The sequence below is a fragment of the Anser cygnoides genome, chromosome 1 (assembly GCF_040182565.1).
Source record: "Anser cygnoides isolate HZ-2024a breed goose chromosome 1, Taihu_goose_T2T_genome, whole genome shotgun sequence".
Lineage (NCBI taxonomy): Eukaryota > Metazoa > Chordata > Aves > Anseriformes > Anatidae > Anser > Anser cygnoides.
The window spans coordinates 64,055,264-64,177,159 of NC_089873.1; the positions used below are offsets into that span (position 1 = coordinate 64,055,264).

The 121,896-nt window shown below is 39.7% G+C and overlaps 1 protein-coding gene across 10 annotated transcripts; it reads right to left on the minus strand.

Annotated features, from left to right (window-relative positions):
* Positions 1–5,829: 5,829 nt before the first annotated feature.
* FGD4 (FYVE, RhoGEF and PH domain containing 4) lies at positions 5,830–119,894 on the minus strand. Of its 10 annotated transcripts, none has more exons than XM_048058671.2 (18): positions 119,699–119,894; positions 119,312–119,457; positions 50,485–50,649; positions 42,519–42,699; positions 39,396–39,882; positions 29,724–29,813; positions 27,832–27,977; positions 22,085–22,241; positions 20,800–20,938; positions 20,122–20,180; positions 19,372–19,518; positions 17,798–17,970; positions 14,967–14,997; positions 14,697–14,792; positions 14,163–14,288; positions 12,841–12,981; positions 11,930–12,070; positions 5,830–11,845 (listed from the first exon to the last, which is right to left on the minus strand). In XM_048058671.2, exons 2-18 carry the CDS (start codon positions 119,454–119,456, stop codon positions 11,588–11,590), a joined length of 2,682 nt encoding a protein of 893 aa, XP_047914628.1. In that variant the 5' UTR covers position 119,457; positions 119,699–119,894; the 3' UTR covers positions 5,830–11,587. The 10 variants fall into 10 exon arrangements, with proteins under 10 accessions (XP_047914628.1, XP_066854441.1, XP_013028519.1 ...); XM_066998340.1 differs by lacking the exon at positions 119,699–119,894 and adding an exon at positions 76,071–76,137 and having other exon boundaries at positions 119,312–119,388; XM_013173065.3 differs by lacking the exons at positions 119,312–119,457; positions 119,699–119,894 and adding exons at positions 76,071–76,137; positions 102,810–102,827.
* Positions 119,895–121,896: the final 2,002 nt, after the last annotated feature.

The following is a 121,896-nucleotide window of genomic DNA, read 5'->3' on the forward strand; positions in this document are numbered from 1 at the left end:
AAGCAGGCTCCCTCATGTGGAGTTTGGAAAACTGAGTTGGGCATACTATGCTAAAACATGCTCAAAAGTGACCAGAAACATACTGCTTTATTTTAGAACACAAGCTTATGAAATCAGAGATGTAAGTTCATTATTCAACAGGCACAAGAGAGAGTTCATTTCCATGTTCCCTATGCAAGACTGCCAAGACTGCCTGGCTCTGAGGCAGGAGTAGGAAGGGGCAGAAGAGAGCATGAGGCCAAAGAAAGGAGAGAGGGTAATCCTGGATTCTGCTCCCAAGACCATCTCTGTTTCTTGAACCATTGGCTAATTTAATATTGCAAATGCATGAACCAAATGTAGACAACTGTGGAATCTTCAAGTTTAATAGAGTGGTGGTGGTGAGAAAAATCCATGTGAGGAGTTTTGGGATCTAGGCCTCCATCCACAACCCACTAAGTCTTACCCTAGCTTCCTAGCTAAAGCTCTGTTCCAAAAGGAAATGCTTTTGCTAGTGAAGATGTTCTTCATGAAGTAAACAAAAACATATTGAGATTTGGTGGATGAAATTCTTGATGAATTCTCTTGATGAGATCCTGATGGTTGGAGGTTATGTGAGTTCTGACTAGTTGTAAAAATCATCAAAAAACAACAAAAAAAAACAAAAAAGCAACCAACAACAACAAAAAAACACCACCAACAAAACAACAACAAAAACTGAATATTGCTTATGCAAATTTGCATATGCAAAGCTTATCAGGGTATGTGATGGATTCTTCATAACTTAAGACTTTAAATAAAAAAAATCATTTGAAAAATATGCTTTAATAAAGCAATGTAAGAGTTTGAGATAGAGAGCAGGTAGCACATCCTGCTCTTGATGCTAGAGCACTATAATTTTGAGACAGACATGGAAATGCAGTCATGGAGTATATCTTAATCAAATAAACCCTTCTGGGTGTATCCTGGTTTACCACATGATCTGGGTCTGATGTGGCTTAACATTGTCATATCTGTCTGGTGCATAGGGCCAAGGAGGCAGAGTGTAAAAGCCTTCAAGACAAAATGTCATAATCACAAGGATCCCTACTCTTGGTTATTAGAGTCACCACAGGACCTTCCAGACCAATCTCTTTAAAGAAAACAAGCTCCGAGTACTCTGTTTACCAAAGGCAGGCATGGCATTTCTCCCATGTCAGGAAGCTCACACAATGCCAGGAACAATTCTGCAGTAACGAGACGGTATTAGTCAGGCTCTTACCAAGACCCAGAGGAGATGACGCCTATCGAGTACATACCCTGTACTTGATAACAACAATTTGATACCAAGTGGAAATATCACTGCTTATTAAGCCCGCTGACATACAGGAATTAAGTAGGAGTTGTGATTATAGATTTTGTGTTGTCTGAATTTCATAATTGCATCTTCTTATTAAAGAACATTTTAAGGAAATTTTTGTTATTTTTGTCTCCATTTAGAAGGCATTGCATTGTGCTTAACCTGAGAGAAACAACGGTTTTGGAACAGAGTTAACTGGAGGGAGAGGGGACACTAATTCATTACCTGAGATGACACTGAGCACTTGCTCAGTGCTTTGTTCCTCCCCGTTGTTCTGAGCAGAGCTCAGTTACCCATAAGAGCGATGTGGGGCTACAATGAACTTTTCTGGACTTTTCTATGGTGGTTGCTCATAAAGTACTCTCACAGCATCCTGGTCACGTGAGGGAATATTACCACCACCATTACAGAAATTTGGATCTAAACTCTGAAGGACTGCTGTTGTTGGATTTTTTGTCTTCCCAGTCCAAGATATAAACTTGGAGAGGGTGAGAGGAGCAGATTCCATCCCACTGTTACAGTGGAACAAGCCTTCCCCATGTCTGTCGTTACCAATTACTCAGCTATAGAAACTCACTCCTAATCTAAGAAATTAGCCACTGGCTGTTCAGGGTCAGCAGCGGTGCTCAGATCCCTGTGCCAATCCCTGCTCATTGCTTTGTCCTTTTTGCAGGAGTACTTCCAAATTCCTCTCAAGTTCCGACTCCCCTGTGGAGAGTTGTGCTCCAGAGTGAGCTGGGAGTGGGTATAACAAGATGACTGTTGTCCTGAGCAGCCTGAGCTAATGCTTTACTAGCCAGGCCCCTGGTTCCCATCACTTTTGTTGTTTAGTGCATGGATGCTCTGCATATCTCATTTCTTTTTAGATTCAGTCTCCAGAAACTTGCACCCATCTCCAGTGAGGGCCTTCACACCAACGCAGCAGTGCATCCCCGGGTGCGGGTACAGCTACGGGGTGTTGCTGTCAGGGCAGCTTCACCCTGGGAAGAGCCCAAGCAGGAAGAGCAGCTCTCACAGATCCGTGCTTCTGTCACTTTATCTTCATAGAATCATAGCAAAATTAAGGTTGGAAAAGACCTCCAAGATCATCTGGCCCAACCATCCCCCTACCACCAATGTCACCCTCTAAACCATGTCCTGAAGCACCAGGTCCAAGCTTTTCTTGAACACCCCTGGGACAGTGACGCGACCACTTCCCTGGGCAACCCATTCCAATGCCTGACCACTCTTTCTGAGATGAAATGTCTCCTGATTGTTTTAATTGTTGAACAGCAGTGCTCTTTGTTCAGTTCTCTGTTTTAATTTTTGAAGAGTAGGGGCATGACGTTCCCATTTTTCCACTCACCAGGGACATGGCCTGAATGCCAGGACTTTTCAGCTATGATAGAGAGAGGCTTAGCAACTCCATCAGCCAGTTCCCTCAGGGCCCTGGGATTCATGTCATCAGGTCCCATAGACCTGTACCTGTTCAGATTCATCAGGTGGTGTCGAAGCTGCTCTTCACTTACAGTGCGTGGGACTTTGCTCCCCCAGCCTCCATCTACGGGTTCAGGGAAATGAAAGACTTGGGAAGGCCGTCTACCAGTGCAGACAGAGGCAAAGAAGTTGCTGAGTACCTCAGCCTTCTCCATGTCTATCATTACCAATTACTCAGCTATAGAAACTCACTCCTAATCTACAAAATTAGCCACCTCTATTAGCCACTACTATTTTCACCCCTCAGTCTATTTTCACAAATGTTAAAGGTGCATGGTGGCCCTAGGGGACTCCTCCTGTCACCCCAGCGCAGCAGCCCGAAGGAAGCTGGGTCCTCTCTCATGCTCTTCCTCGAGTCTCTGTGCAGAAGGGATGCCACCTCTCACACAAGGGCTGGGGGATGGGAAAGAAGCACTCACACAACCCCTGAGAATAGGCAAGAGTTCTTTATTGCCGGGACAGCCTGCAGGTAAGCCTGCGGGATGTCCATGGTGTTTGGCGGCTCCAAGCTAATGCTTGGGATGGAGCCTGAGCGATGACGAGTAGGGAGCTGGCCGGGCACTCCTGCGCCACTTTTGGTGCTCTCGGATGGCAGAGAGCAAAGACATGCCACGGTAGTCCCAGCTCTGTTCTGGCAGAGGTGGATCCACTTCCATTGCTTCCTCCACATCTTCTGGTGGATTCAGCTGCATGGGCTCCACAGTGTTAGGCAGAAGAATAAGCCAGTCTTTGCCTGGGACTGCCCAAACGGGATGCCTTCTGTCCAGAATGTTTTCAGGCCAGGGTGCCGAACCAGGGGGTCGTCCAGTTGCACCCCTAGGTCCCATGCCACTGTCTGGTTGATTTTCCCGCATGGGTTCCAGGCTGCCATCTGTTTTACGGCCATGCCTGGGTCCCACACTGGGTTCTGGACCATGGGCACGCCTCTGCTCCCCACAGCTGTCTTCCTGATGCTCCCACCTGGGCTCCACACCACTGTTGCACCGACGGGAAGGCCCAGGCCCCCTGTCGCTGTATGGCTGAGGGGGCGGCCTGTTCCCCGCGTCATTGCGGTGCCAGCGGTACCGCCTATATGTGTCTGTGGGCTGGGTGCCAGAGGTCCCTCGAGCACTGCTGTCTCTTGTGCTGCAGGCACTACCCCTCCGCCCATGACACATCTCCTTCTCGTTAGCTGCCTTCCTTCCTGGTGCTACTTTGGACTGCATGGCTGTCCTGTCACACCGAGGAGGGCCGCCTCTCGCCTTGCTGCTTCTAATCCCCTTCCTGCCGCGTACGCTGGCTCTCAGAGGACCTAGTCGCTGAGCGAGTGGTGGGCTGGCTGCAGGGGTCCTGTTTTATAGGGCCTGCAGCAAAGGTGGGGCAGTGATGACCACTGTGACCTCAGCAAGCCTCTGTGATGGAATGGCCCATGAGTGGCCAAAGGCGGCTGTGTTGGGAGCGGCCTGGAAGATGCCCTCACGTGGACAAGGACAAGGATTGAGGGGGCTGAGGGCCCCTTTTCTGGGGCTGGCTCCCCCGGGCAATTTGGCTTGCCAGAGAGAAAGGCTGCCCCTCAGCCACAGGGACTGCCCTGCACCTCCCATCCCGTCCCGTAGCTTTATTTTTAACACTGGTTTTTAGGTAATTTCATTCTACTCTTTACAGAAAAGAACAGTAGCAAGGTGCATCTTCAGCCCTAATTCCCATGTGCGCTGTATGCTCTGAGTGAAGAATTTCTTCCTCACATCACATCACATCTAAATCTCCCCTCCCTTTGTTCAAAGCCCTTATTCCTTGTTCCATGGCTACACTCCCTGATAGAGTCCCTCTCCAGCTTTCTTTTAGGCCACCTTTATGGCTTAGGCTAGGTGGCAAAACTGCAGGACCTTGCAAATTGCAGCCTGATAAGACCTTGTTCCACGTGTTCCACATGACATTTTCCAGCTCAGGCTCTAGCCTCTCATCAGTGTAACAGAGAATCACAGAAACATTAAGGTTGGAAAACACCTCCAAGATCATCTGGTCCAACCATCCCCCTACCACCAATGCCACCCACTAAACCATGTCTCCAAGCACCACATCTAGCCTTTCCTTGAACACCCCCAGGGACGGTGACTCCACCACCTCCCTGGGCAACCCGTTCCAATGCCTGACTGCTCTTTCTGAGAAGAAATGTCTCCTCATTTCCAATCTGAACCTCCCCTGGCACAACTTGAGGCCATTCCCTCTAGTGCAAACACCTCATGACGGCACCCTGTCCTCTCCTTGGACGTCTATTCCTGGCAGGAGGTGTAGGTCCTGCATCCCGAGGCCCAACCGCACCCTGATGTTTCCATTTCCCCTCACTTTTCCCCTCAGACCCTGCACGACAGAGGGCAGGGGCCTCCACTCCCCGCTCCTCTCCCGCTTTGCCGCCCTCTTCTCCACATAACCCCCCTGCTTTAGAAATAGAGAGTCCTTCTGTTACAAATAAGGACCTGAAGCACGGCGTGAACCAAGTGACTTCCCAAAAAACTTCTGGAGAGTCCGGTTTGGGGCAAGAGGGAAGCGTGCTGTGCTGATCCTATGGCAGCAGCTGTTTCTTACATATGGGCAGCCTCTGGCACACATTTGCCCTGAGCCCCATAGGCTTTATTTCTTCCACAGTTGCACGCTTTGTTCTCAATTTCATCCTCTCTGCCATGACGCATTAATGGGGAAGCATCCAGATGGCCTCAGCCCCATCCCTGTTGCCATCCCTGTCCCCAGCCCCAGCCCCAGCCCCATAACCCCGGGGGTCCCAGGGGCTGCAGCTGGGCTGGAGCTGGGGCAGCACCTGGAGGTTACCGAGGCAGACCCCCAAAACCTGCCCTTTGATGTGTTTGGCTGAGTTTGGGCCCAATTGTTCTCAGCTCTATGGGGCTGCCCTCCGGTTCTGCTTTCTGCTGGAAGCTGCTGTCTGGCTGCAGGTGCCTAATTAGCCAGGTGCTAATTGTTGCATAAACAAACAACAAATCTCCCTCTCCCCACCCAAAGAAAACCAAACCAGACAACAACAAAAAATAACCAGCTAGCAATAATTATTTAATGTTTTTATTTTACAGGATACAAATTTCTTTTCTTGTTTTAAGTACTCAACAGGAATTAAAGTGCTTCATTTTTACAATTCTCCACCCACCTTAAAACCAAATATACATATATTACAGAAAATATGTACAATATCTGCAACTATTTTACATTCATGTATTTTTTTACTGTAAAAATGACCACTTACACTTGCACAACTTAGAATGGCATTTAAATTTCACCTTTAAATATTCTTCAGTTTATTGAAAAACCAGAACAAATTTACACCTCTTCCAAATATTAGTATTTTTACAAACAAAAAATCTGTTTTCTTAATTAAAACCTTTTTTTTTTTTTCATAATGAAAGGGAATTACAGTGCATAGCCTGTAATTCTGATGTCACATTACAGCTGATCCAGCTCCCACTAAAATTAATGTATTAATCTGCTCGGAGGGCTGCAGAATAGAGAACCTACTATAGAAATAATAGAGACAGGAAAAACAAAACAAAACAAAACAAAACAGCAACCAATACTTCTATTGCAAACAGTTCCTTATATGCAACAAATCTGCTTTCTCTTTTAAAAATATTAGGCCATATGCATGCAAAAATGCTTTCACACAGCTCCCCCCCCACCCCCCTTTCTGAATATTTTCACCACAGTTAATGAATCTACAAAGGATGAACTATAAAATGAAGTAGGTTGGTGTTATGCAGTGGCTGAAAATATGTTTTATGAATAGAAATCTGCTGAAATTTTATTAGATAAAAAACACATTCTACATTCACTTGTGTAAGGAAGAAGGGATGGAAGAAAAGTGTCATGGATGAATTTGGGAATAAATTTCATCACTAGGTTCTAGAGGAAGAAGACTGAACACCTTATTGAATTTAGTTTGTTTTGGTTTGCTTTTAATTAGTCTTAAACAGCAAACATGCCACAAAAATAGATCTAATTCTGTTGATTTTTTTTTCTCCTGAATAGCATACTCAACACAGTCAATATAGATAATACTTTGAATTCAGTACATATTTTTAATTGTAAAATACTGCTTGAAATAGGTCATTTGAATAATAGTCTCATATACACACACACACATATATACATATACACACAGATGAATGTGTGTGTATATATATATATATACACACATAAATATACAATCATTAAGTTACTATTATGTTCCATTAAGGGACAAAGATTTAGGAAACAATCTGACTAGCAGATTAAAACTCCTATCCAAGGAACATGCTTCGCTACAGTCCTACGGGTCAGAACCATCTAGGTAGGTACATTCTTCATACCAACAGGGCCACAGACTGAAGAAAAAACATAACTCCACATATTTTGTTTCAGATTTCAAATCAAATCACAGTCTAAGACTGATCCCCCTTTCACCAACAGATTTATCTTAAGGATAGTCAGTTCTTCCACAAAATTATGTCTCATCCCCAATCACTTACTTTCAGATTGTTTCCAGCTGTTTATGCCCACTCCCACCCACATCAACTATCTCCAGGTGAAACTGCTCTGAGGTTCAGCTGAGCACTGTGATTCCAGATGAGACACAGTAAATCAGCAGTACTCTAAGTGGAAAAATCTTCATATGCCACCCGTGTCTTTATATAATGTAAGGCAGATTCTACATGAATTTAAATCACTGCAGGTATAATAGCCCCAGCAAATGTATGATAGTTTACACCACCTAAAGATTTCTAAATATATTTATGGAGAAAGCTCCTTTTTTATTGCTTAGAATTATTTCTACATGGAATGTTTGTTTTTTTCTTGAAAGCCTTTTTCTTCAGTATAAGGAACCACTACCCACTGTTCATTTTATTTAACCATGAAATGAAAAGCTGGCCAGTTTTTATAACTAGCTCTATGGTTGGAAGTATATTTAAAAAAATACAACAAACCCCAAAGAACTTGTCAGGTGTTTCCACATCTTTAGCACTCATTTTTTTAATATATATTTATATATATATATTTCTTTTTTCTCCTGACTCCTCTTGGAACTGTTTAGAACATACATCTATTTTATAACCTCATCTAAAACTTATGCAGGTGGTAGTGTATTTATTCTACATTTAAATCAGTGCTCAGCTTCATCCACATTTTAAAAATATGAAGAATAAAAACGCTTTTATATAAAAGGAATTTAGAATCTTTGAGGAGATTTATAAAGCACTTGAAGATGGTTTTGCATAAAAAGGTGCCACTATATTACATGCATTTAAATGGTTTAATATTCTACTCCAAATAGAAGAGAATGTTTCCTGTCCTCAATATCTGTTTTGCACACAAAAATGGAATTCCTTTTAGAATAAACAAAATGTAAAGGGATTTGAACGTAATAGATGCTATAGATTTTACAGTAGCTCTTCAACCAAGCATGATGCCTGAAACCAACCTGATGCCTGAAAACAATTTTTAGAGGACCTGGAAGAATGGTGCAGACATACAGACATCACAATACACCATTTTTCCATAATGGGGGGGGGAAATAACAACTCTTTTTGAAAATATATTTTTATGTTTCAAACCAACATAATGATAAAATGAAGCCATTGTTTTGGACAAATACAGACAAAAGCACACAATATTGCTTGATTTACTTTAAATTGTGCTGTAGGCTTACCACTTTTAAACTGAGAAACAAGCATTTATTGAACACAAGAATCACAAAGTTTAGATAAAGCAGCAGAGCCACTCACATACATTCATATATTGTGGATGAATGGACAATTATAGTTTTTTTTTTTCCTTATAAGCATAGCTTTATGTTAATAAATACTATTTTTTTAAACAAAAAGCTTTGAATGCTTTTTTTTTTTTGGGGGGGGGGGTTGATCTGTGAAGAATGGAGTAACTGTCAGGGTGGTTAAATCTAGAAGGAACTTCTCCATCTTCTGATCTTTAATATTGGTGGTACATATTGTTCCTACGAGATACACACAGAACCATACGTTTGAGTGCCATTACATCCTGACTCAGAAGAGAACAATTCTGACCAACCAATTAAGAGAACATGAATGAATTTTTTCTGGAGTAAATAAAATATCCCACCACACATTAACTTTAATTGCCAAAAGCAAATATGAGGGCCAACCTCCAAATAAATATCTCTTAATGATAATTTAATTCCACATTGTTTATGTCCACATGGAGAGCTTCTTCTGGGACATGCTGAAACCATTCAAGCAGCTTCAGATAGTCAATACCACTATAACAATAAAGCAGCCCAGAAATTGCTGCTTCTAATCATTTAGTAATCATTTTCATAACCATTTAGCCTGAAAAAGGTCTTCCTACTTAGTTCAGAGTTAAGTTTTCAAGAGCTTAGAAAACAGAATGTACTAAATGACAGCAATCATACCACCATATTATTTTGAGTACAACTCAGTCCATCTTATCTAGGGTCTCCTCTAAGGCAACTTCTCCCCTCACAGTCAACAACTTGAACATAGGAAGTAATGTTTTTAATATGTTAGGTTGTAATGAGACAACCTTCTAGATCCCACAAGTGCACTGCAGACTCTTTTAGAAGATACCCACTTTTGCAGACCATGGAAAGAAAATTAGCCAGGGAGAGTTCTTCCTGCCTATCTGAATGTTACTCTATCCCTTGCCAAGACACATTGTACTAGCTAGGGACACCTGGGTGAAGATTTGATGGAACTTGCCAACACGAATCATAAACACCTTATGCTGCCCGTAACTAAAGGTAAATACAGCTGGCAGTAGAGGTAATTTCAGATCTCTTATAGAACAATAGAAGAGCCCGCACATCAGATAAAAGTGATGCTAGGGTTATACACAAAGTAATCTGGACACATAGAGCACCCAAGGAAGAATTCAGAACTGACATGTACAAAATCAGCTGTAGAGTTAGTACTCTGCAATGCCATGTCCTGATTATTAGCAACACTAGTGTAAAGCTTTGAAGTCTAAAGGCCATCATAAATTTTGGATTTGTGCAGGTGAGAGCAAAATACAGGCCACTAAAATGAAGTTGTGACATTCTTCTCATTGAAAAGTGGCAGACATTGTGTACTTACGCATGCATAATGCTAAAAAACAGAGCTTACTTCAACAATCCTTTCTTTGTTAAATGCTAACTAAAAAGAGCATTTATTCCTAGTGTTGCAAAAAAGAGTGAAGTGGGACTTCAGTGAATATTTTGTTTGGAAATCTCATTACAAAAAATCTGTCCTCATGTTACTAACAAAACTGGACTTGAGCCTGAGCTCCTCATGCTGACATGATTGAAAACAGAGATAGCAGTTATATTGAGAAGTAAGACTCCTGAATGTTCCCATGAGACGTTGATTGTAGAAGTTTCATATTTCCCTTCCTTTGAGGAGTCAGAAAGGGAAAGACGGCAATGATTTTATCTACTTGATAGTCAATCACTACACCTCTGTATTTACCATATTTCATCCAAGGATGTTACAGTAAAAAAATTAAGGAGGTCTTTTGCCTCTACGGATTAAAAAAAACCCTCATAAGAATGGAAGTTCATAACAGACTTAGCACTGTAAAGCCCACAAGTCCTAATTCCTTTAAGTGGAATGCAAATAATTTCAATTAATGCAACTTGAGATTTGCAGGTTCAGACTTCATACTAAATGCATATAAAGCAGGCTCCACATTACAATAGCAATCCTTAAAGATTGTTGTCTTATATAAGTATTACAGTATTTAATCTTCTGCAACAATTAGGATATTTAGGTTCAAAATGTTCATTTGTTCCAATAACTGTAATAGTGAAAATACAAATTCCCAGAAGATTAACAGAATCTGTTACTTATCTCAAACCACACACTGCACTCTTGAAAGGTTACAGCGGTAGGACACTGAAGAAAAGCTACTACTCCTTTAAACAAAACTGGAACTTATTTGTCCACTGCATGCCACTTATGTTACTGCTATTTTTTTAATGCATAAAAATATCGAGATCATTAAGTGTCAGCTATTAAAACAAATCACTGAACAGTATTTGTTAATTTAGGACTGTGTTTAATTTCAAATAGAAAACATGCTTTTTAAATAAATTATTCACTAACAGGAACCCAGTCTCATGAAATCAAAGCAAAAATCAAGTATTGTACATTTTTAATACTGTACATATATTATATGTTTTATCATATTTTAGGTATTCATTTCTAGATTGAAAATCATTAGGTTGTTTCCTTGATAAATTGAAACTTTAAAAGCCAATATACCTGTAAAAGCAATTTGCATTACTTTAATTAAAAAGAAACAAATGAATACAACATATGTACAGATCTGTGGAATGCGATCTATAAACTACATACATTAAACCAAACTATCCCTGTATATTTAACTACAGATCTATTTGGGAAATGTGGAGGTATATCTTTTATCCTGTTGCGAGTCCTAATATGTAAGTAGGAAGCTTCAATATTTGTATTCTTAAAGAAAGTAGCAAACATGAACCAAATAGCAATTTTCAAAAAAATGCATAACAACGAACAAGCAGTACAGTAAAGTTAGTAGGTATTTTTAATAGCATTCACATTTTTAAAAAGTCTCTGAAATGGACCTGTACATCACTTTCATTGACAAAACATAAATATAAGAAAAAGATCCCTAGAAAGACCAGAATTTTTCCCAAACATAAAGTGCTAAGATGTGTACGGTAGTAAGATTTTTTTTTTTGATTGAGCAAAGGAAGGTTAGCCAGAAGGTTAACCACAAATTCAATTGAAATCTTTAAAAAATAGCATGTGTTCTTGAGCTTCAGCATTCCGACACTTTAGAAGATTCAGGTTGTTCTTCTAAACTTACTTGCAGTTCATTTTGACATTCTGGTGTCTCACCTTTGACAGCTAAGTGGATAACTTTCAACCATTTCTGTTTTAGTTCCTCATTGTCTGCAGCAAAACTGTGCACAGACTTCGACTGGGTCAGTTTGAAGCTGTGTGGGAGGTCAGCACTTCTTGGGGTGTCGTCTACTGCATAGCCCAGAAGTGGAATTGTAGCCAGAGCTTTAACATCCTACGAAGGAGAAATTCCTGATTAAGAACAAGCAAATAATCTGCTTACTGTCTTTCATTCACTATACATTTCCTCTTGGCATACCTGTGGAGCACCATACATGTACAGCACAACAGCTTCCTGTTTAGGTATAACACACCATGCTTTCTGCCAGGGCTTTGATTTTTCCATGTACTGAAGAAAGCTACATATGACACTATTTCCAGAGACTTCAGCAGATTCAATCTAGGAGATGGTATAAAGCATAAAAAGGAAAATAAGCTTTCCTTAAATAAAGGGTAAAACATACAGACCAGAAAGCCTGAAATACACCACCATTCATGACAAATCTTGGATAATGTATGCAAAAGAACTTGAGCAAATAAGATCATGAATGACTGTATTTATGGAGAATATTTATATATTACATACATAACGTCACAATGTGTTCTCTTACACATGTGTACTCTGTTCTTTCCTTCACTGGTAGTTTGAGATTATATACTTCTAGATGTCTCTAAATCTCACTTTTCCCACCACAGCTAGCCTTTCTCTGTATGTTCACATCTACAGCAATGTTTTATTTCTAAGGTAACATCAAGTCAGGCATCGAAGTGCTACCAGCTATCCAACATGACTACCACTCTATTTTAGCGTCAAAATACTATGACAGGATCCAATGCAAAGACATTCTAAGGATGGTGTAAGAACGCAAGTATTAATTCTAGACAGAACATTAAGTGAATTGCTTAAAAATCTGGGAACAGAATGACATGCTTCTTGGGTTAAACAGTGATCCTGAGAAGAACAGGAAGAATACAAAATGATTATGTTTTATTACTTCCTTTACATCATTTCTGCCCCCCCCCCCCATCAGATGGGATGAATTTGATTTATGCACCTTGTATTTCCCCCAAACACAAAAAAGCCCCACAAGAATGCTACCATTTTTTCACCTAGTGATGAGCCCAGACTATTGGCAACTATGCTCATATGGTATTTTTTAAATGACATACCTCCAAGATGCCTTTCTTCTTCTTTTCTTCACTGTCTGTACAACCCATTATAACATGATAGCAGTCCTTACAAACTTTGTTCAATTTATTGCCATCATACTCAAGATGTGCCTTATAGTCAGAACATTTCCAGCAAACCACCTTAAAAACAAAAAAGATTTACAAACATATAAATTGTAAGTATTTACAAAACTTCACAAAAACAGAATTTAATTTTGAAATATTATATGTAATAGTAACGTATTGTTCAATTATACAAAAAAAAAAGATAATGTCTGACTATTATGTCAACAATAGCTTAACTGAAAATAACAATTTTCCAAATTTGTGCTACTCCAACAGAAGTAAAAAGGAGTCCAAATTGCCAAAAGGGAAAAAAGGGGAAAGGTGTGATCTTAAGATTAATAAAGGCGTTTTAAGGTAGAAAAATCTGGGAAACAAACAAAACAGATAACACCTGTATAACGAATATTTCAGAGCTTCTAAAAAAGCCTTTAGTGTCCTGCAAAGCGCTAAAGCAGAGTTGTGGATGCAGTAAACCTTCACACCACATACAAATGCTACATAGAAGTCATACAGGACAACCTGCAAGAAAAAATTAAACCTGGGTTTGCACTACCATCTACTGGAGAAAGGTATAGTTGCTGGATGTCAAGAAAAGGAAGCACAGTATATTTGTTCTTTTATTAACTTCTGAAAAGTCTTAAGTCATACCACTATTACACAGTCACTTTAAAGTGACATACATTAATGCATTAATGTAGTATCACACATGGAAAGCAGCAGTAATACTCTCTCCTCATCCTAACCTTCTCTCCTTCCCTAATACCTCAGGCATGTTCACACAACTGCACGCTGAACCCATCTGGGAACAGCTCCAAGATAGATAACCCAATGAAAATGTTTTAACTGCATGGCTTCATGGTCTGCTTGCAAAGAGCAGAGAGGAGGTAGCAGAATGGGATCAGGAGGCAGCCAATGCTGCCAGAGATAATGCTGGCTTATGCTAGTTAAACATGGTCTTGAACCTGTTGAAATCAGTTGAAGCCACTCAGAAGTAACAGCAAAGTCTGTCCAGGTACTTGGGATGTTTTACACAAATGTGCACTTTCTCTGCTGCAACTTACTTCGCCAAAATTACTACGCCAACTAAACCAGACAGAGGATCCTTTGTGGTGTGCTGTCCACAGCTTCTGCTTTCAGCCACAAGCACAGCAACAAACTGCAGCCTCACAAACAGCCACCTGAAATCAACTAGGTGCTTAGACACATTCATTCCCCAACCTGCTCACCAGCTACAGCAGCTTGGGTTTGGCACTTACATGTCCACATGCTCGACAGTGGTGCCGCCTTCTTGTCAGTGCATTGAAGGGCTCCTTGCATTTCATGCACATGGTGACTTCGTTGTCTCGGATCCACCTCGGTGCTCTCTTCCCAAGCTCAGCATTCTGACGGGGGGTAGAGGGAGGATAAAAACAGCTATTTGTGCAGTACTTCAAATTGAAATAAATAATTATTTATAAAATAATTATGCTCTTCCTCTGGAAAGGAAATGGCACAAGACAGCTCTAGATGCATTTTGAAATCTATATAAGAAATAACAAAGAACCCAGTCAAAAATGATTATGCATGAATGAAAGGGAACTCTGTTAAACATTTCAAGAAAAAAAGAAGCTCATTTATAAGGTTTGGCATTATGAAGAAAAACAATTACCAACAATTACCAATGACTACTTTGTAATTCCTCTGCTTTAAGAATGATTAGCTTGAAAACAAAGTTTCTGCCAAACTCTTTTTCAGTTACTAACGAACAAAATGGCCACTAAGAAGGTTACAAAGGAATAAAAGCAACTTACAGAAACCTCTACAGGCGTGTCTTCATATTCCTTAGCAATAGCACTTCTGAAAGTTTCATTCCGCTGCTGAAAAGCTTCTATAGTATTCTGAAGCGCCTAGGGAAACAATGGAAAACCTCCTCAAACATACTACATTTAGAATGGACTCTATGCATTCCGACCATTTATTGATTAGCAGAGGGAAGCTATAGCCAGAAAATATGGATATTGCTCTTTTGATTGCTTCAGTGAAAATACATTTAAAAAAATAAAGAATGTAGATGAATTTACCTTTATCCATTCTTCCTTATCTTGTTCAGAACTAAAAGAAATATTTGACATATTAGTCCAAAGCTAGTTCAGGAAATATAATCTCACTATCAACAACTTCCTGCAAAAGCCAATGTTGTGAAGTAATTCTCATAAACTCAGAAAAAGACAATACCAATCATTAACTGACCAACCAAAACAAAACAAAAACAGAACAACAACAAAAAGCATGACTTCAGGCTTCAGCAGGCTTCAACTACTAAGCACTAAATTCAAGTTCAAAGACAAATGTAAATACATTTCAAAGTAGTAATAGTATTTGCATTGTTACACTTTTTTTTTTTCCCCCCAAGAACAGGATAGAAAGGAAAAGATGAGAATGGAAAATTTAGCTGTACATGTTTTTTTTCTTCTCTCATTTCATGCACTAAGTTCACATACTAGCATATATTTTTCCTAAATATCTCTTAAATCTTACTCCCTCCCTTACCCCCAAATAATTTCCTTACTGTTTTGGTTTATTTAAAACTGTATACAGTGGCAAGAAAAATATCCAATTTAAACAAAAGGAAAACTCTGCTTTAATACTATAAACCAAACAGCCATCTTTTGCTTTTTATACATAAGGGTGGATTTCAGATGACTTTACAGTAAGTAGAGATGAGATATGTAAGACAGATACATTGAAGGAAATATTTTAAACTCTGATCTTGTACAATAGCTTTCTTTATAAAATACACCAGTAGGACTTCAACATTTAAGTCTTTAGAAAGGCATCTTATTTCACAAGTGTTAGCACTGTTAGAAACTACTGGCCAGTGCTGGTAATGAATTCTGTTTATCTGTAAATTTTAAGTCAGAAAGATGAAAATCAGTACCAGAATATATCTGGCTCTTTGAAAGCGGCAGTCTCCCTGGGTAAAAATGTGGAAAAAATACTTCTGTAGCCATACACTATCTGACATGCAGAATTTTATTTTGCTATGGATTGCTACAAAGGATATGAAAGACAACTTCTGCAATATCTCAATGAAAATGACTCCTCACATGTTTTTTTGCAAAATTACTGCAACTTGTTTAGGATTCTACTGGCTTTACAAGTGTTTCCCCTTCCCACCTACCATCTGTACATGAGGCAGAAAAACTGTCTAAACAGCCAAAGTAGTTCTCCTTACCTGCTTACATTAAAAAACAAAAGCCAAGCTATTAAACATCATATCAGATAAGCAACCTCTCAAAGAAATAATTTACCAGCTTTTTAAAACCACTGATTGAAAATGTACTCAAATAGTATTCTGAAAAATAAATACAAGTATACTAGTGAAGAAATCCTTAAGAGTAAACTCAACATTACAACAAAGTTAATAGAAGCTCATGAATTCAGGACATTAAAGTACAGAGTACATAAAATACTCATGCATTAATCAAGACTTGAATAATCTAATCTACTCTAATAAGACTTCAGTTGGTATTTATAGCTTCATCATTTTGTACAGACAATACATTCTAAAAATATTCATAAAACAAAACAAAAACAGGATCTTACCACACTTAAAATAAATGAATACAATAAATTAGATTACTGATAATTTGGAAACGTTACCAAAATAAACTTACTTTGTTGTAGCTTTTTTCTTCCAATTAAAAAGTACTTCACAAATGGTACAACAAGATGCAATCTTTCACCACTGAAATGGATGTGTGGCATAAGAGCTTGCCAAATATTTAGCAAAATAGCATGCAGCAATTTATAGCAGATGGGATTGATAGCAAAAAACATATCCCAGAAGTCTTGCAGATTTGAATGGAAAGCTTTTTCCTGTCATTTTCCAAATTGCATATTTCTATTGCATTGGGTTTCTAATTAAATTATAGTGTAAGTAAATTGCTATTTGCTGTTATATTTCTGCATTCACTGCTGAGTATTTTTTCATCAAGAAAAGTAGCTTGCAAGCTTTAGTTTAATAGCAAGCTAAGGTTTGTCCCCAAATACATGGTGTTGTCACAGAGCTGTAACCTCCACAGGCATCTTCCTGCTTCTTTAATCCTTGTCTCTCTGCAATGAGATCTTAACTGCTAAGAATAGGATCTTCAAGCAGCTCCAGCACGGAAGGTGGTTGTAAAAATGCACTCCACTTTATCTGAAGTCAGGTAACCTAGACAGGGAAGTTTAGTCTAGGCAATGCAAAAAGTAGTAGTAGGAAGGTAACCCCCATGAAGAGGAGGATAAGAGGACTAATAATGAAATCAGAAAATACCATTCAGAAGAGCGCAATTGGAAAAAAAGGACCCAAGAACTAAAAGAACTTGCTTTCCAGGGTGAGGGGATCAGAGGAAAACAAGCAGACTGGAAAAATGATTGAGGATAAGCAGGTGCCCATCTACCACTGTAGAGAACTACATTCTGGAGACATATCCCTACCAGAGTGAAGAGTTTTGTTGGGTGGACACATCCAGAGGTGAACAGATCCATTTGTACCAAGGTGTTTTAAGTACCAAGGTGTTTTAGGTAGTAGCGCTGCCCATATTATCAGACTCAGCATCTCACAATACTTGGTGAAGCCAGACAGATTGTCTTTGCATTAGTTAGATACACTGATCTCAATTTTCCAGGTAGCCCACTCACAACTATCTTAGATATTTCAACAAAGCAAGATAACGCACTATACTTTGTAGATACATCTTCTATTCCAAGAGATTCTTAGACTGATAATTTACGCTTTTTGCCTAGGTTATTTTCAAAACACTAATATTAAGATGAAGCCCAGTCCATCTTTCTCCAAATCCATCACTCCATTCTTTTGCATGTATATATTTAATCTTCCATAAAAAGATAAAAAGACTTCTCTTACCTGGCCTGCAACTCCAGTGTTCGCTCTTTTCCAGACACTTGAAAAGTATGTGGGTATTCTTCATTATGAGTTTCTATAATCTTCATACCATCTATGCCAACTCTGGTTCGAACTGAGAACTTTGATCCTACCAAGCTGAATTTGGGGACGCAGTAGAGCAACATATTGTTAAACTAGGGAAAAAAAAACAAAAAAACACACGTTGCTTTGCATTAATGAAAACACAGATGACAGCCAGTTTCTACTGATAGCTGGACAATATCACAAAGCTGAACTCAGTCGGTGAGAAAGCAGGTTCATTTGTGCTTAGCTGATATATGAAAAGACCAAACATCTAATGCAAGACAATGTCTGATTTTTTTGTTATAGGATTTAGAAATAAAATTAAAGGCCAGCCTCAATGGATATAAGAATAATTGCTCTGTATATGCAGCAATTTTCATAACCTTTATCATAACTATGCTCCAAAGGATATTTTATACCATTTTAAATCTTTTGTTAGAAAAGTCATTCTCATGCCTCAGTTCTGCAGAAACTATTCTAAACTGCACAGTAATAATTCTTTTTGTCAGTGTATAAATTTATATAGACCCTGTACCAAACCTATTTAGTTTTGTATAAATTGTAACTAATATTATTTGACAAAAATATTTGTCTTTTCTCCAAGAAGAATGAGCACTCTGGTCTTACAGCTTTTATTCACTGAAACTCTCAATATCACAGGAAAAAAAATACCTGAGCAGTATAATGAGATATTCCCTATTAAAGAATAGAACATTTAAATTTTATTTAAATTTTATTTAAATGTCTGAAGTGCCAGCCTAGAAGCACAGTTCTTAAATTAGCTCTATAGAATTTAATTTTCTCACATTTTAATAAATAATATTGAGAAAATGTGATGGAAAAAAGAGAAACTCACCTCATTTAAATCCCTTTTAAACTTGTCACCTCTCATGTTAAGCACAAACCATTTTAATCAGCTGTCTAGCCCCATTTGATATTTTACTATTTCATGACTTCTTCTTTTGTTTGAAGCACAGGTAAGTAGGAATTGTACCTCAACAATTCGTTACTGCTCTTCAAAAACCAGAAGACATGCAATGCCAGAGGACCACAAGCAATGAACTACTTCAAACCTTTTCCAAGGGAGCTGTAAGGGCATACTGCTGTAATTTGTTACACCTAAAACAAGATAAGGCACCTGACAAGAGGATGAATTGCCACAGTAAGTTCCCACAGGATCACGAGAACATACTTGGACTCCAATCTATCAGGATCAAAATCCTAAGCTTCTACATTTCATTTTTATGAGAATGGCAAAGTTCTCATGCTCTAGAACCTGCATTTATGATTAGCAGATGTATTTAGAAGTGAGTTGCTGGGCACTGGTTCTGTTCTGAAAAGTGTTCTCAAGCCTTTCTACAAGCAGTATAGGTTTTGCTCAAGTTCGAATACCACTAGAAGAAAGGCATCATTGGCATCAACTAGAAGATGATTTCCTTCTCTCTTTGGCAGTTCTTTCAAGTCTAGAAAGACATACAGCCACCCCTGCTAAAACACATCACTATACTTACTAGGAAAAGGTGCCGTTCTTGAGCAGATGTATTGCGAGCAGCGAGTTTAAGGATCTGTCCTTCTTTTATCAGTTCATTGGAAGGGTTCACAATGTCTTCCTCTTCTCCCAGCATCTCATATATCTCTAACAATTTCTTCAGATTTTCCTTTTCAGCGAAAATACAATTATAAAGTTTATTAAATAACAGCACAGATTTTCATGCATTTTAAATTAAATGCCAGGGGCTCGTGTAAGTCTGGAGAATGTCGGCTTTGATAAACATATATATATACCTGGTGTATACGGTCAACCATGTAGACTGACTGACCTAGTTGATACACCTTTTAGAAACGTCATGATAAACTTTAAAAATGCAGGTATATATAGAGCCTGCATCATTGCTTGTACAAAATTTCAAAATACCAATTAGGTATTTCAAAATACTTAATGAAGTACCAATCATGTCAGCCTGATATGGTAGAGAAACAGTAACTACTCTTTACAATCACCCTTCCACTGACAGAAACAGATGAGACAAGGTTAAGAGTTCAAGACTGTCAGCTAATTCAACCTGGAACATGTGAGAACTATGTACCATGACAAATTTTATCATTCCAAGGAGCTATATAAATACACTGAGCAGGAGCAATCACTTGGGCCCATGAAACCAATTTTTGCAATTTTAGGAAAAAATTGCAATTAACACTCCTAGCTTCACTTTTCAAATACAATATTTGAAAAAATGAACAGGGAAACAAGGACCATTTACCATTTTCCTTATTGCGCTGTTTGAGTGACTTGCTGCAGTGGATATAATTTCCAGAGATTCTAGATGGAAGAAAGAAAGAAAAAAATGCAAAGACAAAAAGCTGCATTTTTACATGTTTTTATATTACACAGAAAAATGGATCATTCTACAAAATGATGCTTGCAATTTTTATGTAAGTTTTGAATGATTGGCCAAAATAGCTTGAACTGTTCTTGTATAAACGTAGAGAGGAAAAAGAATTGAAAATAGACTTCTCTTTCTCCTTGCAGGAGCTTATAAATACAATAATGAGCACAAATCCACTTTTTTCCAAATAAGAGACATACATGTCAAAATAATACAGCAAACAACAACAACAAAAACACAGCTCCTAAACAACCCTGAAGAAAATAAAACAATAAAATCCCAGCCATAACTCCAAAACTAAAGGAAAACTTATGTAATACTCTAAATTTATATTTTTAGAATAACTAAAGGCTTTACAGTTTTTGTGCTAACTTCATCCACTATTCAAACATTTTTTTTCCAAATAATCCTTCAATTTCACTGAAGAAATTCTATCATTCTTTTCACAGTGGTTTTGCTTTTCAGTTTATTTTTCCTGAAAAGAGGTTTAATTTACAGTATCATCTTGTTAATATCTTATCAGAGCTATTTTATTGACTAGAAGATATTTACTTTCAGCATCTTTCCAGTCTAGGGAGTCCTGAGGCAATTTCCTTAGGTAGTCCTTTAGAAGCATCTCATAGCGTGGAATGCGTTGCACTGGTTCTAGCATGTGATGTTGCAATGTCAAATTTCCACACACTTTTTCCTTCTAAAAATTGTAAACATATTTCAATGTAGTAGGTAAAAATATTATTTTACAAGAATATAGTAAAATAAAAATGATTGATAGAACATAAATAATGTATTTTGAAACATTCATGACAGACCTTCCAAAAGAAAATACAAAAACTTCTTTACCAAAACAAATAATTGGAAATTTATTTACTAAAAATAATTGTAAAAAGAATTTCCTAAGTATTCTGTAAAACACATTAATAAAAGTCCTACCAAAAAAACTCCAACTCCAATGTATTTTAACGTTGTTTTTTAATAACTTTGAGAATAAGACAATGACTATTGTGTTATTATGAACAGTTCATGATCACTTATTAGAAAATGTCTGTTAAGTGGGCTATAAAGTGTATTTTATCTACGTGAAGAGAGAATGCTTCCTCTGAGTTTTATACATAATGTACCTCACCCCACCCCCCAAAAAAACATTTTAAGATATATGCTCGTTTCCACAATCTTATACATAATTAAACAATTACATTGAAGTACAAACAGTTGCCTTCCTTGGCTTAGAATCGGAATGCCCTACTCTGCAATAAATTTTAAGCAGAAATATCTTACCCTATTTCTAGATGAAAAGTCTGCAGGAGGAAGATACATACTTGCCATTCACACAGAAACCTACAGGGAGCACTATAGGGTATAAAACACACTTTTGCGAAGAACGATGTGCTGCTGTTAACTTCTTTTCCCTTTTGTGGCTCAGCATTTTAGTATTTCAGATTTACATCCAAAGTTTATTGTTCTGCATAACAGCATGGCATGAGCCAACAAAATGTTTATGGATTCAGTGCAAGGACCTACAGTTGTAGTAATACATCATTTTATTTATTTATTTGTTTTTGGTGTCTATGACAAAATTTAGTATTTTTTAGTCTTTTCATGTTTCAACCTTTATACATAGGTCCTCTATGCTGCAGTGGAAAGTTTGGATTTGTGTGGGTGTTTGTGCACACATGAAGGAAGAAGGAGAAACAGAAGGCAACACGATCTGGATAAAAGCAACCCTTAGGTCTAAAGGATTCAATATGTAATTTTCTACTTAATACTTTTTTCACCCACAAACCTATACATTTTTATATATGCCAGTATTACTTGGAGATCTACGTTATTCTCCAATTACCTGAATTTCTTGAATAATTAATTTGAATTGAGGTGACCGTTCAGTCCATGTTTTTACCAATTCCATTGCATTATCAAAATTCTTCACATACTCTCCATACATCTTGAGGAAAGGAGCTAACTTCTGCAGAATATCTCCAATTCTGGGGGTATCAGTCCTGTAAAGTAAGACGACAGAATCTGAGAGCAAACAGGAAGGAAAAGTTGCGCAAGGTTATCAAACAGTTCTAAGTATTTGAAGAGAAGAGTACCATTCTGCTTGGGATCATCTCATGTAGAGTTCCAACAAAACCATTAAAACTGACCTGAATTAAAAGATTGTTTGCACCCTCTCTGGTGATGTGTAAGCATTACAGATCATGTAGAGCACTAAAGAAAGAAAAACTTTCTATAATGAAAACCTTGGGACTCTATGTTTACAAAACATAGCCTAATCTATTTTATTTGCAGCTCCTTACAGCTACATTATATTCTTTTGACCACACTTTACCCTCTAAATAGTTATTCAGTCCTTTTATTTGAGGACTAAATCCATACCACAGAGCTCTCCTTCCATGCTCTATATAAATACATGCATTCAGGACTTTCAGAAACTCAGTATCTCTAGACTTCAAGGGCAGGTTGGATGGGGCTTTGAGCAACCTGGTCTAGCAGGAGGTGTCCCTACCTATGGCAAGGGAGATGAACAATTTGATCTTTAAGGGCCTTTCCAACCCAAACCATTCTACAATTCTATGTTTCTAAAAGTCAGAAATCAACAGTGCAGTAGTGGCCTGAAGTGAAGCAATATTTTCCAAAAGCTACTCTAAAACACTCCTGTTCCAAGCAAAAAGCTGTGCAGCAAGGAAAAGTTACCTGAATACCAAATACTGGCAGGACTGGCCCAGCTGCAGCTGTGCCTAGGGGAGCAGAAGACACAACCTGTGCAAAACCTGGCAGAGCTACCACTGGACCTTGTAACCAGAGAAGGGGACAAGATGGGGTGAGAAGCTAGTCTCTGAAATCACTGAGGCTCTCCAGCCTTTATTCAGGTATTTGCTCCACCAGTCTCTATATTCAAGCACACTTTCAAATGCAAGCTAGCGATTCAAAACAAATAGCCACCAAATTCACTGAATTCTATTTCTCTAGGTTGTCATTTTAACACAATGTAGCAGAATATTTTTAAGCTGAAAATAAAATGCAAATCATGTCAATTCTAACAGCACTGAAATAAATGTGAATTCATTTCTAAATGTCACCTGGAAAAGAAAAAAAGCACAACAGACTTTAAGGTTTTTCTGCTAAAGTTCACAGGTAAGTGATGATGAAAGTGATGATGAGATTTTGCCATTAAAAGCTTAAAGCAGAAAAGACTGTGGCAATCCTTTGTATCTACGCCAATTTGTATTAAAAAATGAATACTTCTTCATGTTTCATAACTATTACTAGAAAGACATTACAAGAAAATATCAAAACTTTTAATAGTGGGAACCATTTGCTATGCCTGCTCCTTCGATACCTATGACTGCTCATTTACACAGAGCACTGCATTGTCAGTGACTATGAAGATTCAAAACTTTCACTACTTTTCACTTTTACTTTTTTCTTCTATGTCCAAAGATTCAGGCCGTGAAAACAAATTATTTATTTCAGGTAAGTTAGACAAGGTCCACATAGCACGAAGAGCTATTGAAAGACAGGGACTCAGAGAAAGCAGAACCTTCTTAGAACGGCATCTTCCCATGATCAGCTTTTAAGTATAGATATCTTCTTCTTCACATATTTAAACGCGACACACCATAAGCAAAAACAGGAAAGTATACTAAATGACATCAGGTCTAGGGCTGTTACTGTTCTTGTGGATAGACAGATTGGAAAAAGAGAACTATTACCATAGACCCAAATCAGCAGTGCATTGTTATCAGGAAACAAAGAGGGCACTGTTATATAGCTCAAGAAATAGGACTTAGCATTGTTCTGTAGGTACAGAAACACTTCCTATTTTGGTGTTATCAGACCACAACGGTATTCACCTAAGCCTTCTAAAAAACTGGAGCATGAAATAGCTGACTTGCTAATCGTGATTTGTATTTAAAACTGTTACGATTGAAAGGAAGCCAAGCAAAAGTCTGTAAAAATTAACACAGACAAGGTGATTACAGAACAACTGCTTGGTCTCTTTTCTGATATACAAGCTAACAGGCATCCAACAAAATTGAAAGTTGAAGTTTCAAAGCAAAATCACACAAATAGGTCAGCTCTGAAATTGCCCAAGAATGCTAGTCTAAAATTTTGTGTTGAAAGAGTGAAATAATTTGTCCACAAAAGAACAAAACAAACAAACGACAACAAAAAAACCACAGAAGATATCACACCATGTTCTTATATGCTTCCCCAGCTATCTGCTATTGGTCATCCTTGGGTACAAAAAGACAGATTTAGATTGGTATTTTGACTTGAAATTGCTGGTATGCTCTGTTTCGTTTTTTTCATGGGAACTATATTGCACTATTTTCAAGCCATATGTTGTAAAAGAGATAGTCAACTCCAGCTGTTGCTCAGCTCCTTCAAAATGCCATTACCAGACAACTTCATTTCCACCAGATAAGTTTAGGTACACACTGCCTTTTCTTCCAAAACAGAATCTGGTTCTGCTCTGCTTTCCCGGTTTCAAAAACTATGTATTTTTACTTCAAGTATTCGAAACCAACCACAACTTAGGGAAAGTGTCTTTTTTTTTTTGTGGGAATTTTTAGAAGTGCATACAAGTACCAATATTTCAGTATTTTCTATCAAGAGACTGCTGAGGAAAGCAAACTGTATTTGGCAGAGTCTGTTGTGGCAGACAAATTCAGAACCTGGTGATGGGCAGAGAAAACTATGCCTGATATTACTCCCAGCAATGATCAGAGATCATTGCCTTCAGCTGCACCCATTCTTCTTCTAACTCCTTCCCAAAGCATAATTTTTAAAGGACATTTAAACAAGCTGCCTCACATACAGCACAGAGGTTGTTTCCAAGCAGTTGCTTGCAATGCAACTTAGTAGTTTTGCACCAATATTCATAGCTCATCTGCAAAAAGAACTTTTAAACCTCAGAAGCTATGTAACTATACACACGTCATTCGTGTGCAATGTAGCATTTTGCAAATACATAAGGTAGTGCAACCCATCTCCTGTGTTCTATGTGTCTACAGCAAGATCTTCAGAGTTCATCACAAATTTCATTTCAAATATACACAGCACTGACATAATGTAGTGCGTGCTGCTTTTTAAGCACCATTATAATAAGTTAAACTCAACTTTTCATATGTATACACTCTATTTTAATCTATGGGTTATTTCCTATCAGATTTTTCAATTGATCAGAAGACGACAAATTTAACCTTATGAGGTTATTCTGCAAGAAATATATGATTAAGGTTTAAACTCTGTCGTATTTCATGATGCTCAGGTTCTATTTACTTTCTTGCATAACAGATTGTACAGGACTACCACAATTTGTGCACAGTAAACATTCTATTTTAAAGAATTATCATTTTAAAGAGGAATTATCTTACAGAGTCAGAAGACACAGACCTTGTTATCTAGATCAACCTTTGTGTGGTCAGAGATTTTTTCACATCATAAGAAGGTACTATTTCTTAATTTTTGTGTGATTTTTTTGACAATTAAGGTCTTATATGAATATGTAACTGGAAAGGATATCTGGATAAACAGTAGAATAAACTCTAGATAACATGCAATACAGGAGCCAAAAAGGTGCTGAGGTAAAAAAAAAAGAAAAAAAAGAATGAAACAATGGGTCAAAACAATATAATTTTATTTTTTTTTTAATGAGGTGTCCCCTTTTCCCAAAAAGGGTAGGGGAGCAGCAATAAATTGGAATTTATTTATTTTTTGGTCAGTTTAATAAGACAGACCAGAAATAGACATGTATTTGAGCATCTCCATAGCATCTCCAGAATCCCATACATCAAGACAGGACAAAGATACCGCACAATAGTACATAGGATCATTTAGGCTGGAAAAGACCTCCATCAACTCCAACTACTAACCTAGCACTGCAAAGTCTGTCTACCTCTAAACCATGTCCCTAAGCGCCACATCCATGTGTCTTTTAAATACCTCCAGGGATGGTGATGCAACCACTTCCCTGGGCAGCCTGTTCCAACGCTTCACAACCCTTTCAGTGAAGACATTTTTCATAATATCCAACCCAACTTCCCCTTGTGCAATTTGAGGCCATTTCCTCTTGTCCTATTGCTTGTTGCTTGGGAGAAGAGACCAGCTTCCACCTTGCTACAACCTCCTTTGAGGTAGTTTTAGAGAGTGGAAAATTTCTCTGAGCCTCCTTGTCTCTGGGCTTTTTCCCTCAGCTGTTCCTCATAAGACTTGTTCTCTAGACCCTTCGCCAGCTTCGTAGCCCTTCTCTGGACATGCTCCAGGGCCTTGACGTCTTTCTTGTAGTGAGGGGCCCAAAACTGAACACAGAGCTGAGTACTCACCCAAAACTCACCAGAGCTGAGTACTGAGGGAAAAACACTTCCTCAGTCCTGCTGGCCCCACTATTTCTGATACGTGCCAGGATACCATTGGCCTTCTTTGCCACCTGAGCACACTGCCGGCTCATATTCAGCTGGCTACTGATCAAAACCCCCACATCCTTTTCCACCAGGCAGTCTTCCAGCAACTTTTCCCCCCAGCCTACTGTGTTTAATGGGGTTGTTGTGCCCCAGGTGCAGGACTCAGCACTTAGCCATGTTGAACCCCATACAGTTTGCCTCGGCCCATCGGTCCAGCCTATCCATATCACCCTGCAGAGCCCTCCTACCCTCATGCAGATCAACACTTGAGCCTAGTTTGGTGTCATCTGCAAACTTACTGAGGGTGCACTTGATCCCCTTGTACAAATCATTAATAAAAATATTGAAGAGAACTGGCCCCAGTATTGAGTCCTGGGGGACACCACTAGTGACCAGCTGCCAAATGGATTTAACTCCATTCACCACAACTCTTTGGGCCTAGCCACCCAGCCAGTTTTTTACACAGTGAAGCATATGCCCGTTCAAGCTATGAGCAGGCAAAGGTTACTGTTCTGGAGACCAATGATAAAATGCAAGGGAACAGGACAAAGCTGCAACAGGGGATGTTCATACTGGACGTAAGGAAAATTTTCTTTACCATGAGGGCTGTCAAACACTCTAACAGGCTTCCAAGAGAGGTGGTTGATGCCCTGTGCCTGTCAGTGTTCTAGAGGCATTTGGATAATGCCCTCATTAATATACTTTAACTTTTCGTTAGCCCGGAATTGATCAGGCTATTGGACTAGATGATCTTCGAAGGTCCCTTCCAACTGAACAATTCTATTTTCATTACTGTGCTACAAAGGCAGCACAAAACATATATATGTTATATATCTCAATTTTATTGTATGTGCATATTTATCTCAATTTTGTATTATGTGCAATGAATTAGTCAGGTAGCACATAATTTTAGTGTGAACCTCTAATTCAGCAAAGCATTTAATCATGAGCAATCTCACTAGCTTCAGTGAGATAGATGTCCTTTAGTTTGAACAAGGGATGCGAATCCTCTGCTGAGTCAGTTCCTCATGAAGAGTGTGGAAGAGCAGATGTTCTCCTACCCACAGTGCTTCCTGGGACTGGAGCACTTAATTATGAACGCACCTTCCCTACTTCAAGCCTGTAACAGTTCCTAGAGATGCTATTTTAGCAGATTATTAACCAGTGAATCACCTCTTACCATTCTTGCATTCTTTTCTCAAGTTCTGGAAGTAAGAATTTACTGTGGAATGCATTTATTGATGATATATTAGAAAATATTTTGTTAATCACTTCAGCTGGAAAGGAACCTCTGTTGGCTTCTTCAAGGAGTCTGGAGTAAAATACCTGCAATATAGAAGAACCCAAAACCTATTAGCCTTTTATCACTGGATGAAGACTCATCCACCTCCTCCTACACCAACGAGGGCAAGAATAATATTTCAGTAACATAGGCAGGTAATTACAAAAATAATTTATTATCTTTCATTATCTAAAAATTATTTATTATCTTTCCCTCATCAAAAGTTAAAAGCTACTCTTCCCCTTACACCCCATTTTTTTTTCTTTTGAGACAGAAAAAGAGCTGCAGGCTGAACAGACATAAGGAAAGCCAAACCAAAGTAGAACCACTCTGGTCTGAGTGCAAGCATTCTGAGCATTTTAAGAGTTAGATCTTAGCTTTCCCAGTCCTCCAGTTGTGTTGTTCACTCTCATTTTCTCTCCAGTGAGCATGATGGCTGATTACCATTAGCTCAACCACCTGTATGCCCCATCCCTGGAGGTGCTCAAGACCAGGTTAGATGAGGCCCTGAGAAACCTGATCTAGTGAGTGGCAACCCTGCCTATTGCAGGGGGGTTGGAACGAGATGATCTTTAAGGTCTCTTCCAACCCAAAGCCATTCTATGATTATATGTATGCTGTAGCCGCTTATACTTTTTAAAATTGACGTTGACTGGAAGACTGAATATTCCCCAAATAACATTTAAAGTGCAAAATGGTCCCAGTTCTGATTGGGCTATTTAATACTACAGTAGTCTCTTAAAAATAATAATAATAAAAATCTCCCCATCAGTGGTCTATATCTGATTAGACATAGCTACAACCTGACTAGAGACATGCAGCTGTTAATATGCACACCACATGAACCAGTGTTTACAGGAATGTATGGTCCATGTCTCTCTCCCACAGGTGAACAGGAGCAGACTGCATCTCCCTAGAAAGGGCTTCAGAAGCTTAGGTATGGGTTTTGGGGGAAATAAAGAGTCTGAAGACAGAAATTTTGATAATCCCAGCTGAGACAGATAAACTGTCTTAAAAGAAACACAAAAAAGCCATACGCTTTCACTTACTATTTAAAATAGACTTACTTTGCTCCATCTCTGATAGGACAATTAGAGAATTTTGAGAAATTTCTTTTGGAAACTATAAAGGTTACTTACTTTTTAACCCTATTTAGAAGCATAACAACCCTTCCCAGACTTCCGCATTAAGAAACATCAGTTTGATTCTACAGAGCACAAGAACTCAACCCTTCCCTTGCAGAGAGGAATTTTTGTTCACTTTAACAGAGTTTGGTCTAAATGTTTAATAGAAAAGTAGGGCATATACAGTTTACAATGGGCATCTTCCTAGGTTCTTCAGCACTGAAGAGAAATGCTGTTCATACAGCTCAAACCTGAAAGATTTACTAATTTGCTCGTGGGCAGGCAATATCAGTATTATAAAATGATACTCTTTCTTGTCCAACAGCAACCAAGAAATGAGTGAGGACAACATTATTCATCCCCTTTGTTGGATTGGCTGCTAGTACAGATTTTGCACATCTACTGCTTATGTTGAAGTCTACATGCACACACAAGATACTGCATTAATAGCCACAAAATTCTAAAGCGTTTTTTAAAAACGCAGTGTTCTTAAATTAGAAAAAATGACAAAGTTATGCAGCAACCACAGATGACTGACTGGAAAGGTCAGCAAAATATAAAAAGCATACCATCTCCTTTACATAATACACACACACACACACACGCACACAGCCATTCAAGTGAATTAATGGCAAGAAAATAAAAACAATTTAAAGAGAAACATACCCGATCTAGGAGGTCAAGTCGGCTAACATAGGCTTTTTCTGTTTGCAGAAGTTCACTGGCAATTTTGTGACGTTTCTGTTCATCTGTCTCCTGAGGGAGAAGAGAAGAGCCCTTAGAATACCGAAGGAAACATAACAATGCTTTAAAAAAATTATTCAAAAGCATATGTGATTACCTATGATTACCTCAGAGTCCAAAAAGTATCTGAAAACCAAGTTTCACATTTTGTAATAATCACCCTATTTTGGAAAATACAAGCTTTCTACCAGTTCAACCAACAAATATAAAAGTCAGAGGAGGATTAAAAAAAATAATAACCAAACATCTCCACAGCGAAAGTCAAAGCCTAAACTATTTAGTATTTCTCAGTTTGCACAGGGATCTTTGCCAAAGCCCAAACTCCCTACTGAACAGCTCACATCCTGGTAATCAAGTACCACCAACCTTTCAGCACTGGAAGAACTCATTTGCAGAGTAAAACGTAACAGATGGAATTAGTTGGTGTTCTCCCCCGCCCCCATTTGGAAAGTTATTTGAACTGACTGTTCTTTGCATACTAGAACTGTTGAAAAATACCATGCAAAATGTTTTATGTTCATCGATACACTCATTGCTGATGCATTGCTGGCTGCAATTAGAGTGCTACCTCATTAGCTCTTTACACAAGCCATTTTTACTTCTCAAGGAAAGTTTTCACTTTAAAGTTTTTCATTCCACAAAACATATTTTTGATTCTTCTGCTAAATATAACCTAAAATGTTTGTTCAAATTTCAATATTAAATTTAGTATGCTAGAATATAAAATTCTGAGTTGTTTCAAAATAATGAAAGTGCACCCTTCTAAAATACTAAAATGTTAGGGAAATGCCTCATGCTCACAAGTGTCAAATTCAACAAAATGACTCTTCCACTACAAGATTTTCTTCTAGATTTAGCAGTCATGTTGAAAAGTGTTTGTGTTTAATGACATCTGAATCTATCTGAATCTGACTATGTAAGTGGCAGTGTTAGTCCAAATAGAGCTTATAGGACAGTGGGAATTTTCTAGACAAATTGTAGAAATACTTAAAAATAAGTAAATAAGTAGAGAGATCTTGAAACAGTTATTTCTGATTTCAAACTGCATACTGCTTTCTGCAAGATAAACATTTGCAAGTACATTTATTTATAAAGATTGTTCGCAGAATAGTGAGTAATGAAGTACAGAGCTTTCATGTAAAGGACAACAGTCATTTTTTTCACCTTTCAGTATTCAGCAAGTATTCCAGATCTGAACTCATTTCAACTCTGATCTTCAGAGTTAACAGCCACACTGCTACATAGCAAGTTCCCTCCCTAAATACAGGCTTTCAATAGTGACTTCAAAGCTGTTCATTAAATGTTTCAATCCACATAGCAACCACAGTAACCTACAGAACAGCATTTTAAGTGCTGTCAAGAGACACTGCAGAGAGCTAAAGGATTTGCAGTTATAGCTCCAACATGCTGTTTAGTGCAGTCATTTGCAAGGAATTTTACACGTGGACTTGCTTGAGGCACAAAACCATGGAGGCTACTGGCTCCTCTGCATGTATGTATGTTTCAGGTTTTTGGTTTTTTGTTTGATTGATTGTTATTTTTTGCTAAAACCCACTATCTCCCTGAAGCACTGCTACAGAATCGATTTACAGTTCTCAGAAGATTATGTGAACTAATTAAGTGAGAGAAAAATCATGCACAGCAGACTCAAAAAATATACAAAATGAGCAATTCAGAAAAAGCATTCAATCCTCACCCCTGAGCCAGGACAAAACCCTTTTACCCCTCAGCTTTTCCATCCTTTCAGTACCTCCCTCACACATCGTCATAATTTTTGAACCTCGGTCTCCTTTCTACAGTCACTACCTGACTCAGGAATCTTCTGTGTGGGAAAACACACACCACGGATGAGTTCTCTTTTAATCACAGTGGCACATTCTTATTCTAGCATACAAACATTCACCTACAGGGTTAGATCAGTGCAAGAATAACAGAAAACTGTATTGCTATTTTTCTTTTATGGAAGTCTTCAGATGCCCACTGCAACATCTCAATATTTGTCCACATTTTAGAAAAACTCCTAACTGTGTTTTCTCCTGCTAGCTCCATCCCTCTCCCTTCTCATTCTCCCACTTCTGTGCCCTTCCAGCATCCTATCTAAAGAAAAACACCTGGTTTCAATGAGGTCAACTCCAGCTTCCTTCCTGTTGGAAACAACAGGTCACAGGCTATTTTGCTAGTAGTGGCATCCATCTCCTGTTGAGTTTTTTTTTGATGGAAATGACTGCCACTTGTCCTGAATGCAGGGGGTGAAACAAGTCCAGTTCCATAGTTCTCAAGTTTTACAATTGATAAAAAGACTCATCATTGTGCCAAGTAGAAGTAATGTGTGAAGCCTCTGCTGCACCTCTGCCCTCAGCTTGGGCACCCACCTGCTGTTTGGAGTGGATACAGCTATGGGCTCAGGGCAGGCAGAGCAGAAGAGGCACAGGGTCTGCAGCCCTGCATGGGGCTATTCCGAATAGCAAAGTAAGTCTTGCAACATTATTTGGAAATAAATACTGAAAAATACCTTATGACAGTTAGAATGACATAGCTGTTAGTTATTGGAGCTGTTCAAGAAATACCTTGTAGAGATAAATGGGGAAAAAAATATTCAAAGAAACTTAAAAAAAAATAAAGAAAAACATGATGTTAGTATTCAACTTCTGAGAACTTCAGTGTTGATGAATCTGATGAATATATCTAATCATTAACAGTGGAATGGAATTTTAAGTCTGTTTCAAGTTACAAGTCAAGGTTTATTTTCACAGCATATAACCATAAATGCACATATCTCTTTTCCCAAGCAAGATAATAAGACACAAGAAATGAAAGAACTGGACACACTTTTACTGGAAGTATTTTCTGTATCTCATAGGACTTCTTTATGCTTTTAGTAATTCAGCATTTACATTGGATTCTCTGCAGTTAACAAAACAGATTGAGATAAAAATTTACTACAAAGTATACCTGGAATACATACTCCACTCACTTCAAGCACAGCTCAATGATTTGGGGAGAACCTTTCAAACTTATGAGATGACCCTAAACAGAAGGCAACTCAAAATATAAAAACAACCAGGAATGGTTAGTGATATACAGAGAATATTCAACTAGAGGCTGAATTTCAACCGTTGATCAAAATATCAGAAGCATAAGGTAACACTAAGTTCCTGAGATCTACTGTAAAGCAGAATGCAACCATATCAAAAATACCAAAGCATTTTTTTTAAACACCTAATTTAAAAGAATGCATTACTCTTTTCCAAATGAAAGGATAAAGTTGATTAAAACTTTACTGTTCTAATGGTTGCAGATGAACTGAACTCTCAGTTCAATTTGTCCTCCAAAAACTAACCTTTGAAAATTGCAAATTAGACAGTTTTGTGACATATCTTTAAACTGACCTTTCTAATGACCTGAAACAGATATTTTCTGGTTGGATAAGTTATTAGCTAAAAGTATTTAAAAATTATTAATTTCAAGCAAACCATACTTTCCATTCTATCCAACCATCTGACAAAGTTCATGCAGGCAGGACTGCAAACCTGTATCTCTAGATAGGATTTTTAAATTACATATTTCACCTGGGCTTAGCTGCCTATTCTTTAGTACAAAGTTGCGCATCCATATAATTACTATGGATGCTTAAGACCTTAAAGTTGTGGATGCCCCATCCCTGGAAGTGTTCAAGGACAGACTGGATGAGGCTTTGAGCAACCTGGTCTAGTGGAAGGTGTCCCTGCCCATGGCAGGGGGCTTGGAACTAGATGATCTTTAAGGTCCCTTCCAACCCAAACCATTCTATGAAAGCAAATAATTTCTACCTAAATTGAACTCTCAAATTTAGATGAGGTACGAAAAATGCTGCTGAGGATATGAATTCTTTGCATCTTGTGCAAAACCTGCACAGATTGCACTAATTTAAAGATGACTTTATACCATCTCCCAAGTACCATCTCCTGTCAAGAAAACTATACCTACCAACACGATAGTGATGCAGTTTATGATTCACTCCTATCACAGCACAGCCCTTACCCCACAGGCTTTGCAATAATATATTGAGAAACACAGATATGGTGAGAGATGTAAAATATAAGCAAAACTCATTCAATCCACATTGTGTGATATTGATTGTTTGATTTAAATGCTGAGTTTGGTGTAAAGTAAGAGAGTGGGTTTTTCCTTTCCTAAAACCATCTGTGTCATGGCTGGTTCTTGATCTGAAGCTTTGTTCTGTGAGTATTGGGAAAATAAATGTAAATCTCCATGAGAATTTAAGATTTCATTTAATCTCTTGAGTTAGTTTCTGAAATCAAGTTAAACACTAAATTTTCCATGAGCTATTGAATATTACCACCACCTTCTGACAAATTAACTCTATGCAACAGTTTATTATGAAAGTGATCTGTGAGTTTCTTGCATAGTAACCAAGATAAGCAGCGAAGATCCTACTAACCCTAAAAAGGCAATTCTTCAAGAGGATTTACACATATTTATATTGGGTACTAAAGATATACAGCTTTGTTCATGATTTACTGCTGCTAAAGAAGAACATAAAATGTAGAACCAGGATTTTACTTTCTCTGTTACTCAAGAATTGCAACAGTTAAACGTTTCTTGGCAGAAAGTTAACATAGCACAAAAGTTTCACCCTATTTAAATCAATCCTTCACCTTACCTTTAGAAACACATGACCTCCACCAGGTTTTGCATCTGAAACACCAGAGCCCCCAGCATGGCCATTAAAAGGAGCTATCAAGTAAATACTTTAATAAAGATGTGCAATGGATTCTTCTCCATCTATGGCATGCATGCAGTCAATATCCCCATTCCCTACCAAATCTCACAACAAATACAGAAGCATTTGTCTTCTTGCCTGCAGTTAACTCCAGTAGCAGATTTCTCACAAGATGTTATTCAGGAAGCTAATTGATTGGGATGTTCTTGTACTATTCAGCCTCCGCATTTTAGAAAAAACAAATTTTATGACAGAAGGTGCTTCTGCTGCAAGGCAGGAAACTTAACTTTCAATCATCTTTTTCCTTGTGGTATTTGTGGTTTGTGACTTTCAGACTAATACAGTAAATAAGAGAAATAATACATACTGTGGTCTGCTCATTTGGGGAAAAAGTCTCAGATCACTGTCGAATTTAGTTAGTTTCACCTAAACTTTTCCAGAACCGGCAAGAATTTGACTTTAGTCAGACCTACAGTGATGAGGAGGTGGGGTAGAAAATGTAAAAGCACCATTACTTCTAAGTAAGCTTTCTCTTCCAGGTCTAAAAACCAGTTTCTGCTTCGGTTTTGTACCATTCCCTGGTTTAATTCACCCTTTCCAGCAGTGGACTAAAAGAATCATAGAATATCCCAAGTTGGAAGTGACCCATAAGGATCATCAAGTCCAATTCTTGGCCCCACACAGGACCACCAAAAAAATCAGACCATACGTCTGTTGTCCAAACGCTTCTTGAATCTTTTCCTAACATCCAGCCTGATCTTCCCCTGTCCCAGCTCCATGCCATTCCCTCGGGTCCTGTCGCTGTCCCCAGAGAGCAGAGCTCAGCGCCTGCCCCTCCGCACCCCTCGTGAGGGAGCTGCAGGCCGCCATGCGGCCTCCCCTCGGCCTGCTCTGCTCTGGGCTGAACAAACCATGGGGCCTCAGCTGCTCCTCATACATCTTGCCCTCCAGACCCCTCATCATCTTCGTAGTCCTCCTCTGGACACACACTAATAGTTTTATGTCCTTATAAACTGTGGTGTCTGGTACTGCAACTAGTACTCAAAGTGAGGCTGCACCAGCCTTCCCTGAATTGGGAAGTATGGCATACAGGAGACGAGAAACTTCATTCACATTGCTACCAAAATAAGTATCAGATGCATAATTTAAAATTTGTCTATGACTTGCATGCATCTACTCCTATTTGCTTTCACTCAATTTTACCTACACACATGCTTGCTTAATTAAAAAGAACAGAAAGGTGCTGTTACTCAGTGAAGTGCAACTTCAACTCAACTGCATCTCAGTTTTAAGATCTTTTACTGACAATAAGGGTGCTTAGTAAAATCTACAAACTGTCTAAATGCTCTTGTTTCTTTCCAATGCCTACTTGGACACAGTAAGAGCTTAGAGCTCTATCAGACCTCTCTTGTCCCTCAGCACCCTGCCCTCCTATACTCCAGATGGCATGGCAGCAGCCACTTCAAACTCAATTTCATTTCAATCTATAGATTGCATTACCCTAATCTAAATTAGTGTTTTATTTTGTAAAGTATGGCCCTCAGATCAATCTATGGTAGATATGCTTCTTAACATCATTAAAGAGGATGTTCTTGCACCACAAGCATACTGGTATCTCAGAAAGTGCTGTTATCATCCAATTCAGTTTTTATAGATCCAGTTCTCCACTGACGCTGTCTTAAGAGTTATCCTACATGGGCTTGTTCTGTGGTTGGTTTTGTTTTGTTTTTTACCCTTCTAACATCAACAAACAGTACATCTAGTAACAGCCTCGCACTTGGGCTCTTGGTCAATACAGGCCAGATAACTTTTGTTGGTCACCCAGCAGGTCAAAGACACTTTAATGAGATTGCTCCCAATCACATTTTCTCCAACCATTTGCTCAGTTCCTTCCTGGATATGACAACGTAAATGCTTCCCATCTCTGCCTTTTCCTGAAAAATCCTGCCAGCACCTTACTGCACAACTTGGATTCAAGCTTAGCATTGCCCACGGAGCATTCAGCACTTTATTGGCACAAAGAAGGGAAGCAGGCATTACCGATCATAAGACAGAAACATAATGAAAGGTGTGGCATGTTAAAGGCACCCCGAATCACTATCAGATTTATGTTTACATGAAAATTACTTTTAATCATTAGTAGCAAAAACAAATTGCCCAAACAAAACAACACAAAAAAAACAAACAAAAAAACCCCAACCTACATACTAGCACCTTCTTGGCATGACCCTGTAATACACGTAAATTTGTGTCCCATCTTTCCTAGATACAGAATTTATCCTCAGCAGGTACATACAGGATCCCTAGTTAACCTAATTCAAGGGCTTGGAGAGATGCTGCTGTTTTGTAAATGAAAACAGCAAAGTAGTTGTATAAGAAGTTCATGGAGCAGATCCTCCTGGAAGCTCTGTTAATGCACATGGAAAATGGACAGGTGACTGGTGACAGCCAGCATGGCTTCACTAAGAGCAAATTGTGCCTGATAAATTTGGTGGCCTTCTACAACAGGGGTACAGCATTAGGGGTTAATGGAAGAGCTACTGATATCATCCACCTCAAATTGTACAAAGCATTTGATGTTGTCCCATACAGCATTCTTGTCTCTAACATAGAGAGGTATGGATTTGACAAATGGACAACTCAGCGGGTAAGGACTTGTTTGGATGGTCACATTCAAAGAGTTGCTGTCAACGGCTCAACGTCCAGGTGGAGACCAGCAAGAAGTGGTGCCCCTCAGGGGTCTGTATTGGGACTGTATTATTAAACATATCTGTCAGCAACATGGATAGTGGGATTGAGTGCGCCCTCAGAAAGTTTGTGGATGACACCAAGCTGAGTGGTGTAGTTAACACCAAAGAAGGCAGGGATGCTGTCCAGAGGGATCTGGACAGGCTTGAGAGTTCAACAAGGCCAAGTGCAAGGTCCTCCACTTGGGTCAGGGCAACCCCAAACATGAATACTGGCTGGGGGATGGCTGCATTGAGAGCAGCCCTACACAGAAGGACTTGGGGGTAGTAGTGGCTGAAAACCTGAATATGAGATGGCAATGTGTGCTTGCAGCCCAGAAAGCCAATTGTTTCCTGGACTGCATTGAAAGAAGTGTGGCCAGCAGGTCAACAGAGGTGATTCACCCCATTTACTCTGCTGATCTGAGACCCCACCTGGAGTAGGGTGGGGCCTCCAGCATAGGAAAGACAGGGACCAGTTGGAGTGAGTCCAGAGGAGGGCCATGAGAATGATCTGGAGCACCACTCCTATGAAAACAGGCTGAGAGAGATGGGGTTGTTCAGCCTGGAGGAGAGAGGGCTCCAGAAGAACCTTATAGCAGCCTTCCAGTACTTAAAGGAGGCTTATAGAAGAGAGAGAGGGAGGGACGCTTTATCAGGAATTGTAGTGATAAGACAACAGGTAATGGTTTTAACCTAAAAGAGGGTAGGTTTAGATTAGATATTAGGAAGAAATTCTTTACTATGAGGTTGGTGAGGCACTGGAACAGGTTGCTCAGAGAAGCTGTGGCTGCCCTACCCCTGGAACTGTTCAAGGCCAGGTTGGATGGGGCTTTGGGCAACCTGGTCTGGTGGGAGGTGCCCCTGTCCATAGCAGGGGTTCAGAACTAGATAATCTTTAAGGTTCTTTCAAACCCAAATCATTCTATGATTCTCTGAAGACACTGATATGCAGTCCAAAGCTATGTAGTCCTGCATTTCCAGCTCCACAATCTCCCTGAATTTTTGTAGTTGGCTCATGCAGGTGTACACATGACAACTGGAGAACAGATTTAGCAGTGCTCAGCAACACACAACGGGATGTTCAGCTAGCCGCTCTCCCCTTTAGTTCTGTGGAGAAGAGCAGGGCTCAGAAGGTGCCAGCCCAGACCCTCTGCAGTGACTCACACAGAGCAAAGATTGACTGAAATTATTGATGATGTTCACTGGCCATGAATGCTTCTGTACAAGAAGGCAAACTGCATAATCAAACATTTAAAAGGGGAAATTTCACAAATTTTCTCAGCAATTAATTTTTCTAAGACAGATTTTCTTCCACCCACTTACTTTCCTTAATAATTTAAAACCTTCCTTATGAGGAAGCTCAAATTCATCATGTTCTATAGTTCTTGCTAACAAAGCATATATTTAGTATTCTCTGAATCTCTTTTCTATCTGGTAACTAGCAGACTGCCACTGCCTTTCCAGATTTGACAACTACATCTAAGTTAAGGATCCATTTGACAGTTTTTCCTGAAGCCCTGTTTTGCTTCAGTTTAATACGCATGAAATTTTATTTTGTATATGCCAGTAACTCCTTCCTCACAGTTAGTGCTAAACATGTACACACATTTCAGTTTCACTTTTTTTTTTTTCAAACCCTCCGATGCCTAACTTAGGGGGAGGAGGTGGGAAGAAGAGGGAATGTAAGAACAAAATTTTCCTTTCCCCTCCCACCCCTCCTTTTAACCTCTTTGAACACATTTGAAACGTTGGTATCCTTTTGGTGGCACAGCCTCTGCTCTAGCTTTGTGTCATTTTACAGGTTAACATAAAATTACCAACACCAAGAAAATTTTTCCAAATTGCAATTTTTTTTTGACAGATTGTTTCAGAAGCAATTGCCACTGGACAGTCAAACTTTCAGCTCTCTTTTTGTAGTTTAAGACATTTTGCTGATTACTTTTAAATAATTTTTTTTTTAAATAATGAGGAAACAGTAATAAATTTTAGATAATAAATTACAGTAATAAATTTTAGAGGAAAAATAACTAGAAGATTTTCAGCTTTCTGACCTGCCCTATGAAGCTTACTTTTATAAATAGAAGTCTAGAGAAAATACACAGAGCAGCAATATCGCAAGAAAGAAACAACTTCTCTCTTTACCTTTGTTTCTATAGGTTGATCTTGTTTGCTGATTTCCTCATTTGGTTCTTCCTCCATGTTAGTATTAATTTCTAGAGTTTCATTGTCAGACGGGAGCAGTGTATCACCGCTTGGAGTCCTGTAGCAGCTGTTAAGTATCTGTCCTTCACAGGAAGTTGTAGTTTCTAATGACTCTCTGGACGTACTTACTCTTTCGCCATTTATTAAGCTGCTGTTGATTGAATTATCTGGAACTGGGGTGGACACAGCAGAGCCATGGTCAGGTATCCTCCTGTCCTCACGTTCCATCTGGTCTTGTGCTAGTACACCATTGGCTGTGTGTGTCTGTGCAACCTGAGTTTTGTTGGTATTACTGTTTCCCTGTTTTTGTAGCAGTTGTTGGGAGGGGAATTTTGGCTGAGGTGATGGTGTTGATCCATATCTTCCTTGAGATTTAGAGATGTTGAGAACAGAGGAATCTTTCTTCAAATCACTAGGACTGAATGGGCTATGACACCAGACAAGCAAAACACAGATGAGAGAAAAGTTAAACATGGCATTATAAAAGAAAAAAATAACTAAACAACTATTAAGGGAAATAGGACAGTTAGACCATATAAACAGTTCCTCCAAATCATTTCTTCCTATATTAATATTAGGAAGTTCACACCACCAAGACTTGAATAGCATTTTTCCATTAAAGCATAACATGCATTTCTTAGTGAAAACCTGGAGTCTATATTGATTGACTACATCCTCATCTCTCTATGTATGTTTACTCCTTATTTATAGGACAGTTTATACAAATACTATAAGTATATTATGAACTTCTATACAAGTAGCTTGAAAAATATCTTACACTAGCTTCATTTTCTTCCATCATATAACAAAAGAACTAAATCATTTCTCATTGTTGTGCAGAAATTATTCTTTCTTTTTAAAAAAAAAAAAGCACTCCCAAAATGCTGAGAAACTTAGCTATAATTCATTGACATTTTTCCATTGCATGCATACAGTAAAGTGGCTTAATTAACTTTCTCCCATGCCTATATGTTTATGAACTGTACAGACTAACGAAAACATGTTATCATACTCGACGATCAGTTTGTCATTCATGAACATGCTACCTAGCCATTTGAAGACCAATAATTACAAGTGAAGTTGACCTTCATGGAAGACACATTCTCTGAGCTGAGCACGTTTTCAAAATGTGCACTCCTTCCCCAGCCACAGCAGGGCATTCCAGAATTAGGCATGCTAATTAGGAAAGTTTCTCATCAGCAGAGATCAGAGATTTGAAGAGAGTTTATCACTGGAGAGGTATTATTGGGTGTACACTAATTTCATTAGGAATAACGTTAGCCAAAAATCTACTCAACTTCTCCCCAAAACAAAATGCCTGTAAAGTCTACAAAAAAAAAAAGTTTCCAGTGCTTTCTTCACAGATTCCTTTATTTGCATAATATTGAAAGAATTTCTGTACAATCCAGCAGGCATGGCTAGCAAAAACAAACATACAGCTCATTGGCATGAGGGCACATTGAACTGAAGAAGTTCTCTTTCAGGAAAAAGAAAAAAAAAAAAAGCTGATAACACAGAAGGCAGTATTTCTAAGGACAGAGAAATTCCAAAAGGCAGCTCAATTCCTTCGGGGATGCATTTTGATGCCTTTACATCTGCCTTTATTGCAAAAAGTCAGAATTCTATGGAAAGTCTTTTATATGCCTCTTATTCTCCACCTCCACAGATGCAATGAAAATGTAACTGCTCAGACTTACTGATGAGTTCAAAACCAAACAAAAACAATAAAGCATGTTCTATTGTAAGTATTTTATTCTAGAACTTTTTGATAGCTCACAGCCACTAGGAAGAACAATCAAAGAGGTAAAACTGTTTTTCTAGTGACACTGTGTTGTTAAAAAGACTTGGATAATTCTCTGAAGGAAGACTGGGAAACAAAGTGATAACAGGACTGGAGACCTGAACTAGTCATAAAATTCACAGGACCTCTAGTGCTGCACTAGTTTCTTTTTCCCACCTTTTGGCAGTTGTCATGACAGCAGCACAATTAAGCCTGTGGCTAATGATGGAAGTTTCTTGCAGACAAAGCTCTAAAATGTTTTCTATTCCACTAAACAAACCTCCTTTTGCATAGCTTAGCTGCTTCTGCATAAAGGATTAAATTTCCCCCATCTTGAGGAGGCATTCTTTCAATGAAAATTTTAATACTCTGGCTCCTTACAACATGACCTGTTGTACATCATGCATTCAGCCCTCTAGGGGCCACTCCTTCAAAACATCAATATCCTGAGGAAACAGAAGAAAGTAATATCCCAAACTTGTAACACTCCACTGTCACTGGACCGTTTCCTGAACTGTTTCCCTGTCATGGGATTTCTGGAAAGTCACTTTCTTTGTACAGAGTAAATATATTTGGAACTCCTGTTTCAGAGTTTATAATGTTTGTCATATACATCCAATTAAAAGACACACAAATAGAACTATTCCATGAATGTAGAGCTCACTCTAGCTCTTGGTTTTCAAAGTTCCAAGTGTTTCCTGTGAAATACAGTATAAAAACTAAGGAACATCAAGATATTCCACTAAAATCACCAAGTACTACAAAGCAGTTTAGTGGATGCATGCCATATCAATACAAGTAACTCATATAGCATGCATCCACTAAAATGTTTGCTCTCCACATAAATGATCTGAAGAGGTTAAGTCAGTATAAAAGGAAAACCAGGATTTGCAGTTTTTCTGTTTGTTTATAAAAGTGATTTTTTTTTCCTGTGAGAACAAGATAATTTAGGATTTGCTCCAAAGTTTCATTCTTAAATCAGCACTTATTTCAAATCATTGTATTTTTCAGGATGTTTTTTAAAATGTTGAAAGGGGTGTGTGTGTGTGTTTGTCTTCTCACTTTAAAGAAAAATTAAGACTAGGGCCTCATGAAGAAGCACAGCCCTGTACAGACCACATATACAATTGGCTCGCACCATTTCAAAGCATGCAGTTTTGCCATCAGCTCCTCTGGCAGGGATAGTTTTGAGCACCACCATACCATCAACATTATTTACACGTTACTTGAATGTTAAGCCACACATGACAGAACTACAAAGGAATTAAAATTATACCACATACCTGCCTCCTTCAAAACGATGGATGAGATCTGACACTTTACTGGACTTTTCCTTTGTGACGCTAGGAACAGGGGTAGGTGTATCTTCCTCCATTCTTGGCTTCTGACTTGATAAAGCTTTATGCCTAGGGGTTTGGTATGTAACAGGTGATACCTTCTGCAGATGAATTGGCTTTGGAGGCACTGCAAACAACAGTAACAGTGATCAATCACTCAGGAGTTGTTTCTTTGAATTTCCAGAACACATAAGAGATTTTTTGCATAAGAACTTATCACAGTAATTAAGAAGAGAGTCTTTTTGATTTACTTAACCTTCAAGCTGTTTTATGAATACAGGAACTTCATACACTTATGTGCTGTGTGGTATCAGACATCTTGTTACATTTTGGCCAGGCCCAGAGTGGTGGCGCATGGACTTAAATCCAGCTGACAAAAATCATGAGTGGCGTTCCCACAGGGTCAGTGTTGGGGCCCATCCTCTTTAATATCTTTATTGATGATTTGGATGAGGGAATTGAGTGCACCTTCAGTAAGTTTGCAGATGACACCAAGCTGGGGGGAAGTGTCGATCTGCCAGAGGGTAGGAAGGCCCTGCAGAGGGACCTGGACAGGTTGGATCAATGGGCAGAGGCCAATGGGATGAGGTTCAACATGGCTAAGTGCCGGGTTCTGCTCTTTGGCCACAACAACCTCATGCAATGGCTTGCAAAGGCTTGTGGCAGAGTGGCTTGAAAGCTGTGCAGAAGAAAGGGATCTGGGGGGGAGGGGGAGGTCAACGTTTGCCTGAACATGAGCCAGCAGTGTGCCCAGGTGACCAAGAAGGCCAACAGCATCCTGGCTTGTATCAGGAACATAGTAGCCAGCAGGACCAGGGAAGTCATTGTCCCTCTGTACTCTGCTCTGGTGAGGCCACACCTCGAGTACTGTGTTCAGCTTTGGGCCCCTCACTACAGGAAGGACCTTGAGACTCTGAAACGTGTCTAGAGAAGGGCTACAAAGCCGGTGAAGGGCCTGAGACACAAGTCCTGTGAGAAGCGGCTGAGGGAACTGGGGTTGTGCAGTCTGGAGAAGAGGAGGCCCAGGGGAGACCTTATTGCTCTCTGCAACTACCTGAAAGGAAGTTGTGGGGAGCTGGGGGTCAGCCTCTTCTTGAAGATAACTGGTGATAGGACTAGAGGGAAGGGCCTCAAGTTGTGCCTGGGGGAGGTTAAGGTTGGAAATGAGGAGACATTTCTTCTCAGAAAGAGTAGTCAGGTGTTGGAGCGGGTTGCCCAGGGAGGTGGTGGAGTCACTGGCCCTGGGGGTGTTCAAGGAAAGGCTGGACGTGGTGCTTGGGGACGTGGTTTAGTGGGTGATAGCAGTGGTTGGGGGACAGTTGGACCAGACGATCTTGGAGGTTTTTTCCAACCTTAATGATTCTATGATCTCTTGGGTGGAAGCCAAACTACACGCTACTTGCCAAGCTAAAAAGCTGCCCCCCCCCCCCCCCCTTTTTTCCTTCTCTTTTTTGGTGTTCTGCATTAAGCACATATGCTGCCTCCATAAATATAGATTTTATCCTGAAAAGGAATTAATCATAGGATCTAGGCATGTTGTGGGACTTAGGAGTCTTTTCCCAAGAGAGATTTAAACTGCTGCCCCTAACCGTCGATGCTCTCATTCTTTACCTTCTCCCTCATTACTTCAAAGATAATTGTCAGTGGAAAAGATATTCGTCTTCAGCTTCAAGCTTTCTTGAGTTAGTGAACCTTTGTCTATTTATACTGCTGAAAATCCAGTTCCCCAAAAATATTTTTCATTTTTCTAATTTTTTCCCACATCCCTACCATAAGCTCTTATTAGATAGTTAACGATCAGCCAGTGTTTAATATGGCAGTGACTAGAAGACAAGTCACCGCCTGTGGCAGCAGACGCTCCTTGGGCTCGACTGCTACGCTGAAGGCACTGCATGAAGGTGTACCACAAAGCCTGACCCTCCAGCGGGTACCTGGGACTTGCCAGGGAGCATGCACAAGGGAAAGGAGGTAAGAATGTGCATCAGCAATCACACACAAGTTACACAACAGACCAATAAGCACTGCTACAGGGTGCACAATAGATGGATGGGAAAAAGCCATGTTTGTCACATCCCTGATTCTAGAACAGCTTCCTGATTCACCCTGAAAAAACTGTGCCATAGGAATTAGCTTAAATCCCACCAACCAACACTTGAAAGTGGTAGTGAATAAATTCTTAGAAATATACTATCACAGAATATGATAGATTTGAAGGGACACTTGATTTAGGATGACTTTCCACCTCCTACCTTAGGTTAAGTTTATAGGAGGTAACACTTATCTGTGCATCCGATAACTAAATTGTACTCGAGAGAGATTGCAGTGATAACTGCAGTCTGAAAAGTACCATGAGGGACACTGTGAAGAAACGAAAGTACCACAAAAAGCTTTAGACTTCAATCATATCAACTACAACTGGGGACAAATGAAATAGAGGAAGAAGAAAAGAAGTCCTTGTAGATCAGTTTATTTAATGTGTATGTGTGTACCTTTGGTTCTCTTAAGCTTTGTTCCTATTTGATAAAACAAGCAAAAAAGGAAGTTTGGGAAAGGATGCAGTGCAGCAAGGACAACTGAAAATACTGTAATTTTCAAATAATTACAACACAATCCTGAAACAAACAGAATATAAAATTGTGTAAGTGTTCGAGTATATGTGCTAACTGAAGCCTTTCTTGTGGGGCTGTGTACATTTGCTCACCCGCAGCTGCAGTGCTGTGGAACAGTTTCTCCTACGTTCCGTCTTCCCAGGGAGCTCTGAGAATGTGTGGCAGAATTAGGCCAACGAGCATCACATAACTGTCAAAGCACTGAATAGGTTACTGCGCTGACAAAGGCGATGGGACAGCTGAAAAATGCGAGACAAGTGGGCTGGGAAAAAGCAGGCCACATAATTGAGCGTGGGCATTGCCATTTCCCCAGGGTAGGAGACAAAAGGGAAAGAGGATGTTGGGTGGGTTTACTGACCAGCACTAGGCTTCTTTATAGAAAGACTTCTTGCAACTCATTGTGTAGAGCCCACAGTCCTGTGAATTTTCTTACTTAATGGACTTGTACATCAATTCTTTTGTACATCTCATAAGTTAATATCCTCACAAGGATATATTAAAGCTACTAAACTTGAGGGAATTAGTGTCTACTAATAAAGCAGAAAGAATTAGTTGGAAGCTATTTTTGTAGGGGTTCCCTTGGGACAAAAATCAAATTCTAGGACATTCTGTGAAGGGATTGCACATTTTCATAGCTATTATTAAGGGAAAAAAAGGAAAGAAAAATACCAACATAATATTTCAGTAGGGTAAGCTGGAGGAATCTCTGGTCAAACTGGACAAAACCAGTATATCAAAAATTCCTGTGACGTCTTCAGAGGAGAACCGCAAACCAAATAGACATACCAAATCCCCAGTGCAAGTTATTTTCTTCTTTATTTCTTATTACCATCTAACAGACAGCATTTCCCATAATCAGTTGCTGCTGTTGCTACTATTACTTTTAGAAATAGCACAGTGGGGAAAGGACAGTCACAAGATCAATGAAAAGAAAAGCACAATAGTATAAAAAGCACTGCAAACCTCCCTGTAAGGTCAACCTTATTAACAGGAATTACAGAAAACAAATTCCATTAATTCTTCCCTCAATGTACTTCTAAAGTGTTTTATTTTAATCAGATTATTTTTCAAAGTTCACAGAGCAAGGATCTTAAAGAAAAGAAATGAGAAAAGACTGGCCTATTTTAATATACTGCATAATACAGAGCTCTGTCAAATCTATAAATACTTTTGTCTCTACACTGTAGAATTTTGAGCTTATTAGGAGATATGAACAGAATATTCTGCCTGAAGAAAACCCCTTAGTATACTCAGGTAGCCGCTACTGCATTGTGCTAGCCAAAATATACAATCAGTGTTTAAATTGTAGTCCCTAGTTGTGCATTCAACTTGGCATATGCATAAGGAGATGGGAGGTAATTTGAGGCACCTACAAATGGCTCAATAGCTGCAACAACCTCTGCTGACAAGAAGGCATATTAGCAAAGTCTATCACTTCTCTTAGAACGCATGTTCATTCACCCTCTATGCACTTAAATTCTGCTGGTTAAAAATGCTGCCACGTTTTAATTCAATGAAAATATAAAAACAGTTCCTGTGATAAGCAACTACAGTTCTCCCAGCTGAGTCATCTTCATCGTCTTTTTGCGTGCTCCATCACCTTCATGAGGATCAAACGAGCACAGCTGGATAGATACTAAAGACTTACAGTAGCAAGAACAGTACAAAATAACCAGTAACCTAGACTCAGCAGAAGGAGGAAAAATGTCAGCTCCTCTTTAGGATGTACATTTCCACATTTTTATATCATGTCAGAACAAGTATCTTTCAAAAACATATTAAGAAATAAAACCAGTAACACTCAAGTGCGCTTTATTCATTTATCTCCTTTCTGAAGATTAGGTTTGGAAATGAGCATTTTGCTTGCTAAAAGAGACATTGCTACAGGTTTCGGTTTCTTAAGGCACCATACAGTTTGGAGAAGTCTAGCTGGCTCTCAGTTTCAGTCCAGTTCACCTTTAATTGTAGAAGTTTCCTTTGCCAGAAAAATACAGTATACATTGCACACCTTTAAGAGGTTTTTCAGCTTTTCTGGGCCCAGGCCACCAAATAGCTTCGAAACCATGGACTAATTTATAATTAGCAGAGAAAGGAGAGCAGGACTGATGTGACACAGTAAATGCACTTCAGCTGACCAAGTTTTGAATGTTTGTGTCCATACAGTTTCATAGTAGCACACACCAGGCCATCTTCTGGAGCAGCACGTCATCTCCAACCCTAACAAAGATGCCTCGTTGGAATCAGCAGGAGATTCACAAGTACTCCTAAGTGCTCATTAGAAAAATCTAAATGAGCAACTGATGCGCAGCCCTCAACTGACAAGATCCTTCATTGCTTTGAGGAAGCGTTGACACTTAACAGATTTTCCTTCCTACAATGATACTGGCTGCTAGAGACAACAGTTTTAGTGTCCAATACTTCATAACTGGGCATCATATAAAGCTCATAAAAGAGGTTCAAAAAGCATGGAATAGAAGAACCTAGAAAAAAAACGCATCAACTCGTTCATGTCACTCCACATGCAGTCTGCTATCGCTAGGTCCAGATTGCTGCCCAAGTATTTGTAGGTAAGCACAAATGTCAAGTTTTCTAACAATTTGCTTCATTTCTCGCACATTACGTTTGCCCCAGAACTCATTAGCGTATTTTGCTGTTTCCAGTGACTACCTCCAGTCTGGATTTACCCCTTTATCAGAGAATGCACCACTCTGATGCAAAGGCAAAGCACCGCGTTTCACAGCTGGTACACACTGTGACTGCTTTTCTCTGCAGTCGAGGCTTCCTCACTTAACACCCTAACTGGCCTTCACCTTCTGCTTTCATTCCAAATTTGCAGACTTTCGTGAATCAACTTCTACTTAGCACAGAACTCTGACATATGAACTGCTAAATTGTTAATGGAAGGAATTAATGGGGAACAAAAATTGCCTTTTTTTTTTTTATTATTTCCTACTATCAATGTATCAGACAGCTACTTTGTTTTCTCCTTGAAATGCCAGGAAAAAAAATAATTTGAAAGAATTTTATATTGGATTCTGTGCAGAAAAAGTGTTCACTTGCTCTAACTGCCCTAAGAAAGCTGTTTCCAAAAATTTAAACTACTGCTCAGTGGCCAAGTACAAAGCAAAGCACGTTCAGAGTCCATGGTTCATTTATTTCAAGCGCAAGATTTTGGACATTCTGCCTCTATATGAAAGTTAAGCTTATTAAAAATACCCATACCCCACTTATAATCCAACTTCAAAGTGTTCTTTCTCTCTCTCATTTTAATTGTATACATTTTTGTAGGTTAGATGAAGGTCATTTCACAGTTAATTCATCAGCAACCAAACACATTGGCATTTCGATTCAGGTCTGTGATCTTACTTCCTTTCATTACAAAAGGACATTTAGTATTTGCAAGACTAGAACAACAATTCGGAGAAACATTTCCTGCTACTATAAAACTAAAATGACTTCATACCTGTACGTTAATAGCTGCTCAAAAAAAACCAAAAAAAAACCAAAAAAACCTCAGTAACATTTAAACCAATAAACTAGATCAATTTAGTTTGCTTAAACAATTTGGTCTCTATTTTGTTTTGCTTCAATTGAATTTAAAAAAGCCAAAACAAAATACTCTGTAATTTTGATATGCAGCACACATTTAATAGGAACAGAGAAAGACATAGGCCCATGGATAGAGCATGCACAAAATACTATTTATGACAGTATTATTGTATAGAATCTCCACAGCTGCATTTCTTAGACTACAGCATTACTCCTGGCTATGCCACTTTTGGAGCAAGCAATTTTGGCATAAACAAAGAAGTCATGGCTACAAAAGAGCAACAAAAGCTGTGTAATGACTTGAATGAATGAGGTTCAATAATATCCAATGCCTAATTTATCTAACAGCTGAAATTTATACTAAGTGGGCTGTCTTTGTTTTTGAAAAGTTTAAATCTTTTTATTCATTGCCCATTTCTCTTCTAAAATATTTTTCTTGGGAAGAACATGTGGTCTCTTGCTAACTTAGCTCTGGAGAATGCTTTTCAGAGCCCTAGGAACTGGTGCAGAGAGACCACTCTGATAAGCAATGTTTACATATGACTGCCAGTATTGTTCACTAAACTAAAAATGTTTTATCAAAGGTTAAATAATAATAAACAACATTAAAAAAAAAACAGATTTATTTTGCTCTCATTCACCCTAAATAAACAAAGCTTTTCAAAAATGTCTTCCCCTCCTTAACTCTAAGATAAATTCAGGACTACTGCAAAATTCTTCAAGATGCATTTTCCCATGGACCAATACACAGATTTTTAAATCCACAACATGATGAGTCTACATGATTCTATTTTCTATTCATGGTTTAGATGTGATCTAGTTTTCTGTAAGTGACTCTAGCTTCTCTCATATCAGCACTGTGTCTTAGAATCCAATTCACTGAGCAAGATCGTGATATCAGTCTTCAAAATTCTTTTGAGATGAAGTTCCTACTGTACATCGCTACTAAAAGACATCAGTTCAGATTCTCTTTGAATTCGAGATTTCCAGAAAACAGGGACTCACAGGGACTGTGTTATGATCAACCTCAGCAGAATCATTAACATTACTGAGAAGACCACATAAAAAATGGTTAGAGGTTTAGATTTCAACACGTAGGTTTATCTTCTAAAATTGAAAACGCTATTTATGGACAGGAAGAAGAGCAATCTACTACTCTGCAGGACATACCGTACAACTTTTACTGTGCAAGCACCGAGTTCCAATCTCTTTCCACATAATCCTACCTGTACTGAGCTCAGCTGGAATCTCAAAGGTCCTGAATTTCCTCCCTGCTGTGAAGTCAGCTTGCCAAACACTCCATCTCATTCAAAAATAGTGTCACAACCTTCCAGCTCAAAAATGGTAATCCGTATGAAAAACAAGCCCTGACATCAGCTTAATATTAACAAGGGACTTACACATGTTTTCTCATCTTTAACTACTAGCCACGTCTTGGGCACCGAAAGACTTTCACACTTGCTGCCTGGCAGTAAGTGCACAGCAAATTGCTAGATAATTGAGATGCAAGCACCACCTACCATTTTTTAAACCGTGATAGTAAGTCCAATCTTTCTTCTGAGAACCTTTCTCAGCAAAATATTACTTCATCAGAAACCACCCATTCAAAGCATTTACAGAACATTTGTATTTCCATAGCAAACTTTTACCCCATTATTTTCTCTCCAAGAAGTACAATTCTTCCAAGGTGCTCTACTTCTCTGACAGTAAGATGAAGAACAAATTACCAAACTGAAGTATTTGATACTATTTACCTTGTGGCTTTGGATTTGAAGCTGAACGTGGGGACTGTTTGACTGGCACACTTCCATTTAATCCCTGAGCCGCTTCATTGCGTGCATTCTGCTCAACTAGCCTGGCTGTGGCACTCACTGGACAAGATCTAGACGGTATTAAGGACTTTGGACAGATGCTGCTGCCTGAAAAACAAACATGTTCAAAAAACAAGAGTTAGAAACAGGATTAAATGCAAAGTAGAATGACTACAAACACACATTTTAAGTGCTAACACTTCTCCACAGAGAACATTTGAATACTTGTCTTCACTTTGGAGAGTGTCTTATTGTAAAAATAAGCTTTACCTTTCACTCAAATTTATTACTTTGCTTAAATCTTGAAGAGTTGCATGTATTAAACATATATATATATATATATATATATTTCCACCATGGCTAGCCTAGTATCTCCTATAGAAAGCTTACAATCTCTGACTTCTTCCCATCTGAACTGTCAATGTGCTTGTTCAATAGAGCTACTGAAAAAACAGCGTGTTTGTTCAGCCATTCTATTTCTGTATCCAAAGTGTTCACAAAATGCTATACATTCAAAATATTTTAATTATTGAAGATAGCATCCAAAATTTGCTAATTGTCATTTTTTTGTAGGCCAGAGCAATTATTACGGACAGTAAAAAAAAAAAAGAGCAAAGCACAAAGCCAGCGAACTTCTATTGCATTTCGTCCTAGCAGAACGGAATTCATTCTAATTGAGAGGATCAATATGCTGCTATTTGTAAGAAAGCTGGATGCAAAAATAAAGCAAAACATATCTAAACAATAGAAACTGTAGTAAAAGCATGTGTTAGAAAGGTACTTCTGTAAGCCTAAACCATGCATTTTGTTTTGTGGGCATGGAAGTTACTCATTCTGTAAACCTTATCAAAGACTTAAAATACTATATGAAGGACCTAGAAATCTCACTTAAGTCAATATTCTTCCATCTCTGAATCAAAAAATCCACTTTTTTTTTTTCTGTCAGGAAGTGCAAGGGGAAGACTGAAAATCCATTTCTCATTTTTTGCAGTGTTGCCATAATTATTTTCATTTTCACAAAATAACTAGGGTAGAGTTTGAATAGTTAAATTTATTGCTTTTCTTTGCCATCATTTTACCTCTGCTTGCTTGTACTAGCAGAAATGAAGTACAATTGGGGTTTTGTTTGCTAGTTTCCAAAAAAACTAATCCAAAACCCAGCCAACCATTTCATAAGGCAATCCTCTGTTGTCTTCTGAAAAACAACTGGTCTGCAGAACCTAGAAGAGCTGATATAATGCATCTTCCTATCCCGAGGCAAAATCCATTATATCAAGCCATTCTTAGCAACAGCCAAGCCTACTCTTAAAAGAGCGGTGGAAAGAGATTCCACAGCTATTGCTTAACACTATTTAAAGACTCTTCAATAATTTGTGGATTGCTACAGTATTTTCAAATACTTATTTCTTAGAAGCTTATTGTCTTTTTAAAGACTGCAATAGCCGTACACTAAGAAGCTCCTTCTACAAACATGGAGGCTTGCAAAGGTCCATGAAGAGATCAACAACCCACCCAACCAAGGCACTAGTATTGGGATCACAACACATGCAGGACACCTGTGGCTGCAACATAGCACCATTCCCTCTTCTGCTTCATTCAGTTACCCCAAGAACATAAAGGTTCTGGGACCAGCCACAAGGCCAATTTAATAACGCTCACCAGACATTTGTGATCTTAGGAGCAAACTCTTCAGCTGTGCTTCTTTGGGTATCTCCATATACAAAAAGTTGTCTTGTACTACAGTGGTAGCTCTATCCCAGACCATTCCTTATTACACCAGGATATATACATTATATACCTTAAGTGCCATCTCCACCTCTCCTATGTAGGTTGGAGTATTGAAAGTTCTTGGACAGACCCAGGGGATGGCATGTGGGTTGTATGAGCAAGTCTTCCCCATCTCCATCAAAGAGCTGACAGACTGAGTTTCCCTCTCCTCCAGAAATCCATGCCATATTGCAACTGTTCACAGTCCAATTTGGAAAACCCCAACTTACAAACAATTTTAAGAAAGAGAAACTCCTGGCAGGATCAGTACATCCCACACATCAGGTAGGCAACTGAACATACATGAGAAATCAGTCTTACAACTTTGCAGTGAGGGTGAAAAGTGTGATGATGTCTTAGAGCTTTTTGAAAACTGTTCTGTCTTTCTGCAGATCTGACAGCTCACTTCAAGATTTCCACCTCCGCAACTGCAGATCAGTGAGAGGCACTTCTACTGCCAACTGTTCAGGCCAAGGCTGGAAATCGCCATCAAAATAGTACCTTATTATTCGAATTCCCTGAGAAAACAAGGTACAGCCAGGGTTGGAATTGGAACATATTTTACACATGCAACTTTATCAACGTGCTTTCTCCTGTTTAAGGCTATCACTCACCCAGACACAGAGCTGCTGCTGAACAGGGTAGTTCTATTGCCTACCACTCCTCCCTCCTTGTCAGCGACTACTCCAGCTTCTCCTCCTGGCTACTCCTCCTCCTAGGCTAGCACCAGCAATTGTGAAACCACACATTGAGATGAGCAGCAGAAATGAAACAACTGAAAGCTGGATTACGTTTTAGACAGGTGGGTTCAGTGAACCCATGGCCACTCCAGCACCACTGCTGGCACAAGGGAAGAGGCAGGAACACAGCTGGCAGGGGGCAAGCCAGCGCCCTGCTGCAGGAGTCCTTACTTCAGTCTAAGTCTATCATTTAAATGCAACCCCAGTCCCTCAAAGTAAATATTCAGGCTTGGATTCTGCCTTGTTAACACACACACACACACACACACACACAGCTTTAGCACAAAGTCTCACAAAACCAGGAACATCTGAAAACAAATTTTTAATGCAAAAACATTGATCTGCTTTAAGAATCAGTTTTGTTGTCAGCATCCCCCCACCCACCCACCCACCAGACTAGCACATGCTCATTGCATTCAATGCACAAAAGCCATTTTTCAAAGCTCCTCCGCTGTAATACAAGCGACAGAAGAGGTTGCTTCTTTGCAGCGAGATCTTCTGCAACCGCTGATATAATACAAAACTCCAAGAGGCATTCTGACCTAAAATGTACTCTGGTTTAACACTCCTAACAATTCAACGCTTGGCGAGTGCAGGGAAGAAGAACATCTCCAAATTCATTACTGTTGCACAAACCATTATATGAATGATTCATCCTGTCTGGAAGACTTATTTGCTGCAGATTGACACGCTACAGATATTCAAGACATATTTCAAGCAAGTAATTCTGTTAATCGTTCCACATCCCCAAGCCACATGTTTTGAAGAGTAATATAGCCACATCAGGATGAACAAAATACGTTCAGCTTTCTTCATATGTAAAGCTGGAATGGAAAAAGGTAAATGAAATCTGGCCACACCATACTTCTATACAGAACTGAGTAGTCACATTCTCTGGAGGAAAAGCGTACTTTAACATCCCTGGAAATTTAATCCCTAGTTTCTTGCCAGTGAAAGATACTACCTTCCAGGTGATGTAGGCAATAAATAAATAAATAAATAAAAGTGACACAAATCTGCAGTGAATATTCCTGTATTTCTATCTAATAACAAAGACTTGCAAGCGTATTTTAAGAAAAACCCAAACACATCATTTTCAGCACGTACAAAAATACCAAATGCTTGCTCCACAAGCAATTCTGCTCAATTCTGACCATTTAAGAAAGCAGTCTACCTTTTAGAAATTCAATCATTGCTCTGTAAGTACAACTTAATTTTTTATTATATATGCAAAAAGCCAGATATGCTGCAAAAACCTGCAGTTTCTACTGGGCTGAAACAGATCCCCATTGCGATTGATTTTAATCTGATTAGAGAAACACCTGTGTATTTCTGCAATTTTATGTATTATAATAACTGAGAGATTTTAACTGAACTCAGACATGCAATAAGCAAAATACTACTTGCCAGTTACTGTATTCACTAGTACAGGACTAACACAGCTTGTTATAATTGGGGATGATTAAATACATCGAAGAGCACAGAAAATTAAAATGGAGGCAGGCAAGAATGTAAATGAGGAAGAAGAGATAACTAACAGAAAAGAAAAACAAACATAGTAAGTTTGATAAGTGCTTAGTTGTTTTGCTTATCATCTGCAATAAAATTAGATGTCTGAAGCTAGGAGATGCATTATCTAATTTTTCAGAGTATTTTAATTAAAAATAACTTGGAGCCATGAACATTTTAGACAGTCAACCCGCTTGAAATGCCAGTAACATGAAAAAAAGACTTGTGTATTTACAAAAAGTTAAAGTAATGTTTCAGTATTGCATTGGTCTTCCATCAGAAGTTCCATGAGCTTCAGGAAAATAATCCTGGAAACAATAATTCAGGAAAATAATCCCACCATCAGATTTTCTGTGATATCCGCTTTTATCCCTGCATCCATACTGCTCCAGTACCCCTCTAATTTTTACTGCCATTGTGATTTACTCTTGATTGTACATTCTGAATGCACGAAATGCAACATTTCCAGATGTAACCAAAGCCTATGGGGAAAGGGTTACTCTTTGGGGACTGGCAGGAGGCAAAATTTAAGTCTCAAAACCAGCTTTACTTCTCTGAAAATTACATAACTACATATACACACCTGATGTATTAAGTCCCAACAATACCTACCATCATGATTGTGGTTTTGATTTAATATTGGTAATCTTTTCGCGTAACATCAGTGCAAAGCTTCACCCTTCCTACTTGCCCCCAGACACACATGGAGGTTCAGCTAATATTCTCCCTACCAAAGCCTTTACCTAAAGCATTAGTTTAGCCACAGTAATCTAGGCATACAATCTCCTGGTAAATTGAAAACAATATTAAGTAATTGTGACACTAAAAAGATTCATTCAAACATCCACTTGCTTCACTGAACACTACAGGAGCCATAGTGGGGCCAGCGCAAGAACGAGCTGTTTCCTAAGTCCAAAGAAGAAAGCAGCCAAAGGACTCTTGCACAAGCAGTTACAATAGCAGATTTGTTGAGGCCTGAGCAGGAAATCTAGTAAATCAGGTCATGGATTTTGCCCACAACTGTGTCCAAACCTGCTCTCAAAATTAAGTTTTTAGTAACTCAGTGACTACTATTCACAAGCTTGCCCTTTTTGTGAGGAACCCATACAATACTTTGAGGCATATACTGCTAATTACATACCCAAACATGTTTTAAGAATAACAGCCTGGAATAAGCTAAAACTATCTGAAAATCTGGAGTATGGAGGAGGAGAGTAGGAAGCCTGGAGATCCAAGTGTCTCTAATGAGAACAAACAAAAAATGTACCTTCTTCCAAATTCTATTAAATGCTATCCTCTAAAGTTAATTATGTATTTGTGTTTTGATACATTGTCCCCTCTCTATCATAGCAATGACAGATTTGTGAATGCGTTGCAACTTCAGAACAGTGCAAAAATTTCACACTGATATTCTGTTCTGTGCAGATGAGCTCTAAAGGTTAAACGTCAGGCAGCGTTTATTGTGGTGAGCAACTGCTGAAATACTGCAAGCGGTTGATAATGCAATGCTGTAAAAAGAGAAAAATAACTTTTGCTGAAGTCAGTAGGGCTGTGTAGATGAAGAAATTAGTTTTCTTTCTGCAGTATGGTGCTGGCCAAAAAAAATAAAAGGCAAATATCAGAAGGTTTAGAATTATCTTTGAAGAGTGGAATCTTGGAAAAACTTAAGATGCAGATCAAGTTCTAGTGAAGTATTAGTTCAGATACACTTGCTAGCAAAATCCAGAAAAAAAAAATTCTTACAAAGCTATTCTCCAGACACAAGCAAAAATATTCTAAGTTCAATAGAAGGTAGACCACTTTCTGGGAATAATGGAGATGTGATGCATACAAGGCTATTATTTCTCATGTCAGTGCATGGAAACATCCTTAGGATTACCAAATGCTGTCCTCCCTTTCACAGCATTTATTGCAAGGAGTAAATCAATCTGCAAGCAAATAAGGTAGAAAACAAGAAGTGTATCGATACCACACCTTTTGTTCAATAAACATGGTGAATATAACCACAACATTTGATGGTAAAATTAAACAAGTGAAACATTACTCAACTCAAAACTGGTATGCCAAATATTTGCTACACAATACTTCCTGGGAACCAGAAAACATTCAGATTCTTAGTAGGTAAGCTAGTTTGCATAATAATGAAGAGCAGAGGTTTCCAAATTATAGTATGCACACCACACACGTGAGCCACTGAAAACAAACAGCAGGAATATAGAACTGAAACAAACTTCAGCAAGTTCAACCGTGTGAGACACACAATTTTCTAATAAGAAATAATTTCATTATGAATAATAGTTCTTTTGAAATAATTTCACTTCTAAGAATCTCTGGGTCATGAAGAGTGTTTTTGATAGAACCCAATTCAAAGCAGATACGTACCCATATCTGCTTGGTCTAAGACGACACATTACTGCACTGATCTGTTTTGTGGGTATTCATGAGATGCAAGCAGCCACTGTCACCTTTCCCGTGTTTTCTCGAGCTCTATGGTTGTTCTGGCTGGGAGAAACCATGTGTCTTTCCCACAGTAATTTTTATTTTTGTGCCTGAAATAGTGCCTTACAGTCACTGCAACTAAAGAGCCCAAATTTGCCGAGCTACCAGCTTTGATGCCACTGCATTCAAACAGCTTACCTGCTTTAAGATTTTAAAGCCTAAGCTTCAAAAGGAAACACCAAAATACTAACAAGTAAGATAAAACAATGATAACCTCCTGACCTCAGTCTCAGGATGCTATATATAACACAAAGTAAAGGACTCAATGGTGAATTTCACATTCACTACGTATGTTGTGCCAGCGCTGGCTACAGCAGGCATACTCAGTGTCTTAACTCTGCTTTCCTTCCTGGCTCTGATCTCTGTTCTTTGAGATCTGATCTGAAAGTAATTTCCAAGCAAGCAGGCCTGTGCATCTGCTGTGGTCTTAGTAAAAGGAGTAAGTCAGCAATTAATGTGACTATCTCTTAACATTTGTCTAAATTTTGGATTAGCGCAATAACATAACTTGCATTGCTGGTGCTGCTCCGACAAAATAAAAAACATTGTACAAGGCTTCAAATGGCTCTTTCCAGGGCTGAGCCCAAAAAACAAGTTCCTTAGAAAACATTACAGTTTCTCCATTGGACAATTAGAGATTACAACAGAGAATACAACACATGCCTCATCAGAGAGGGCACATTCTGGAGTCAGGAATATGGAAATGCAAAGTGAGGAAAGGGAATGCAAAGCAAGTCAAAAAACCACCTGCAGTATGTGGAGTCTTTAAAATCAAAATTAATTTGATAGAAGTCCAAGTGGTATATGCTATACTATAATGCTAACTAGTCACATAAAATAAAACAGGAAAAGGAACAGTGAACAGCTTTTAAAAACTGTACCCATGGTTTGAGCCTTCTGAGAACAAGGATCTCTGCAGTCGCCATCTTCTACACCTTCCCCCTGCTGGACCACAACTTTCCTATCGTTGACAGACTTGCAGTGCCACTGCTCTCTAATCACTCAGTTTTTGGAGGACACCAGTGGTGAAACTGACGCTCAGGCACCTTAGGGGTGGAGGACCTCAGCTGAAGCTGAGGTTACTGATGGCCACAGCGGTGGAGGGCTGCGGAAGCTGCAAGTCTCTGAGATAATGCAACAACCTCACTGCTGGCCTCTGCTGCTGTGGTTTTCTACTCTTACATCTTCCTCCATCATAAGAAGCAGAGGCAGCAAGCCTGTGGGTCTTGCTACTGACAGAGCAACTGCTCCAGATGGCAGGACCTCCAGAAACCTGCCACTGCTACTCCCTCCTCTGAAAGGGAGAAGGGGCATGGAGGGAGCAGGCAGGACCGCCCAGCTTGGGCTGAAGCACGCCTCCGTTTCCCTTGAGTGGAAACCACTAATTCAGAATATGCTGCCAACGTGCAGTTTGTGGTTTGAGAGTAGTAGCTTAGGACTTAAGTCCTCGGCCAAAAACACAGACTCTATTATATTAAGGCTCTTAGGAGTCACCTATACTCATATACACTAGGACAACGGCTTTAGTGATGGCTGCTGTTAATCAGCTATTTAATGATTATTGGAGATTTCTCATATGAACAGAGACAACCAACTTTCAAGTCACATCTCCAGAAGAAAACATATGATCGAAGGGAAAGCTCTAAGCAAAATGAGTTCTGTTTACAGGAATCAAGAACTACTCTTTCACATGAATACTTGGGTTCCTGTATTACAAAACAGTCCCTCAAACTCATTTTCACTTTGGTCTTTGAACATGTATTATCAAGCCCAAAATCTAAATAGAAAATATGCAGCAGTGTTCTTTTTACCTGTGGAGACTTTTCATAGTTTGTTTTTAATAAAATAGTATCAATATTGTTTAAGTGATTTGGGCCTGATTTCCTTTTCTTCTTTTTGTGAAGACTATCTCCAAGACTTAAAGGCTACCAAGGTTTGTAACCCTACAAATGATAAACCATAAGCTTCATGTATTTAAAAACGATGACTTTACCACAAAAAATAAATAAATAAAATAATAAAAAGTGTATAGTAAGTAGCAGCAGTTTCATCGCTCCAGGATAACGCAGAGTAAGTTGATCCTTGAAACCACCACATTCAGCTTTCTGCTGTTACTGTCTCATTTCTACACCAGGTAATTTCAGGTAATTTCTCCCTCCTTGTCAACACAGTCTTTTGCTAGTTCCATAATACATGATAGCAACTTTCAGCTCAAGAAGTGCTTCTCACATGGCAATATTTTACAGTCCCAGGAGAGTACTGACTACATCCTTCAATCTCTTCCCTGTGGCAATCATGGTAAAATTGGTGAGCATTGTACCTGAGGGCCATTTGCTTCCCTCCGTGTCCTTGTGAACTTTTTACAGTTTCACACGCATTTGATGAAGGAAGGGCTTGAGTAAGGTTTGTGTCTTTCTTGAGTTCCTACTGCATTAAGAGCCACTGTGGTGAACCCTACCGTGAGAAAAGATTAGCATGAAGCACTTCTGCCAAGTTTTCCCAAAGTATTTTTTCCTTTCAGTTTTCCTTGTAGAGCTGTGAGGTGAGGAATGGATCCCCAGCCATTCTACAAAACAGTGACTTTTTTTTTTAATGAATTTTAGGTTATCAGCATATTTTACACCAGCAGCACTCATCATTTTTGAAATATCCTGACCTCCTACTTAATGACAACACCCCATTTGAATAACCAGACCCACTGATCACAGAACAATCACTTGTCTGAACAAGGGCTGTGGCATTAAGCCCTAGATATTTCTTTTGCTTGATTTGCTGAGTCTTAAGATGATTTAATTTCTTCCAGTTACTATATGTAAGATAACCAGCAGGATGCCATAACTAAGCAGCAGTCTAACATTTCATATTAAGGAGAGCACCTCCAGTACTGGAGTCATGTTAGAAAAACATGCAGATACTTTTATTTTGTACAAACTATTGAAATTATTCAAGATGTCATAATAGAATATACTTATGCAATTGTAATACTAATTCAAAGAATTAAAAAAAGTCATTCACTTCTATAAATTCTAAGCTATTATAAAACAATAGTGTTTAGGTTTGACAAATACTTACAGGTTTTCAAAAAAAAGATAAATAAGACTGAACTGTAAATTTCACCATTTTGCTCACTATACACTGCTTAAGAAGACTTCCCTATCAAGTCAATTGTTGATATTTTCCTCTTCTTCTCTGCCCAGTTACCTATGCAGTTGTTTCAGATTCATCTCAACTCAGAGCTATTTTAGAAAACACACATATGCTTTAAGATATACATTCAGCTACTTCTGTTGATAGAAGATGAATTGCTAGGCAAATATTTTTAGAAATAGGATGCTTAGAAATAAAAAAAAGAAATACCACAGACCCACAGGAAAAAAAAAATCTAATAACAGGAGGTTCAAAGTATAACTGACAACTATTCTTTCAGAAGATCTGAACACACTGATAGAAAGATACATTCTGATAGCATTTAAGTAGTTTCAAGGTATGCATGTATATGCATTATATCTGAAATGCATAATAGCCAAAGGTCCAAACAGAAGTCAATTATGCAATACAAGCCAATAAAATTATCACTGATAGACAGGAACTGCTTCCCACTGCCAGCTGCTGAGGCAGTAAGTGTGTCGGGCCAGATCTGGCAACCCAAAGCCATCCAGGAGCCAGCCAGCACTGACACGAGTTGTTCCACCCGCTCCCCTCCCTCCTCCCGGCTGCCTGCTCCCACCACTTTGCATCAGTGCTGGCATGCGTCTAGCCACAGGATGCAGGCCGGGAAAGTTAAGCCCTCAGAAATGTAATCCTGCCAAAAAAAAAAAAAAAAAAAACGCAACTAACTCTCTTCCAGATTCACACCTTCAGTCACCTCAGATGCACTGGGACTTGGGCAAAGATGCAAATGTATTGACAGGGGAAAGGAAGACGAGGCACTCTTTTTAGAGGCAAGTAGCCACTAGATGATGTTAATTCCATTCAATCCCTTCTTAAGGGTTACTGTTGGAGAAAACAGTATTGAAATGTGTGTGTTTGTGTCAAAACCCTATTCTCTAAACATACATGAATCGAGACTTAAAATAACATGCTCTAATTAAAGAAAAGGCTACAGCATGTTAACTGCATAATAGCATCACAACAGCACACCAGCCACTACTTTCTGCTAGTTGAAAGATCGAAGTATATTTAAAATTATGGACGTGATAAAGAACAGTGATAAAGAGGGTGATAAACATGTGGCTGTGAGTCCCTTAAATACGTATCAGCAGCACAGCTGTGCGGTGCTCCAGCTGCTCAGCAGAGAACACTTTTCCTCCCCAAAGTCAGCGGTGCACAGCCCGCTGTCAGGCTCTCTGAGCACTCCCGTCTCCCTGCCAAGTAATTAACAACCATCATCTACAAGACACAGAAAAACAAGCAGCTCCCTAGGAATGGCTCATTGCACCGAAACAGAAATATAAAGAACCCAAAGCTGGACACTTCACAAGAATTCAAGTGCTTCCTGCTTTTGACCTGGTTTGGAAAAAAAAAAAAAAAAAGTAAGAATAGCCAGAAAAAGCTTGCTTTAAGTACATTTAGGGCCTTCCTGTGAAATTGTTTAAGAGGGACCTTCCTTTTTCTGTCTCCTCAAAGCTTACCATAATTATGCCAGTTTTTATGTGGTGCCTTGCCTATAAAGAGCGACAGAGAGAGAGAGAGAGAGAGATCACCATTTCACGCTAACTCATCAGTTTCTAATCATCCTTACGGAAGGAAGTCAAATACATGTTGCCTGGAATCCAAACGGGGAATAAAGCCTTAGCCTTACATTGCCAAAAATTACTACTGTTTGTGCTGCTGTTCACAGAGCTCGCTTCAGCTCAGCAGACCTGCCATCAGTGCAATCACCTCTTGAACTTCAGAACAGGTTGCAACAGCTTTATGTTTTATGCTATGAACTGGCCAAGAGATACAAACTGAGAACAATTGTAATGTTTATTTCTCTCTCCTCTCTTTTCCAGAATCCCATTTAAAATATATTTTAAAAAATAACTACTATATGATGAATTTTAAATATCATCTCTTAAAACTTAATTCAGAGAATTAAAATGTTTTTCTTGCAGACTCAGATGAATATTTACCATCCTGTTCCAAAAAGCTTAATAGTCATATGATTGTTTAAGTAACTTCCTTATCTTCAAATGAGCAAATGGATAGAAAATGCTTTTTAAAAAGTCATATAAAGTAAAAATACATTAAACCCACCAACACTTCCTGAAGATAAATGATTTTAAAACAACTCGAGTTTTGTCCAACACACTTGAAGGATGTGCAACCTTTCACTTTGCAAACATTCTGAAAATGAAAATGTTTATGGCCTCAGGACAGACTAAAAAAGGCTGCTCAAAACCAAAAATAAAACCATGGAGACTGACCAAGATGACCCCCACAGAAAAGGGTTAGCTTTATCCCCTTCCTTTCCTCACCATCCTTTGAGTTGCAATCGCTTACTTCTTACCAACACTAATACTTTTTGGATTTATTGCCAGGCCAACCTAACCCCACAAGAAAACAATATGCTGCTTGTATCATACTAGTTTTCTGCTGTGTGAGCAAGCTGAAATGGCTTGGGGATGAGACCAAAAGCCTGGGAAAGGCCCAGGGAGGGCCTGGGCAGCCCCCTGGCAGCACCCACCCATTCGGTCACGTGAGCTGCTCACCCAGCTGCAGCACAACCCTGAGGACTCCTGTGCAGCATTCATCGTTTTCCTTAAAGCCTCACTTTTTGGCATCAGAACAGTATCAAAATATTCATTAAAAAAAAAAAAAGAGCTGACAGCTTGCATGTTGGGGATGAAAGTCTTCCAAAACAGAGAGCAAACAAAAACCTATGACATTAATCAAAACAAACCAACCAAAAAAAAACCCATTTGTTTAAGGCTAAACATTTCGTTTCTTTTATAACCTGAAGTTTGGCAATACTCCAATCCCTCTCCACCTTATATGACCTCACCCAGTTGTTGCTTCCTTCCTTTATTTTTTCCTTTCTCTCCCTCCCTGCAAGCGACAGGTCATTCCTGCATGGGCATCTTCACAAGCGAGAGCAGTCACAGTATGTTAAATATTTCACAACAATATAAAGCAAAGATTGTGTTTGATAACTACCTACTCCTCTTCCTGTCAATTACTGCGTGTCATACTGCAAGGAAACACACAGGCTCTGGGTTTCCATATCCTTACAGCAATTTAATCCTTCCGTCTTATAGTGATCATAAACCCAGGGCAGGGGGGGAAGATGGGGAAAATGAGTGTGCCATGACTAGTTTCTATTTTTAGAAAAGAGTCAACAAATTCACTAGGTTTACAAGCACTGACGTAAACCACCAGCCCGTCTTTCACTGTTTATATAGCACCTAGCACTGAAAAGACCAGCAGAAGACTCTGGGGCCTGCAGTCACAGTGCAAAGCACAGTGATGGAGCTAATGAAGAACACCTAGTTCTTTGGTGACTTCTGTGGGTCACAGTAACATTGAACCTTTCAGAATGACATTGCTTGAAATGAGTTTTTCAGTGACGTTTTCACCCTATAGTGAATAGTAATAAGAATAAAGCTGTAAAGTTCTTTTCTTCAAAAACGTCAAAGCTCCAGAAAAGATGCACTGTACACGTTTCCTGTATTTGTTACAGGCCTTCAATACTTGGAAGAATTGCTTTTGTCAGGCAGCTGGATGCTCTCCCTCAATCGCATGTTTAACATTGCAGTTGCAGTGACTAAACTGAGGTGAGAATTGACATCCCTGAAGAGGCACTGTCCCTTCAAGTCCCAGTGCCCCAGCAAGTAACAGCAGAAGCAGTAGCTCCATGTGTCTTTTAGGTGCTATTTAGGAATGTCAAGGGATATTTGCCCGCTCCATTTCAAACCTGCACTGACCGGAACAACTTGGTGTCACCGTTTTTATGCATACTGTCTATGCACATGGGTCTCCTGATACCAGTCTGGAAAGGTCACGCTACATGATCCCTACATGCTCTTCCATAGGCTGCTCTTTGCTCTGCTCACCCTTCAAGCCAAGTACTTGCAAGACAGTCCACTACTGCTTTCATGCAACTTCTAACTGGAGCCTGAGCAAAGAGACACTGCCTGAAAAATACCACAGCAGTATGACAGTATACTTTATGTCACCTTAAGGCACATATAAATGCATTTGCTCTTCAGATATTTGATCTCTCAGAATCAGAGATCACAGCTTCACCAGTGTATTCTATATTCAGACTGCCCCTGTGATACGTAAGTATACTGTAAGTCAAACTGAAATAGCCAAAAACATGCCAAAGGGCAAAAGTGAAGATTACTTGTAATACCAAAAATAGTACTTACAGCACCACACTGAGCTTCCTGGAAATCTATGAGGGTTTTGTGTTATGTTTATAGGAAAATAGTATGCATTACAGATCCTAGAAAACAGCTCCTAAGAGCAAGACTGGTGGGGGAAAAAAAAAAAAAAAAAGACGTTTCCTACTATCACATGTAGATTTTTCTCAGGATACAGAATAATGATACAAAGTGGGAGGAAAGTTACGATGCCCATTCTGTTGGGTGGTTACCAAAATCTAAAGGGAGAAGGGCAACTTCAAACCTGATAATAAAACAGATAAGGAGCCAATAGAAAGATTTTAAAACAAGTATTCTTTGTACCTGTGAAAAATCAGATGCCCACAAACACTGAGGTCAGGAGGCAGAGCCATTTGCATGCATCTGCTCCAAGCTTCTCTAGCAAATCTCTCAAGCTCACCCATGCAATCATTCCCTTCCCTCTATGCACCCTCAGAGGGCTTTCAAGAGGAAAACCAGCACGCTGAGCCCAAACCTTCCACAGACCTATACCATCTGTATCTCTGTGCAGAACTGAATTAAAAGTGTTCAGAAGTTAGGGCTAAATATAAGCCATTTTAATTCAATTTACCCTAAGCTGAACTTTTGTCAGAACTCCAAAATGCACTCAAGTAAAGCAGCAACTTCAATAGTATTCTTAAAAATTGTTAGAAACATATTTTCAATGCAAAAAAAAATCCAGACCTTTCATTGCATGGTGTAATACAAGATGACATTCTTTTATTCTGGAAGCTAATCCTGTACTTTAAAGGTATCAGAAGTGCAAGTTAAATGGATTATTGCAAGATCACACCAGAAAAGCTAAGCACGTTGGAAGCATACACCTATTTCCTAAAACAATGCAAGAGATAGTGCTTTGAGCCAGTGCTGATTTACAGAAGTGCACTATAGAAATCTTGCAGCTATGAATAGAACTCAATGAACCTGACAAACGAGCCAGAAGTAGAAATAAATATCACAAAACTGATTTGCTTTAGAAAGTCTCGAGCTGGTGAAAGCAGCAGCAGAACAAGCCAAAAGTAACACAGTTCCCTGTGTGGCACATTTACTAGGCAAACAGCTCAAACAACTGCAATCTCATTTACTCAGAATAAGAGCAAAAAGACACCACCACATTCCAGCTGTATTGCCTCACACAGCAGCTGGATTTTAATGTGTTTACTTGCTTCAAGGCACCCCCCGAGAAAGTTTAACTCATTGTGCCTCTGGACACAAACACCCCCAAGCCTTGAAGAGATTAAGGCTTAACAGAAGCATCCCGTTCAGTCTTACCTGGTTCAGAAGACATTTTTTTTTAAATATATTTCAGTACCACTGCACGAGGAATTGTTTTCACAATGGTAATAACCCTGTGGCACGCTCACATATATCCTATTTACATGACCTATAAGCTGCCAGAAAGGACTTCTTGCCAGATGTACAGTATATGCCGACAGTTTACATGCTGGGTCTTTCAGTTACACCGTGCTCCTCCTCTGGCCAGCCGGTTTCAAGAGGAAAAACGTAAGCATGCGAGCCAGTCAGCTTAGAGAAAGAAGTGAAGCCTGCTGCTCACTATTAAAGAGGAAAAACAAAGAAATCAGCTTATGTAACTACACAGTGCTGGAGAAGGGAGGAGGAAGAGGAGGAGGGACGACCATAAATTGTTTTGTCTAATGCTCAAGCCGCTATGAAAGTTCTGTCACTACAAACTGCATTGCTCTTTGAAAATAAAGCACTATCAAGGTTAAAGGACAAATTCGAGCACTTTTGTGGTCGGGACTTTGTTCTCCCTTTGCACTACACAATGCTCATTTCTAATACATTTTTTTTCACTGTATAATGTGTATACTTCATTCTAGGAATAAGTTTATAAACACAGCACACAATACTGGAGCAGTGGACAAAAAAGTCTACACTAAGGAATTGTCATGAAACTATTAGCTTATTTGGCACAGATTAAGACTCCCTGGAATTATTTAAAATCAATTTTAAAATGGCATAAACTCGCTATTGTGCCCAAGGGCAGAACACAAAGCGATTACAGTGAATTCTGTATTGTGAAATGCAAATTTTCAGAAAGTGAAAGGACCAACAAAAAAGAGAAGTTACTGAAAGTGGCATTTTTTCTTGTTGCTCACATGTGAGCTCTCCGATCACATGGTCCCTGGCTGGCACGCATTTATACCAGCAGGAGAAAGAAACCAGGATTTAAATCCAGCCCTGTCAATTTGGATAACATGAGTCCGGATACAGCAGCCAGCTCTTCATTCACTGCAGCTGAGGTCATCTTCAGCCAGGGCTCCAAACCACATCTCCCTGCAGCCCCTTCCACCAAGGTCCACTCCTAATCCTCGCACTCAAGGCTACGCACAAGCACGCCACAGCAGAGCTGCTCTGAAGGATAAGTACCAAGGGTTACAGGGAATACACTTGCAAAACAATCCATTGTTATGAATATCTGTTTTTTCACTGGGGAGACAGCTCTCTTGATGAGGGCAGCTAATTATTTCCTTTCTAGTACAGATGTCAAAGTTCATTTTTTTTTCCAAAACCTGTAAGAGCAACTATTTTCTCCTATTTATTTCAAAACTTTGGTTTTATTTTTCTTCTTGAGATGAGGAGGTGCAAGTTCAGCGCACATGGATTTGAAAACTAAACAGAATCCATTTTTAGCCCTTTAACCCAGACTTTTGTGTGTTGTTTGTTTGTTTTTGACATGTATTTTTGAACTGCTCAAATGGCAATTTACCATCTTTGATACTCCTAGCCAGTAATCCTGGTCTCATTAAAGAAATCTCATTCACCCAGGTCATCAATACACCATGAAAACAAAAAGTAACAGTGTGTAAATGATTAAGTTTATAAAAGGCGGGACTAAGAGACCAGACTAAGAACTCCAATGAACAGGTTACATTTCTGTTCTGAAGCTCATCTCCCAGAATTTGAAGACTGCCTCCTTACTTGGGGCTTCCAGACGAAGCAAGCCTACAACAGAACACCGTCTCTCTCCAGAAAAGGCTTTGCGAAGAAAATGCATTTTCTTGGGTGTCCCATATTTGAAACAAACCGCTTTCCACACCAGACTGTTTTGTCCACCTGCCAGTGAGACTTGGTCCATCTTCCTTCAGCCTGACACACTTTTCCTAACCCAGGAAAAACATTGATGATGCACATAGGTGGCAGATTTTGAATTCAGATGGGATCAGCAATAGTTTTCAATTTTCATGCAAGCAACACAGTAGATTAGAAAACTGTAAGAGAAAAGGCTGCAAAATAGTACAAAAAGCAATTGATTCAGGTAAGCAGTTACAGAAATACGAGATACTGCCCGCCATAAGGTAAGAGAAGATGAGGGGTCAGACCAGGGAAAGCACAGGGCGGTGGCAGGAAAAAATCAAAACAAGCTGCCAAGTCTCCCTTTTCGGGTAAGCACATATCCCAGCTATTTCTGACTCCGCAGAATGAGATGCGTGGGAGGGAGGCCATCTGAGCTCCCAGATTCTGCTCTCCTCCATCCCTGAGGTGCCAGCAGGAGGCACGGAGCACACACCAGATCCCAGCTCTGACTAGGGCTGGTCCACCTTCTACCTATCAGGTGACTTCACTGCTTGCAACAGCTCATGGAGAGCAACCTCAGATCCCGATTTGGTCAGGGGAAAAAAAAAAAAAAAAAAAAGGAATTTCACAAACTTAAGGACATTGTGAAATTTCCTTTCCAGAACAGCAACATTAAACAGGTATAAAGTAGTCTCCAAAGCCTAACTTCAAAACACACACTTAAATCCTCCATTTTTTTAAAAAAGGTAGAAGATTAATTGTTTTATCTCTGTTTGATTAGCTAGCAGATAAGGGGATTTGGGGGAGATTAAAACAGATACAGTGGGGACATCTCATTAATCTATTCCCCTGGTTTCACAGGAGTTTTATACCCAGCTTTCCTTACTATAGGAACAGAAACAGTGCAAAGTACAACCTACACCCTAATGTCATATTATCAAATATTAGTTGCAATCACATTGACAAGAGGCACAGCTGTATCTGACCGGTCATTAGAACATATCCCTCAACTTTAAAGAAAAGTTAACTGAAGAATAAATTTACATTTATTACATTTTTCTAAAAGCAGAAAAAGTGGCATGGAGAACAGCTAGTTAAATAAAGTGCTCTCATTAGTGGTTAATTAAAATCATACCACTGTGTAGCTGCTGTCATTTAATATGAATAAAATAGCTATTCAAACTAAAACCAGCATAGTTTTGGTCCACACACATGCATGGTAAAGTAGTTTAACTTTACAAAACTGAGTTATCTCAACTCAAAAGTATTGGCTCATCATATGACTTCATGACTCCAGCACTACAGTTTTTACAAATGACTAATAATAAATATAGGACATTTATTCTTATTTCTACCTCCAAGCACTCTGCAAACTAAACTTCACAAGCTTCCTTAGTATTTTCCCCATTTTGCAGGTAAGAGGACTCAAATCGTTTGCCTCTTTTGACTATTCTTAATTTGATGAAGCTGTTATTGAGAACAAAGTCACGTTATCGTGAGCACTCTCAGGAAATCTGAAAAGTTGAACCAAGTATTAAAGGGTGACATGGACAGCATTCCACACTTTCACACACCCCTGAGAACAAATCGGCTCATGTGACAGTGAATCACAGCCCAACGTTCAGCCTCTCTGCCTTCAGCTGCCGTCTCACTGCAGGCTCACTTCAGGCACAGAGTGTTTGAAAAGTTTTGTTGAGAATACTGCATCAGGATATGGTATGCAGTTTCTGCAAGCCAGTCATGGAGAAAAAGTGATTTTTCTCCCACCTGAAGGATCAGTAGCCTCAGATCCCTTCCAGCACAGAACAGAGCACAAGCAGTTTGAATTCCAATACATCAGTGCTCTCTGTTGAAAGCACCCCCTCCTTTTTTTTTTTCTTCTTCCTGTGACAGACCTTTAAATAAATCAGTTAATCCAAAAGAGACTTAAAACCACATCAACCAAACAGGCACATTTCACAGGGTTCCCATAAGGTAGATACGGCTGTCTCACACTGTTACTCACCTCTCACCCTTTTCCTTTCCACCCAAGTACTTAAAAAGCACAGTAATTTGGTCCTAGGCAAAAATGAAGGCACGCTTTGTCCCTAAGCCAAAACAGTTTCTAAGGTCCTGCCAGAAGTCTGCAGTGTTCTGCTTGGTTCCCAGCTGTTCTTAGGGTAATGGGATTAGCTAGCAAGACACCACACACCCTTGCCCCAGAAAATCCACTCTCCTTCAGCCTTTGCATGTGCTGCCCTTAATTCTTCATTCTTGTTATAACCTTAAATAAGCAATGTGCAAGAGCCCAGCATAGTCCTGCCACTCGTGCTTTGTTGTTCCATTTGGCTGTAGGGGGGGACATGGTGTGGGCTTCCTGCCTTTGATCACCATGTGGCGATAAAATAAGAGTCAAGCAGCCAACTACCAGGAGCTGCACATGAGGAAAACCACCACATGGATGTTCAGAAGTTTCCCCTCTCTGCCAAGGAAGGGAGATGATGCCCACAAGGATGCAGTTAACGTTACAGCTGCATTTCAATTTAGTGGTTCTAGTACATGAACCACTTTGCAGCTATAGTCAATTTTCTCCCTTATCAAAAACATCCAGCCCATGACCAGGCAATGCAACCCGGCAGGAAAAGCCCCACAGGCAAAACAAAGGGTTTTCTTTCAGGTTAGCAAACTGAACCGGTGTTTTCTACAACCTGACCAGCTCCAAGAGGCATGTGGTGGAAGCCACAGCATGGCACGGCACAGCGGGCAGGAAAATGCCTGCCCTTCTCCTAGCCAGGCTGTCCCCTCAGATCAACCCTGACATCCTACCCAGGGGCAGCAATGGGCTGCCCAGGACTGCAGAGGTTAATGATGACCGAGTGCAGTAGCTGTGAAGAGTTGGCAAGGGCCCTTGAATGGATACATGAAGGATGAAATTCATGCATGATTGCCCGATATCCTCAAGAGAGGCAAGGCAAGATGATCAGCATGCATCCCAAGAGTACAGTCACATCAAGCCAGTGGCTGACGATGAAAAATATTGCTCTTCCTCTCCTTACAGAGTCTTGTCTGGCAGTGAAGCAAGCTGGTTCAGCTCACTAATCTGCCAGAAACATACTCATTTTCTCTCGGATTGGTCTGTTAACTTAGCAGGCTGAGATGCCCCGTTTGGTCAGATGAGCATCAGTGTCAACAGAAGGAAAAAGGGTGAGAGTGGACAGTACGCAAACCTAGTTATTTGAGGTCTCATTAAGCTGCATCCTTTAAGCTTCGCCCCATAGGCATGTGAGGAAGGAAGAAAAAATGGTACAAGTCAATACATGCATGTCCCCATTCAAAAATAAGATGGGGAACAAACTAGATTCAGCAAGTGACCTACAAAAACAAGCGACCACCAGGAAGAAAAGGGACAAAGAGAAGTCCACAGAAGTGGGCTGGGTGGGAAGGGAGTCTAAAAATGGATATTTTGGACTGCCATAAAAAAGAATAACAATAGTACCTTAAAGAGATGGGTGACTAGCCTCCCCAAGTGAGAAGTATTATAAGAGATCCCGAATCTGCGGCCCACACAGAAACAAGTTTGTTCTAAGGACGCTCCCTCCCAGTTCTGAAATCAAAAACTACTCCACCAGTCCCTCCTCCAGCTCTCCTGGTTCACGTGCAAGGATTTGGGTTTAAGACAAGCAATAGCAAGGCAGGTGTGATGAGCAGTTATTGTGCCACAATTAGAAAACAACTAGCAGTATTTTTCCATCTTTTTTTTTTCCCCCTCTCCAGCTCAGCTGTAACATGTGCCCCAAAGGGAAAGCCAGTGGCTGCACAAAAGCCCAAAGGACGTGTAATAGGAGTTCTTAAGGGAAAAGTCTGCTTTTTTGTCCTACATTTGTACAGTATTTGTCATGGTAGAATCATGGTGTCTGCAATTTAGCATAAAAGCAATACAAAGCCCTCCAAATAAATAATTAAATGGTTGTAGTTCTACAAAAAACTAAGAATTATACTGCAGATGAGTGCCACATCACTGCCATCTACTCTGTTAGTGCTTACAAAAGGGATGCATTTGTTATGGCAACTGTATGTTTTACACTAACCATATAAAGCTGTGTTCCTGTCACTTAAAGTATTTCCCATATTTACCAAAAATCCAGGAATCTGTGATTCATTCTTCCAAGCAACCTTTTCTAGCAGACTAAGATCAGCAATTGTTAAATAAGTTTTGTTTTTATATCTGAGAAGCAGACAAAGGCTTTGCTTATCAACTGGGTTTAATTCTCATGTTTTAAAAAATGGCTTAACAGTTCACTATTTCTTACAACTTTTTTTTTTTTTTTTTTTTACAAAATTGGGAGAAAAGCTTCATGTTACAATTTAGGGACAAGGAAATTACTTTTTATAGCAGCTTTATAGCTTTCTGTTACACTAACACACAGTAAATAAATACCAAGCAAAGACCCTATGACCCAGCATCTCTCCCTTTTCTTACGTTGTCTTCGCTGCTTTCTCCTCCTCTTGCCTTCCCCCTGGAGAAGGCTCCAGGCCCCTGCCTGCACCGCAGCTGCTGTCTCTTCCCCAGTGGCCCCACTACCTCCCGCGGGGATGGTCCCAGTTGCCACCACGCTCTGTTGGCAGCCAGGCAGGAGGACCAAGCTAACAAAGGCTGGCAGTGCGAGGCCAGCAGAGCAGCCCTCATGCCTCACCAGGTGGGAACCACATGTCAGTTGCTACCACAGAAACCCACACACTTATTTAAGAAAGGATGGGGAAAAAGGGAAGTGGAGAGAGGAGAAAAAGCTTGCAACCTACCCTAATAGTGTTGTGCCACCCATCGTTCTTCACCTTCAAAGACTAAGCGTATCGCTCATTTAACAACTTTGCAAAACAGCTGAAGGACACAGACTCATTTTCCAGTTAATTTAGCTTTTGGTCACACATTACACATTCACAAAAAAACCCACCCCTATCCCCCCACCCAAAAAAAAAAAAAAGAAAGCAAAACAAGCAGAAAAAACATAATTCAAACCAGAAAGACCAGCACACAGACTTTTCTTTAAATTTAGCAGTTAGTGAAAGGCTGCATCCTCAGCTTAAAAATTACCCCACCATGTTAGAAATCCAGACAGTAGAAAGACTCACAAGTGAAGCTGGTCAGCATGCAGTAACAGTGATTTAACTTTCATATAAACATGTTAAAAAAAAAAGTTTGGGCAGCATCAGATACTAAGTATAAAAGTACTAATTATTCTTGCTTTGAGTTAATGAAAAACAGCATGACAAATTCACAATAGACACCAGAGGGGAACACATCAGTACATTTCCAGATCAGATAAGGGCACACGAACTACGAATGATGGCCAGGAAAAAAAATAAGAAATCATTCAATCAAATATTGCATGTCTGAAAAGAACCAGTAGCAAATGTTTGGGTAACCTACATCAGAAGGCAGCTAGCACACGATGATTTTTCCCTCAGTCACCATGGCTTCAAGCATCAGATGTCTAGGATCACCAGAGTCAGCAGATGTGTTTGTGCAACTGTGTTTTACAGCTGCTGACAGGCATATTCACTGCAAATTTATTTAGTCTCTTCCTGAGTCCCATTTGTATTTCTTGAACGGAATATGCAACAGTATAGGCATTTTCAACCTGTTCTACCTCAACTCTGACTTCGTGCTTTCTGGAGAAGAGAAGCCTGATGGCACAGTGGTATTGCCCTTTCCCTTCCACCCTTCTCCATCATCCCCATCACATTCTAAAAGGCATCAGGGTAACTTTTTTCCAGAAAACAAACAGCTTTAGTCTCTTGACTTTGTCATATTTACACCAGCCTAACCTAGTACTTACAGGACAGTCAGCAAACTGGGACCTTCTTCACAGTCTTTTTAGCTCCTGCCATTAATACATATTGCTGCTTTTTTTCCAATCCATCTGGCCTTACTAAATTCAAGTGTCCAAAGGAAAATGATCAAAAGGGATTCCCCAACCAAATTGTTTCAGAAAAGGAGGTAATGATACAGACAGTGGTGACAAGTGACAGAATTTCAGCTTTTGATACCATAAAGGTGGAAGATCAATGACAGTCATGACTCTCCATTTTACATAGCAAAGTTATACAGCTAGTTAAACACATACTTCAGAGACAACATCAGCACTAATGAAACTATAATTTTCTTTAAAGTATTACTAGCCACACCCCAGACCTCATCAGCCAGCTGGTAATAGCTTTTCATCATTTATTTTAACACAAAAGCAATCAATAAGCTTTTCCCCACAGTTCTTTTACTGCTATTTATGAACTCGAGAAAAACTAGCATCAGGAAAGATGCCAGTTATAAAATATACACCGTAAAATGTCATCGTTGCCTTTCTTATGGAAAGGGATTCTAAAATTCCACCCAATTTTGAGATAAACATGGATTAAAGCAGTTCCAGTGACCTGCAAAGAAAATCTTCATACATCAAAACACGATCAATAGACTACAGTATCAAAGAACTGTAAGGAGATCACATTGGATTGAGCAGCTTTTCCTTCCCATAATGACTGTTCCCCATGCATTGTTTTACACTGAAAACATCTAATGTGAAATTGCAGTATGTATCACACTTGTTATCTCTGTGCATCATTCACACACACTGAGGACGTTACACAGAAGGCACATGTATACACACACACAAAAACACAACTCAGCTACCAACTGAAGTTTTATTCCTGTACTAAAACAGCAAGCAAAAAAACATTTTACAATTTTCGTAAATTTTCAACAGTAGAAACATTTTGGAGTATTCTCAGTCATACCAGACCATCATCAACAATAAGACAAGTCTGAAAAATTTAAGTTGATTGTTTAGAAAGACCATATTTTATAATACTTATAAATATTTATGATTTATAGAAACACATACCCCCCCAAAAATTAGAAATGAAACCAGCAATCATCCTCTTATGCCAGCAGCAATGCCGTAGCATTTAGAATAAATAGTAAAATGAGGAAAAAAATGGTGTTTTGTCTACAGTGTCCTGGATGATTTTTTTCCAAAGAATATGTACCAAAAATAACATAACGTCAACAGAGCAGTGCAGCACTGGTGACTTCACTGCATGCAAACAGTGCTCACATGGCTACCTCTGAATATTTCATCATATTGGGATGTGTTGTATTTTGAGTTTTAGATAAAGCTCTAACTCCGGCAGTAAGCCTTCCATTTTATTTTGGCTTATAGCAGCTATCTGCTGTTATAGAAGAATAGGAATAGACTGCCCAGGGAAGTGGTTGAGTCACCTTCCCTGGAGGTCTTTAAGAGACGTTTAGATGTTGAGCTTAGTGATATGGTTTAGTGGAGGACTTGTTAGTATTAGTTAAGAGGTTGGACTGAGTGATCTTGGAGGTCTCTTCCAACCTAGACGATTCTGTGATTCTGTGATCTTTGAGTTTGCTTTTAGCAGCTTCCACAGTTAAAACTGACTCACACACAGAAATCTTGACAAGCCAAAAGGACAAAAAAAATTTGTGAGTTGCATTACAGTGGGTGTCCAAGTCATAACAGCAAAATAAGGCTCCGAGCAATTGCATGAACAAGAGCTACTGAAGAGAATCAACATCAAAATTAGTCATGGAAGCTAACTTGGCACTTAGAGCTGCCAGAGAACTATTAAAGCTGTAAAGAAAAGTGGCATGGGATCTTTAAAAAAAAAAAAAAAAGAAAGGTACTCATCGAAAGGGTTCATAGTTTATATATTTTGCAAGCTTAATAACAGCTGTACAATACTCAACCATGCTGTAAATAATAAAGTAAAAATAGCATCAAAATATTTCTTCTAAGTGATAGATCTCAGTCTAAATGTAACTACTGCAAGCATGATATGGGAAGCCTTCATAAACTATTTTGCATTGCAGAAAGCACACTTCATGCCTTCACTCATTTCCTTTAGCATCAATGATCTCCTTAAGAAAAGGATGACAAAAACATTAACCCACATAGGAAGCGGGGCAGGAACGTGGCAGCACAAAAGCAGTGCTGGGACAGAGGAAGAGACACGAGCCAGGAAAATTCCAAGTGAGAAGTTCAGGTCCTGCCCTGCAGGAATAACTCAGTACAGAATCAACTTGTTCCTCAAAGCAGTAACACAAGCCCTGGAGCTAATCTTCCCTCCACCACTCCAACAGCAGCTGTGATCGACAGCACTCAGGAACATACCACACTGCCCATGGCACTAACTCAGTGCCTGCCAAACAAAGTCCCCCAGCTACAGAAAAAAAAATGGAATTCAGGACTTCTGAAGCCTCAATCCTGACTTTAGGCAGAGGTCATGAGCTGAGAAGGCTCACATGATACAGCCCACACACAAAAGCATCCCTCTCAGTGACTAAGGGATAGACCATCATCATCACATCACTTCCAGTTCTGAGCTCCACTTTCCCAAATGTACTCAAGTATTTGCTCTGCTCAGATGTTCATCACAAAGTAAACAATTCTCATGTTTCTACCAGACTAAGTAGTATTTTTGTACTTTAGAGCAACTGGATGAACTGAACACCTTGGGAAAAAATGCCACTTCGAGACATTTGTTTGCTGGATCGCGGTCATTTACCCCCACCCTGTTCTCCTCCTAACTGCCAAGTCTGAGCAGTGATTACCTGGAAGGAATGTTTTCTGAAGTCATTTGCAGAACAGCTCTGAGCCTTCAGAGTCTTCAGTGAGACACTGCAAAGGACAGGACAAATGTACGTCTTTACTAAATGCAAGATCCCCAGAATGGTGTAAGAAAAAAAAAAAAAAAAAAAAAACACCAAAAACAAACTGCTCCAATTCACAGGTGTGTCATTACTCTGCATGTTGCCAGCCTCTCACATCCAGCCATGCATAAAGAAGAGCCTCACTGCACCGGTTTAGTATGGAGATCTGCTTTAGAACCAATTCAACAAATTTCATGTTTTCTAAAATCTGGCACAACAATTTCTAGTATCATCAAAAAAGTGTTAATGCCTGCATTTTGTCTCCACCCATACAAAGCATAAAAGATGCAAGGCCCTGTGAACAAACCAAGAGCGGCAGTGCTGTGTCAGCAGGTTTGTCTTCCCACATCCCGTATCCCGAGGACTCCATTATTCCATGGGAGCTGCAAAGAGAACAGTTTGTAAACAGGCACCCAGACTTTCCAAAACAGTGAGCTCTTCAAGGGGAACTGCAGGCTTTAATAGCAATGTACTGTGAGGAGACAGTACAGACCCTCAGCTTTTTATTGTTTTAACACTCAGAATACAGCAGTAAATGGCAGGAAAAAAGTGAATCAAACACTGAGCATGTTTAAAAGCTCTGCAAAGTAGCAGCCTGAAGACAATGTATAAATGAAAGCAAGTCATGTCAAACAGCATTCCACAGTCATGCGTCGAAGGAAAAGCAGAAAGACTTGTCTGTTTGAAGAAAACAATTGTGATCGTTTATATGCAAGCCAGCCTCCTGTATATTGACTCAGGATTCCAACATTTAGTGACAAGCCTCCCTGAAAGCTTGATATGTATATCTGTTATAAACAAAATCATGAAAAGCCCACTGTTTAATAGGTTGCATTCCTAAATACTATATACAGTTGGGAGTTCATTCAAAGTGCCTTTTTTGTGAGCTGATATACCAAAATTGAGCTTACCATCTTAAAATAATACCACTACTGAGTACAACACATCACCGTCTCTGCTGGCCCCCAAGACAGTATTTTAGAACAAATCTCCTTCAAGGGATCATGTAGCACATTACACTGACCCTTATTTGTTTGCATTACGCATAAACATCAGAGCTGATTGTAATAATCCACCAAAGATTAAAAAAAAAATCTTTAAAAAATAATTAATTTCAAACAGACATTTAACAGTTCCTCTGCTACATGGAAATGGGATGCCCACTATGAAAAGCCAGATGCTCAAATGGATTAAAAGAGTGTCTAGTCTTTAAATCCCATATCTGCAAAACAAAGCTGACCCAGTGACCTAAAGTAAAATTTAATAGTAAAAAATATGTATATTCAACAGCTACATATAAACCATTCAGAAAAGGAAATAAATATAAAAAAATCGTTTGCTCAAGACCATTTGGACCTTTACACAGTGCTTGTCAGAGAATAGAAGAAGCAGAGCTGGGGAATGCCAAGAGGAAAGTCCCCCTGTTTATTCTTGGAAAAAGGTTTAGCAAAGGCAGTGGAAAAGCAAGCTTCTCAGCACACCACCAGCTTAGCAATCAGGAGAAATCACCTCCAGAAGGAGTATACAAGACATTACCTTTATGTCAATATGATCATAGCTTTCTGTGAAGACTTGCCAATGAGCCAGTAATTCCCACCCATGGCCCCACAGCTACCTTACCAGAAACCAAACAGAGAACAGAAACACATCCCACACCAGCTCCAGGATAACTAACCCTGGGGTGGTTACCCTTCCCTCCCGATGGCTCTCAGCAAGCTTCAGCCTAGCTTCTGAAGGGTGAAAGTCTGATCTCTTCCCAAGCACAAAAGCCAATCTGCCCCCTGCGCTCTCTCTAACAACGCAATTACAGACGTGCAACTGGCACGTGTGAACAAGTCCACTGCAGCCCATTAAAAGCACATTTGGCATAAATCACCCGCTCCAATGGCAACAGAATGCTTAAATTCTGAAGAAGGAAGGCGTTAAAAAGAAATCTTTTAAATCACAAGGGTGAGGCAGCCTGCATTGAGAAGACTCACCCAGTTCCACCAACGTGCACAAGGAACATCTGAAAGGACTTCAGGCACATACACCAGGCTCCCATGGGCATAAGAAAACCTCATATACACCCAACAGTTCTGAGTACTCAAAGAAATGGGGAAAGAAAAAACAAAAAAAACCTCAGCCCCTCTCTTCCTCTCTCCTCCCCCCTGCTTTTGTTAGGCACAAGGACTTGTGAAGCCTCTTGTAGGTTAAAAATTTGTCATAGTCAACTCTGTTGCAATAGCAACTTATTAACCACATTGGGAACTTTTCTCCCAGACGCCAATGCACTGACATTTTAAGGGCACAAAGCAGAGGGCAAAATTAGGACTGACACAGTTTTAATTAAAAGCCTCTAGCAGTATCCTCCCCTGTACCAAATAAAAATGGCAGTCCTGCCAAAAGGGATGCAGTGTAAGAGCTTTATTTGAAATGGGAAAGCCCCTACTAAAAATATCTGCTGCTGTAACATTTTATGTATGTGGTGTACAATAGAGCTCTAAGGAGTCAATTTCAGTGCCCCTTGTTTAACACTATAATTTGAACTGCACACAAACATTCATCGTGCATTTATGGAAAAAAAAAAATAATATACCTAGAGCATAACAAACATGGCTTTTAGAAGACACAAAAGCCTTACAAGCATACTCTTCTGATTTGCGTTCCTTTCCATGAAATCCTCCCACCAAAACAGCCCAAATATTTGCAGAACATCCTGAAAAACTTGTGAAAAGTCTCGGTACAATTAAGCTATATGAGAGGAAGACTCCAAAATTTTTGGTCAGTTTGCGAGTTGGAAGCAGGGGCAAAGGGTGGGAGCTAAGAGTGAAAAACCTGCTACTGCATTCTGCTTACCTTACACTGCTTCCTCCGAGCAAACTGCACAAAACACCCCAAAGGTCTATTGTACCACTGGCTCTGCTTCAGCCCCATCTCTCACCCGTCATTCCAGTATGAGAAACAAAACACTTATTGCATCCAAAGGAAAATAAAAATCACTCAGACAAAAAGCAATCAACATGAAGAGGCATGTAAATCAAACGGATTTGGCAGCGAACAGCATTTCATAAAGACAAGAGATATGAATTGCTTCATTTGTGTCAGTTTGACCAGTTATTGTTCTGACTTACTACTTTAATGACCCCAAATTAAACTGCTTGAACTGAAACAGAGAAACAGAAATCTTTAAAACACAGCCACCCCCCCTCCCCGTTGCACTCTTAACAATAAGCACTATTACCATGGTACTATCGTCCTTAAATCATAAATACATCGCCCCCATTAAAAATTAACTGAACACATTATGAATTTAGCACTGACCTTACAAAAAGCCGCATTTACTCCTCTTGGCTAGAAACCATTAACAGTTTGGGCAAAATCCTTTTATGTGCTGCTCCAGCTCGCTCATTCAAGCCTTCCATTACCACACTCCATTGCAGATAATTGCAGCCAGCACACGCTCCCCTGCTTGTGCCGGTTCCCAACCCAGCACGGATAATCACATTCCAGCGGGGAGCGAACAGATGGCAGCCTCCATGGTAACCAGTCCTTCCCAGCTAGTGGGAGCACTGGGAGACTACCGGGGAGCAGGCAACAAGGGCTCTTTGTGCTTCAGCCTCGCAGATCCGTCAGGAAGGGAGAGCCAGCTCGCGGCGCTCACTGGGCATGCCTAGCAGGTGCCCTGCCTTCGCAGGCAGGCACGGAGCACCTTAACAAAGCTCTCCGCCAGGTTTAACCTTGACGCTGCCTGGGCCCGTGCCACGCCAGGGAATAAGGGGCGTAAAGCACACGCTAAGATGGAGGCGGGGATAGCAATTATTTTCGTGTGTTTATAAAGCATGGAAGGGTTCAGAGAAATTAACTGGGGGCACTTTTCCCCTTAACAAGATTATTTTCTGAAAGAAGGCTTATTTGCCTTGAATGGGAGCCTCCTGGACCCTGCAAGAGCGCTCCCAGAGCATCCTATAAACTCCCAGTTTGGGTTTTAGCCACCAAGAATTGACCAATTCCTTGCTTTTGGTCTCACAGCTGCTGAGGTTTATCTGCTCCTGCATCTGCCAAGGCTGATGCTGATTCAGCAGGCAGAAGCCGCTGTTTCTCTGCTGTGCATCCAGGCTGCCAGCGGGGGTGTGGCTGGAAAAGCTTTATTTATTTATTTAGCCTCAAAGCTGTACCTGAAACCACAGCTCTCACCGGACCAGATCTCACACCGCTACGCACTCCAGCAGTGGTGTGCACCGACTCAGCACGTAGCCAGATTCCCACACCCCTCCTCCGGGGAAGAGAAGGAAGTGGGTTTTCAAGACCAACCAGCAACAGTCCTGTCCACAAAATAAGAACAGCTACAAAAGAACACAGGCTTTACTTACCTGTGAGTTGTACAGGACCTCATCCCAAAATATTTAAGGTCCTACTCCTGGATGTGAAAAGCACACTGTGCAGTAGCCCATGGACTGAATGTGCTGATATTCAACTTTTCTCTCCCTCGCTCTCGAAGCCACGCAAGGCATATGACTAACAGTGCGTCAAAAGTCTGTGGGTAACTTTATTTAAAACTGCCAAATTTGGACTTCAAGTTCCTACATGCTAACTTAGGCCTGGCAAGTTACTCTTTTGAGGAAAAGAAAATGGTTTCATTTCTCCGCTAATGACACCTTTGATCTTGTAGCTGGTCCTGCAGGGCAGCACTGGTTCCTACAGAAAGACACAAAACCCTGCACCAGAATCCCCCATCACAAAGAAGCTCATCTGTTCCTGTGGGTGACTCCAAGCAGATATCAATGATTTTCTTCCCCCTTTAAATTTTCAGTTTCCCTCTGCCTCACTGCGTAAGGAAGGTAGTTCTGTTTCACAAGCGCAGTTAAGTTTTTCTTACACTGATAAGAGACCCCACTACTACATGGCTAGTGCTGGAAGCCTCTCCGATGATCGCGGCCAGAGCCCCACTGGTGAGGTGTTGCACCCACCCACGGGGCCATCCCCACAGCCAAGCCAAGCCTGGCAGCCAAACAGCACCCAGCCTTGGGAAGGGACTCACACCACTCACAGGTGACAGACGAGGAAGAAAACCTGGGTCTGCCAACTCCCACTCCAGGGCTATCAGATCATTGTGCCTCACACCGTTCCTTCCCACCCGCTGCTCCCATCTCCTCCCGGCACCACGGTGTGCGCTCGGGGCTGTGCATGTCACTTTTCATTTACTCTCACGTTGTCAAAGATGGAAGAAAAACCTCTCAATGCATTTTCTGCTTCTAAATAAGCCATTTTTACATCACCAAAAACATCTTGATCAAGTATGGGCACCAATCCTACTCATCCACTGCCAACAAAGGTAAACTAATGTAAGGAAGGAAGCCAATTTCCTATTTAATTTGCCAAATATTAATAATAAAAACTTTTCAGTGTTTAAGCGTTATGAAACGCGTAACATTTCTCGCTTTTTCTCTTAAAAGTAAAGAACATGGCTCAAAAAAAGAGTTTTATATATTTGTCTATTTTATGTATTTATGCATTTCTGGAAAAATAAAATGTAGCAATTTCAGTTCTTGGCAAACACACTGACTTCAAAATTACCGAGGTTCCAGTTCAGTTTTAGTCTTTTTTCCTTAAGGAGAGACCTCATGCAAAGTATTTTTTTTAGATTTATGTTAATTCTGACTGCTTAAAAAAATCATTACTGAAATACTGCAAACAACTTGGGCGTCAGAAAACCCATTCCAGACACTGACATAATTTCTCAAGCTGTACTTCTACAAGTACTAGTTGTACTCACCACAGAAGGATTGCTAGCAGAATAGAGGGCAACAACAGTCAATATCCACTTAATTTTTTTTTAATTCTTAAGTCTAATTTTAAACAGTTTTAACAAGCTAAACGCAATGCTCATCACAAAAAAGGTAATAGGGGGCACTATAAATCTTGGTAGAAGCAATAGGTAAGTTACATGCAGCAATATTAAAAAGAACCCTCTGCATATTTGACAAATATTTAATTTAAACTGCTTGAAATAGAGACAGGAAAACAGCACATTCAGAATGCTTTTGAGGAGAAATGGGAGGATGGAAAGGAAACATACCCATCTCCCTTTATTCTTTAGCCCCATCTGGGCCAGAGTTCAGTAATAAATTGGTTTTACTCAGAATGCGTCAATGAAAAATGAGCAACATATTGACATCCTGTGTCCTGAATTTATTTCATTGAAGGGTATCCCATAAAGGGAGTGTCTTTTATAATGATGACGCCATGTACACTTCAGCTTTTTCCAGTCCCAGACGCCATCTGATAGATGGAAACTTTGGTATTTTACTGAAGTTGACTGAGACTCAAACTGGATTTTAGAACTGTATGTTATTTAAATAGGATTTTTTTTGACTGAGGAAAACCTATTAATCCAAAATCAATCACATGAGTTTAGAATAATGTATGTTATTAACCTGAGAAAAATATTTAACAGGTGTTAGTCTCCATTCTCTGTGGAAGACCTAAAAGCTGTATTTATAAAGCGAACCACTGCATTTAGGTAACCAACAGCAGGCCTCACACGTGCTTGGTTTTGAACTTTTGCCCATTTCTCATACCTGTTTTTACAGTTTTACTAAAAACACCCTGTAAGTCCTGGCAGTGGTGTCAACGTAAGTTAGTGCCAGAGATAAAACACTACAATAGACCATTGATCCACTATCACCTGTTTCTGAAAAGAAAGATAATTTTTTAACTCTTCAATGTGAACTTAATTTTATAATTAATGTTCTAAACAGGGGGATACAGCTGTGCATTTCATGAACATTTGTAACTTTGGTGAGGAAAAAAACCAACTATCCAACATACCAGAATGTAACATATAACTTTAAAAGGCATAAGCATACTTTAAATTCTCACACTTGCTTCAAAAGAGGAGGAATACCTTTTGTGAAAAAACTCAATGGTATAGTAAGTGGTAAGTCTGGTATATTATCGTTGAGTAATACCTTCAACATAACATATATACATTTCTTTTAACTTGACAGCATATAGTATTGAGGAAGTTCACTTTAAGGGAAGTAGGATGTCTAACTTTTTAAGAGTATAAAAAAATTATGCGTGTAAGCAATTGTAAGGGCCAAAATTCACAAGTTTTCTTTTTACTCATCTACAATACAAAAACTTCCAAGATTCAGCATTTTTGGTGATCAACATAGAAGGGGTAAGGCTCCCACACTGGTCCTTTAAGATTCCTTTGTGCAACAGTGATGCTCTTCCAATCCTATCTCAATTGGCTCTCTTCCCAAATTGTACCACTGTACTTTGCAGAAGGAAAGCAATGAATTAAACCTTGCTGACAGCAAGTACTTTCTCAGCAGCACCTCTACAGATATAAAACACTCCCCTTACTTCCCAAGTGTTTCCAGACCCCATGGTTTCCAGTCAGCACATGCTTCCTGAAAGTCACAAAAGCAGCAAGACTATTGAGTTTCCTCTTTTCTCACACCGTGCTCCACAGACTTGGAGCTGCACATGTTGGAGATGAGAGAAGAGGCAGCAACTGTTTTTGTTGTTAAGACCACTATTTGATTAAGTGTTTTGAGTGATAAACATTTCCCTTCCAAACTGTTACTGCTTATAAAAGCAGGATTCACAATAGGAAGACAAGCTAACTCCTTCTCACCAGTTCAGTGACATGGACCGTCTCCAGTCTCTGCAGCAAATCATTCTTCCAAAGGTTACAACAGCTGTTTATGTGGATGTTTATTTTTGGCAGCTATCATTAAAGGACAACAAAGAAACATGGACAGAGCTCACGCTAGGCCATCTTAGTGACCCACAAGCATTTGGTATGCAAGCCTGAAAGTTATTATTCCTTCACAGGCTGTCCTACAGCACAGCTTTCAACTTAGGAAATTATTTTTTTTTTTTTTTTTTTACGGAAGAAGAAAAGTCACGACTTCCACTGTTATGTCTCCAAACACCTAAGAGCAGCACCAGCCCAATACACTGAAACACTTATTCCATTATCTGCAAGTTCTTTAGTTTCCGAATACTTTAAGGCACCTCTCCCACCGAGCTGTATCAGTTGTGTCTTCAATTTAGTAATATGCCTGTAGGGACGGATGTTGGCTTTTTTCTTTAAAGCCAACAGCAAATCATATCTATAGATATGATTTATAGAAAGCCAATTAAGAAATAATAATTTAAAAAGCCAATCAAAAAAAATCCACTTGCCAACCCAAAAGTCTGAGATTAGAACAATTTCTTGGAAATTGCTAAGCACAAAGCAACAGTTACTTTAATAAGTTTGGTTCTATAAACAATGATTATTATTTTAATATCAACAGTAGAAAGCAGTGCAAGCGAGAGTTTTTAAGGAGAACATACAATAGCACAGCCTCCCTGAAGAGGACTCAGCAGCTCAGGCCTAGCACACAGAAGGCATGAGACAGCTCATACTGGTGGTACCCAGAAGCAAGAGGTCTGGAGCTTGTTTTGCAAGACGTACATGAACAGAGGGGAAAAGGGACAGATAACATCAAGGGACTTACATTACAACAACAGAATAAACTGACACTAACACTTTCCAATCCATCTGCATTCAAAAAAAAAAAAAAAAGCAAGAGGAACGACAAAAGCAGCACTGGATTTTTGCTGAAAACTCAGTTTATCAAGGCAAGACAATTCAATCTGGTGTCTGGAAGGGTCCAACAACAGGGCACAGCAACCAGCAGACATGCCTGATTATTTCTGCAATTGCATAAAGCGTTTCCATGGAAAAGCAGCAGCCTTCTGGTTTGACACATTCAGTGTCTGACAACCAAGCCAGCCAAAGCTCAGACATGCAAGGCTCGAAGAGAGATCACAGGCGGCTCTTTGGACGGGGTTGTGAGCAACGTGGGACTAAAACCAGCTCTGGGGGAGCAGCTGACCCCAGGGGTTCTGCCCGATGTTCTTTATTTACCGGTTAAGATCCCAGTGAAAGCAGAACAGACATGCAAGTAGCACATGGGTGGGAAGCATGGCCATGGGACCTTCCTCTCTCCTTAGGCTTTACTGAAGAGTTTCTGAGAAGCCTGGATGGGAACCAGAGGACAGCTGGGCTGCTGTGGCTTGGAAAAGTCCCGCCAAAACTCATTTTTGCTCTTTAGAAATTAAACTTGGGAAGAAAATAAGTCGTTGTAACTGCAGAACTTCAGCTGATGCTTCACAGAGGCAATCTGAGGTACAGCTGGAGCAGTGGTGCTCGAGCTGCACTAAATATTGCCTCAGCACCCTCATGCCTTAGCCCATTACAGGTGGCTAACCTATTAGTGGCAAAGAACCCAGGGAAACAAAATATCTTAAAATGCATTTAGCAGACGCATTCATATAATACACTTTGATTCCATTCAAATTCCTCTCCAAACTCATCAGGCACTGATCTGTCACAGGCTTCTAAGATTGAGAAACACCTGCGCTAGATCCAACACAAACACTTCTCCGAGCCATCCATAACAGTCCTCTGACAAAGCACCAGATTAGTTTTTACAAAAACACCTTCCTTTTCCATCGCCTGAAGCTCCTCCAGCGGATCAACATATCAGGCAGCTGCCTAGGAAACCCACTGTGGTACTTACTCAGGCCGTGGCGGAGAACGTCCTGAGTCCCCTGTCCCATCCCAGCCCACAGGGATCAGCTCCATTGCCAGCACAAGGAAAACCAGCAGTGCAGGATTTACTGGTAGCTGCCACAGCCACACCACCGAATGCCAAAAATTCCACCCACATCCCATACCAGCTTACACAAGTGAGTTTGTTTGTTTTTTTTTTTTTTTTTTTTTAAAAAGCAACCCTGTTTTACAGTACTGCTTAGGCTGACAGCAAGTACACATTACACTGCTGTCACCCAAAATATTCCTGTGGTTTTATTTTGTATGTGTGTCAACGGCTCAAAACTCCCAATGCAGTCTACCCCTTCCCAAAAGGATGAGCAACCAACTCTGCAGCTGGAGGAAAAAAAAAAAGAAGTGAAGGTTTTGGAAGAGACTACATAAACAAGTCTGAAGAATACTGGGGGGTCTTGATCACTGCTGGGGTTTCCATCCAGGCAGACCCATGACAGATATAGAGCATTAAAAGCACACAGCAAGAAAACACAGGTCATCTCTTTCAGATTATTTTCAATATAAGTAATAGGTTTAGTATAGCTTACTACTGTAAAGCATTTTGCTTGAGACAAGGATATCATGGAGGTTTGTACTTTTACTACTGACATATAGTACAACAAAGAGGGAGCAATAGCTTTCAGGGATTTTATTCATTTGCTATAATGTGGGGAAAGAAAGGATATTGGCACACAGGTCACTCCCATTCCTTGAAAAATCTAGACTTCTTATAATTCGTCATTAATGCAAAAGTTCTCAGTACACATAAGGATACAGAAAAAAAAATGAACAAAATCTATCAAGATGTACATATAAACAAAGATTCCAAACCCCAAACCCCCTATACATTCCAAGAAATTAATAGTGACTGATACCGATACATACAGAACAGAACTAATAAACTGACCTTGCACACTAAAAAAATTTTTGGAATCAAAACTTTTTAGCTCAAAAGTTTCATTTACTGTCTTTGCTATAAACACTGATGAGCTCATTGGGTCAAAAGACCATCCACTACAAAGTGGATGAATATTTAACAGCATCTCTATGTCCCTCAAGTAATACAAAATAGTGCAAATGTTGCGTATGTATACCTATGCATATACATTATATATGTACACTACAGTGAAATACTCTTTATTCAGCTTATGTTTACATTTTAAACAGCTAGAATATAGGCACACCAGTAGATACAAGTATTATCTAAATTTCAAGTTTGAGAGAAGAGACTACTTGGTGATGCACTGCTAGCTAATGATGTGGGTGGGCTGAAGTAGCATTCATCCCCCAATCCCACACCCACATCAAACATCACTAATCCCAGACTGCGTGTGACAGAAAAATAGGAAGGAAAAGGCAGAAAAGTGACAGAAAATAGGCTCAAATTTGAACAGAAACCCATCGTGTGCTGTGAGGAAGGTCACGAGGTTCTACTTCTCACTGCAGTGATAGCTGCCTTTGATCAGTGCTCTCATGTTCTGCTTCCGTTGCTGCTCATCCATGCGATGAGAGTTCAATTCAGAGCAACTGCCCCAGTTTTCAAAGCCCTCGGACACTGACAGATTACTTCTCCTTCCTCAGTGACAGCGAGAAACAAGCATTCTTCTTGTTATTAGCAGAAAAACTATGCCTAGGCTACAAAACACACTCCTACAAGGAGAAGCTTGATCACAGGCTAGAACAGATCCTATTTGACTCCTGCTGTCCTACAATGCTTCAAGAGAGATCCAATATCAGCTACAGGCCAGGATGAGAAAGCTATGTATATCTTTACTTTGAGATATTTCGGAGACTATCCTCCAGGTCAGTAATTCACATCAAAAAGAGTGAGCTATTAAAAACAAAAAGGAAAAAACAAAAAGGCAAAAAGAGAAGTCTACTTACAGCTACCCATGCCTTATATTGGAACGCCATTACCATGAACAGAACTCCTTACATTCCAATGTTTTGGTGCAAGTAACTCTGCCCATCTAGGAGGCAGTCTTTAAACTGGGCTTAGAACAAGCATTATCAACTTATATAAAAAAAGGAAGCTCTGGATTTCATAACTCACTGACATATCCCAGGAAACACGCAACAAGAAATATTTCAACACACACTAACAGACTAACAGCAGATTGTGCGAGTGGGCACATAAGTCAGAGCAAATGTTTCTTTAAAAAGAAAAAAAATCCTTACAGGTTAAGATTCACTTGCCTCAGTACTGCCAATAAGTAGAATCCTATAGCTATGTTCTATCCCACATTATCTGAGTTACAGTCTAATTGCATCTTGAAGAGTTTAAGAGCCCTCATTTATTAAGAAAATGATGGACAACTCTGGCTATGCAAAATGACTGTCACTCTGTGTGTAAGGGGTTCTGTGTTTTAGATTGTGAAGAACTATAAACACCCAAATAAATACAGAGAAAGGATTTGTATAAGCTGCTTCCACTTATAGTCTCACTACTGTTGTCATAGTAGTATCATGTCTAGCAGTAAGTTATTATCTTTCAGTATCAGAAAACTCATAAATATGACAATCATGTAAGTTGCATTTGGTGCTCTTTCATTTTTCATTTCAGGCCCAGCCAGCATGGGTTTGTGAAAGACAAGTGCTGCCTGACCAACCTCATCTCCTTCTATGACCAGGTAACACTCTTGGTGGATGAGGAAAAGCCTATTGATGTAATCTACCTAGGCCTTTGACATAGTCTCCCACAGTATTCACCTGGAGAAGTTGGCAGCCCATGGCTTGGACAGGTACAGTCTTTGCTGGGTTAAAAACTGGCTTGATGGCTGGGCCAGGGGAGTAGTGGTGAACAGTGTGAAATCCAGCTGGCAACCAGTCACCAGTGGTGTTCTCCAGGGGTTGGTCTTGGGGCTCATCCTCTTTAATAACTTTATTGATGACTTGGATGAAGGAATTGAGTGCACCCTCAGTAAGTTTGCAGATGACACCTACCTGGGGAAGTGTTGATCTGCCGGAGGGTAGGAAGACCCTGCAGAGGGACCTGGATGGGTTGGATCAATGGGCAGAGGCCAATGGGATGAGGTTCAACGTGGCTAAGTGCCGGGTCCTGCACTTTGGTCACAACAACCTCATGCAATGCTACAGGCTTGGGCCAGAGTGGCTGGAAGGCTGTGCAGAGGAAAAGGATCTAGGGGTGCTAGTCGATACTCACCTGAACATGAGCCGGCAGTGTGCCCAGGTGGCCAAGAAGGCCAATGGCATCCTGGCTTGTATCAGGAACAGAGTAGCCAGCAGGACCAGGGAAGTCATTGTCCCTCTGTACTTTGCTCTGGTGAGGCCACACCTCAAGTGCTGTGTTCAGCTTTGGGTCCCTCAGTACAAGAAGGACATCAAGGCTCTGGAACGTGCCCAGAGAAGGGCTATGAATCAGGTGAAGGGCCTGGAACACAAGTCCTGTGAGGAGTGGCTGAGAGAACTGGGGTTGTTTAGTCTGAACATGAGGAGGCTCAGGGGAGACCTTGATGCTCTCTACAACTCCCTGATAGGAAGTTGTGGGGAGCTGGGGGTCGGTCTCTTCTCGCAGATAATTAGTGATAGGACTAGAGGGAACGGCCTCAAGTTGCACCAGGGGAGGTTTTACCGTACAGTAAAGAAGAGAACCAAATGGATAAAGGTTTGCAAAAAGGAATTCCCCCCTACATGGTAAGGGTCCCCACAAAACAGAGCACTTCAGAAAAGGCTGAAATAAGAAGACTCTAGTAACATCCACTAGAGTACCATCTTCTCAAATTCGTTTTTGAAAACAGAAAGAACTATCAGCTAAAACAACATTCTGAGCATGTGTGTACTGCACTATTGCTTTATGAAGTATGAAAACTTGGATTTCAGAAAATTGTCATTTTATGATCAGCACATAAGATAACTAAGGAAATACACGAATGGATGAAATTTTAGGAGACCACAGAATCTAGTGCTCAGTCCTGAAGCACACTGAGTATGCTTAGTCCGTCCCAGGAAGATGGCTATGACAACGCTACATCATCACATGCATGCACTACACCTACCTCAGTCTAACAGAAGAGAAACAACAACACAGTGCAGCCAGACAGTTCAGCTGGTGAATTTGTGAATTGTCTATTAACAGGCCTTCACTAAGAAAGCCATCTGATGGTACTAACATAAGTCAACCATTTTCTCCTGCTACTGGCTGAGCTAAGATCCTCAGCATTCCCAGTCAAATTGGAGTTTAAACATCATCATCTTCAACACCATCCACTATTTCACCCAGAAACCCTCCTAACCTTCAAGCCCTGTAGCTAGTCATTAAAAGTTCTGTATGAATTATAGCCACGGTTTTGGTCATGTTTGTTCTACTAATCTCCTCCTACTTTAACAGCAGACAGTGAATTTTTATATTCTATTTCTTTCTATAACCTGAAATTGCAGGAAGAAGTTGTATCTGAACAGAAATTAAAGAAACCACCATAAAATTCTGCTTTTCGTTTTGCAGGGTTACATTTGATTTAAGCCCTGTAATGATTAAGAGTGATTGCTATCATCAACAAAAGGAGTGACTGCATCTGACAGTCTACAAAGAGCACTTATTCATCCAGACCATGATTACCTAGAATATAACAGCATTATATCATATGTTACACTGCCATACATTTTAACTCTTATTATTTTATAGAAGGCTTAATATAACTTTAACAAACAAATAATGATTAAGGCTGTACCCTATAACAGTAATTTTTCTGTCTCCTCCTATTTCTATTGCTTCGGTAAACCATCATCATGTAATTTTAAGGTAATCCCGTACTATGATGGTACACAGTATAGAGAAATCTCTCATCTAACGAGTTTCAGATTGAGTTATTAATCAGTCAATCTATTCTGTAACAAGTAAAGACTTTAATAAGTTGTGACGTTCATACCTGGAAGCTACAGAACTGACAGAAAGGAAACCCCAGAATAGATTTTTAGTTCAGTCTTACATGATTGAAAGCAAGTAATCTCCAAAATGCATCTACTCCTCAATTCAGAGGAAGATTTAGCACATCCAAATTTAAGACAGAGTCAGACCAGAGGCATCTACATTTGGGATTTATCAAAAGCGATGCTAAAAATGGACATAAATACTTCATTTGACTCCACATAATTTAGAAGCAGTGGGAGACACTGCCAAACTGACCGTGTGTTCCTCTGCACATAATATACATTCTATGCATTTGCCACCTTCCTATAAAGCAGCAGCTGGCAGAAACACCTCTGTTGCTCACTGACTGGAGAGAGAGACTACTCAATATTTTATTTCGAAAAGGAAAATGCAACTATTTTGTTGTCACCAAGAACTCAGGAAATGCTAAAGTAATAGCTGAAAGACTCCAGTCAGAGTTATTTAGACTATGAGGACACCGTAAACCACAAGAAGCCATACTGTCTTCCTCAGAAATTTCTGGAGATTTGGGGGATTACGTTGTTTAGATTTGGGAGCAGAAAGATCTGAGAAGTTCTCTTAAGGGATACACAGTAAGCCTACGTAAGTGCAGTACATGATGGTAAACATCCTTGCTATTTTCCCTTCCCCCTTCAACAGCATACATCTTCACTCAATATTGAAGCTAAAGTGTGCTAAGGAACTGTATTTTAGGAAGACTACCAAATGCTAACTGAAAACAAGCAAAAATGGTGTGAGCGTTCCGAGAATTGTTGCTATGTTCACACCACAGTCTCTCCCATTTCCAGAGACAGAACAATAGCCAAGTTTAATTATATTCAATAAGCCTTTTTTTTTTTTTGAATAAGCAACCAAGATGAATGAATATTCCCTTTTTCTGTTGTTTTATACACTACTTCACAACTAGGAGACAAGGTATTCTGGAAACAGTGGCTTGGCAGAATTTTAGACTCATCTACTCAGCATCCAATTTCAGTAGAATAGCCAATAAGAAGAAAAAACCCATGAATTTCTGGTAACAAATGAACTTCATACAGTCCACCTCAATTTGCAATCAAGGAAAGTAAAGGAAAAGAGGAGCTGGAGAACACAGACATGCTCATAAGTCCAGGAAGTTTGCTTTTATTTCAGAGGATGTTAGTTTGTGGGTTTTTTGTTTGTTTGTTTGTTTGTTTTGCTCTTGTTGCTGCTTTTTTTTTGGGAAGTGAGGGTGGGGAGGAAGGTGTCTGTAAACAAGCCAGGCCCTGCACAGTTCCTAGCAATCACGTTCAAGTCACATCAGGTTGCCGGTGTCTGACTGTCCTTACACTTGTACATTCTGTATGCATCCATTTGATTTAAAAAGGTAAATTATATTAATCAGTCATAGCACACAACATTTTCATGCAGAAAGAGCCAAGAAAACTGAAAATAGTCCACAGAGCTGAACTACCTCAAAAACTCTTTACTCTTGTCAAAGTTTTATTCCCCCATGGCTCTGACTCACTATTTTAGAGTGCCAACACTGCTACTTACTCTTTAGCTGCTTCCTACTCTTTCTATGGTTCAGCTCATCCTCGCTATTACTTTGAAATCAGTTACACCCATAAAGAAATACTACAGCCTAGAAGAGCACCATGTTCTACACTCACACCTTTATTAATAATAAAGCCTCTACAAACCACACAAAGAAAAAAGTTGGTTTTGCCTTTTCCAAGGATTTCTTTAATCTTTTCTGCATGAGCCTTGCACAGATTTATGGTATTGCAATATGCCTTAGACATTTGTCAGAAATAGATTGTTGATCCTTTCTATCAATTACCATGACCAGGATGGAGATGGCAGGTGGGGAAAAAGGATGACTTTTTAGCTCTTCCAGAACCTAAATTACTTATCTGTGTGGTGATATTCTCACAAAACACTTTCAAAGCAGATGCCTGAAGTTGGGCAATCAATTCAAAAATCTAAATAACTAAATAACTGACACCAAATAACTGACATGAGCATTTGCTGCTTGCATTTGAGGAATCCCCTTTTGCAAGATCTGGCTCATAGAGCACATTATCATCTTCTCTGGCATTTTATTTTATGTACCTTTCCTTCTAGGATACCTAGAAGGAAAAATGACTGTTCAAGAAGGAATGTTATATTCAAACTATGTTTCCTTCAGTACAGACTATCACAGTAACCAGAAGATGAAGGAAGGCCTCTCAAAGTATAGTAGCATCTATTGTATGATATATTCAATGAATATATAATTGAATAACTTCCCTACAAAATGAGGATGTGGAAGGGGGAGGAGGAGGAAAGTTTTGTGCAGCTAAGGTGCCGGACTAGAGAGAGCTTGAAATATTACCACAACACTCTGTACGGTTTCTTTTGCTATGCAAGACACAGAAGTTCGTGCTTCTTTCTTTCCTGTAGGAGGCAGTCACAATTAATTCATGTTTACAATAAAACAGCAATGACAAAGACTATCTCGGTATGCACGCACTTTCAGTACAGCCTCTCCTGTAAGATGTGTTCTTATTGTCCTGCATATGTAAGACAAGTCACTCTTCTATGTGCCAGTGCGTATTATTGAATGCAGTTAAATAAAAAAAAAAAGATTGAAAACTACTGTATTTTGGGGGTCATTTATATTTTCAGCCAAGCATTCAGGCGTCTATACTCTGATAAGCCCACCTCCAAATCACAACAGTTGATCAAAGAAATGTTGTCAGACCCCATCTGGTTCAAGTCCCTCCCTCCCCTACCTCAGTTTGTGAAGTAATTTAGTTGTGAAGGAACCTCAAAGGTCATCTGGTCCAATGCCCTGCTCAGAGTAGAACCAGCTTAGATCAAATTGCTCGAGGCCTTCCCAATTGACTTCCAAGTATCTGCTCGTTATGGGCACCCATTTCAGCATTTCACTACTCTGATGCCAAATTTCCCACCGCCATGTGCAGTTAAAACTTCCTTAGCTGCAGTTGTGTCTGCTGTCTCTGTTATCTCCATACACCCCCATTAGGGGTCAAAAAATAGTAAAAAATAACACTGTAGATGTCTCTCTTCTGGACAAATCCAGTTGTATTGAGCTAGTATGTCATATGCTTCAGCCTTTATAACCTCAGGGCCTTCCACTGGACTTGCTCCAGTTTCACAGTACCTTCCTTGCACCAGGGAGCCCAAAAACAGACACAGTGCTCCAGGTTTGGTTTGATAGGTACAGAGCCATCATTGTAATAACCACTTTACTTGACCTAACGCAGTTGGTTCTGTCTCACCACAAGGGCACACTACTGACTCACATACAACTTCTTCACCAGTTCCCCACATATTTTTCCACAGTGCTGCTCTCCAACCACCAGCCTGTCTTATTGTCCAGAGATGATCCATACCAGGTACTAACATTTTTATTTGCCCATGATGGCCTGCAGGAGATTTCTGCCAATCCATCTGTCCAGCCTGACAAGGTCCTTCTGAACAGGATCCCTACCCTACTCGTATCGACTACTCTGCCTCCATTCAACATCATCCACAAACTTGCTGAGGATGCCCTCCTTCCCATTGTCCAGCTAGTTAATTGTCATTAAGATGGAACAGCGTCAACCCCAGAATTAATCCAGGAAAAAGGAATTACTGTTTTCCTGTCTTCCAGGCAGTATCTGTAAACTGGCTAGCCTATCATCTGAACAGTGTCTTCCAGAGAATGACTGAAATTGCTTTGGGAGCCAGAATCATCCCCAGAATCACTCTTACCACCTTGTCCCTACCCAAAGAACAATATTTCATGAAATATAAGCACAGCAGGATAAGGTGGCTCCTCCTCCAAACTCAAATACCACAATATAATCCTAAATTACTTTACTCTGAATATTATTTAAAATATAATAATAACATCAACAGTGATTGTTACCTATTACACTTCATCTGCTGAGTTTCTTGTGTTTCTTAAGCCTTTTCCTGCCCTGAACTGTTTGTGTATAGGACAGAAAGAAAACAAACAAGAAAGAGCCAAGAAGAACCTTGCAAAACTGCTTTGGTGGGTTTCTTTCCCAAAGGGTACACTGAGGAGCTGGATATCAGTAACCTTATAGAAGGGCAAGGATTTTTACATTTTTGTTGTACAAAAGCATTGCACAACTATTTGCATGAAAAAAGTATGGACACACTAAATGTCAAATTGACATTTTATGTTTGGGGTCTTTGACTTTTATTCAGTGGTGAAAGGGGTAGGGAACAGGAGGAAGCAGGAAAACCTAAACAATGACAATACCAATATATTATTATTTGCAGAAAATAAGTTTGCAGAGAAGTTCCATGGATGACATGCACCACCACAACCTTGGACCTTAGCTGAAGTCATAAGCAATTTCTCTGGAATACCACGTGACATAAATAGACAACTGCTAAGATACTTCACAAAACAATGCAGTTCATACCTCTGAAAAAAAATGACTTCTGCACTCTTCTTCAGTGACATGGAATTTTTTGCTTATGTCTAAATATTAATTTTTAAATAGTTTCCATAGGGCAGGGATAAATGACTTTTATGATAACTACCCTGGGGCAACAGAAAGATTAAGCCTAAACATGAGGTCATAGATGATCAAGACCGTAGCATAGAAAACATTTAGAAGTTAGTTTAGTAAATCTGTCAATTCAGACAGGCGGCTTCACATTCTGTGAGATAAATGAGGTCCATTAAAAACTGAAGTGTAGCATAGGACATATTAATCCTTTATAAAGAAGAAAGTTCACCACACCACTGTGTCCTCCTCACATTCAAGAGTGCAGTTTACAAAAATCTGCACTCATCTTAGTGATGCTCTGAACCAAGAAAACAAAAAGCTATCCATGAGAAGAACTAGGAAACACTGTAATCCAAATAGGAATTAATGAAGGAATTACTGTGTTATCTGCATGGTGAATTTAAAATGCCAAAACTCCACGACAAAAGAGAACAGCCTGACAGTAAGTTACTGAATTACCTTAAGAAATCTAAGTTCAAATTCTTCAGCTCTGCAATGAGGTTGTTTTTCTTTGTTGTTTGGTTTTTTGTCCTCAACTTATTCCTTCACTCTTTGTGCAGACTTCTCTGCAGGTAACCATAGCTTTAATAATCCCACTGGCTATGAAGATACAAGGAGAAAACAATCATTAACTACTTGAGGTTGTTCAGATATTTTAAAACAAGGAATATAAACCAAGGAAAACACACACACAATTCCGGATGGCACACGTGGTGTTTTTAAGCAGCTACATGAGAAAAAAAGTGACCCAGAAATCAAAATAAAAATCAGACTTTGTTCTAATATTGGATGGAGGAAACTGTTTCTCCATTAGAGAACAAACAAATATCATCAACTGGCTGACACAAAAGGGAAAAGGAAAACAACAGGAAAACTTGCCAGCTGGGGAAAACAGCAGTCAACTGCCAAGGATCATTTTAGGGCTGCAGCTGCCTGCCTCTGCCAAGTTTAAAGAGTAAGCTGTTCTAAAAGTATATTAGAAAAATGCCATTAGGGAGTTCAAATACTGACCTTGTAAGGAAAAATTCCATGAAGAAGACCGTGAATTTCCAGGATACCAGGAATTTGGTTAAGATTCATCTTGCAAATTCCCAGGTTCAGCATGAAAACAGCTATTCCAAAAATGCAACCAATGTTCCTTTTTTTTTTCCTGCTCACATCCGTACTTAAAGAGTTGCCAGTGCCCCATGTGCTGATCTGAATTCAGATCTGCACACCCCATTCCAAAGGAGAGTACTTCTAGACTGAGAATGTTGCTGCTAGTATATTATCACAAATCTATTTTTACTGGGCAACGCATAGTGCTTCTGGTAAGACAGCAGATACAAAATTTGTCTCAGTATTTTAAGATTATTCATGTTCAAGGCTCTCAGCAATGTGCTCTCAATATTTTTAGAGAAGCACTGATAATGAGCATATTTCCAACTATTTTAGGACTTAGAAGAGCTAAATCTAGTCAAAAACTACCCAAGAAAAAGTAACAAGATTTTTCCCACATAGCAGTATGTTTGCAACTAAAACATAAAGTATGACTTTTCTCATATTTTTTTTTTAAACAAAAATTTGTCTGTAAAGCATGGCACTGATACCAAAACCGATGCGAAGGATGAGTATATTGCTTTTGTGATATTTGTGAGAGCTTAACAGGAACCCATCAAACAGATGACGAAGGAAGAAGTGATGTAAAGGTGTGCAAACCAAAAACAAAATGATTCATTATAAAATATCTGCACCTTGTTTTCAAATACATCACATACAGCATCAGCTGGAAAAAGTGTAGCAAAGACAGATGCAGGAAGAAATTCAGATCCACAAGCATAGAATAATGTCCTTTAACACCCCCCCAAGAAACAGCTGTCACTTACTTTAATCACTCAAAACAACCAGGAAATATTTATTCCAGCTTAAATTGTAGCCAGAAGTTCGGCTGCCCATTCTCTTCAATGAGAAGCAACTGACTGATCTGAAATTTACTAGTTTTGAGGGAACAGGCAGATGTAATTTTGTTCCTCTGCAGTTACAAGGGTGAACAGTACCCTGTGTGTGTGGGGAAGGGTACTCCATATCAAAGGTGATTATTTGCCAGGAAGACTAGGTGCCTATCGACAAGTATTGTTATAAAAACTTACCTATGTAACAACCGTGAAGAAAATGGAACCATACAACCTTAACAAAGAAAAGGCAGAATTCTAGTGCTATCTAACAGTTCACTACAGCATTGAACCATTATCGCAACAGAAACAATTAAATCATGGTTATTGTAGTTCGTTGCTGTTTCAGAGTGATCAGCATAGCTGTCTCTTTCAGTGATGGTCAGACAAATCTCTAAGGCTGTAAACACTTCCTATTGAAAAAGCTGCCAACCACGCATTTAATTTTCTACTTACAGAACAAACTAGGCCACAAAACAGGAACCTCAAAATCCTTCTTGACCCTCAAGAACAGTATCAAGGGACGCAGCAGGAAAGAGAAAATACTAAAGACTGAACAGCCGATCAAAGAGGTTTGTCATAAGTACATTTTGACTACATTCAAGAGCATAAAAAAAAAAAAAAACAACTTCAACATTAAAAAATATTTGCTACGTGCAGGTCAGTTTAAAAAAAAGCCTTGACAAACGAACTGTTTCTAAGCCGGTGCTTTCCTTTGGTACACATATATTTACACCAATGACATTTAAAAATTCAAGTGTCAAAAAGAGTGAAAGTTGAAAGTAGGTTTATCTAATTTAGAGGTATCTATCAGACACCGGCTGTAGCTCCCTGAGGTATGAAAATAAGCATAGTTATCTGGAATACATTCAAGAAAAAGAAGGAAGTTTTAAAAATAAACCAAATTGCAAACACTGCCATTGGCTCACTGGTTTCATTTTGACTATTACAGGGAGATAAACCATTACTGAGGAACATTTACTTTTTCAAATCAAGTAAGTGACAAGTTTCATAAAGGAACAAGCTGTTCTCTGCGATACCTAGGACAATCACTCCAATACATAAGAATGTATTTCATCAGAAGTATTTTGCATTGCAGTTACAGTGATACATACTACAGTCTTTCTGCTCCACAGATCTCACTGTTTTGGTGCAGTTTGATGGAGGGAAAAAAAAGAAAATAGACCATGAGCTATCTCAAGGCAATGCCAGGATCCTAAAAAAAAGGATGAAAATTCACGGGAGGCTCAGATGACACAGCAGCAGGCAAAGGAGAACAAGGCTAGAACTTCATGCATTATGGCAGGCAACTCAGATAAAAGCACTTCCAAGAGTCCCAGGAAGACAGGAAAGAACAATAACTTTTAAGCCAACCAGCACCCTGCACAAAGCAATGGCTGGCAAGCCCCGAAGCAGATCATTAAAGAAAGAATCCTGATCTGTTCTTACCTGAGCCAGAATCTATACAAGAGTTTTAATTTTTCGTACCTTTTGACTTTGAAGAATCATTCACATTTTAGTCTCAAAGCTCTTGACAGAACCACCCTACCAGACTGACCTTTCAAGAGAGGGTGCCACCGTTCCACCTGCAGGACAGGAGGTCTATCAGAAGCACCAAAGAACCAGCAGGTGGGCTGCTTTCACGCATCAGTCTTCAATAGGATGGGGAAAAACTTGGTGACAACTGAGGCCAAGTATGGAAACTGAAAGGTACTGGGCTGTAAGTCTCTAAACAAAACTCTTCGGGACTTCACTTTACAAAACAAACATGGCATATTTCTCATTCTGTATAAATATGCTAGAAACACAGGAATGTTAGAAGTCCACAAGACAGTCATTTCGGTTCTGGTAATAGTGTGCAAAGATTACCTACGGAATTTAATCATAGCAGAACATATATATATATATATATTCACTCCCAAAGCAAATTGCAAGCAAAGGAGACAATTGGTTCTATAATGAAAGGACAACAGACACACAGTCTACCTTCTTACCTACTCTACTCACCCGGTCACCTCACACACAACGTTTTCTATTCTCTCTTCTTCCAGTCCACTCTCCCTCAATATGCCTTCATTTCCCTTTCTGCATGGCTGTGTATCATCAGTCTCCCACCCATACAGGCACACAAACAAACACGCATACACGCTCATTCTATCCAACTTGCAGTACCCATCACCAACAACTCTACTCTGCAGCCAGCAGTCCATGGAAGCAAGTGTGGAAGAAGCATGGTGACAGCAATGCTTAAGCCTCATGTGAAGGCTCCTCTTTGCAGATTGCAAGTAGCATTACCCCTAGGGCAATGCAGGACCCTCCTGTACAAGCTTTTCCTTTGTCAAAATTAACACATTGGTAATAGGAGCTTCTTACTAAGAGTTCTGAAATCCCCCATCTGGTAAACCTTACAAAAGAAGTGACTATAGGATTGGCACAAATTAAGTTTTTTGTTTGTTTTTTAAATTTTCTGAATGCAGTTGCTTTGGTTTCAGTCTTAGGAAGACAGGAAGGTTTTTTTTGCTTGTTTTTAAATGGGCAACAGGCAGCACTTCATCTAGAAACAGTGACAAATGTATCAGTCAACCATGCTTTGTTCTTTGGATTTACTGAACTCCCTCTGCTCCCTATGTCTGGCTTCCATAAAATTTTCAGAACTGGAATTAGCAACGTACTCTTAATGTACTTTCTTCTAAGCAAACATATTCCCTTGAAAATTGTATTTGTTGCTCAGAACATCAGTTCTCTCTGTGTTCCCAGAAGTTCTACTAGAACACAAATGCCTTGTTTAAAGCATCATTGTCTTCCCTCCTTACTTCAAAGCATACAGAACCCCATCTAAGGAGAAGGACTTCATGGTTCCACCAAGGCAGCACAGGAAGCATCTAAATTTAAATAAGGCCTTTCATGTGTCATATAGTACAAACAGACCCAATATAGCTCATTCTTTAATCATACAAGACTTGTGCTTTGACATTTCCCCAAACAAAGCCCGAGCTACACTTCAAGTTAAGTATTGCAAGAAGATTTACCAGAGAGAGGAGGAAAAAATAAAGAGAGGCAGAGAAGGAAAAATAAGCCTAAACTGCAGCTTGCAGCTTTGGTTTGGACTTTCCCAGTGCTTTGGTGCAGTCAAAAGCTCAACTTCTTATCCCTTCTTCTCTCCTCAGTCATGTTATCAGTGCAAAAGACACTACCTCTCCTATGGCTCCAGCCTGGCTGAATTCATAAACTTTATCTATGAGCACAGAAAGTTTATTGGGAGTAGCCTCCACATTAAGATCAAGATCTCACTTAACTTTAGCACAAAAAAGTTCTGCTAATATCAGAACATAAGCCGTCTACAGAGAAAGCAATTGATAAATACAGGTCTGTAAGTGATTTCACCACACCAGCAGTTCAAACATCTACAAGTTTATGTAGGCATCTTGTAAACATCAAAGCAAGTAAGTTCTAAAAGTCCACAGGATTAGGCTGACAATCTAAAGACCGCCATTAGCATCAGCAGTCTGTCACTGTACCATCTTGCAATTATTAACTTAGAGCAGTCCTGACAAAAGTCACATTCAATAAGTCTTTTTCCATTAAATTGTCATTTTCTTTCCCAATGCTGAGAACAATATCTTAAATATCTGTAACTTTTTTTTTTTTTTTTTTTTTTTTTTAAATCTACATCAATGTAAGCTTGCAAGTAATAGATTCAGCTATCAAGAACAATGCAGGCCCAGGGGTCAGCAGAGGCAAGGGACGTTCTCCTTTGGACGTAGCTGCTCTGGGAGTACTGCACTGTATCACCAGCTGTGTTTCTAGGCTGCTATAAAAGTTTCTGAGAACATCCTTGATTACTACCAAATCATGCTAATAAGCATAACAAGCATGATAAACTGAAGAAGTAGAACTTGTTTTTTTGAGTAGTTTTTCTTGCTCACTGCAGTGCACTCACCCTGAATAAAACTGATTACAATGAACTACAAATTCTTCATAAAGGAATTCCCCAAAGGTATCTATTTTATTTACCTTACCCCAAAAGGAAAAAGTAATCATTCTGCTCTTTTACGGGAAAATGAACAGCTCTCCATCTTTAGTACTTTCTCCTGTAACAGTGGAACTAAATAGTATGACAGACACCTCAATGACACATTCTTCATCTTAAGCCAGATTTAGAATAGCCTCAAAAGAAACACTATGCAAAGACTCCCTTTCTATGAGAAACCATTTCATCAACTTTGATCCTGGCAAACTTGCTTTGACAGCTACAATAAAGAAGAGGTTACTGTCACAGGCCAACTCTTCTGATCACCTCCTAGAAGTTGGCCTCCCAGGAAAAAGCAGAAAAACAGCCCATGGGAACTGTACAAATAGAGGAGTAGACAAAACACATGTTCAAGTGCAGTAACATGCCTGGCTGTTGCAAAGGCTTCCCATACAGATAGTGGAATTAAGCAGCACCAGTCTCTCAGTGATGAATATCTAACGCTTGTTTGCCAAACACCTCTTACTTCATTTATCCTTTAGCAGCAACAAGCAGTTCACAGACTGTGTCCTTCCTTCAGGTTATAAGGTGTAAAAACCTGTGTTAGACTGATCTATTTAACAAAAAGCAAAGCCACACTGAAAAAAAAAAAACAAAAAAAAAAACAAAAAAAAACACCACAAAGTGAATGCCAGCTATCAGATTTTGTAAACCCTACAAAAAAAAATCATGAAATTATGCACACAAACTACATACCCAGACATACCCCTTTCAGTCATAAGTCTTCCGTTTTTCTCAAAGTATTTCCACCACTTTTGGAAAACAGACTATTTATTCTTAAAGGAAACATGCCAATTATTCAATGATTGAGCCATGGAAGCAGAGAGCAGCTGCGGCGGGAGGTCAGTAAGGGCACCACAGGCAGGACAGCACTGCTTTGCTCTCCCTTCAAAGATGGATCACAAGCACCATCTTCATTAACAAGTATTGACTACCATCTCTAATTACTGCATTCTAGACCTTACATTTTCACTGCACTACAAATCTCAGCAGTGTGCAGATGCCATTTGCACAGTTCAGATTTTGCTTGTACTAGCAATTTAACACTCCGAAAAGACACAAGCAATCTTATTTATTTATCTAAATAGATAAAATATACTTTTCAGATTTTCAAAAAGCCACAATACTTTGGCATGTATTTACTGATGCTAGTCTTTCAAGTTATGTACCTGAATCTGTTAGTTTGCATGCCTAAAGTTAGAATATACAAATCCAGTATTTAGACTTGTAAATTAGTGAACCAGTTTTCAAAAGAGCTCAAACTCATTACCTCAGAAAACCAGGCTATTTAACTATTAAATTTGTACAGAACATCTTGTCTATAGAAATAAATAATTTCAACCTTGCTCTTAACTCTACTTAATCACACTGAGAAACACTTATGCTTTCCTTATGCATTATTATTTAGAAAGAGATTCTCAGCCCTAATGAGCTACAGTCGGGAATTAAAAAAGCCATTTTAATTCTGAGTAACATCGTTGTCAAAAAACAATATAGTTTAAATAACTTTTTTTCCCCTTAACATTCCAAGGTAGAGAAATCCACAACTATTTTTTCACTTAAACATTCACTACATTAAATGACTGCTTTAGGAAAAGAAACTCAGTTAAAAATGATGACACCCCTACCATACCCTTGCTAATCTAAAGCATTTTTTATCTAATCACAGTAATATATTAACTTACCATTGAAGATATCTAAGAGCATTTGTTAAGAATTATGGATTTGTTTCTTCTGCTTGGGTCAAAACACAGTTCTTTCTAAATGATATTTGCTTCCTGTTTGCATCCTCAATATTCACACGAAAGAAAGCCGTACAGCCTATATGCTGAAGGGCTCGCTGTCTTTCACTTCCTTTTGTGGCTTTCAAGACCAAAATAAGAGGGAGAGGTTTTGTTCACCAGAATATCATATTTCTGAAAAAACAGTATATTCATAAAACAATTGAAAAGTGAGAGCTTTATTCTTATGTTTTGACACTTCCTCTAACATTAATTTGCTCTGATCTAGGGACACGTACAAAGATGCCAACATTTAGCACAGTATCAGAAGACTTCTCCTTCATTCTTACTGCTGCAATCTGAATGCTTAACATGTACTCCAGACAGTGGATACTTAAGGGAACATGAAAGTCTGTTTGGTTGAACTGAAAGCACACTACTGTAGCTACCAAAAGAATATCTTGTTAGACTGCACTTCACCATTGTTTAAAGTGAGCTGGTTGCCTACTGAGCATTGCCTATTATTTCTGTAAGAAAGCCTCAGCCAACATCAATAAGGTTTTTTGTTTGTTTTTATCACCCCTATCTGAGGACCACCAAGTATCTTCAAAAATGCCAGTTTATCTTTAAAAAAAGACATCCCTATTGAAAATATAAAAAAGATTGCCGTAAATATGTTTCATCTTACACCACTTGTTTGGTTAAAGGACAAAGTCATTTTCATTGGAGATGTAGGGCACAGAAGGCATTACGACTTCCAGTTACTTCTTCTCAGTTTCACAAGCAGTGTTGTGAGATCATATCAAACAGTTTTGGAGTAGCCCTGCAGCTGAAATATCTTGTACTAATAGCATACAAGGTCAATACTTTTGCAGGATGTCTCTTCACCACAATGCTGTTGAAGCATTCTCAAAATCAGCAAGAGCAGTCTAAATGTTATAACGAAGCAGGTAGTTCTGGTTTTTCTAATTTAAGAGCCTGTGGTGTGAAAACACCCTAAAATATATATATAGAAACATTGTTTTTAATCTTGTGTACCATACTGTTTTGGAGTGGTTTATTCAGCAACAAAGTTTCAATGCCTATTTGTCCAATACCAGAGATATCAATTAACTAAAACAGTACAAGAGCAGGTTTATTTGTTTTTAAGCTTAAAATATGAGTAATTTTCTGTTAAAATACCAATACTTATTTTAATGAGACCTAAAATATACCATTTTTCCATTTCATTTGAAAACACTCCACAGTTCTCAATTAAAACACCAGCGATTTCACAGCAGCCAGCCAATCTACAACTGCATCTACCGTCTGTGGACAAACAGAACATTTCAGTTTTCTGTAACAGTCAGCCCAGCAATATTCATCATCATACAGTACTGTGTGATATGATTTATCTCAGAGAGCTCCATGGCATCTTCAGAATCTACCGTCCCTGTGCTGAGGGCTACAGCTGATAACTTGGTGCAATAACTTAGTACAACTAGGACTGAATTTTCCAGCCATGTTTTGAAGTGGGCAACAGGATATGCTTGGTGCAGATGAAATATGATTTTTAAGTTTCTTTAGCATAGTAGCACACAACTATTAATTCAAAACCACAGGACAAATATTTTTACTAACACTGGACACAAAACAGTAAAGGATCCAGCGTTTTGGCCTACAGCTGGACAGAAAAGTCCTGTGGGTTGTATGTTCTTATACAGAGGCAAGTACACTTAATGGGTAACGTCTGCTTCTTATATCCAAAAATATAGCCATTATGTCATTCCTTTTTATGCTGCTCAGCACTAAAAAGGAAGGACAGGAGAGAAAAATGCTGAGACAAATTTATTTTGCCAGCCATCAGCAGTTCAGAGCAGGATTCTCTAACCTTTCAGAGACTACACTGAACTTCTAAGTACTTATAACCTGGGAAGAGGAGAATATTACAAAAAAAAAGTTCAAATGCAAAGACATCTATTGCCATGGAAGCAGCAGGCAAAACAGTTTTACAAAGATTTCCCTGTTCAAAATTGAGTAGGTGCAATCCACATATGAAAAGGACAGTATAGGGATCATAGCAGAAGGAATGCTACAAGGTTAAGGGTCTTCCACCAGCTGTAATCATCTTTGTCCACCTCCACAGAAAGTCTATTCTCAATTCCATTTTTTTTGCCATTAATTTCTAGCTCCAAGTTAGCCACTCACAAAGAAAGAAATATGAAGGTAAATTGGTGTGTTTTCATTCCAGGCTTTGAACTAAGGATAGAAAATTGACACGCTAAACTACTGCTAAATGTAACCATTTTATGATGTAAGTATAATCTTGAATATATACACAGTCCAAACAGATTAATCTGTGGAAGGGAAATCTTTTAAAAAGAAAAATGAAGTCTGTAGGGAGCAAACCTATGTTCTGCCTGTTTGTATGACTTTCACCTTGAACAGAAAAAAGACCAGGCCTGATATGAAATAAACATAGAGCTGATTAAGTACAAATCCCCTTACCTTTTCTTATCACGTGGCCGATTTAGTCAACATGACCACTTCTATTGAATCGTAGCATTACCAGGCACAGAACATTTGCAAAAGATTCGCAGTTAAACTAAACCTCAGAGAAACTAAACCCAGTTTACTGGCTGTAAACCAGTACTCAGGAGTTTCAAAGACTTCAAACAAGGTCAACGTATGAACATTAGTCTCAGGTGTAGTTCTTTCCCACGTCACTCCATTTTCTGTTTTATTACAAGCAATGCCAAGTGAGGTGCTTCATTGGAAGACCCAGAAAAAAGAAGATAAAGGAAAGCATGCAAAATAGATTTATTTGATGGTGGACAAATGGGGTGACCACAGCACTCAGAGTCATAGGACCCTTCGTCATCCATTATGCTCCTCAGTGCGGTCACAAGCACTTTGCATACAACCAATGCTGCTACCAGCTCGCCTTTCTCACTAGGTATTAAGACCTCACCACCTCTAAGGAGCTCCTCAAGTTATGCTGCTGCTAAATCAGGGCACGGCGCACAGGCCAGAGGAGCCTGCCACTGCTGGAAGCCAGCAGTCGACCCCAGAGCGATGCTGGCTTCAACGCGTGTCTTGCCTTCATGTTGGTGGACCTCACCGAGTGCTTTATCCATCTCCATCAACAGAGGGCTATAGGCAGCTGCTCCCATTTTAAGGCTCCATAGGTACCATGTACTAATAGGGAATTTTCACATTTTCAACATAGCAATTCTGAGTTGTGTGTGCACTCACGTTTTCAAAGAAACTAAATAAAATTACTTAAATATAAATTACCTTTATTATATTAAAATTACCTTAACAGAACTTGGGTAAAATTCAGCATTAGACTTCAAAAATCAAATTCTTGTCATAAGTATAAATTCAGAATATAAAGTCACCTTCATTTCAGCCTCAGGAGATGCAAAACAGGTGTGTATGGTTTATTAGGAAACAGGTTAATACTAAAAAATATGTATTTTTTAAATCACTTTCCAAGTTAATACAGACCAAATAGTAAGAGACTCGGCTTTGCTCTTCATATGGTGTTTTTGCTAAAGAAAAATAACCACAGGTAGCAATCAGTTGAAGGAAAAAGCAAATCTGTCTAAGCTTGCATTAAGAAAAATCTCTCAGTGAATCAATATGCTGTGCAAAAAGGATCTTCAATTTATTTCTTTCACATTATAATCATTGCAGCAACCATCATACAAGACTCAAAAAGGCAACCCAACTGCTGCTAAATTGTTTGGTAGTGAATTCTTTGATAATATTTTAAAATACCAATATGTATTTGGATCTCATCATGCTATGTAACATTAAAAAAAAAAAAGAGACAACCATTCTTTAGAGAGACTGTTGCATTTTCATTATTCATTCCATTTGTTCAGAACAGAAAGAGCCTGTTTTCTTTCTACCCAGTGCTGAGGCAAAGAAGAAAGGCAACAGGAGGAGAACCTCAGCAGACATGGCTCCAGTACCACAGAAACTGCTGCTTCCTGTGCCAGCTCCTCAAGACTGCGGAAGACAACAGCTGCTGCAGATGCTGTTGGTCAAAGCACCTACAGAAAGGTCAGCCAGAGAGCATTCTGCAAACTGCACTATGCTGATAAAAGCACAGCTACAGTAACCACTTGAAAAGGGGGAAACTTTAGCTTTAGAAAGTATTTCAGGCTCCTGATATATTTCTAGATTTGATTTCTGTATCAATAGACAAATGCAAGTCCCCAGTGAGTTGTCATCAACATTTTTAATGGAAGGGGGAAAATAAAAATGGAAAGGAAAATCTGACTGCCAGACACTTTTCTATAATCTATTAAGTTACCCTATAACACCAGATATACATTAACCATTACCTTCAACATCTAAATACACAGTTTGCCTCTAGTACGTAGACAAGCATGAACATTTTCTACTTAAATTCTGTATGTTATCTGAAAAAACAAACAAACAAACTAACTAACTAGCCTTACACGCTGCTGTCAATAGAAAATATTCCAAAGCCAACGATAAAAAGAACTGGTAACTTCACTGTCTCTCAGGTTGCTACCTTTGGCCTCCTGCACAATAGCCACTTTGTTAACAGGGTAAGCAGGCAGTATTATTTAAACATACAGGGCAGATAACCCTGAAGATCCTCAATTTCTTCAGTCTTTTTCCCTGTTACTCCTTAAATATATGGCCAACACAGTTATACCCAATGCAATATAGAAAACAGCAGCTAAGAGGCATAGTTCCTGCCCTTTACTTGTTAATATGAAGAACAGCAAACTAGGCTTAATGTCTGAAAAAACGACATTATACACTTGAAGGCATTAACCATATCCAAACATTTAAACCCAAAACATATCCATATCCAACTGTATCCAAACACTTAGCTTAATTTTGGTCTATCAAATCACATTAGGGATTATAATGGCCCTGTTGTTTTATGTATAGAGAATATTTTTAGATTACCAACAAAAGCTGCTTAAAAACTGCTATACTGCAATGCCCGTGACAAAGTCAACGCATCAGGAAACCATACCCCTCAGCACCACAAGGCAGCAGAGCAGCTCGCTGCAGCTGCCACTGCAATAGGAGCACTGTGAGCTAGCAGACACCTAGCATTTGACACATTCTTCTCAGAGAAGTTTGTATTTTCTTAATGACATTTTTTAGTTCTTTCTTTCCTGCTTTAACTTTTAACAGTGTTCCTTATTTTCCAGGAACTTTAGGTAATATTTGTTTGCTTTCATCTCCCAAATGGGTAAACACTAACCCAATGCTTCTTTGGGGGAAAAAATCCAATTTTTTTCCACTGAAGTTTAGGTGTGGCAAGTCTCCTATAACATTTTGAAAAAAGCTAAGAATAACAAGCCTCTTTATTTCACATAACATTTAAGATGTTATAACCTTTCAATTGACCTGCAGGGTCAATTTCCTGACAAATTCTAACTTAACAGGTTATATTTCCATAACAGGGTTTAAAAACAAACAAACACTCAACAATCCACTAACAGGAGCCAAGCTACAGTTAAGGATCACACCTCCCAGATAATATAAACCACAGATCATTCAATGGCATAACATTCACATCTAGAAAAAGATACATGAAGAATATATATCTGCACATAAACATGGATGATTTGCTTCTATCTACTTGCATATGTATAACTGAAGAGTCTATGGTAAAAACAGAGGCTCCTTTTCATTAGCAGTGGATTATCTAGTTTTATTCTATGTGTCTTGTTAGCAGCTGCTGTAAAGTAGTTTAACAGTTTTTATTTAAAGTTTAACATGCTTACCAGTTATCAGAATTCTCCTGCCTTCTCTCAGAGAGATCTTCCAATGTAAGCCCACACACCAAGAAAAGTTAAAAAGAAAAAATTACTTGCGTAGAGTTATTTCAGCACCGTGCACTCAGCTTGCAGTCCACTCTCCTGACTTGTAGTTACTAAATTGCTCCTGCTTTTCTAACCCCTTGTGTACTGTACCTGGAAAAACCCTTATCAGAAAGCTGATCCTGCTTCTACACCCTTAGCCACTGTAAACAACATTGTATTTCAACTTCAAACAACCTGCCCTTGCACATGTACAAAAAAGCCTCCAACTGTAACACTGCAGTTACTTCAGCTATTTGTATTGCAGGTTCCAGCTCTGTTAGCCTTACCCACATCTTACTAAGTATGCACTTCTTGTCAAGCTTGATATATCCTCACTTTTCACATTTAAAAAGTATTTTCCCTTCCTTAAACAGAAGTTAATATTTGACAGCAAAGAACTACTTTGATCTCTTAAGGGGGGGAAAGAAAAGAAATTTCTCCGTTTTCATCCTAAACTATAGATTCAGGGTAGCACATGGGGCATACAGACAGCCTGAATATTACTGGCATGAATAACGAACATATGGGAAGCAGATAGGGGCAGGTATGCTTTTTTTTTTTTTTTCTCTGGTATGTACTTTTCCAATAGCAGAGCTGAACCGAGCACTGTATGAGATAGAAAACTACTAAATACTTGCACCCCCATAGTTTCCTAAGAGCACAAGCTATCTACTTCTGCTCAGTTCTCTAATCTCCTTCCCAGAGACCAAAGGAAGGAAATTGTGAGATTTCTTTTTATTATTTTTTTTTTAAGCCAACACTGGTGTTAACAATAGCACTCTACACAACAGGGCAGCAGAGGGAAGCTGATTTTTTTTCCTGCAGCAAACTTGCTCCAAAATGTTATTCTAAAAGAGAATTTCTGTAATTTGTTATTGAACTGAAGAATATCTCCCAGACACCTCCACGTGAAATGAAAGTGGCACTTACGACACTTACTAGGCATGAACAACAGAGGTTGATTTTTCATTTGCGGTGTCCTACATTCACTTCTCTACAAGTGAGGGGTTGAAGTCTGTAACTTGACCATATTCAGGACATGGCCAGATGTACTACCTGGAAAAGAGTTAAGTTAAACTGCTGCATCCCAGATTTGTTCCCCATGCAGATACTTCAGCAGCACTACCAAGGCAGTTTTGCTGACACTGGTGATTTTTTCTCAGTGTCAGCTTTAAAATCACTTTCATTTTTGAAAGGACTACTTTAACATTCTCTCATAAAACCATAATGAAAACTATGGATTTTAAAGAATAAGAGTCTAAATTATTTGTACCAAAGAAATTTTAGAAGACTATGAAAGCTGTGTGATGTCTTATATTGGAGGATCTCAGCTGGGCTCACAGTTTTCAAATACCGCATGCTATTTCACATGAATGCTGAACATGTCGCCTTGACCTGAGCGGAAGCAACCGATAAGGGCTGAGAAAATGCCTTTAAACATCACTACCTAACCACGTGCAGAAAAAAAAATCTGACAATTTGAGATGCATGGGTCATCCATAGAAATAATCTTTGGTTTTCTAAATGATGTAAATACTTAAATCAGCAAATCATAAAATAAATGAGAAAGATTAAATGGTTTCACTGCATATAAGACCTATCACCTTCGTATCTCAACATTTTTAGTAAGTTACATGGAAAAAAAAAAAAACACAATTAAAATTAGTTTTACTCAGGATCCAGTTCAGCCCATCTGCCGAATGGCATTTAGGAAATAAAGAGGATACAATATTCATGGTGCTAAGATTCACATGTTATGTACCTCATTTCAAAATACAGCTAATATTCAGAGTTTAAAATGATAAGCCTACATTTCTGTTGCAGCTCAACTGCATTTGCTGAAAACAACCGAAGCAACCCCATATAAACCTAGTTAACTACACAGTGTCAGCCACATAAGAAAAACAGAGATTATACTGTTAAAAGTAAGCAGATATTAATTGTGTGGAATTATTACTTCCTAGTTTTAAGGTCAACAGACACTTGGTTATTTAAGCTGTATCAAAACCCTCAGAAGAGCCAACTAGTTCATCTGGGCTTGTAAATTTCAACTTCCCTATTAACGCACTGAATGCGAGTATCATTCTCATTCTTATCATCAAAAGTCTTTTAGTATATCCTGTGCACAAGCAGTAAGCTCTCACAGACAGTAAGAAAGATAAACACTTAAAGGGAAAGGGATAATTCTCAACACTGAGGTTGAACGCCAAGGACAGCCCGTGCCAACATCAGCTAGGTTTCTTGCTGGCTACACAGAGCAGACAGGATGGACTTTGAACTCCCTCCTTCAACTGCATGTCAGCAGAGTTATTCTGAAGATATCCTTTAGGCTTGATATGGGTCCAGGGAAGGATATAAGGAAGTTCTGAAATAGGTGATGTGCACAACCAGCCCCTTGGACTGCCGTGTTTTGACTTGCTTACATCCTTCTACTCAGCCCAACCACAAAAGTCACGATAGAGTCCTAGTGCCATTACCTTCTGCTCCCTGTCCTGGCGTGGTAGTCCCTGAACAGCGTGTGAACAGCCAGCTCAGTCATAAGCATGCCCTTCACTTTTAAGTCTGGCGAGCATATTTGTCCACTGGATCAGATGTACATTAATAAATTATAAAGAACACTGTTTACTGCACAATCACTTGTTACTCAAGAAAACGTGAAGGTAATTACAAAGCAACAGTTGGTCCAGATAACCAGGAGAACTTGATGAAAATCAACTTAAGCTTCTGCAGTAATGAACAGGAATGGCTGTTCCAGTTTCTAACAGGAACAGCTATTTTTACGGCTAAGTAGATGCAGCTTAACTGCTGTAAAATTTAAAATGCATCTTAATTCACAGTTATACATTTAGAAGCAAAATAAGCCAAAACATGAATGCTGTATGATTTTATGCACTAACAACAGTTCTCATTTTATTGTTTATACCACAAAATCTTATGTTTTATAAAGACTGCCCTGGAATCCTGTTTTCACCTGAGAATTTCTAAGCTTTTCTTTTAGAGAGATAAAAGCCCTCTTTCTTGAAAGAGCAAATTAAAAGGACCCTTAACTCTTGAAAACCATCCCCAGGTATCTGTCCTCCCACATAACTTTCTTGAATACAGTAGAACTGCTAAAATAGGTAAGCATTTACCTATGAGGATTCTACCCTCACAGAGGGAATGTGATTTCTCAATGACCAGAGTTAGTATCAGACTGTTTAAAAAGGAATGTAAACTATTAAAATAGGGGCGTTTTGGCAAGAGTCTTCTGAAGAAAGTCTAGCAGTATAATCGCATACAACTGGAAAAAAAAAAAAAAAAAAAGGGTTTCAGCTCTATTCAAAACAACTTAGGCTTCCTGTATCAGTAGCTTTGTTTTGATTCTCAAATCTCCAGTTCTGAAGATGAACGTAATTAGCCATTAAGTTTCATTTCCTAACTCAATTACTGATGTTAACAAAAATAATGTGCATATTAATATTCAACTTAGAAACTGAAGTACCATAGACAAAACAGTGAACTACAGTACGTAAGCACAAAGAGGAAAAATAGTCTGATTATTCACTGCAAGAAGTTGACATCAAGTCCTTCTAATACAGACAAAACATTTAAAGAGAGTCTTATCTTCAAATATTATTATTTAACAATTTTACAATTTGGGTCATTTATAGATGGTGTTGTTTTTTTTTTTTTCAAATCTCTTGTAGACTCAAACTTTGTTTTTTGATTTAGAAAACAGTTTTCCGTGGTGGAAGAGAACTTAGGAGACTGAAATAGCATTAGCGACTGAATGACTCAGCCCAGAAGGAAAATAAAGGTTACCAATATAATCATGAAGCAAATGGGAAAAAAGTCACCCTTCTCTTGCATATGGGCTGGAGCTTAAAGAATTGACACTTCCCAGAGGGAAGAGAGCTCAGTCGGATAGAATCAGCAGGGGGCTCTGCATTGTCTCTCCCTCTTCTACCTCCAGAAGTCACTGGGTACCATCACGATGATCTCCTCTCAGGTCTGCAGTTTTGCCCAGATCTTGATATTTCTCACCTCATAGAAGACGTACCAAAAGATCACAGATCATAGAATGGTTTGGTTTGGAAGGGACCTTAAAGATCACCTAGTTCCAATCCCCCTGCCATGGGCAGGGACACCTTCCACCTCCTTTGAAAATTCTCTACTGACTTGTGTTTCAAGCGCTGCAAGGTCCCTAAAGAGATCACGCAGAAGCTCCATCAAAAATCCAGCTAGTCCAGAAAAAGCACACCACTCTAACCCAAGTGAGAGGTTCACCACTAAGCTAGGACAACTGCCCACAGCAACCCTGGGACAGGCCTGGTATTGCAGCACCACAAATAGCACTCAGAGGCACCTCAGACTCCCTAAGTTTCAAGTAGTCTGTAGCTGGGTGTAGTTACCACGTCATTACATAGCTACAAGGCTGGGTATAGCTGAAACTCCTGACCAGGAGGACTCGGTCATGATGGTGACTAACAGAATCAAAAAGAATCATGGAAACTTCACACACTCCACTAAGGAGAAGCCAAATATTTTATGAAGCTAGAAGAAATCAAGCCTCTGAATCAGTCAAAATTACTTTTAATTGCTAGTAAACAGTTTCTCTCCCCAATATTCATCTAGCTCTGGGTACACTGGCATCTATTTGAAAGGGGGGCCCATGCCTTTAATTATCCTTGAAGAGAAGGCTAGACCTGTAAATCTGATGCATTATCATCTATGCTTCAAGACAACATTTATACAGAAGTCAGGAATAAATCATAGGATTTCATGTCACAGATTAGAGTTCCACCACATTTTCCCTCCTTTCAAGGCTATTTAGCATATTTTATATTAACATCTGTGACACGCTCAGCATTAATACTTCGTAACTAACACTTTATCATCACTCTGCCCTAGCTTCTACTCCATGTCTTTTGCCTCCAATTTTAATCCATTTTAAACTCCATTTCATCAAATTCAGTGTAATCAGAGGCAAACTGCTCCAAAACTCATTAAAAATATATACATCTTTCTTTACATTTCTTGCTTTGCAAACTACTGCAGCAATTTAGTCCCTCTCCTCTTCTGCTTCCACTCATTTCTCCGCATCTTCTGGTATTGCCTTACTGTTGTTTATTTGTACACTGAGACGACATGTCTGATTTCTATTTCATACATCAACATTTCAACAGAGCCCCAAACTCCCTTCTCCACACTAATTTCCAAAGTAGTTTCTTCTGCTGAAGCTACCTGCATTAAAACGCTACTTCCAAAGCAGCTACTTCAACAAAACATTAAAAAATCCTTTTTCAATTTCCTCTTTTTATTTGCTTGGGTGATTGACAGAACTATAGCTCTGGGATACCCTCTCTGAACAGAATTCTGTCTCCCCTTGTCAGAAGCATGTAAGTTTGTTGATAATGGCCTGAATATATCAAGACATCCACAGCTACACATTTGATTAAAACGCTTCTACCATCAAGAGCTTGAGGCAAAGCTTAATTCTAGATTTCACATGATGGAAGAGATCATTACGATCATCTAAGTGCAATTATACATCCTAGATTGACTTACATTCAAGAGAAATACTATATGCAGTGTCCCACACTGGGAGAGAACGCCATTTTTCACCTCACAGAGGAGTGTCAGCTACAAGATTTGTAGTCAGTAATTGGGTTAAAGTATTGAATTGATAATAATGTTCCAAAGAAAATCTACCCACCAACAAGATAAATAGAAGAGGGAAGAAAAAAAAATCTTATTTTAAAATAATTTGCTTTGTATTTTTCCTTCCTTTACCTCTGACAAATACATCATGCCAGGAAGATAATTTGTCTTCTACAGCAAATACTTAACATTTCTTTAAGACATAACAGTGCTAAATACAGCAGTTAAAATGCTTTATCACAGCTCACACTGTACTCAACACATACTGACAAACAGCATCAAATAAAAATACTGCCCAGAATGGGATTTTGACTGAAATGCTGGGAGATGAGATAGCTCATCACCACGAGTTAAGAAGTGGGTGAAAAGTCTGACAACTTCAGTTTTAAGAAGCACAGATATTGACAGACAAAGGACAAAACAACCAAAGGGCAAAGCATTATTTTCCTGTATAAACAGCTTGCTTTTTCAATATTTTTGATTTACTGGTTGCCCAAAAATAACAGTCCCTAAGCAGGTTCTCCTCCAATTCAAAAATCTCCAAACCATTTTTTTTTTAATCTGCAAAAGCAGTCTGATCCTGTGATTTCTGTATAACAAACTAATCTGGATCATGTATGCGAGCTATTACCTTCCTAATTTTGCTATCCCTAAAAGCACTTCAGGAATGGTGTTTACCAGCACTTTCATTTTGGGTGGTACGCTCCAGAGAAACCTTTCCAGCAAGGAGCAGATTTATATTATTAGCAAACCCCTGTCAAATTCTTCTTTGAAACCCTCTGTGGTTCAAACCATTAGCAAGTCAAGCAGTTGTGAATAAGAAATTGAATTTATTTAGGGGAATCACCATCCTAATCTCCAGGAAGTCAGTATTACAAGACCAACAAAAATTACTGGTTAAAGTAGATGTTGCCTAGCAAAGGCAAAACAGACACACCAAGCCAACCCAAAATATAGAGACAAGCAACTTTCCTGATAGATTGTAAACTGAACTGTGCACTCAAAGGGTTTACCTTGATCCTAAATATTTGGAGGAGAAGAAAAGGAAAAGAAAAGACTCAGAAAACCGTACAATTATATTCTGGAAACTAAGTTTCATTTCCTGCCACCTTCCACACAACACATTGACTTCAACAGAAGGCACACAAGTTTAATTTGGCCCACACAAACAGGAAGTTGTCTAATAACAGCAAACAGGGAAATTTAATAGCTAATGTATTCCTGTGCAAGTTCTGTACTTTACATTCCCTTATTTTTTGAAGGGAATGGAATATTTAGAAGCAAATTCCTATATGATCACCCTCCTTCCTCAATATTGTGAAGTATCAGCTCTCCTTGAGGTATTTCAACTTTAGAAAGATTTCAAAAACCCTGCATTCACCAGGAAAGCATACAAGGCAATCAGGTTTTTTGCAGTGGCCTCTAATGCATCTAGAGATCCCAACCATTGCTTGGATTATCCCTAACGATCATACAGGTTTTCCTTGAACACACTCAATAGCAAGCAGATTTTCAGTCACTGCAGACCAGTCAACATCATACAGCAGGTAACACAAAGGCAACAGCAAGGAGAATGATAGTCCAAAATTAATTAATTTTCAAAAATTAAACTAAAGAAAACCAGCAACAATGAAAATCAACCAGGCAGGCAATTATCACAGACTAGAACAGGATGCTACTACAGTCTTACTTAGCTATCTCATACTGCAAGAAGGAAACCCAAAGGACTAAAGAAGTTTTGTTAACATAATCCCATAAAATCATATCAATTTAACAGGCAGGGATATAATACCAGCAGCAGGATATTTTTTTTTTTTTGCCTGTCAGTGTTATGCAGATACCTTGCTGCAGTGAGTGCTGTCCTGAATGCAAATTACCTCAGCTTCCCAAGAACCATGCTGTAATGTCTGAGAACACTAATGTACAGCACAATGCCAGCAGGCGTATTTAGGCAACAGAGAATGGGACAAACAGTCCAGAAAGGGTGTAAATTTGCATTTAAGTGAACAAAACCAAGGAACCAGTGCAAGATCTGAAGTTCACAGGAAGTTAACCTAGTCTATGTGTAGCAAGGATAGAGGTGAATATACCGGTAAAAGAAAAAAAAGAAAAAAAGAAAAAAAAAGCTATTTATTTCTATGAAAGCAAGTTACTGTGTCCTTGTGTTCAGAACTGTTTTCACTACACAGATAAATCAAGTTAAATCAGTGGATATACAACCTTCCAGGACAGTTTAATCCAATGCGGTATCAAAGTACTGCTATGCTCACATTTTGCAGAGCTGTTGGCTTGCAAAAGGTGCTGAACAAGCAAGCAATAACTTACACCTACTTCTTGGCAGACAGCTAATTTTGAGTTAAAACACATACTTGCATTTGAAGATTTGCTCCAGTTAGTACCAACTATGAATTCTAACTCGGCACAGGACAAAAAAAATCAATCCCCAATGGTTAATAATCCATTTTTGATGGGAATAATCATGCTAACTCCACCAAAAGCTCTTCTTTAAACTGTCTCCAGATATCAGCCTTGACATTTCCTGACCATTTCAAAGTATCTCTGAAGATTCAAGTACTCTTTTGTTCAAGCCCTTAAATTAGTGTAAAATTCTAAAAGGTCCTGTAGATAGTTAAACACACCATTCTTTTTCAAACTTCAATGCTAACAGAACTCAACTGCAATTTTGCTTATGACAGTGAACCTGAATGATTTGGACAATAGTATGTTGAAGAGGAGAAAGATATTTCCATTAGAAGTTGGACACTTAGATTGCAAGACACAATAAAAGACTGATGCCGTAAGATACAACTTAAGTAGCCCATTTCATCATTAAAGGCATTTTCAAACACCACCATGAATGGAATTGCTTCCAGATCTTATCTCCCAGCACAGAAAATCTGCAATATTCCCTTCTTCACCAGGCCAACATCAAAGGATGTGAGGACATTCTTAAGCGTAAGGCAACTGCACTAGGTCTTAAGTCTTCTCACTAAATAACACACTAGTAATCTGAGAAGACCTCCGATAAGCTTGCCATATACAAAATCCAGATTTTCTTTCAATGTGTTTATACACTACAATAACTCATGTGATACACCTAGTTTCTTCACTTGTTCGTCAGATGCTGACCTGAGACAACTATAAGAGTCCAGTCCTCAGGCAAAACATAAATAACTACTGTATTTCACAACACCTGGCAGAGACTGACTGGAGATCTGAGGTCTATAGTAACTCCTCCTTCTCTCCAGAAAGGATTTCAAGCAGGCCAAAGGTATGCTCTGGCTTTACAAGGCCCCTTAAAATCCAGTTAGTGTTTTGTAAGCTGGAAAAGAAAACATAAGCCCTGGATTTTATTTTTTTTTAACAGGAGAAAGAGCACACCCAGCTTTATGTTGCACCTGAGGATTAAAGTTTGTACTTGCAGAATCAAGGCAAGAATCATAAATCACCTTTTATCAGCAGCAGGTGCAGGTTGCATTCTGACCACAAAGAGGCTATGAAACTAGGCTATGAAACTATCCTGGAATTACAGGGTGCTGGAGCACATTCCGCAGTAGTCACTGCTAACCAGAGGAGCAGGTAAGGAGCCAAAGACCCATTAAAACCCTCATTTCCTCCTCTTCATTTTGTTACTTTTTTCATATTAGCGATCATATTAGCAATCATGATGCAAGGAAGTACTATGATATTCATTACTGTAATGCAAAGCCACCTGATAAAAAGTGTGGTGCTCCTGTTGTGGTCCTCAGCACCTTGCTGACATCCAGAAATCACAAGAACTTTGTACAAACACTGACAAACTGCATTGTGTGTACACTGAATAAATACCAATCACCTGTGGGTTTAGTGTGTGCATGGCTGAAAAGGGCAACAATGAAGGACTGTAGTTTTGTATGAAATTATTACTCAGAACTCTGGGGTAATGACAAGCACCTGCAGAAGCCTGATGAAATTAAAGTAAAAATTAACACAAAACACAGGGCTCCTGTTCAAATTGATCAGTGTTACAGGAGGATGAAATCCATTAAGTCTTCCAACTACAAATACAGCTGCTAATTCCTATTTCCAGATGTAAATATGCAGTTGAAGCCTTGGAAAAAAAAAATCCCACCACCACCAATAATAAAAAAAAAAAGTGGATTTATGCACATGGCCAAGGCCATTACACATTAATGCTAAAATAAAGCACACTATGAACAACACCATGACAGTCTGTTCTTATTTGTGCATACTTTCAAATTAAGCATGCCTCTTGCCTGGGAATCCCTGAAAAGACATCCCCCGACATCCTGTTCTGTATATTTCACACGATGTCATTCCCAGCAATACAGCACATGTGCGCTGGAAATTTCAGGCTTTGTTTTGTCCACTTCGGCCTTCCACATCCATAAAGCCAAGCTGCTGCGACACAAGCACAGCACGTCACGCCTGCTGGAGCGCTCACTGCCATCACATCGCAGGATCACGTGCTGTATACACGTACATGCATATATATATATATGTATATATGGGGGTGTGCATTAATCTGCTCAGGAGCAAAAACTTTCTGCAATTCCTGCATGGATTTTAAGACAGCTTACTATTACAGCCAGCCCAACGTAACACCTGCAACCAGCCTGACCTTATCGTCCCTTCTAACCGCGCTGTGCTAAGCTGATGCGGCTGCCTTGTAAGCGTGACAGGTGAAACTCTCCTGGCACAGGTGTGCTACTGAAAGGGGCGAGGAGAGAGGAGGAGAGAGGAGGAGAGCGAGGGGCAGCCACGGCTGCAGTGGCTGTCCCGGTCGTGAGAGTGGGTCGCGACAGTGCCCTCCCGCAGCCCGACAGCGGTACAAGCACCAAGCGGGTTCACCACCGCGGCAAGCCCGGCCCGGCCGGGGGCTGGGGGTACGAGCGAGCCGGGCACTGCCGGGCACCCCCAGCCGTGTCCCCGGGGCGAAGGGCTTCGGGACAGGGGCCGTGGGGAGCTGATAGGGGCCGTTACCTGCCGGCGGCCCCCGGGCGGCCTCCCCCCGCGGGGGGCCGGCGGGGCAGGTGCGCGCTGCTCCGCTGGAGACGGCGGCGAAGCCCGGGCTGGATTTCCTGCGGATGGCCGTCCGCCTGAAGTTTATGCCCTCGGCTCCGCTCATCCTCGGGGCGGGGGGAGAGACAGAGAGAGGCAGAGTGAGGGAAAAGCCGACGGGTCCTCAGCGCCCCTCCCGCCCGCGGTCCGGCGGGACCGGCATAGCCGCCAGGGCAGCGGCAGCGCCTCCGTCCCCCGCCCGCACCGCGGCTGCGGCCGCCTCCTGAGCCGGCCCCTTACCTGCCCGCCGCTCCCCGCCCTCCCCTCCTGCCTGCCTAGCCCTGCCCTGCCCTGCCCTGCCTGCGGTACCTGCCCGGCAGCCGCCGGCCCCAGGCTCGGCCCCCCCGGCTGCACGGAGAGCCCGCGGCCGCCGCCCAGCCCGGCCGGGGCCGTGTGGGAACTTCCCCGGGCCGCCCGCCCGCCCGCCGGCCGGAGGAGCGAGTTCCCCGCGGGGAAGTGGGCGCCGCGGGAGGGCAGCCGCTGCCAGCTGGGGCCGGGACAGGGAGCTGAGGGGTTTAACCGCCTGCGCCGTGTCCGTTTCAATAGGTGTTCCCCTCTTCTCGCCGTACTGCTGCCCTCTGTCATTGGGCACCTCTGAAATGCCTTCCCTAGAAGGACGTCCACTTCCTGCGGGATTTGTTGGTGTATGTAGAAGAAATTGGCCATAAGGTGTTACCTGTCTTCTAAAGAGAAAATTAGAGAATCACAGAGTATCCTGACCTGGAAGGGACCCACGAGGATCACTGAGTCCAACTCCTGGCTCCACACAGGACCACCCAAAAACCAGACCCTATGTCTGAGAGCGTTGTCCAAACGCTTCATGAACTCTGGCAGCTCGGTGCTGGGACCACTGCCCCGGGCAGCCTGTCCGAGTGCCCGACCACCCTCTGGGTGCAGAACCTTTCCCTAACTCCCAGCCTAGTCAACTGGGACCTCTTGAAAATTCTCAAAGACATCTCAATCCTACCACTTAAAAGTGAGTAAGTGAGTTTTGATGCCAGGGACAGAGCTACAATACTTGCACTCATAGTAATTCCATCTAAAACAGCTCATTCAGGCCAAAGCTTTTGCCTCCCCCTGTAAATTTGAATTAAGGCCGAGACAGGCAATCAGAAGGCTATGCTGGTGTAAGAGCTGCGGTTAGGTTCACAACAGTGTCAGAAAGTCCCTCTTTATCTGCTTAGCTGGGACACGATGTTAGCAGGCAGAACGTCTGCGCTTTTGCCACCATGAAGCTGAAAAATCGCAGACTGTTGTACGCAGGATGAGAGCCTTTGAATCTGTCGGGCCGCTTACTTGCTTCCTCTTTTGTTCTCAGTGAAATCATTCTCTTCCAATAGAAGGTCGATATCTTGCAGCCCCCTCTTTCAAGTCCAACAAAAATGAGGTAGTCAGATCACCTCCTGGATTTCGTGTTCTTGCAAACACTGGGGTTTCCTTTTGCAAACATACAAAGAAGCTGTGACTCAGAGGTAAAAGACCGATTTATTTCCTGACTTCAGTCACCTGACCTGGGCTGGGCATATGGAAATGACTATACCTGTGTTATGAAGAGCAGAAGGTACTCCTGCTGACTTCATTGCACCAGGAGAGCTACAGATTCTTGTAAACTAGCAATGTACAGTTAATGGATATGTAGTAAGGATCAATCATTAACTTGTTCAGATAAGTATCTTGTTCCAGAAGACTGGCACACACTTAATTCTTCATCTGGACTCATACTGAGTAATCTTCAGTATTTAAGCATGGAGAGAGAAGAAAGGCAGAGAATTTCTCATTAGTAATTCCCAAAGCACTTCACTGAGCAGGCAAGTATGAGCCTCATTTGACGGGAGGAAAATGAGCTATTACAGAGAGAAGTTACTTGGTCAAAGTTGTCCAAGATGCCAGTTCAGTAATAGAATACAAAATGGTAATTTATGGGAAAGTGAGACTGAAAATAGAAGACCTTTCCCTGTTTGTGTTATATATGATAACTAAACTGACATCAACTGAAGTTATTACCTGATTGCTCAAAATGCCAATCGCTAGCCAGGCATAATTATCACTTGTTATTAAATTTTGTACTTGCCCCTTCACACATGGAGTTCTGCTTCTGAAAGGAAAACAGCTAAAAAACAAGGACAAGCACGCACACCCCACAAATCCTACCTAAATGGTATGAACTACATTAACTTTGTTTTGTATGATGTTATCAGTGAGTGGTAAATTATTGCAATGTGACTTGGGAAAATAAAGAAAATACCTCAGAACAAAAGAGAATACCTCAGAGAATCCTGGTAACTCCGTGCTATAGCATTAGGAGATTGGCTGCAAAAACTCATTTTCTTGGGCAAATCCTTTTTCAGAAGGCCTCTGAGGTACGTAATACAGTGAGGTGACAGTGTGAGATAGAAGGAAGTCATGCAGTCAGTGGATTTGTGGTAATTTTAGAGCATTTGTACACTGTGGTGCAGCACAGGCTTCTCAGAGTAGGTAGTTGTCCCTCTCCCTCTCAGTTAGCCGCA

Bases quoted from the DNA above. Each gene is read 5' to 3' on its own strand.
- FGD4 (XM_048058671.2), bottom strand. From the start codon at position 119,456: ATGAGCGGAGCCGAGGGCATAAACTTCAGGCGGACGGCCATCCGCAGG. The intron at 14,289-14,696 runs GTAAGTTGCTTT...ACCCCCCGTCAG, and splicing joins ACACGCCTGTAGAGGTTTCT to AATGCTGAGCTTGGGAAGAG. The intron at 12,982-14,162 runs GTAAGTGCCAAA...TTTGTTTTTAAG, and splicing joins ACTGTCGAGCATGTGGACAT to GTGGTTTGCTGGAAATGTTC.